Consider the following 137560-nt stretch of genomic DNA (forward strand, 5'->3'; position numbering starts at 1 on the left):
GCTTTGCTCAGTCTTGCCATGCTGTATGACCTGAGAAATTAAGCTGTCTTCCACAACCTCACCCTTTGTAGCGGAGTTTGGCTGTTCCTCACCCAGTTTTAAGCCTCCTACACCGCTGTTTCAACTGAAATCAAAATAATGATTATTACAACTTGCTGGTGTAATAAGAGTAGCACTCATACAACCCGAATATAATCCTACAAAATCTCTTGACTGTGCGAGTGTACAAGGAAGAACTGATGAAGGCAAAAGGCGGTCAGCAAATATTGATGTGGTTTAGATTTCTCTTTTCGTCATCCATTTTGCATTTTATTGATTGAGAAAAAAATAACACTTCTATTTTTGAAACCTTCTTAGTTTGTAGCATTTTTTTCACATCTGCCTACAACTTTTGCTCAGCTCCTCCTGCCCTGCCTGCATATTAGACTGCATTTTCATGGTGACAGGTTCCCTTTAAGGAGATTTTTGCAGTTCAACAGTTATTTGCATTTTTCTTTTTAAGTTACTTTTTTTTTTTCTTCTTGTATTTGTTGCTGGTTTTTAGTGCCAAATTCTCAAATATGGTGCACAAAAATTCTTTAATTGTGCTTAAAGTAAAATAACCCTCTCTTTTTGTCTTTTAGCTTTTTTTTGTGCTCTTTTAGAGAAACACATCGCTGGGAACTCATTTGCGCAAAAAGTTCTTGAGTCTAAAACAAAATTCTCTGCAGGGGTGGAAACTTGGGTCCACTTTGAGCAAAAATTTGCAACTTTTTAAAAAATCGTGAAACCACGGCCACATTACCAAATCGAGGGAAAAAAGTTGAAAATAGACTTCAAAATAAGTACAAAATAAAAGAAGTAGTTGGCGCAAACCAAAAAAAGGATGCATAAAATAGGAAATAAAATAGATGTAAATGCAATAATAAACGGTGCCCTTTGTGTTTCAGTTCCTGACCATTTTCAGGATCTTGCTTGCAGTCAGTGAATGAGTCTCCTTGTTAACACTTTCACTACTATTTTCCATCCAGTATATTGCTATTTTGCAAGGTCATTTTTGTAGCCAGAAATACCAGTACTCCAATGGCCTCCGTCGGGTCCATCAGGATTCCTTTTCATCATTCGCAGTGGTTATGACGGAAGCCATGACACTAATCGTATACATTACAGTTCAGGGTGTGTTACAATGTATTAGTGCAAGTAAATTAGTTTGCAGTCCAGCCAGATTAATTTACGGAGGGTTGTCTAGTCTGGACACTACTGTAACAAACCCTCCAGCTGTGACATGTATTAGTCTAAACACAGGGACGTTCCCATTCCATGACAGCAAGCAGAGATCCTGAAAATGGTGAGAAATCGAAACATAGATTATTGGAAAGGTTTGAGAACTTTCTAAATCGTCGCCCCCTAGTGGTCACTGCCCTGTACTGCACTCACACAAAAATCGGTGTCGGTGGTGTCACCGATAACGGCCTGTAAGGTAACGTTTCTCCGTGTGACAGGTGCATGTCTGCACTAATAGACATGTTATCTATGTTTTGGCCAGAATTTGGTCGTCCACCTTCTGTGCCCACACTTGTACACCTGCAGAATGTACAATTGGTGGAGAAATGTTGAACTTGATGGACCTAGATCTTTTTTTCAACCTATGTAACTATATAAGTGCTATAATGTATGCCTGGAGCATCACTTGTTGCAGGACTATTTCACAGCTCTGGCGATGCTGGGAGTTGTAGTTCCACAGTTGGATGTCTGGAAAGGATCGAGGGATTCTAGTGATACATTAGGGGGCCATTTTTCTCACCTAATGTTTGGGCTGGGTCATGGTCTGTGAGGGGCACAGGTTACGGTAGCATCTCCCTGGTGTAACCGGTGGTAATTCAGTCTAGGAATGAGACTGGTCAACCCTGAGTGATGCAGAACCAGAAGTCATTGAGCTCGATACTGGAGATCCCAGACTTTGGTGATTCCCAGCCGAAGGAATTATATTGTCCCCTGCTGGCGTGATGCATGGTGCCTGCTGCAGCGCCACCTAGTGGAAAGGGCAAAATCTCCCTCCAGACAATGCCGGTAGTAAGTAGCAAACTTCACATGGCCTCCAATTACATTAAATAAAAAATTTTTTAAAAAAAAAGCGCCCGACATTCGCAAGAACCAAACCAGAGTCCCGGCGCTGGCTACACTCGTGAGAAGGTGAGCCGTCCTGACACTGCGCCTCCCCCAAAGAGAATGATGAAATGTTTGGCAGGTGATGAAAGGCTCCTGCTGTGACGGTCCTGGTTTGACCCCTTGGGTATTGGGAGCCCACATAGACAAGAATGCAGACAGAGTAAAGAGACGGGAGAGGTACGAGCCTCAGCCAAACCTCTCCCTGACCAACATCATCAGCTTCTTCTTGCCTTTATAGATCTGCTTTAAATTGTCTATAAACTGAGCGAACTGCAGTAAACCGTCCTGGCCCAGGAGGAAGGTCTCGCGGGCTTTGCTGAGAAACTCTATAAACTCGCCATAGTGCCGGGGGCTGATGTGTGTGAGGCGGGAATGGGTGGTGTTGATGTAAGCGCCAACCGCGGCATCTAGCAGCTGGCGCAAGGGTGGTTTGTCTGTGGACATGAGTTTACCAGAATTCCGCCTGCCAGGAATCCCAGCCAGTCCTGGAGCCGTGAGCGTGCATCGTCTAAGGATGTCTGATAAGACAGTGGCGCAGTGCACACTTTTCACCACCAGAGGCACTAATGCCGCCAATTCATTTTTCCCAAGCGAGTGGCTGAGGGAGCAGGCCCAGAGGACGTCATTAATGGCAGGGTGCGTGTCCTGGTTGTACGCCAGGTTGAGGTGGCTCATTGCAAGTGAGCAGAGTTTGAACGCCCGCAGTGGATAACCCCGATGCTCCATATAGCGGGCGATAGTGAAGAGCTGCGAGTAGGTCATGCCCCCCGATGCGGCATCCACCGCGATTTGGTAAGCCGTCTCAAAAGCCGTGTGATCTTTTTCGCACAAGGTCAGGGCCGAGAGGGCGCAGTTTTGTGGGTCTTTCATGGCGCACTGCAGGGCTAAGGTCCTTGAGCAGCTGGCGAGCTCTTCCCGCTGTGCATAGTCTAGGTTTAGTCGTAGGACGGTGCTGTGCGAGGTGGCGGCTGCCGCTACGATGCTGGTGGCTTCTGTGGGGGTGAAAAGTGTATACCAGGTCTGGAGGATGCTCACAAGGGCACGGACACCTGCAAGAAGAGCAGAAGACGAGATGTTACCAATGATGACTGTAAAGCCCCCCACACACACGAGACTAACGTCGGCCCAACCTGCCGATAACGAAAGTCTAATATGTATGGGGGTCCCCGAAAGCTGATTGTTGGGAAGGTAGGGATCCGACATGTCTGATATTGCCCTGCCAATCCTTTTGTTCTCTGAGTCCCAACCAGAGATGTCTGACAGCAGCTTTCTCAGCGATCTTCTGAGAGAGCGCTCCTGACTATGGAGGAGTGAGGCGAAACAGCCAAACCGGCCACAATGGATTATTGTGGATAAAATATTGTTGGATTATTTAATATATTAAAGGAAAGGCAGCTTGAAAATATGCAAATAAATCTGAAGGGATGTATGGCACGTGAAAACATGAAGATACTCGATGGGATGAGGCATTGTGGGGGTGCGGATGAGGGGAAAGAAGAAAATGCCACTTTTTTCTACCCTTTCCACCAGGGGGGTGCCAGGGGTACGGGATTGTGCGATATTTGGGTAATACTGTACTTTTATCTATTACATGATAAATGGTAGGCCTTGGAATTGTGTATTTGTATCATATTTTAGACATTTTCTGTATACAGAGTAGAACAAGGACCTCCACCCCAGTCGGGTCCTTTTCCGGCTGCCGCAGCCTCATGTATGAAGTCAGCGATGTCTTATCACATGCCGCCCTCCGCACAATGGCCGATACCACTTACCGACTTCCGTGGCACACGTCACCAGCCACCGCACCATCTCCCTGCGCCTCCAGTTCAGGGTGCTGAGTGTCATTCTCATGACCTGAAGGTGGAGGGAGTCAAAGATTTATACATTTCTAAAAGGGGTTACACCGTATCAATAAGTCAGAAGGTGAAGAAGGGGCGCCATTTCTTACCTGCAGCCCCAGCTCCAATGCAACATTGAGCAGCGTCGTATCCGAGCTGCTGTCAGCTGGCGTGGCGATCTTAAAGGCATCCTGCGCCAGCTTAAAGATCAGGGAGGAGGAATGGATGTTCCGCTGTATGGCTTCAAGAACAGTGCGAAGTCGCAGCATGTCACCTGCAGAAAGGAGAGAAAATGTCATGTCGGGGGTCGATGGGGCGACATACGAAGTGAATGTAATCAATGACTGCAAAGGTGAATGTAGTAACTGTAAAACCTGTATATAGACTATGGCAGAGGAGAGAGATTTGTGCTGCCCAGCCGTTGCACAGGTTGTCAAGCTTTGGCTGAAATAAACAATGTTTTAATTCACTGATATGAAGCAGATATCATGAAAGAACAAAGGAATGAAACAAAAATCTATTAATTTTAAATGCAAGTCCGATTTTCACCACTGGGGGCAGCAGCGTCTCACCTTTGGCAGCGGTCAGCATGGTGGAGGCCAGCTCACACTGCTGTGACTCCAGGTGCCCCAGGGTGAACCAGCGAGGATACCGGCTCGGCACCACGGACACAATGTGATGAGGGTGGGATACATCGCCTGAGGGGGCACTGCTCTCCAACACTGGGAGCCTGAAGAAGACAATGATGCTAGCAATGAAGTGAAATAAAATCTGGCAAGGACACTAACACCATTCCTGTAGATGAGCATCTAATGCACAACCCCATCTTCTGTGCCCCCCACATAGTTCACATGACATGGAGACAATCCCATTAATCGCATACCCTCTCCCAGCACTTACCTCATTGCACGGAGAGACAGTTTATAGGCCAAGTCTGCATCGTGGGGCAGCAATGCAGAGAAGAGGTATTTGGCAAACGTGTGCATGGGGACGCTCTCTCGATGGATGACTTCTCCCAGACCGCTGAACGGACCCCCTGAAACCGTAAGAAAATGTCAAGGATTTTGCACGCTGTTTCTGTGTCAGGTGATAGGCAAATGACTGGATACAATGCCCTCTAGAGCCAGAGGATGGCGCTCTTACCCTCCAGCAGCAATATGCACTGTTTGCGCAGGGTCTGGACCAGCACGGCATCCAGCTCCAGCTCCTGCAGGCGGCCGATGATCTGCTCCTCGTTGCGGCACACCTTATCCTGGGCATACAACCCTTCAGGCATCAGTCGCTGCTGCCCCATGCCCATCAGCGCCACCTCCAGTGCCAAGGAAAGGTAGGATTCTCCGTTCTCCATGGAGTCGTTGGGAACACATACATGTTGGTAATTTGGGCGCTGAGACTCGCTGCTTTCTGTAAAGGAAAAAGAGAAAAGTCATAATGAAGAGCAAAAACATAGGTGTGACTGGGGGGTCATCCAGTACTAAGCATGGTCAGCTACGGGGGGGCACTTCACCTGGCCTGAGCACACCCCGGAGGGAGGATTGTTACGACTTCTCACCTGTTACCTCCATGGGGTTTTCGTCGTCCACATGGCACGCTTCTGTCAGAGTGGTAAATAGACATCCAACGGGGTCTAGCGGGTGACCCACCCATCCCTCCAGATTCGTGATTGTAGTTGTGTTTCTCTGAATCAGTTCTGCAGGAATAAGAAAGTCAGAAATGTCTCTACAGAGATCAATGATTCCTGATAAAAAGTGCAACTCCGTGCCATGCATCCATCTCCAGCCTACGGACTACGTGCCGTACAATGACCAAAGGCCAAACACCCGGAGCCGCACACTCACCGCAAGTACCCAGTGCCATAAACATGTGCCGATCCTGGTGCTCAGGCTGCGCGGTACAATAAGTGACATGTCAGCAATGATCAGCGGCATTCACCTTTTTTCTGCTGCTTGTAGATCTCCAGCTGCCGTTGCTGCTGTAACCTCAAGGTGCTTATTATGGCGACTGCTAGGCGTAAAGCTTCTTTGGGATAACCGTGGGATCGCAGGGCATCGACTCTTGCACACGCTGTAGGAACGTGTTCTAAATGTCCAAAAAATATATACATAAATGTAAAGTTTGAGAAGAGGGGAAAGGCAATAAAATCAGTCATATTGTGTACATTGTCCCCAATCTCACAAGATACTGGATGCTCATCAGGCTGGGGAGGAATCTTTAGGGTTATGGCCCTATACTCACCCAGCCACAGGGGCTGTCCCTGGGAGTTGAAGAGCAGACTCTCGCCATCCCTCTGACAGGCAGGCGACAGGTAGAAGTCACTGCTGATTATCCTCTGCAGGTGGCTGTCCTGCCAGTGCAAGTCACACGCTTCAATGGCACGGGTGAACACGGTCCTCCGCGGACGCACCAAAGAGTCTACAAAAGAGGAGACAGGAATATAAGTCACCGCTGCAAAATAACAGAGCTCCAAAATGTTACTGATCAATGTCTGTGGGGGCTGCTGGATGCCTCGTATCATGTACAAGCTCCTAAATTACAGGGGAACAGCCGTGGTTTGCTAAAGCAAAAGGAATAATGAATGCAGCTCTGGAGTATAACACAGGATGTAATATAGGATCAGTGATGTAATGTATGTACACAGTGACTGCACCAGCAGGATAGTGAGCGCAGCTCTGGGGTATAATACAGGATGTAACTCAGGATCAGTAATGTATTGTATGTACACAGTGACTGCACCAGCAGGATAGTGAGCGCAGCTCTGGGGTATAATACAGGATGTAATATAGGATCAGTGATGTAATGTATGTACACAGTGACTGCACCAGCAGAATAGTGAGTGCAGCTCTGGAGTATAATACAGGATGTAACTCAGGATCAGTAATGTAATGTATGTACACAGTGACTGCACCAGCAGAATAGTGAGTGCAGCTCTGGAGTATAACACAGGATGTAATATAGGATCAGTGATGTAATGTATGTACACAGTGACTGCACCAGCAGAATAGTGAGTGCAGCTCTGGGGTATAATACAGGAGGTAACTCAGGATCAGTAATGTAATGTATGTACACAGTAACTGTACCAGCAGAATAGTGAGTGCAGCTCTGGGGTATAATACAGGATGTAACTCAGGATCAGTAATGTAATGTATGTACACAGTGACTGCACCAGCAGAATAGTGAGTGCAGCTCTGGGGTATAATACAGGATGTAATATAGGATCAGTGATGTAATGTATGTACACAGTGACTGCACCAGCAGAATAGTGAGTGCTGCTCTGGAGTATAACACAGGATATAATATAGGATCAGTGATGTAATGTATGTACACAGTGACTGCACCAGCAGAATAGTGAGAGCAGCTCTGGAGTATAATACAGGATGTAACTCAGGATCAGTAATGTAATGTATGTACACAGTGACTGCACCAACAGAATAGTGAGTGTAGCTCTGGAGTATAATACAGCATGTAACTCAGGATCAGTAATGTAATGTATGTACACAGTGACTGCACCAGCAGAATAGTCACTGCAGCTCTGGAGTATAATACAGGGTGTAACTCAGGATCAGTAATGTAATGTATGTACACAGTGACTGCACCAGCAGAATAGTGAGTGCAGCTCTGGAGTATAATACAGCATGTAACTCAGGATCAGTAATGTAATGTATGTACACAGTGACTGCACCAGCAGAATAGTGAGTGCAGCTCTGGAGTATAATACAGCATGTAACTCAGGATCAGTAATGTAATGTATGTACACAGTGACTGCACCAACAGAATAGTGAGTGCAGCTCTGGAGTATAATACAGGGTGTAACTCAGGATCAGTAATGTAATGTATGTACACAGTGAATGCACCAGCAGAATAGTGAGTGCAGCTCTGGAGTATAATACAGGGTGTAACTCAGGATCAGTAATGTAATGTATGTACACAGTGACTGCACCAGCAGAATAGTGAGTGCAGCTCTGGAGTATAATACAGGATGTAACTCAGGATCAGTAATGTAATGTATGTACACAGTGACTGCACCAGCAGAATAGTGAGTGCAGCTCTGGAGTATAATACAGGATGTAAACCAGGATCAGTAATGTAATGTATGTACACAGTGACTGCACCAGCAGACTGGTGAGTGCGGCTCTGGAGTATAATACAGGATGTAACTCAGGATTAGTATAGGATAAGAGATATATATATATATATATATATATATATATATATATATATATATATTTCTCCCGTGCTTCCCCCATACTCTGGAACTCTCTACCCCAACACATCAGACTCGCGCCTACCATAGAAACCTTCAAAAAGAACCTGAAGACTCATCTCTTCCGACAAGCCTACAGCCTGCAGTGATCCTCAACCTACTGAACAGCCGCACAGCCAGCTCTTCCCTCTCCTAGTGTATCCTCACCCACCCCCTGCAGACTGTGAGCCCTCGCGGGCAGGGTCCTCCCTCCTTATGTACTCGTGTGCCTTGTTATCTGCTCATGTTTAATGTATTTGTCTATATTTGCCCCGTATTCACATGTAAAGCACCATGGAATAAATGGCGCTATAAAAATGTATAATAATAATAATAATAATAATAATAATAATAATAATACACACATTCAGACTTTATAATCAGCAGATTATTTCTATATGTTACATGTAGAATGAGCTAATGAGCTGGATATACTTAATGAGTTTCCAATTTAGTCACTTGTCCAATGAACACCGATGACATCTCATTATCCTGGATATTAATTAATCTGGCACCTATAAATTGTCAGCTAATGCTGGATATCAGGAAGTTTTCTGAATTAAGAATATAACAGACTGATACATAAAGACATGCTACACTAAGTAATGGGCCGCGTCTTACGGCTTTGACTTAGAGGAAGTCTCAGCGTGCGGCAGGAGCGTCGCTCTCGCATCCTCTGCCTTTGGTCACAGAACAGGAATAAGTTTTGTCTAAGTGGAAGAGTTAAACAGAAGAAAACTCTACAGGGAAGTAAACGCTGAGCTTTAATCAACCTCCTGTCCTCCTAGCAAGAGCGCGGCACGCAGGGCAATCAGGACAAGTGCGTCTGACGAGGCCTCAGACTTTGATTTGTGCGGCTCATCAGATGATTGGGGGGAGGATGAGATTGCTGAGGTCACAAAAGTGCTCTCAGGAAAAAAGGAAAAAAAAAAAAGCTCTGCAGGTTTATTAAGCGCCACACTTCACTTCTTGCACAATGTGAAAAACACCTGGAGAGACGAGAGAAGACGACAGGTGGTCGCAGGAGGATTCTGCAGGAAACAAACCCTCGATGAGCGGTCCGCAACCTGGAGCTATCCACCTGTGCAGAAACCACAACTCCCACCATGTTCTGCCAGCCTGCAGATGTGGAGGTTCATCCTCACGGACGTTTTCATACACAGAATGAAATGTGAAGTATTAAGAAGTTGCAGAACTTTCTATTTTACGAAATGTTCGTTGTTTTATTTTTGCAGTTGCCTGTGCCCTTACCATGACCGTTGCTTTGAGGGAGGGCGTTGGTGATGTTAGGTAGGTCGTTGCCGTAATTTCCATCCTCCAGCGGACACACGTCCATGTCGTTCCACTTCTTCAGCTGTCGCAGCCAACAGGCTTTCTCTTCGTGTTTGCAGTGGGGGTTCAGGACAATACAGACCCAGAGCGCCCCTACAGAGGGACCCAAAAAAAGAGGACTGTGAGACAGACATCAGAGCCGAGATCATCGCAAGTCACACCGCAGGACAGCTGTCCGCTGCTTGAGGGTCCTCAGAACCCCTATATACATGGCCGCTATAAGGGCAAGAGATGAGCGGCTGCACATATCTGGGGTTTATTTCTTGCTTTCCTGTCCCCATGAGGTGTTGGGCAGATGAAGTGGCAGAAGTAGGTACTGAAAACAACTTACCAAGCTCATCCCAAAGCTGTCGGCACTTATCGGTCATCCCCGTCCCCTGCTGTCTCCACAGCGCCAGCCGGGGGTCCGCCATGAACTGCTCTGTAATCAGGGTCAGCATGCGGGCACCATTGGAGTCCCTCATCCGCAGCATCTCTCTCACCTGTGGGACGAGATACATGATGAAATCTCACATGGAAGATCATTACAATCATCTGATCTGGTGTTGGGGTGGACTCGTACCTTAGCAAACATGGAGCTGAGCTGCTTCCCGGAGCTGTAATATCCTCCCTGAGACAGGAAGAGCTTCACCTGCTCCCGGACCTGCTCTTCATCCAGATGCCAGCAGTTCTCATCGTTGATACTTGCTCCGGCGGTGGGATCGGGGGCCCCTGTAGGAAGAGGACATGGTTGAGTAGGACAGGCCAGGAGACCTGTGGACTGGACCCTCCCTGTATACAGGGTCATTACCGTGCACTTGGTTGATTTCCGAGTTGGAGGACAGGATCTCGTCGGCCAGCTTCTGGGCGGTGGGAAGCACTTCTGTGTGGTGCGCCGTGATCAGATACTGGACAAACTTCTGCAGCTGGTCCCTGTTCATCTGGAAGAGGGTTTCTGAGATGGGAAGACGCAGTTTGACTTGGTCTGGCTTGCGGATTCGGTACAGTGAGAGCGCCACCACATGGGCGCAGTAGAAGATGTCCCTGTTGCCGCAACCACAGGTCACTGAGGTGATTTTGCAGCGGTCAAAACTGATGGCCACTTTATAGGTGGCTTCCGGCTCCGACTGTATCGCTGGCTCCGTGACTGTGCCGCTTAGGTGGAAGCCTAGAATCACAATAAAGGAAGAAGTGAGAGCTTTATTCATCACACGACACTCATCACTCAGATCTGTCACTTCCTCCAGACCTCCACTTGCTGTCAATTTGCACAAATATTCTTGTATTTACATCTAAGACCCCCATACACGAAAGCCCTGCTGATATCACCCGGCTTGGCCGACAGTTCGGTCCGTAAGTCAGGAGAGATAAGAATCCGCCGTGTCCACATTTGGACTGCAGATGCGTTTGTTTTTGGGGAGGTGAACCGCTATCGGTAACTCTGTCTCCAGAGCCGCACATGACAGAAGCGGAGGAATCTCTGCGGTGATCGATGGGAGACACCACGTCTCCCATCCGCAAGGCAGAAGGCAACAATCAGGGCCAAAAATAATTTCCTCTGCTGAGAAAAGAGAAGAACAAAATAGCGAGGCCGGGCCTGAAGCCTTGAGGGAGTCCAAACGGAAATTGGGAGGGGTGATGAGGATTTACAGACGGGCTCGGCCTGGGGAGGTAATGATAATCAATGCAGTGCGGGTGATAATGAAGGGACGGGCAGTGGATACAGCGTATGGCAGAGGGTTCTTACAATATCACATGCAGCTTGGTGGCAGCTGCCTGGCATTGGGAAGAGAATCACATCCAGTCACCATCCGACATGATTTATCCTGGGGTACAAATGGTGATTCATATACAGAGGACATGGAAGGGTTAATTACACCCAGCATTCCTGAGGCCAGGACACAGCACTCCGCCAGCTGTGACTTCCCCAATGACAGGGTACACGGCAGGGTAACGATGGACGTTTATATTTAGAAGCTGCCTAGAGGCGCCCTAACTACGTCTCTGCCACCGGCCACTGCACAGGCCCACAATGCAGGTCTGCCGACGAGAGCGGAAACTGCAGGTATTATCTGCTGAATGAAGGAGCCGTGAGGCAAATATGTGCAAATAACAAAATGAAGAAGATTTACATCAGTCCCCCTGTAGATCTGACAGGAGTAGTTGTCGTCCTTCCTAGACTCCCAAAGGGAGAGGGACAGGCTCCACTGCCAATCTGATAATCAGGACCCTCGAAAAGCCGAGGGATTACCTGCTAAGTACCGCAATAGTGGCCATATCCCCTGAGAAAGATGGAGCCAAGGGAAGCATGCAGATCCGATCCCCACCGATGCTGCAAATCAGATCCCCACCGATGCTGCAAATCAGATACACACCGACGCTGCAAATCAGATACACACCGACGCTGCAAATCAGATACACACCGACGATGCAAATCAGATACACACCGACGCTGCAAATCAGATACACACCGACGCTGCAAATCAGATCCCCACCGACGCTGCAAATCAGATCCCCACCGACGCTGCAAATCAGATACCCACCGACGCTGCTAATCAGATACCCACCGACGCTGCTAATCAGATACCCACCGACGCTGCTAATCAGATACACACCGACGCTGCTAATCAGATACACACCGACGCTGCTAATCAGATACACACCGACGATGCAAATCAGATACCCACCGACGCTGCAAATCAGATACCCACCGACGCTGCAAATCAGATACCCACCGACGCTGCTAATCAGATACCCACCGACGCTGCTAATCAGATACCCACCGACGCTGCTAATCAGATACACACCGACGCTGCTAATCAGATACACACCGACGCTGCTAATCAGATACACACCGACGATGCAAATCAGATACACACCGACGCTGCAAATCAGATACCCACCGACGCTGCAAATCAGATACCCACCGACGCTGCTAATCAGATACCCACCGACGCTGCTAATCAGATACACACCGACGCTGCTAATCAGATACACACCGACGCTGCTAATCAGATACACACCGACGATGCAAATCAGATACACACCGACGCTGCAAATCAGATCCCCACCGACGCTGCAAATCAGATCCCCACCGACGCTGCAAATCAGATACCCACCGACGCTGCTAATCAGATACACACCGACGCTGCTAATCAGATACACACCGACGCTGCTAATCAGATACACACCGACGCTGCTAATCAGATACACACCGACGATGCAAATCAGATACACACCGACGCTGCAAATCAGATCCCCACCGACGCTGCAAATCAGATACCCACCGACGCTGCAAATCAGATACCCACCGACGCTGCTAATCAGATACCCACCGACGCTGCTAATCAGATACACACCGACGCTGCTAATCAGATACACACCGACGCTGCTAATCAGATACACACCGACGCTGCTAATCAGATACACACCGACGCTGCTAATCAGATACACACCGACGCTGCAAATCAGATCCCCACCGACGCTGCAAATCAGATACCCACCGACGCTGCAAATCAGATCCCCACCGACGCTGCAAATCAGATACCCACCGACGCTGCTAATCAGATACACACCGACGCTGCTAATCAGACACACACCGACGCTGCTAATCAGACACACACCGACGCTGCAAATCAGACACACACCGACGCTGCAAATCAGACACACCGACGCTGCAAATCAGGTACAGACAATGCTATAGTTTGCAAAACAATTCTAAGTATTTATTACATGTGCAGGACAACGCCACAGAAAGACGAAACACTGAAGGTAAGTTACGTTTCGACCCTTCCTGGGTCTTTGTGAAACCTCACTCATATAATTAGATGTGCCTTTTAAAGGATGAAGTCCCCGCTGGGGTTCTTATGTCACAACCAGTGCCTACTGTGGTGTCCAGGATACATTTAGATATAGTGCTGCTGGCTAGATGCACTTCTAATTAGATACACAGTGTCACACTTGTAGTTAGACACATGTTAGGCTGGTTTCACATTTGCATCTGTGTGCGCAGCATACGATCCGCATGCGTACCTATCTTTAACAAGGTGTATGCATGAACATGCATTTATAAGCGCTCGCATGCTTATGAGTACGCATGCGTTTATTTGTGGTGTGCGGCTGGGCGCGGCAAACGCACCATGTTGCATTTTTTTGAGGCGTAAAAAATCTGTCAAATATGCGCAGGCATGCGTGCATGCGTATGCGGATGAGTGCGTAAAAAACGCATTACTGTCTATGGGAACGCATGCGTACGCATGTCCTTGAGGACGCATGCATTCGATGCGCTTGCGTACTTCGGACTGCGCATGTCCAGGAACTGTTTTGAGACATGCCCAATGAGACACGCCCTCCTGTAAATATCAAATGCATGCGCAAAAAAAGCGCAAACGCATGCAAAGACACATGCAAATGCTGCTTTTTTTTTGCCGTCATGCGCGGATAAAAAAATGCTGCGTTTTTGCATGCGTTTGCGGATGATACGCTGCGCACATAGACGCAAATGTGAAACTAGCCTAACTGATAAGATAGACTGCTGACCAGATGCACACAGATTCTACTCCAACTAGACACATAAAGATATTTGCCTGATCAGATGCTCTGATAAGCAGACATACTGCGGATCATCAGATACACTGCTGATCGGGTATAAATACTCTCCTGATCACATACACTTCTGATCAGACACATACGTACACAATACTGATCAGATACACATAGATACTGTCCTCATTAGACACACACAGCTACAATACTGATCAGATACACTCCTGATCAGACATATACAATACTGATCAGATACACTCCTGCTCAGACACATACAGATACAGTACTGATCAGATACACATAGATACTGTCCTGATTAGACACATACAGATACAATACTAATCAGACACACACAGCTACAATACTGATCAGATACACTCCTGATCAGACACATACATATACAATACTGATCAGATACACTCCTGCTCAGACACATACAGATACAGTACTGATCAGATACACATAGATACTGTCCTGATTAGACACATACAGATACAATACTAATCAGACACACACAGCTACAATACTGATCAGATACACTCCTGCTCAGACACATACATATACAATACTGATCAGATACACATAGATACTGTCCTGATTAGACACACACAGCTACAATACTGATCAGATACACTCCTGATCAGACATATACAATACTGATCAGATACACTCCTGCTCAGACACATACATATACAATACTGATCAGATACACATAGATACTGTCCTGATTAGACACACACAGCTACAATACTGATCAGATACACTCCTGCTCAGACACATACAGATACAGTACTGATCAGATACACATAGATACTGTCCTGATTAGACACATACAGATACAATACTAATCAGACACACACAGCTACAATACTGATCAGATACACTCCTGATCAGACACATACATATACAATACTGATCAGATACACTCCTGCTCAGACACATTATTATTATTATTATACATTTTTATAGCGCCATTACACATACACATTACACATACATATACAATACTGATCAGACACACTGCTGATCAGATACAGATACAATGCTGATCAGACACATACAGATAGAATACTGATCAGATACACATAGATACTGTCCTGATTAGACACATACAAATACAATGCTGATCAGATACACTCCTGATCAGACACATACAGAATGAATACTGATCAGATACACATAGATACTGTTCTGATTAGACACATACAGATACACTCCTGATCAGATACAGATACAATGCTGATCAGATACACTCCTGATCAGATACACATACAGATACAGTACTGATCAGATACACATAGATACTGTCCTGACTAGACACATACAGATACAATACTAATCAGATACACTGCTGATCAGATACACTCCTGATCAGACACATACAGATACAATGCTGATCGGATACACTCCTGATCAGATACATACAAATACAATGCTGATCGGATACACTCCTGATCAGATACATACAGATACAATGCTGATCAGATACACTCCTGATCAGACACATACACATACAATGCTGATCGGATACACTCCTGATCAGATACATACAGATACAATGCTGATCAGATACATACAGATACAATGCTGATTGGATACACTCCTGATCAGATACATACAGATGCAATGCTGATCGGATTCACTGCTGATCAGATACATACAGATACAATGCTGATCAGATACACTGCTGATCAGATACATACAGATGCAATGCTGATCGGATTCACTGCTGATCAGATACATACAGATACAATGCTGATCAGATACACTGCTGATCAGATGCATACAGATACAATGCTGATCGGATACACTCCTGATCAGATACATACAAATATAATGCTGATTGGATACACTCCTGATCAGATACATACAGATACAATGCTGATCGGATACACTGCTGATCAGATACATACAGATACAATGCTGATCAGATACACTGCTGATCAGATACATACAGATACAATGCTGATCGGATACACTCCCGATCAGATACATACAGATACAATACTGATCGGATACACTGCTGATTAGATACATACAGATACAATGCTGATCGGATACACTCCTGATCAGATACATACAGATACAATGCTGATCGGATACACTGCTGATCAGATACATACAGATACAATGCTGATCAGATACATACAGATACAATGCTGATTGGATACACTGCTGATTAGATACATACAGATACAATGCTGATCGGATACACTGCTGATCAGATACATACAGATACAATACTGATCGGATACACTGCTGATTAGATACATACAGATACAATGCTGATCGGATACACTGCTGATCAGATACATACAGATACAATGCTGATCAGATACATACAGATACAATGCTGATTGGATACACTGCTGATTAGATACATACAGATACAATGCTGATCGGATACACTGCTGATCAGATACATACAGATACAATACTGATCGGATACACTGCTGATTAGATACATACTGATACAATGCTGATTGGATACACTGCTGATTAGATCCATCACGGTTCACATTCCGGTCACCACTTCATTAACTATGTTTAAACAAGCAGTAGGAAAACATATTAGTTTCTGAACTTTTGGAGGCATGTGAAGAATGGAGAGGGGCTTTGTTCCAGTAATCTCCCTGGGCAGCATGAAGAATGCACCCTTTCAGTGCCAGGCACATGTCACCTTCCTCCAGCTGCAGGGCTTCAGGCAGACGGACACAAAGCAGGGTCTCAGGACTGGGAGAGTGGGCGGCAGTAGGAATGAGACCCTTCTCTGTAACATATGATAACCCGCCTGGAACAGTCAATAATTAGGAAAAGTCATATAATTAAAGGGCCATTTCAGGAGGCTCTGCATTACTGACAGATGATGATCACATTTGTAAATTATACATCCAACCATTTCAACTACATTACAATCCACAATCTCATACCCAGATGCGCTGCCTAATCCAAGAAGAACTTAATGATCATCCTGGGCCCCCTGATTCATGCAGTGCAGACTGACACAAGGAGGACAATATGGCATCCCGTGACTAGCCTGCATTAGACGAGCGTGAGTAACATTAGAAGAGGCTTCTACGGATGTAATGATCATTGATGGTCATTATAAAAAAAATTATGTCTAAGTTGTTAAAACCATAGAGCCAAAGGACGGAAATATCATATTTTTTTTAATTAAACCTCCTGTTCACTGAAAGCAAGCAGAGAGCTTGAAAATGGGGAGACATTGAGACACAAAACATACTGGAAAGTTGCAAAAACACTATAATCCTTATTAATATGGCGCAGAATCCAGTGTCAGACGGTTCAGTGGCCCGATGTGACTATAGCCTGACCTGGGGACGACGCACCCAATCAGTCACACAGTGTGATTACGGCATGACCTGGCGAAGACGCCCGCAATCAGTCGCCCGGTGTGACTATGCCATGACCCGGGGATGACGCCTCCGATCAGTCACCCAGTGTGATTACAGCATAACCAAGAGATGACGCCTCCGATCAGCCACCCCAGTGTGATTACGGCATGACCCAGGGATAACGCACCCGATCAGTCACCCAGTGTGATAACGGCATGACCCGGGAATAACGCACCCAATCAGTCACACAGTGTGATTACGGCATGACCTGGCGAAGACACCCCCAATCAGTCGCCCGGTGTGACTATGCCATGACCCGGGGATGACGCCTCCGATCAGTCACCCAGTGTGATAACGGCATGACCCGGGAATAACGCACCCAATCAGTCACACAGTGTGATTACGGCATGACCTGGCGAAGACACCCCCAATCAGTCGCCTGATGTGACTATGCCATGACCCGGGGATGACGCCTCCGATCAGTCACCCAGTGTGATTACAGCATAACCAAGAGATGACGCCTCCGATCAGTCACCCAGTGTGATTACAGCATAACCAAGAGATGACACCTCCGATCAGTCACCCAGTGTGATTACGGCATGACCCAGGGATAACGCACCCGATCAGTCACCCAGTGTGATTACGGCATGACCCAGGGATAACGCACCCGATCAGTCAGTCACCCCAGTGTGATTACGGCATGACCAAGAGATAACACACCCGATCAGTCACCCAGTGTGATTACGGCATGACCTGGGGATAACACATCCGATCAGTCACCCAGTGTGATTACGGCATGACCCAGGGATAACGCACCCGATCAGTCACCCAGTGTGACTGTGCCATGACCCGGGGATAACACATCCGATCAGTCACCCAGTGTGATTACGGCATGACCCAGGGATAACGCACCCGATCAGTCAGTCACCCCAGTGTGATTACGGCATGACCAAGAGATGACACACCCGATCAGTCACACAGTGTGATTACGGCATGACCCAGGGATAACGCACCCGATCAGTCACCCTGGTGTGATTACGGCATGACCCGGGGATAACACATCCGATCAGTCAGTCACCCCAGTGTGATTACGGCATGACCAAGAGATGACACACCCGATCAGTCACACAGTGTGATTACAGCATGACCAAGAGATGATGCACCTGATCAGTCACCTAGTATGATTACGGCATGACCCGGGGATAACGCACCCGATCAGTCACCCAGTGTGATTACAGCATGACCCGGGGATAACGCACCCGATCAGTCACCCAGTGTGATTACAGCATGACCCGGGGATAACACACCCGATCAGTCACCCAGTGTGATTACAGCATGACCCGGGGATAACGCACCCGATCAGTCACCCAGTGTGATTACGGCATGACCCAGGGATAACGCACCCGATCAGTCACCCAGTGTGATTACAGCATGACCCGGGGATAACGCACCCGATCAGTCACCCCGGTGTGATTACGGCATGACCAAGAGATGACACACCCGATCAGTCACACAGTGTGATTACAGCATGACCAAGAGATGATGCACCTGATCAGTCACCTAGTATGATTACAGCATGACCCAGGGATAACGCACCCGATCAGTCACCCCGGTGTGATTACAGCATGACCCGGGGATACCGCACCCGATCAGTCACCCAGTGTGATTATGGCATGACCCAGGGATAACACACCCGATCAGTCACCCAGTGTGATTACGGCATGACCCGGGGATAACACACCCGATCAGTCACCCAGTGTGATTACGGCATGACCCGGGGATAACGCACCCGATCAGTCACCCCGGTGTGATTACGGCATGACCCGGGGATAACACATCCGATCAGTCACCCCGGTGTGATTACGGCATGACCCGGGGATAACGCACCCGATCAGTCACCCAGTGTGATTACAGCATGACCCGGGGATAACGCACCCGATCAGTCACCCAGTGTGATTACAGCATGACCCGGGGATAACGCACCTGATCAGTCACCCAGTGTGATTACAGCATGGCCCGGGGATGAAGCACCCCATCAATTACCTGACGCAATTACGGCATGACCCAGGGATGACGTACATGACCAGTCACCCGCTGTGACTGTGGCCTGACTCAGGGATGACGCACCTGATCAGTCACCTGGTGTGACTATTGCCTGATGCACCTGATCACTTGCCCGGTGTGACTATGGATTGACCAGAGGATGAAGCACCTCATCATTTGCCCGGTGTGACTATGGCCTGACCCAGGGATGACGCACCCGATCAGTTGCTCGGTGTGGCTATGACACGACCCGGGGATGACGCTTCCAATCATTAGTTTTTCGCCAACAGGAAAGTCGCTTGCATTCTTCCACAGGTAATGACTAGATAATCAATGAAACATGATCATCCTAAAGTCTGTCAGGCTTGTAGAGCGGTGATTTGCCACTTTACCCCCGGGCAAGCTCAGACACACCAGGTTTTGTGTGGCTAGAGGGTTAACAGGAGATAAATCAATGTTTTCCATTCATTAGAATGAAGGGATCTAGATAGGAATAATTGGCACTTCACTTTATCACTGGACTTGGTGACAGAGCAGGGAAATGGCCAGGTCAGGGGTCATCAAGGGGAAGGGGGTCGGCAGGTCAGTCACATTTCAAATAAAGCTGGGTACTGCTGCTGCCACAACTACCCCAAGCTGCAGAGTCCGCCAAATGGAAAATCTGCCCAGAAATCAGAGCTTTGCCAGAGACTTGGGAAAGGAATCTGCATAATACAAGTCACACAAACATCCAACTGATGCACTTTTTTTTTTGCTTGTTGCGGGTTGCAGTAACAACCCCTTGGACACTGCAATGAAGCAGTGGCATAGCACGATCTTTTGGCTATGCAACCTATGTCATGGCCAAAGTCACGGTGCAGCCCCAGCCTGACAAAGACTTTCTAAATGAAAGGCCAAAAACGCTTCAAAAACCACATCAAATGGCACATACTTGTGAACCTCATGATCAAAAGACGCGTGGCAAAACTGCAGTAAGGCAGCGTGCGGTATGAGAGGGGACCCCTTTATGAGCGGCATTGGCGGCTGTCTATGTTACATACAGAGACAGCCTGATGACTTCTACCATAATAATGTAATGTATGAATAATGCTTGTTTTGATGCACATGTATTTATTTTACTTTATTGTTTAATCTGATCATTTATTAAGTAAATTCAATTTAGTCTACTGAATTCTTGTGTGAGCATTTCTTTGAATCCGTTACAAAACACCGCCATTAGGAAAGGAGTTTCATGGAAGAAGTGGACTTTACAGTATCCAAACTTCCATCTGCAATACGCTCAGTACCAAATACAGAAGAACTGCCGGCTCCACAAGCACCAGAAACATTTTCTGTCGAGTCAAGTGAGAATAAAAGAAGGCGTTTGGTGTCATGAAGCATCTTCTTCTCACGACCCAGACTTTGTGTCAGCAACCTCAACTGAACCACATCTTATAACACAAAGTGAACTTAATGATCTTGTTAGAGATTTGGATCTGCCCAAGAGTAACGCTGAGCCCTTAGGTTCCCGGCTACAGCATTGGAATCTCCTAACAGGCAATGTTCGGATTTCTTGGTCCCGCAACCATGATAAAGATCTTGTCCAATACTTCTTCATGGAGGGCGATCTTTTGGCATGCAATAACATCAACAGTTTAATGGAAGCACTGAAGATAAGTCATAATCCAGAGGAATGGAGGCTCTTCAACGATCCATCCAAAATAAGCCTAAAAGCTGTGTTGCCGCATAATGGCAATGCGCTACCTTCAATTCCAGTTGGTTGTACCGTCCACATGAAAGAAACCGATGACAGCATGAAACAGCTGTTGAGGTGCCTGAACTATGAGCACCATTTGTGGTTCCTCTGTGGTGACGTAAAGGTGGTTGCCCTCTTACTTGGTCTCCAGGGTGGATACACAAAGTACTGCTGCCTTCTGTGTGAGTGACATAGTTGAGCAAAGGAATATATCTTCAATAAAAGAGACTGGCCTCTCTGACATTCACTTCAGCCATGGAGTAAAAATGTCCGGCATCCAGCACTTGTTGACCAACATAAGATTTTGTTGCTACCACTGCAGATTAAGTTGGGCCTAATTAAGAACTTTGTAAACGCAATGGATAAAAATACAAAAGCATTCAAGTATCTCATTGATAAATAGGAGGGAGTACAGCCGGTCTCTGCAGGAATTTAACCCTGCTAGGTCCTGCAGAGATCATGTTCCCTGGCCAATTCTGTGCCGGCAGGTCCTATATTAGGCAGCTTCCCCCACCAGTCTCTGCCCGAACATTGATTAGCGAATTTGTCTGCCTGGTGTCCAGTTCATGCATTTACTTGTATTGATTCACTCATTAAAGGGAACCTGTCACCCCGTTTTTTGAGATTGAGATATAAATACTGTTAAATAGGGCCTGCGCTGTGCGTTACTATAGTGTATGTAGTGTACCCTGATTCCCCATGTATGCCGAGAAATACATTACCAAAGTCGGCGTTTTCGCCTGTCAATCAGGCTGGTCTGGTCAGGTGGGCGTGTTCACAGCGTTCTTTTCTTCCCCAGGTTTCCGTTGGTGGCGTAGTGGTGTGCGCATGTCCAAGGTCCGGATTCCCTGTGCCCACGTGAAGACACAGCGCGCGATCTGCGCTGTCATTCCTTTCATCGGTGCGGGCGGCCATCTTCCTGGGGCCGCGCGTGCGCAGATGTAGTGCTCTGCTGCACGGGGCTTCAGGAAAATGGCCGCGGGATGCCGCGCGTGCGCAGAAGAGATCGCGGCGGCCATTTTCCCAAAGCCGAGATGCAAACTCGGCTTTGGGAAAATGGCCGCCGCGATCTCTTCTGCGCACGCGCGGCATCCCGCGGCCATTTTCCTGAAGCCCCGTGCAGCAGAGCACTACATCTGCGCACGCGCGGCCCCAGGAAGATGGCCGCCCGCACCGATGAAAGGAATGACAGCGCAGATCGCGCGCTGTGTCTTCACGTGGGCACAGGGAATCCGGACCTTGGACATGCGCACACCACTACGCCACCAACGGAAACCTGGGGAAGAAAAGAACGCTGTGAACACGCCCACCTGACCAGACCAGCCTGATTGACAGGCGAAAACGCCGACTTTGGTAATGTATTTCTCGGCATACATGGGGAATCAGGGTACACTACATACACCATAGTAACGCACAGCACAGGCCCTATTTAACAGTATTTATATCTCAATCTCAAAAAACGGGGTGACAGGTTCCCTTTAACAACCTGACCTGCTTACATGTCCTGCCTGACCTCGGCTCTGACTACTGTGCTGCCTGCCCCAACCTTGGACAGTCTTACCACGTTTTTGTCTTCGCCCTCCCGTGTGTCTACCCATGCCTCCGATCCTCCGGTCGGCTGCTGCAGTCTCGGAGACTGCCCTGGAGTGCTGCCTGGTGACTACCTACAGCCAAGTCTATCCTCATCATCAGCGGCTCTAGCGAAAACCATGTAGTTGCTTAGTCACGCCACTCCAGGGTAAGCCCAGCCGCTGGCACAGTGGGTCCACACTCACCACCGTTACAGGAAGAAGTCTTTGTTGGACCTCAGATTCGTGAGCTTCTTCAAGATGAGGAGTTTCTTCGCTTGTTGGCAAGGCAAGGAAAAGGCTACATGGGTAGAATTCGCATTAGTGGAAACTATATTTTTTCAGAAACTAAAGAGTAGATAACTATGAAGAGTTGGTGGAAAATCTCCTCAAAACATATAAGGATCTTGAAGATTAATTTCTTACATTTAGCTCTAGGCTTTTTTTCTACCAGACTGCGGAGCAGTGAGCGACGAGCACAGTGAGCGATTTCACCAAGATATTGCGGCTATGGAAAAAAAGATATGAAGGAAAATGGAATCCATAAATGCTGGCAGAGTACTGCTGGACAATAGTATGAGATGAGCCGATGCAGGAGTACAAGAGACAAGCAAAAGAGTCATCCCTGAATGACGAGCAAATGTGGTAGTGCAATTTCTGTAACTGTTAATAATTAGGAAAAGTGTTTAGACATGTTTTAGTTATTTGAATTGTTGCAAAGTTTTCTCTAAATAAATAAGGGAAAATTATCATAAAATATTCTGCATCCTTATTTTTGCAAAAATAATAATGTATCAAAGGACTGAAACTTTTATGCATTAACTATATTAAGCTTAAAAAAAAAAAAAATCTCTTTGATATAGAAACAAGAGACAACTAAAAATTTTCATTGTCAGATTTGAATTCAGGAGGTGAAAATCATTGAGAAGTGGCTCATTTCATAACTGAACCTGACAAGTTTGGAAAATATGTAGAACAGTGTTATAAAAGGGGCAGGGAGCCGACAGCGGACACTGGGAGATGATTCAGAAAGCAGGCAGGGTCTTCTGCGCTAAATCCACAAGATGTTTGAGGGGTTGTTGATGCCGGAGGTGGCCTGTAAGCTTCCCTGAGCAGCTGAGAAAGCTGGAGGGACGCTTCTCCTCACCATCTGCTCCGCACCCGGGACACCTCCTGAAAAACACAAAATCCATCCTTTCCAGTTCTGTTAACCTCAAATCAGCCGTGAGGGCCCCTGTCCGGCTGTTAATCCTGTGCAGCCAGGGCCCTTCGCTTTCCATCTGTCCTGGGAGAAGCAGAGTTAAGGACAATCCTCGAGTTATCCTCGTTTATGCAGTTGCAATGTCGGTAGAGCCCCCCCACCTTCTAGTCATCCGCAACGTGCCGCCGTCAGCCATATTGTCAGGCCCACTCACCTGTAAAAGTCTCCAAATCCCTATTCTCCCTCCAATGTTTATGGCCGCGTGCACACGTCCAGGTCAGATGATTGAAACTTTCTCCTGATTTTACTAAAAACGTCTGACATTAGCGCAGGACGCCATATCCCCCCTCCCTTCCTTTCCTCTCGATAGTCGCTGAGCCGTTTTATCTAGGCTACAAAATCAGGACGCTAAGCCCACCACAACCGGAGAGACTTCACAATCCCCAAGCGATGTGATTTACATTCTGCTTGGGTCTGAAATAGAAAGGAAAAAGGAGAAAAGATGGCAAAAATCCGCACCCATGAAGCGCCACATCAGGGGTTCGTGTAACGACGGGGCAAATGGCGCAGCACGAGCAGACTAGTTTATAAGGAAGGGATAATGGATGTGATACAATGGGTTAGATTAGATTGTGAACGCCTGAGGACAGAGATGAATGGACAGATACATTGCGTGTTATATAGATCCTGTGGGCACGGATGATGGGAGTGATCATAATCTGTGTGCAGGAAGGGTGAGCATGTTACACTGGCACCGAGGATGATGGGAGTGATCATAATCTGTGTGCAGGAAGGGTGAGCATGTTACACTGGCACCGATAGTATATGGAGGGATATGTAGAGTCGACGACCCCTTGAAGTTTTGGGAGGAGCATTGTCATCTTCGTATGTCCTCATGTTGAGACTTTCCATGTGACCAGACCCTAGAACGATGAGATTTGCCAGCTCGGTCTACGAACCTGCATCCAAATGAAGGGGAAGCAGCTGAATCCTGCAAGAAGTGAGAGGGCTATTAATGTGGGGGGGGGGGGGGAGAGGGGCATTTTTTTTTTATTTTTTTTTTACAAAAAGGTCCTCTCTTGTGTTTTGCACACCCCTGTATAACATCTACATGCCTTTCGTGAGAATTCATCTTCTTACTGATGCAAAACACAGAAGCGCGAATGAGGCTTTACCATACAGGAAACCTCCAGTCTGTTGGTACGAGAAGGCAGGACGCAGGTTCGGTAACTTTTGGTTTCGGCCTCGTCATTTGCAGAGTTGCTGCCTTGGAAAGGTCAAATAAAAGCAGCGGAGAAAAAGTGAACCCCCCACTCACCTCCTCTGTATACAGGGACTGACATGAATTCGCTTTTTTTTTTGCAAGATTTCATCTACAAAGAAAAAAAACTGAATTGGTGCAACAAACTCTGGCCAGAATGACCACTGCTCAGGGATTCACCGGCCACCCCTGCTCTGCTGGGAAGATTTACAGTTCAGGAGCAACAATATCCATAAAGGCGGCCATATTAGCACCCAGCATTTCTAAAAACATGAAAAAACATAGGATTTTGAATTCTGGGCTACAACCCCTTTCGGGGCGGTAATGGCAGCCATATTGGATGACACCCAGCTTTCCTAGCAGTTAGAAAATGAAAAATTGCAGTTGTAACTTAGTTGGAAATTTACAACACGTGCAAAAATATTAACTGAAGATTTTAAAAGGGGAGTAATCCAATAAAACGGCGAATGAACGTCCATGATGTGATCCATGGGAGCCACCTGGCCCCCGTACGCAGCTCCCCCTGCAGGACACTCGCCTCCTATCACCCGGCTGACACCATCTATTTCCATTTCTTGCATCAGCCCAGCAGGAGCCAATGTGCGCGGAGGCGCGGGGCGATGGAGCGCTCAGTCCGCTGGGGCCGAGTCCCATGCTCCTTGTCCCTTAGAATGGCTTCTGACAACCTCCTCCTCCAAACGATGCTAATTAAACAGCAGGAATACACTGCAGACCGGCGGTTCCCAAACAGGATCACAGGGGACAGAAACACGGGCATCAGCGGGGAATTTAATCACTTTGCAACTGGTTGTTAGATGTCAACTCGCTGCTGCTTCCCACACGTGTAACCAGAAAACATGGCTGAACGGGTCGTCGTTCCCTTTGTTTTTCCTCTAGGTCACTTCTGCTTCTTTCTTGTCAAATTTCACATTATGTTGCAGCTATTTTTCAGATTATTGAACTTCGTCCATTTTTGCAAACGCTTTATCACTTCTCTCAATAGCTATGAAATGAAAAAAAAAAAGTTGTGATAGGCCCCAATTACAGTAGAATGTCTTTTTGCTTTTCTCCCTACAGTTGTTCTGCTGAATGATGTCTCCATGGTAACAGACAACAAACAAGCTTTGTAGTCTGATCCTGCAGATCTCAGGGTATGCACACACGTTGCGGAAATGCTGCGTTGTATTTTCTGCAGCATGTCAATTCTCTGTGCGGATTCCGCAGCGTTTTACACCTATTCCTTAATAGGAATCCGCAGGTGGAATCAGCACAAATACCGTGGTAAATCCGTGTTATTAAAGGAATTCACCACTTGGCACACATGTAGAGGAGGCTGGTATAAATCTTGCATCAGGGGTCCGGGCAGGTGAACAACAGTGTATGATACTTTATCGTGGAGCCTACGCGTTTTGAGACTCGTACCTTTTGCTGTATTCACACATCACATCATGGTCGACATCCAGCCTCACCGCCAGGCGTAATGTCAGCCTCTGTCACCATGTGGGCCTCCACGCCAGCACCCTGTCACCATGTGGGCCTCCACGCCAGCACCCTGTCACCATGTGGGCCTCCACGCCAGCACCCTGTCACCATGTGGGCCTCCACGCCAGCACCCTGTCACCATGTGGGCCTCCACGCCAGCACCCTGTCACCATGTGGGCCTCCACGCCAGCACCCTGTCACCATGTGGGCCTCCACGCCAGCACCCTGTCACCATGTGGGCCTCCACGCCAGTACCCTGTCACCATATGGGCCTCCACGCCAGCACCCTGTCACCATGTGGGCCTCCACGCCAGTACCCTGTCACCATATGGGCCTCCACGCCAGCACCCTGTCACCATGTGGGCCTCCACGCCAGCACCCTGTCACCATGTGGGCCTCCACGCCAGCACCCTGTCACCATGTGGGCCTCCACGCCAGCACCCTGTCACCATGTGGGCCTCCACGCCAGTACCCTGTCACCATATGGGCCTCCACGCCAGCACCCTGTCACCATGTGGGCCTCCACGCCAGTACCCTGTCACCATATGGGCCTCCACGCCAGCACCCTGTCACCATATGGGCCTCCACGCCAGCACCCTGTCACCACATGGGCCTCCACGCCAGCACCCTGACATATGGGTGGAGGTACAGGCAGACGCTACACCAGTTGTGCTCCCCAAACATACCGTCCTGTAACTAGAGAAACACTTTACATTGGAAAAGTTGAAAACTATTCCCCCAACGTGCAGCGAAAAACATGATTAGTGGCAAACACCAGCCGGTGAAATCTGTGAGGAAGGGAGCGATGGTCATCCTGACGGCCGGTCACAAAGCGGTGGCTCAGGAACTCCCTATAGTCACAGAAGCCCTTGAGATGCCCCAGAATTTCCTGCCACAATGACCCCAGCCGTGATCTGCCCTATGGTAAAGCTTTATGTGCATTCCTCTGGCTCTGGACAACCATTCACATGGCAACAACAAAGCCCGGCAAGGAAATGAGTGACAGGCTCGCTGCCAAATCCCTGCCCTGATGCCTCCTCTTAGGAGTAATCGCACTTAATGAACACAGAGGAAAAAAATTTTACAGCTTCCTGCAGAGCCATTGCGGGTATCGTCATACAATTATTATAGAGATTATATAAGCAAAAGTGAATTTGCTACAAATGTTACAATGTATCAGACTCGATCCAACTGCAATAACCCTTCAGCAGTTCCGTCAGGACAGTACAATCACTGCCAGCAAGCGGAGATGTTGCAAATGGGAAGGAATGGACACAAAGGCCTAGATTCAGCTCTCTGTACCTTTTCCTTGAGTAAAAAATGGTTCTTTTCCAGACTTTTACATTTGCGCCTTTTAAGTTAACTTTAATTCTCTTTTGTCCGTTCTGCTAAATTCTTGCGCATTCCTAGAATACAATATCTGTCTGATTTTAATGTTTGCGCAGTTGAACACTAAAACGCAATGTTTTAAAGGATCGTCTGACTTTGTGCTCTAAAAAATATGTGAAAAACATTTTAAAATAAAAAGTTTATCTTCGATTTTGTACAACTTCATCAATGGCGTGTATTTTGGGCGCAAATACGGCAGCGAATAGCACAAGACATAGAAGAAATGTCACTTTAAAAAGTACCATCAAGAGATAATTTGGAGCCAAAAGAGTTTTAGAAAACTTTTTTTTCTACATTGATCGAGGTTTATTTCTATAAGGTCTACGGTGCTATTCACATAGGACTTTGGCCACTTGATTAGCTTTATTTTATTTTTTATTTTTTTGCATTAAAAAAATGAATTGATTTTGATCTGTTCTGTTTTTTAGGTTTATGTTGGCATCTTTCTTCTATCCTTTTCTTTTCAAAGAACCAATGACTTCAATGGGCATTTTTATATAATATTTAGCTTTGCGGTCAGCGATCTCGGGCCAGGGAGAATGAATCTCACGGTAGTATGGGTGAATACATTTTATTGCACTTTGATATCACTCATATCATGGAGAGCCGCTGACTGCCATCTATTTGTCTCTGTTATCAGCCATGCCATGCTGGGAAGAAGCTGGGTGTAGGGGGGTGAAAACAATCAATTCTTCTGTTTTCATCGTTTTCAGGTTGACTAGAGGCCAATGTTGGGTATGATAAATGTAATAAAACATAACTCCCAAGTATCCCTTTTTTTTTGACTGCACCAGGTCGGCGCTGTTCACACACGCCCTATAGCAACTGTTGTTTCAACTTCTCTGACCTTGAAATGAAATGGAATAAATAACATCTCCGGTCGCCATGCAAACAAGGCTTCAACCTGGAGAAAAGTCCTGTCCACACGGGCAGATGGAGGAGATTGTCCTGCCGTGAACGGATTACGCTCCTGCTGCCTCTTCTGTGGAGTGACATGGCAACAGCGCTTTACTCTGCCATCCTGGGCTTGGCACCACAGTAACAGGAGGTAATCAGGAGCAGATGAGTGGGCACACTACGGGCAGGACCAATGCCATGTGATGAATCCGTCCCCAGTAACCTCCAGGTCCCATCGCTGCTTGATATTCTCAATTGTGGGGCAAGTCCTCAATAAGAGCAAATGAACCAAGACCCCCCTCAATATAAAGAGCCTTTGGTAACATTATCTGAACCAGCAAAGGTTAAATCTGACCTTTTTAGTCCAAAGTTGCTGACACCCTGCTTTCCAGGTACCTGAATGGCAATCTACCTAGTTACAGAGGGATTTCCTGTATTGCTGCATTACTCTGGGAAAGCTGGGTGACCCCCGAGTGGGATGCTAAATGACATACAATAGTTGCCACCATAGATCTGCAGTGATAGAAGGCATTATTAAATAATAGGAATACCTCCGACAACCTCTGTGGATGCAATAATGGCTAACTAGCTGGCTGGCATCCAACTTTCCAGGTACCTGAATGGCAATCTACCTAGTTACAGAGAGATGTATGACCCCCATCTTGTATTGCTGCGTTACTCAGGAGTCTCAGAAAGCTGGGTGACCCTTGTGTGCAAGACGTAATGACATATTAGTTTCCGCCATACTTTCAGGTGATAGAGCAGAGGGAAGGCATTACTAAATAATCGGCAGAACTGGTATTCAAGAGTTAGGGAAAACCACTGACAACCTTTGTGGAAGCTATAATTGGTTGTCACCCAGCTTTCCCAGAAGCAGAGAAGACATGTGAACAGATTTTGAATGTAGGGCTGAAATTTATGGGGGATTTAGAATCTTTTTCTTCTATGAAGCCGCTGCAGCGTCTACTATCAGAGAACTAGGAGACCTGATATTTGTGGCCCCAGGAGGAGAGACTTGTAGTCAGCAGTACCTGCAGCCGCACTGAGCAGGCACCTTACAGCACAAGCCTCATCTGTCTTAATTGGACGATGCTTCATTAATATTGCAGCCTAAGGAGTCTTCCTGAGAATATAAATAGTCCGATCTGATGCAACAAAACGTACGAGGACACAGAACAACACGGCAAACACCAAGAGCTCTGGCACAAGGTTACCCGCCCCACATGGTCCCTCTCTTCTCCCCCCTGCCTTAATAAAGAATAACTATTTGGCCAAACTTTTCTGCAGTTTTCTAAAATTATCATTAATTTGGCTGCAAATTACTGATCAGACAGGAAGGGGATGATCATTCAGCTTTCTCAAGACTCATGTTAGAAAAAAAAAAAAACACCTAGTTGTATCGTACTGACCCCTTCCCTTAAATTGTCAAAGAGTTCAGTATTTTGGGAAGGAAGGATGACAGCAACCTTTGTGGAAGTGGTGATGGCAGCCTTATTGGATATAACCTAGCATAAAGCAGAATGGATATACGGTATACAGCAGGCGAAATAAGTATTGAAGACATCACTAATTTTCTAAGTAAATCCATTTCTAAAAGGTGCTATCGCCATGCAATGCTCACCACATGTCAGTGACAACCCATCCAATCCACACAGGTAAAGAAATCAAACCATAGATGTCCATGAATTAAGTTATGTGTAACAATGAGAAATGACACAGGGAAAAAGTAATGAGCACATGAACTGAGAGGTGCAAAAGGCTGTGGAAAGTTATGACACCAGCTGAAATCTATCAGTAATTATAAAGCAATTCTGCCATTTAATGAAAAATAATATCAGCTGGTTCAACCGATGGGCTATAGGAGGTCTCATTACCATGGTGTCACAAAAGAAACATCTCATGATGGGTAAAACCCAGTTAGCTGCCTCAAGACCTTTGCAACCTTATTGTTACAAAACATTCTGATGGCATTGGTTTCAGAAGAACTTCTAAACTACTGAAAGTTCCAGTGAGCACATTTGGGCCATAATTTAGAAGTGGAAAGAATATCAATTCACCATAAACAGGCCCGAGCAGGTGCTCCCTGCAACATTTCAGACAGAGGAATGAAAAGAATTATCAGAAGAGTTGTCCAATAGCCAAGGACCACCTGTGGAGAGCTACAGAAAGACCTGAATCAGCAGGAACAAATGATTAAAATAAAACAATAAGTAACATATTCAACCTCCATGGCCTGTATGCATGCTCCCCACACAACCTCCATGGCCTGTATGCACGCTCACCACACAACCTCCATGGTCTGTATGCACGCTCACCACACAACCTCCATGGTCTGTATGCACGCTCCCCACACACCCTCCATGGTCTGTATGCACGCTCACCACGCAACCTCCATGGTCTGTGTGCATGCTCCTCACACAACCTCCATGGTCTATATGCACGTTCACCACGCAACCTCCATGGTCTGTATGCTTGCTTACCACACAACCTCTATGGTCTGCATGCAAGCTCACCACACAACCTCCATGGTCTGTATGCTTGCTCACCACACAACCTCCATGACCTGTATGCACGCTCACCACACAACCTCCATGGCCTGTATGCACGCTCACCACACAACCTCCATGGCCTGTATGCACGCTCACTACGTAACCTCCACGGTCTGCATGCACGCTCACCACGTAACCTCCACGGTCTGCATGCCAGCTCACCACACAACCTCCATGGTCTGTATGCACGCTCCCCATACAACCTCCATGGCCTGTATGCACGCTCCCCACACAACCTCCATGGCTTGTATGTACGCTCCCCACACAACCTCCATGGCCTGTATGCACGCTCCCCACACAACCTCCATGGCCTGTATGCACTCTCCCCACACAACCTCCATGGCCTGTATGCACGCTTACCATGCAAGATTCCATTACTGCACGAAAAGCATAGTCAAGCGTGTTTACAGATAGACAAGCCAGTGAAATCCTGGGAGAATATAGTCTGGGCAGAGGAGACCAAAATTGAACTCTTTAGATGCCATAATGGCAAACTTCACATCATTGAAAGAAAGATGAATGGTCAAACGTACTGAGACATTCTTGATAAAAATCTTCTGCTATCTACCAGAATGATGAAGATGAAACAAGGGTGGACATTTCCACAAGACAATGATCCCAAACACACAGCCAATGAAATTATCAACTGGTTTCAGAGAAAGAAAATAAAGCTGCTTGAATTGACGATCCGATCACCTGACCTGAATCCAATAGAAAATGTACGGAAGAAACTAAAGCTAAGAGTTCATATAAGAAACTCATGGAACATTCAAGATGTGAAGAGTGATTGTGTGGAAGAATGGACCAAAACGTAATTGTAGCAATGCCTGCGACTAGTTTCCCCATAAGAAGTCTTGAAGCTTCATCATCATCAACAAAGGATTTTGTGCGAAGTATTAATTAAATTTCAGTAAGAGTATTCAATACGTTTTCCATGACATTTCTCATTATTACACATAACTTAATTTATTATTTCTTTGCCTGTGTAGATTGGATGGGTTATTACCGACATCTGGGGAGAATTTCATGTAAATAATACCTTGAGAAATATATTTACTTAGAAAATTGGTGACCTCTTCAATACTTATTTCACCTGCTGTATAATGTCCTGAGGATTTGGGACGAGTCTCTCCCTACCCCGTCTGTGCTTACTGGGAGGGCTGGAGAATGGATATTCGTCCTGACGATGGATCAATAATCAATTACCCGGGATAAAAATACAAAGAAAACAACCTGATGGATCAAACTGTATCCAATAACAATGTACAGAGGGATAATGTATCCTATAACGGGTGTAGGAAGCTTAAAGGTCACCCCCATGCATAAGAGATGGCCGGCGCCTATGGAGAACATAACGTTCCACTTCATAAAGCATCTCTGCAAGGACGACTTCAAGCCCCAGTGACCTGGACATGGAGTTAATGGGAATCCTGCTCCAACTTCACAACAGCTTTTCTGCATTAGCAATCCCTGGAAAATTGCAACTCGATTCCCCGTGACGCACTCTGCACACTTCCCAAGGCTGCTCTTCCGAGACCTGCTGGCGAGCATTAATAAAAGGCTGCCCGCATGTCGTGGCCTGTAACCCAAGAAGAGCCAGCCCGAAAAGACAGGGGAGGCACAGGGATAAAAGGCAATGGGTGAAATTTTATCTGCGGCTTTTGGCCGGATGGGAGACCGAAGTCGGGTTTCGCTCATTCAGCATCTGGAGGTTTGTGTGCGAGCAATTAGCTTAATAAAGATGGCGACGTAAAAGGTGGTGTCCCGTGGCATCTGCCAGCAGCAGAATCTAGAAGTCCTGTAAGTTGCTTGGTGCGGCCTTCATGGATCAAGTTGGTTCTTCCACCATTTCCCCAAGATTTAGGTCTCACGTCATGACCTATTGCAGTGTAATCCGGGGCATTATCTTGGTAAACAAGGCACTGCCATTAAGGGGGTGGCTCAGTGGTTAGCACTGCAGCCTTGCAGCGCTGGGGTCCTGGGTTCAAATCCCACCAAGGACAACATCCGCAAGGAGTTTGTATGTTCTCCCCGTGTTTGTGTGGGTTTCCTCCCACACTCCAAAAACAGACATGATAATGTCTGTAAAGCGCTGCGGAATATGTTGGCGCTATATAAAGAGATTATTATTAAAACGTTCCATGAAGGGGGCACTTGTTCTTGTTAGGTAGGTCATACGTCCACATGAAGCGAGGACCTTCCCAGAGCATCACTTTGCCTCCGCTGCCTTGCCTTCTTCCTATCCTGGTGCCACCCAAACATAAAAGTAAATATAATTGATCGGACCAGGCCGTCTCCTTTCATTGATCCATAACCAAGATATGATACTCATGTGCCCATTGTTGGCGCTTTAAGTGGTGGACTGAAGTCAACATGGGCAGGAACTTTTTCAGCAATTTGTCATCTTGTAGGACTAGCCTATCATCCCGTCAAGGGACTCCTTACAGGCTATGGACATAACGGACACCTGTTAATCGCATATGGGTATTCCCTGCCACTGCGGGACCCAGGCTATATATGGACCCTCATGAATGAGACTACATTATTATTTTTTACGGACTACCGCAGACCCATTGGTCATGAATCACACAACTCCCCTGATGATTCTCCCTCATTGGAGTTGAAACGCGTTGGGAGACTATAGACATTTTTTTTTTTTTTTTTCGTTTCTTTTGTTGCTTTTTCTCATTCGTTGGTGGGTATCCTTAGCAGGATCTACTTGGGGCCTGTCCTTGTCAGGACAGGAGTTCGTGGAGGGTTTACAGGGAAGATAGTTATTTACGTATTATTTCCCTACCCTCTTACCTGGCGAGTGCAAGCGGTACCACCTTCCTCCTATCATCTGAGGGATTTCCCTTATTTGTCCGTCCAATTGGTAAGACTGCTCCAATTTTTTATCTTGAGCACTGTTTCACTTGAGCACGTTTTTCTTTTTGTTTGTGTTTGTTAGGATCCAGATTTTATAACGAGATGTATTAAAAGTTATGTTTTATATTATGGATATCCTCTATTGCTGCTACTACATTTGATCCTGAGGATTTAGACAGGGCCTATTTCATTATATGCCTTAGCTATACTTCTTTATCATCCCGTCAAGCATCAATAATCCGTGAACGCCCATGATCCGGTCACCGGCTCTCCTTCCTTGGTGGTAGGTATCAAACATTAGACATCGGATACTAGACCTGACCAGGTTCTCTAGATATCACAAGTTGGTCCTAGTCGCTCAGATGCCCATTTTTCCTGCATCTTTGCTGCCCAACATATACCGCTCCCTGACAGATGCCTGTCACTTTTACGGTTCTCCACCAGGATCAGTGACTCCAGCTCAGCTCCGTTTATTCTACTCTGAAACAGACTTTTCTTGATACTTTACACTGCAGCTCTGCTTGTTCTGATTGAACAACCTAACCTAACCTACCTTTGCCTGACATTGCCATCTCCGTTTGCGGTTCCACCATTACTCCAAAGCAACATGCCCGCTGCCTTGGGGTCATCCTTGATTCTGACCTTTCATTCACCCCCCACATCCGATCACTGGCTCGCTCTTCTTACCTGCATCTCAAAAACATTTCTAGAATTCGCCCTTTTCTTACTTTCGACTCTGCAAAAACTCTTACTGTTTCACTTATTCATTCTCGTCTGGACTATTGTAACTCTCTACTAATCGGCCTCCCTCTTACCAAACTCTCCCCGCTCCAATCTGTCCTGAATGCTGCTGCCAGGATCATATTCCTCACCAACCGTTACACCGATGCCTCTACCTTGTGCCAGTCATTACACTGGTTACCCATCCACTCAAGAATCCAGTACAAAACTACTACCCTCATCCACAAAGCACTCCATGGCTCAGCACCACCCTACATCTCCTCTCTGGTCTCAGTCTACCACCCTACCCGTGCCCTCCGCTCCGCTGATGACCTCAGGTTAGCATCCTCAATAATCAGAACCTCCCACTCCCGTCTCCAAGACTTTACACGTGCTGCGCCGATTCTTTGGAATGCACTACCTAGGATAATACGATTAATCCCCAATCCCCACAGTTTTAAGCGTGCCCTAAAAACTCATTTGTTCAGACTGGCCTACCGCCTCAATGCATTAACCTAACGATCCCTGTGTGGCCTATATTAAAAAAAAAAAAAAAAAAATTAATTAACTGGTTCATGCAGCTTTACATGAACACCCAAGCCTTACACTATGGCTGGTCCGAATAACTATAGCAATTGTTACCATCCACCTCTCGTGTCTCCCCTTTTCCTCATAGTTTGTAAGCTTACGAGCAGGGCCCTCACTCCTCTTGATATCTGTTTTGAACTGTATTTCTGTTATGCTGTAATGTCTATTGTATGTACAAGTCCCCTCTATAATTTGTAAAGCGCTGCGGAATATGTTGGCGCTATATAAATAAAAATTATTATTATTATTATTGAATGCTGAGTATAAGCACAAGCTCAGCAGGAAACTTGAAAACTGATTCAATGTCAATAAAGGCAGAAGATTATTGACCACTAATAACAATTTATAGTGAGGAATAGAAGATGATCAGGAATCTGCTGCCAATATAAAGGGGAGGGGCCTCAATAAAGGGGGCGGAGTCTGTGGATCTGATGTAACCCAACAAGCACAGTGTATGGCATAATGCTGTGAGGCTGCAGCGCTGGGTCCTCTGGATCATAACCGATGGGGGTTCAGAAATTATTATGGGGACTAGTTTGAATTTTTTCTTGTTTGGTTGCTGAGATTAAAAAAAAACGTATTTCATTTCTAAGAAAACCGATTTAATCATCTGATCAGAAAGATGTAAAGGAAATGGATCGTTCCTACATAAGGCAAATCCCCAGCAACAAGAAATCTGCTTACTTCTCCCTTTAATCTACTACTATCACCGGCTTGACGGACAGTCACCATGATGCCATACACCCTATGAAAACACCAACTGTTCTTAGGGCGTGCAGGTTTTATGGGGAGACTCACCCCATATCCTTGGCCTTCATATGTAGCACACGGGCACCGTTTTCCCTGGCACCTACGGTAGCCATTACCAAACACTGTGAAAGCAGCACGTGTTGGTGATAACCCCCCTAGGCTGAAAATGCCCCAGTGCAGCTGCTGGTATGCCAATCCTCTCCTTGTCATATTCTTGCAGATATGCCATTCAGCATTACAGGAAAGCTGGATGACAACCAGATGTCGTGCACCGCGGCAAGTGAGTGCACCAGCAGCTAAAGGGTTATGAGCAGTCTAATATAGCCTGGTACTCTGAATTCATTAGCGCTTACAGGTTCCCAATCTGGGCGATTGTTCTTCAAGTGGTCTGTGCAGGCAGAAACAAGGGGACAAATCAGAGAGATCTAATGCAGCGAGCGAGGAAGAGGAGGACGGACGGAGCGATGAATGAGGCCCCAAGTACAGGACCACAACAAACACTCAGGAGCCTCTCGTGCATGTAAATGCCACTGATGAACGAGGCCGCAGCCTTTCATGTGACAAGTACGGCCGGGAGGTGAGGACATGGAAGCTAAGTGATTGCTGAAGAGGAAAGAGAACGAGTCTCCATCCAAGCGGACTCGCTACAGGCGGCCCTTCGGGCAGACGCTCAGTGCCGGCAACGATCAGCTTCTCTGTCCCTTCCTGTTTGGAAGTTTCTTTTTTCCCTCCCCGTTTTGGATTAGAGCCGGTGCCTCGAACCTCAGGGCTGTGACCCGATTCTGAGTTCACCTGAAATATCTGTAGACTCTGCCCACAACATGGCAGCCTCCATGAGCGTTGGGAAGGCACCTGTATCCCAAAAAATGGAACAGGTGTCCATATTTACACAAGCGAGTAGCTGCGAATGGTGCCGGGTCCTGGTTGTGCACTGACTTAACCAAAACGGAACAATGTGCATTGGAAATTGGGTTCTGGCAACTGACTGATGACCGTCGTGACCTACTGAAAAAAAAAAAGGTTCAAAGAAACAAAAGGAGAGAAAAAGGGGAGCAAAAACGTTTACAATTTAGGCATATCGATGCCAAATGTAGCCAAGCAACAATGTTAACCATTGATGACACCGAATGATACATATCGTCTCCTTACATCACCCCTGCATTGCTACATAATACCAGTGCTTCTCTTTACGCTGTCTCCAACATGTCCTCCCTCTGTCTCAAATTGAATCTCACAAAATTGACCTCCTTGTGTTTCCTCCATCCAATAACCTACCTATGCAAATCAATAAGAAAAATATGAATGGCACTGACAAAAACCGCTCTTAGTACTCACTTCTGGACCCGTGGAAGCGCTTATTGCGCGAAACGGCCGTCGTCCTGTTTCATTTGCCTGCATAATCTGCACTTGTTTACCCGCAATACCTTGTCCATGATTTTTATTATGCAATAAAGGACTAAGGTTGTTTTTTCACCAATATTTGGAGTGCTGCTGCTGTTTTTCTTGTTTCTTTGGACAATAACCTACCTATGCCCGATATTGCCGATATTTCTGTGTGTGGTTCCACCATTACTCCCCAGCACCACGCTCACGCTCTTGGGGTCACATTTGACTCAGATCTTTCCTTCACTTCCCACACCCGATCACCCACTCATGTCACATACATCTCAAAAACATCTCTAGAATTCAACCTTTTCTTATGTTTGACAAAAACTCTTGCTCTTATTCATTCTCGTCTGGACTATTATAACTCTCTACTAGTCGGTCTCCCACTTACTAAACTCTCCCTGCTCCAATCCGTCCTGAATGCAGCAGCCAGGATCATATTCCAGTCCAACTGCTTCATCGATGCCTCCACCCTGTGCCAGCCATCCGCGAGAGACCAGTATAACCCACAAAGTGCTCCACACCACCCTACATCTCCTCTCTGGTCTCAGTCTACCACCCTACCCCTGACCTACATTCCTCTAACAACTTAGGGCTAACCTCCTCAATAATCCAAACCTCCCACTCCCGCCTCCAAGACTTCTGTCGTGCTGCACCAATTCTCTGGAACGCACAAACCAGGACAATTCGATTAATGCCCAATACTGACAGTTTAAAGCGTGGCCGAAAACGCGTTTCTTTAGACTGGCCCACCGCCTCACTTATGTAACTATTCCAGTTTTTCCCTTCCAAAATGTCTTCCCAAATCTGGTCCCTCGTAGCATCTGCTCACACCCTCCACGCACTTAATAGCCCTCTGTCTGTACTTATACGCACACTGACCGGTCCATGAAGCGTTATGTGAATACCCGATTTATTACATTGATGGCTGGACCGTACAATACCAGCACTTCTTACCATTTATCTTTTGTGTCCCCCTATTTCCTCAGAGGAAGTTTGCGACCAGCGGGACCCTCACTCCTCTTTATTGTCTATACAAATCCCCTCTAAACTGTATAGTGCTGCAGAATATGATAGCGCTATAGAAATAACATATTATTATTCACAGTGGATGCTAATAATACAAGGTCTCAGTCTGGGGATCTATAAATCAGCTTTTTCCTCAGAGCCTTACAGTGTGATCTCACTGGGAAGGTGTACTATGTCTCCAGTGCTGCTGTTCCCTGTTATCAACCAGAAAAAAAGGAATGTAAATGGAGATGTGTTCATAGTCCAACAGCTGATCACTAGCGTGTAATAAGGGCATTTCACACACAATGCTGGTTATTTAAAAGCCCTGACTAGTTCCCGTCTGGTAAACCGACATTAACGCACCCCTCTGGAGGCACTGTACTGCATGAGGGGCGCTGTGGATGCAACATACTATATGAGGGGCATCATAATGTGTGTGGGGTACTGTGGGGACACCATACTGCGTTGGCGGCACTAAGGTGGCTTTGAAAAGGTATGAGGGGTCCTTTCTGGGCCTCATGTGTGAGGTATTGTACGGGCACTGTGTGGGCATCATAGCATATGAGGAGCCCTGTGTGGGCATCATGTGTGAGGGGTATTGTATGAGGCATCATAGCATTGTAGGGCCATCATATATTTTGGAGGCTTTATGAGGGGTACCATGAGGGGATGATCCAGTATGATGCCTCCTGACTCAAAGTGGTAACGTACTGAATGGGAAGACTTCATTAGGGGTACTATTTAGACTGGTTGAGGATAGGGGTGTCCCGCTTTCCTGGTATGTTCATGGCTTATGGACTTGCACTTCCAACCATGCCTGGTTAGATTCTCTGGTCAGGAACGGACTGCTATTCAGTGTATTTGGAGAACTTTAATGGCGACCTCTGGAGCCGTTCACCAGAGAATGAGAGTGTATAACAATGCAATGTCATTTACTATAAAGAGAAGGTGATTATCTGGGTGACAACCCATGAACACGGAGAAGGCAGCCATTATTGGTTGTCACCCAGTGTCTATGTAATGGGAACAGATCTCACGCCCGTGAGTCCTCTGGCTCTGTAAATAATGGTAGGCATTTAGGCCTGCACAATACAACCAAGACAATAGGGAAGAATCAATGTGTTAATAAAAAGTCTGCACTGTAATAATTGGCGGCGGGAAGCCACTGAGCCTTGAGGAATGTGACAAGATGATGGGAAAGTGAGAAGTGGGCACGAAAGCAGAGAGAAGCGAGACACAGGAGAAAAGGTGTAAAGAGAAGGAGTCGGGAAGGATGATAAGAAGATGAAGCAATCAGTGGGGTCCTACAAGGGTCAAAAGGCTGATGGATGTCCTGCAGGGTTTGAGACGAGTAGGGTCCAGCAAAAATGAGTGTTTTATTGGTAATTCCTGTAGGGATTGAAGCTTGTGCAGTGTTGATTCTGCAGGCGTCAAGAGGCTTTGCACGTAAAGACCGTATAGATCTATCTGTTCAAGTTGTCGGGGACTCTGCACAGTTTTGGAGGTTTTGCAGGAGTGAGGCGAATGTGCTGCAATGAGGATGTTCTAAACATTTGTGGAGGTCCTGCAGAGATGATGGGATCCTAGACAGGTGTAGAGGTTCTGACATGGTGAGGTGACTCTGCACAGAGAGGAGAAGGTCCTGCAAAGTTGAGAAAGTTCTTAAAAGATTAGGGAGTCCTGCACAGTTGTGGAGGGTCTAAGAGGTGATGCAGTTCTGTAAGAGTGAGGGTGTTCAGCACAGTTGTGGAGGTTCTCCAGGTGTGAAAGGGGTCTACACAGTTATGGAGGTTCTGCCAGGTGTGAGGCAGTTCAGTAAGACTAAGCATGTACTACATAGTTGGGGAGGTTCTCCATCAGTGACGGGGTTCTAATAATAATAATAATCTTTATTTTTATGTAGCGCTAACATATTCCGCAGCGCTTTACAGTTTGCACTAGGGTTGAGCGAAACGGGTCGGCCATTTTCAGAAGTCGCCGACTTTTGGCAAAGTCGGGTTTCATGAAACCCGACCCGACCCCTGTGTGGGGTCGGCCATGAAGTCGGCGATCTTCTGAATCTGGTATCGGAATTCCGATCCAGAGTTCCGATATGTTTGCAATATCGGAAATCGGTATCGGAATCCATATTTAAGTGTTAAATAAAGAATTAAAATAAAAAATATCGCTATACTCACCCTCTGACGCGCCCTGGTACTAACCGGCAGCCTTTCTTCCTTCGAATCAGCGCTTGCAGGACCTTGCGGTGACGTCGCGGCTTGTGATTGGTCATGCGAGCGGTCACATGGGCGGTCGCGCGACCAATCACAAGCCGCGACGTCACCGCAAGGTCCTGCAAGCGCTGATTCGAAGGAAGAAAGGCTGCCGGTTAGTACCAGGGCGCGTCAGAGGGTAAGTATAGCGATATTTTTTATTTTAATTCTTTATTTTACACTTAAATATGGATCGCAGGGCCTGAAGGAGAGTTTCCTCTCGACCCTGGGAACCATTGGAAACCCAATGCACTGCATTGGGTTTCGAGTTTTGGCCGACCCCGACTTTTTTATAGGATCGGCCGATTTCACTCGACCCGACTTTTGAAAAAGTCGGGTTTCGTGAAACCCGACCCTATAAAAGTAAAAGTCGCTCAACCCTAGTTTGCACACATTATCATCGCTGTCCCTGATGGGGCTCAATCTTAATTCCCTATCAGTATGTCTTTGGAATGTGGGAGGAAACCCACGCAAACACGGGGAGATCATACAGACTCCTTGCAGATGTTGTCCTTGGTGGGATTTGAACCCAGGACTCCAGCGCTGCAAGGCTGCAGTGCTAACCACTGAGCCAACCGTGCCGCCCCACTGCACAATTGTAAAGGCTCACCAGGGGCAAAGGGGTTCTTTACAGTTGTGAAGGTTTAGCAAAGGTGACAGGATTCAGCACAGTTGCGAAAGTTCTGCAGGGGTGAGGGATCTCTGAACAGTGGTGGAGCTTATACAGAAGTGAAGGGGTGATGGTCTACAGGGGTGAGGGAGCGCTGCACAATGGTGAAGCTTATCCAGAAGTGAGGGGGTTCTGCACAGTTGTGGAGAGTCTGCAAGGGTGAGGGAGCTCTGCACAATGGTGAAGCTTATCCAGAAGTGAGGGGGTTCTGCACAGTTGAGAAGGTTCTGTAGGGGTGAGGTAGTGCTGCACAATAGTGAAGCTTATCCAGAAGTGAGGGGGTTCTGCACAGTTGTGGAGGGTCTGCATGGGTTAGGAGATCATGCAGTGGTGGAGGGTCTGCAGGAGTGAGGGAGTTCTGCACAGTGCTGGAGGGTCTGCAGGGGCGAGGAGGTTCTCCTATGGGATGTTTAACCAAACACAGAATGTAATGAAACTAACAGAGGCGGAAAGAAGAGGTGAAAGAGACTAATCACATGGAATTATCGCGGACCTCTTCAATCATTCAGGGGGTGAGCAGTCTGTCATTTCAGACAAATTAAAGCCAGAGTCATTTATGAATATTCACTTGAGTTGTAATTACGTTAATTAGAAGGAGGGGGCTGAATTGGGGGTGGGGGATTTAAAAGAGAAAGAGGCACTACAAGGCTCGACTGTGGTTGGTCTTCTTTGTTCCAGGCTGCAGGAGTCAGCAAATCACTGGAGCTGCATAGAGCGCATATATATGTGTATATTTATATATAAGGCTTACCATGCTGGATGTCACGGAGGCAGAGCACAAAACCCCATACATGCAGATTTCAGTATAGAGTGATCACATATATTACAATTAGTCTATAGTGGAGGGGCCTGACTGACAAATGCTTTGTCTATGGCTGCAAAACAAAGGGGGGATGTTTCTATTGCAGCAGATTAAATATTGGAACAGGTGTCTGGATGAGCAGATATTTTCACCACTCCTGATGTTCCTCGCTTGTATTTAGCGCTAGGATTCCCCATTGCGGAAACTGCAGGAGATCAGGATGTGTTTGATATGGCGCTCATCTCCTCACTATCCCCCTCTATTCTGCACTGTGTATAAGTGATGTGCCCCTGTAAATAACACTAAAGGTAACCAAGCACCTTCATCTCATTCAGTCCTCACCAATTTTCTAGGATCTACCATGTACAAAAGCAGTTGGTCTGCCAAGTATTCATGGGCCTTCAATGGGGCAAGAGGAATAAGCCGCTGACAGACACCTCTATTAACAAAATATTTGGTATGTTGAAATCTAAATGCCTGATCTTTCTTCTCTTGGAAGATTATTATATTATTAATGGCCTTCATGTTGATCTTCGCGAATTGATGGATGAGTGCTCTGTAGGAAGATCTGTAAGTCTAGATAGCTCAACCAGGACAGGACATCATGGTCAGGAGAATAGAAGGAACAAGGTGAAGAGGAAGACCAGCAAGCCGATGGCCCGATACCATCATGATAATGGCAGAGAAGACCCTGGGAGATTTAGGTCACCACAAAATGCAAAAGATCTATAAAGATGTTCTTCCAAGAACAAGCCACCATCAAGGTCCTACACCTTAGCCTGGTGACCTAGTCCCGTTCCCGTGACTTATGAAGGCCTATATTGCCTTGGGTTGAGGTCATATGATGTCCTTCTCATCTTAAGAAAATCCTTCCTTTCTGCTTTCTGGCCCGAGTTCTCAGATCGCCCTCCATATCAGGTGACGACGGGGGGGGGGGGGGGGAAATGTTCTGCGCGACAGTAAACCAGTCTGAAAGGAGCAGGGAGTGATGCAAGGGGAGCCGATGAACCATTCTGATGATCGGAGGCCTCACAAAAGCTTTCTCAGATACTGAAGAGCGATATTCTCTCGGGGTTTGTCCAACACTCATTGCTTTACAATTGCCACCTCCCATTTCCAAGGCCAACAGATATTGTTCCTATTGTGATGCAGAGAGTGTCAAAAAGCTTCAATTCTGGCAGCGAACCTGCACTTATCTCTCATCCTTCCCATTCACAGCTTCTCGCAGTTATCACCCCCCTTCCTCGGTGCTTAGGATGAATATTCCAGGCCCCACATTGCTCTTAGTTTCCATGGTAAGGCCGGGGTGTGTTATTTACATGCTGCTGGACCTAAAAACAGGCTTTCAACAACAAAAGCCACAAATTTCCCAGAAAAGCCATACGCCTCCCATGTGAATGTGGTCAGCCGGAGTCTAATGCAATTCCAGGCTCCTCTACAGCAAAATCTGTGGACCATACGCAGCAACACAAAATAATCTGAAATAAATGCCACCTGTCAGGAGAACCGTGCGGGCGCTGGAAGTGCTGACGTGTCAGGGAGGGCACTCGTCTCCTTAGGTCCTGGCTGCAGGAGCCTGGAGGGGGCTGCTATGGCTAATGAGACCGGACAGGAACTCTCCAGCCCTCTGGCATCCCGATCTATTTTATTCTTACTATCAGATTTCCAATTTTCCTTTAGTTTGGGGCTGGATGGATTTTTTTTTAAGAAGTCGTTTATGCATGTTCATTAGGAGAAAAAAAACTGATATTATATTCCTTTTTGGGGGAAAACGTCAAATGGCTACCAACATCCCCAGGCTTGTTGTCATCCACGTCATGGATGCTCGTCTGCGTCACTGTAGCTGGACAGACTGCCCTTTATTGCCAAATCGATCTCCAGGCTCCTCCTACTTATTGTGGCTCCTCCTCCTTATTCTGGCTCCTCCTCAAGGAGCAGCAATAGTTTTTTAATCATCCTGTCTTCAGCTCTCGATATGATGACTTGACGTAGTGCTTGTGCTTTTATCCTTTTTTTTTTTTTTTTTTTTTTAAACAACCTGCAGTATAAAGCATGGGGGAGCTCCCAGCCTCTGAGCTGGAGTCACTGATCATACATGTGTACCAATGAGGAAGAGATAAAAATCAGCAGTTGATTGTGTGGGCCCAAAAGTGGACACCTGCTTTAAAGGGGGTATCTGTTACCTAGTGAAAAAAAACAGATAGCAAAATGACTAGACTAATGGAAAAGTGTTACTGGACACTTCACCCCAATGAGGTTACTGATGAAGCAATTGCATCTATATATGTACAGTATATACACAGTATATACTGTAGGACTAGTGGTTCTTTAACGCTCCAGGGCACTGATCCAACACATACGGATTGACGACTTCTGGCACCTCATCCTCCACGGAGATCCCCAAGTAAATCACGTCTCCTTTCATAGAAAGCTTGGGACACATCTTTAATTAAGGCTGTCCAAGCATAACCAAATGCAATTACTTCACCCAATGCATTGGGATTATTTCAGATGGGTTTCATTAACCCCTGCAGCCGACATGCAACACCCGTGATAAAACACGACTGGCGGCTTACTGCAGAGATCAATCCCAGTCTTTTCATTTTAAAATGTTTTTTTTTCTTTTTACAGACCCACATTAAAAAAAAAACGCAAATTTACAGATGAATAATTCTGCATGTGGGCATCAATGGCTTCCCGACTGCAATCAGCAGACATCTGTCTATCATTCAGGCCCGGCAGTGTGGGAGCTTTTGTCCCCAAAGTCTTTATTAATGTATGTGGCTGTCATGTGCGGAGGGTGCAGGCCTGTCTGCCTTCATGTATGATCCCCGACAACAATCAATGCCATTCGCTCCTGTGTTGCTGCTGTTTCATGTTGCAAATGTCTGAATTGTCCAGGATTATGGAAAAGACATAAACACAGCTGTCAGCGGCATCCTGCTCTTATAGGAGACACATCCAGCTTTCCAGTAGGGATTCCCAGGAAGTGGGTCAGAGGGCCGCACAATCCCCCCAGCCCTTACTTGCTGTTGCCATAACTCATTAGGATAGGTGGAAGAGCGGAGTGCAGGAGAAGGGACCCGAGGGGAAGTAAAGGCCTGCACTCTGTACCAGGGGGCACCAAGAAACCAGCATTCATTAGTGCCAGCGATTGCACCCATCCTTCCTGCTTAACGTATATTTCTGTGAAATATGTTGTGACGCTCTTCCGTCCGGAGCCATGTTTGGTGCCTTGGCTTCACGACAATCTCTACACAATGATGTTAAAAAAGAAAGGTAAAAAAAAAAAAAAAACACAATGAATCAATCTTTGCAAAATTACAAAATAAACAATTATTCGGCAATGCATTCTTTCTCCGGTCACAGGGAACATACGTCAGGGGCGACATTCTGTTCCACAATTGCAAATGGCAGACAGTATGTGCATTAACAGGAAACGCTATATGCTTAAAAAAAAAAAAAACAGCGGCCATTTATAATAAAAATACCAAAAAAAGGGTAGCAAAAAAAGTTACAGCAGGGTCTCAAAAAACAGCCATTCATTCTCCTATCCCGCACTTTGTGCTTCAATCTAAAAATCTCTGCTGTCAGTCAGTGAAATGTTTTGTACCAGAAGCCTCATCTGATCAAATACTTCTCACAGCTGAGGGTTTGTATCTGTATCCAGTTGTCCTTTACTCCAGAGTGAAACAATGTATACTGGAAGGTAAAATGTCACAAGTCAGGACACCAGGGAGACTGAAGACAGGATACAATTGTAGCAACCCTTTATCAGTGACAGGTACTGGAAGGACTTTAAAAAAAATAAAATTGGTCCAAGGGATGGAATTTAAGATAATGAAAAACACATTACTTAGCTGATAAATCTGCCGCCATTCCACAGTGCTGACCACAGGCCTATCAAGTCCTTAACATGACCACTGCAGACAATCATTGACCTCAGTGGTACCCAAGCACAAAATCAATGGCTCAATAATGGCAGCAATTTAAAGTAACATTTCTTTCATTTTTGGGGTCAATTTTTGAACAAGTCAAAATCTCCTTTAATACTTTGGGTTTTCTATAATTGCATACAGTCATTAGAAAGGTGCAGAATGTTCCCAAGGGACAATCATCCTTAAATTTACTATTGATCAGAACTACTTTCCAAGGCTTCATCTGAACATGGCCCGAGTGATATCTTTCCATTCCCCTACAGGAGTTGTGTGGATACCCCAGGACATAAGACAATTTCTAGCGGAAGAATGAAATCAGTGGGATGACCGATAGTGAATCCGGCAGAGGAGAGGCCCACGGCTCCGTCGTCACTTACACCAGTAACTACGGTTAATGTGTTCAGATTAAAGATCTGTCCTGGAGACTTGATTCTATTGCAACCGTTCGAGACGCGACAATCCCAAAGTTCATCCATATTCATAATCTCGGGGCGTTTAATTAAATTCCACGCACTTTCTTCCTCATATCCCCCCCTGAGTCCATTCCCTAAACACTGGTAATCCATCTTTCATAGATAAGGAGCCGCCGCAAATTATTCCGAATGCTCAAGATAACAGCAATTTTGTGAGATTAGGTTTACCCGTTAATTACCGGCTACCCGAGAAGGCACAAATCTTAATCACTGGCGGATCGATGCCGCTTTGCTGGTCTTGTGGCAATGGATCTGGTTACTTATTACTGCTTTGAAGTTAAAGAATGAAAATGTAGAATTATAAACAAGAAATAATTCATGCACATCCGTGCTCGATGCATGCATCTAGATGCCGTGTTTGCATTGAGGGGGCAGACATTAGTCAAAATCCTGCTGGATGACCTTGGAAACAGACGGCTGCCATACACGCACAGATATAGCTGCCCATACATCTTAGATAGCTCCCTTCTGGCCCATATTAATTGTAGTCCTGGCGCACACAGGCGCCAGGACTACAAGGGGCCTTTTGAAAGTGAGTATATGTTTATTTTTTATTTTAAGTCTTTTTTAACCACGCGTATAGTGCCCACATTGCTATATACGACGTGGGCTGTGTTACATACTGCGTGGGCTCTGTTATAGACTACATCTCTGTGCTACTATGTAGCTGGGCAATATACAACGTGACTGTGCTATATACTACGTAGCTGTGCAATATACTATGTGGCTGTGTCGGTTCTGTTATATACTACGTCGACTGTGCAATATACTACGTGGCTCTGTTATATATTACGTGGCAGTGCAATATACTACGATATACGACGTGGCTATGTTATATACTATGCACGCTGTGTTACATACTGCGTAGCTCTGTTATATACTACGGCCGTTGTTTTATATACTACGTCACTGTGCAATATAGTACGTAGCCTGTGCTATATACTACCTACATATTCTAGAATACCCGATACGTTAGAATCAGGCCACCATCTAGCTAGAGAGATATATATATATATATATATAAATAAAACATACTAGATGGTGGCCCCATTCCTAACGCATCGGGTATTCTAGAACAGAGGTCTCCAAATCCAGTCCTCAAGGCCCACCAACAGGTCATGTTTTCAGGATTTCCTTTGCATTGCACAGGTGATGCAATTATTACCTGGGCAAGACTAAGGAAATCCTGAAAACATGACATGTTGGTGGGCCTTGAGGACTGGAGTTGGGGACCCCTGTTCTAGAATATGCATGTCCACGTAGTATATTGCCTAGCCACGTAGTATATTGCCCAGCGACGTAGTATACAGCACAGAGCCACGAAGTATATTGCCCAGTCGCGTACTACTATATTGCCCAGTTACGTAGTATATTGCCCAGTGACGTACAGCACAGAGCCACGTAGTATATTGCCCAGCCACGTAGTATACAGCACAGAGCAATATTGCCCAGTCACGTAGTATATTATTATTGCCCAGTTACATAGTATATTGCCCAGCCACATAGTATATTGCCCAGTGACGACGTATACAGCACAGAGCCACGTAGTATATTGCCCAGCGACGTAGTATATAGCACAGAGCCACGTAGTATATTGCGCAGCCACGTATGTCACAGGTTAAAAAATAAAAAAATAAACACACTCACCTTCGGATCCGAGGGCCCCTTGTAGTTGTCGCCTGTTCGCCAGCTTCCGGTCCCAGGATGTGATGACGTCGCGGTCACATGACTGTGACGTCATGGCAGGTCCTTCTCGCGCAGGACCTGTGATGACGTCGCGGTCACATGACCGTGACGTCATGGAAGGTCCTTGTCGCATACCATCTTTAGCACCGCAGGAGCGAGGATCGGGAAAGGCGCCGGAGGGTGAGTATATGATGATTTTTTATTTTTTTTTACTTTTAACATTAGATCTTTTTACTATTGACGCTGCATAGGCAGCGTCAATAGTAAAAACTTGGTCACACAGGGTTAATAGCAGCAGTAACGGAGTGAGTTACCCGCAGCATAACGCGGTCCGTTAACGCTGGCATTAACCCTGTGTGAGCGGTGACTGCGGGGAGTATGGAGCGGGCGCCGACTGCAGGGGAGTAGGGAGGGACTAATCGGACTGTGGCCGTCGCTGATTGGTCGTGGCAGCCATGACAGGCAGCTGGCGAGACCAATCAGCGACTTGGATTCCATGACAGACAGAGGCCGCGACCAATGAATATTCGTGACAGACAGAAAGACAGACAGACAGAAAGACGGAAGTGACCCTTAGACAATTATATAGTAGATACACCCCTCTGGAGGTAGCTTGTCTTCCATACAAACAAGGATCAGGCATGCCATACTGTTGTACAATTGTACTTTTATATGTAGCACAATCAAACAGAGGTCGCATTACAATCTTGTTTCTACTCATAGAAGGCAGAAGATCTGAGAAACATGGCTGCTGTCCTCTACAGATATAGGGGATAGCGCTACAAGGATATGAAGTTAAATAGAATGGCGCTAGCTGATGTTCTCTGCAATACGTTGTGCAGGATTAACCTCATATCGTCGCATCTGCTGCACTATAATCAGGGCACCTAATCATCCAGACAGCTAAAAAAGGGACCTCTCGCCAAACTGCTGTTGCATGAAAGGGGTTAATCTCATAAACAAGAAAGCTGCTCAGAAACTGATTAGTTCAAAAGGAATTACCGAACTTGTGTAAATTAACAAAAATCATTTTATTGGGGGGGGAGCAAAACGTTTAATGCCCTAATTGGATTCTTAAAGGGCCAGTCCAGACTACAGTAAGCAATGCCTGATCATTATTATTACGAATTATATACGTTTCTACCATACATTAAGTTATCTTCCCTCATTTTTTTCCTAGATCTGTTTGCGGTCAGTAATTGGAGACAGTGATCGTTTATATCCAGAGGTCCAGTCCTGACCTAGGTTCGTTACAATGTATTTAGTCTGAATAATTCTTTGTCGGATGAACATAGCGACAGATTTTGTCCTGTTGCTAAGCAGAATTTCAGCTTCTGGGTGGGAATAAATATGTCCCTATTTGTTGAATGCAAGCAGAGATCTTGAAAAAAAAGAAAGTCGCACAACTTTTTTAGACTATGATTAACATTAAATTACCTAATATCTCTAAACTTTCACTATAATGTCAATGTGGACGTCTGGGGCTGTGGTGACTCACAGGGGGTGCGTGTAACCTTTTAGACGAAAATGTGTAGGACTGACCCGTGGAAGACTGTGTGTGACAATTTTCCATCATCCACTTACAGCAACGATCTTAAGACGAGGTATAAAACGCCTTCACCTTACAAATAAACCGCTCGGTACCGCCGACGATCTCATCGAGAACAGGCGACCTGAGAGATCAATCCGGGTCAGCGACGATTGTAACCAACTTCTGTCAAATTGTAATTGATTAAACGCATCTGTTTATGGCAATTTTGGTGATAAAACAATACAAGAGATCTCAGGTTAGAACTGAGCCATGCAGAGGAGGCGTGCAGAAATCCGTGCACCTGCTGCAAAAGCAACCACATTCACAAGTACTGAATCTATGCCGTAGAAACTGTGAAACGCGAGGGTATAATTTACGAAAAACATTGTAACCTCCAAGGTTACTACAACCTTAATCTCATCTGGCACCATTTTTGCCATACATGTCCGACAGCGATGACGTGGGGCAAGGAAGGGAAACTTGTAGCTTGCGCCAAATGTCTTACGCTACACGCGCCATGTTGATAAATCTTCCTTTGTCCGATATCGCTAATGATAAACGTGCTCCGCTATTCTGTTACCAGGCGGTAAGATTATCCTTCCGGCCTGGAGACACCAAATACATTAAGAAATTACCTTTTGTCATTATCCACTTGGTTACAAAGTATCTGGCAGGGCTGCCTCCTCTCTCTCACTTGTGAGGAAGACGAGGGTGGAACGAGATAAGTATATTACAAATTAATAAGAAGAAAATAATAATTTTCTGTGTGTAAAAAATTACTATGCGCAGGGAGGTTGGAAGATGGATGAGGCATTAATCCTGCGATATTCACCTTATTCGGGTAATCTCTGCACATCAAGAGCAAAAAGTTACATTCCAGGGAGCAGTAACAAGAAAAGCCAGCTCTTATATATACAGCACCGGACTCCCTTTATACACAGCACCACACTCACTGTATATACACAGGATACAGCAGAACTCCGGGGGAGGGGATTATTAATAAAACGATGAGCCAATTTGGGATTGGCGTGTGTAACACTGGTGTCTACCAGGACTGCGCCCACCCAGCGTCTCCTCCGTTCCTCTGATCTTTACGCTTAGGGCAGGAAAGGGGTTAAGTTATGAAAAGTATGTTCTAGAAGCAAGTCCCAGCAGCTTACACTAACAGTGCCCTGCACAAGCAGAGGTGAGACATTACCACCCCCAGGGGGCAGACAGAAGATCCCAGCGTCAGACAGTGAGTGTGATGGAGATTACATCTGAGGATCGCCTCGTGCACACCAATATTTTGTCATGCGTTAGAATCCCTATCTGATCAATTCACCGACTGACTCACTGCGGTCAATTTCTTGTAAGTGTCGGCTAGGATTGTGTCTATAGGGGGGAAAATAAGTGTTTATTACGTGTATTTAAGTAGTTCTAATTTAGTTGTGAGGTTTGATGGAAGAGCCTCGTAAATCCCACCTATTCCATACAGTAGCCACAGATGACCAGATTTAGCTCCCTCAGGGCCATAGCAAATAACCGGGGCCCTACATCAAAACTTGTCATGGGATTCAACTCCGTGACGTTACAGTGCATAGTGCAGAGAAACCGCACACAGTGATGACATAGTACAAGGATAATGCACCCAGTGATGTCACAGTATAGGGATAATGCACACAGTGATGCCACAGTACAGGGATAATACACACAGTGATGTCACAGTACAGGGATAATGCACACAGTGATGTCACAGTACAGGGATAATGCACACAGTGATGTCACAGTACAGGGATAATGCACACAGTGATGTCACAGTACAGGGATAATGCACACAGTGATGTCACAGTGTAGGGATAATGTTAAGTAAAAAGGGCAGCACACTGCAGCGCCAAAACATGCAAACTTGAAAACACGAAATTTGAACTGCAATACTGCACTAGAAATATGAAAAATGAGAGCTTTTAGCGCATAAAAATGGCCATATTTATGTGTACCTCGTAGCCACTTTACGGCATCTCTCTTATACGCTTGACCTACCTCACCGAGAATAAACGTCTCCATCTGAATGGGTACATGTGAAACCTCTTCTTGGACTCAAATTCTCTCTTTCTGTGGAGGGGTATTGGACCTACTATAATTAAAACACCTGTGGCTAGGAGGCGGGGAGTGCACGATCAGAAGGCTAAAGAATACATTTCAAAAACCTGACCTGCACATCCAAACATAGACTGAGTGTGAACAGGTGCTGAACCCAGAGTCGCCAACTCGTATATAGTTAAGTAAAAAGGGCAGCACACTGCAGCGCCAAAACATGCAAACTTGAAAACACGAAATTTGAACTGCAATACTGCACTAGAAATATGAAAAATGAGAGCTTTTAGCGCATAAAAATGGCCATATTTATGTGTACCTCGTAGCCCTTTACGGCATCTCTCTTATACGAGGTCCTATGCTTGACCTACCTCACCACTTCATTTGATTTGAAGTGTAGGGATAATGCACACAGTGATGTCACAGTACAGGGATAATGCACACAGTGATGTCACAGTGTAGGGATAATGCACACAGTGATGTCACATTACAGGGATAATGCACACAGTGATGACAGTACAAGGATAATGCACACAGTGATGTCACAGTATAGGGATAATGCACACAGTGATGTCACAGTACAGGGATAATGCACACAGTAATGTCACAGTACAGGGATAATGCACACAGTGATGACAGTACAAGGATAATGCACACAGTAATGACACAGTACAATGATAATGCACACAGTAATGACACAGTACAAGGATAATGCACACAGTGATGTCACAGTACAGGGATAATGCACACAGTGATGTCACAGTACAGGGATAATGCACACAGTGATGTCACAGTACAGGGATAATGCACACAGTGATGTCACAGTACAATGATAATACACACAGTGATGTCACAGCACAGGGATAATGCACACAGTGATGTCACAGTACAGGGATAATGCACACAGTGATGTCACAGTACAGGGATAATGCACACAGTGATGTCACAGAACAGAGATAATACACACAGTGATGTCACAGTATAGGGATAATGCACACAGTGATGTCACAGTATAGGGATAATGCACACAGTGATGTCACAGTACAAGGATAATGCACACAGTGATGACAGTACAAGGATAATGCACACAGTAATGACACAGTACAAGGATAATGCACACAGTGATGTCACAGTACAGGGATAATGCACACAGTAATGACAGTACAAGGATAATGCACACAGTGATGTCACAGTACAGGGATAATGCACACAGTGATGTCACAGTACAGGGATAATGCACACAGTGATGTCACAGTACAGGGATAATGCACACAGTGATGTCACAGTACAGGGATAATGCACACAGTGATGTCACAGTGTAGGGATAATGCACACAGTGATGTCACAGTACAGGGATAATGCACACAGTGATGACAGTACAAGGATAATGCACACAGTGATGTCACAGTATAGGGATAATGCACACAGTGATGTCACAGTACAGGGATAATGCACACAGTAATGTCACAGTACAGGGATAATGCACACAGTGATGACAGTACAAGGATAATGCACACAGTAATGACACAGTACAAGGATAATGCACACAGTAATGACACAGTACAAGGATAATGCACACAGTAATGACACAGTACAAGGATAATGCACACAGTGATGTCACAGTACAGGGATAATGCACACAGTGATGTCACAGTACAGGGATAATGCACACAGTGATGTCACAGTACAATGATAATACACACAGTGATGTCACAGTACAGGGATAATGCACACAGTGATGTCACAGTACAGGGATAATGCACACAGTGATGTCACAGAACAGAGATAATACACACAGTGATGTCACAGTATAGGGGTAATGCACACAGTGATGTCACAGAACAGAGATAATATACACAGTGATGTCACAGTGCAATGAAACCCCACACAGTGATGTCACAGTGCAGGAATAATACACTCAGTGATGTCATAGTACAGGGATAATACAGATTGTGATGTCACAGTATAGGGTTAATGCACACAGTGATCTCACAGTACACTGAATGCACACAAGGTGCGGCGATTCCGGATGTGTTCAATGAACACATCCAGAATCACCGTGCGCACAGAAGAGGGCGGCGCTTTGGGCGGAGCGGTGTTTCTGCTCTGTCCAAAGCGCCGACAATATGGTCCGTGGACACGTACCCTAATGCTACAGAGAAAAAAAACAATGACTGCAAGAGAGGTACTAAAAGGGTAACTAAGCCCGCCGATTTTGGCAAGGCCAGATGACCATCTGATGTGTATCTGGGGCCTCCCAATTCTTTCCTGAAAGATGTTGCCTGGATGAGGATTGGGCATATTGAATGTAAATGTCCCATCGATTCACAGGTCCCTGGTGCAGCGGCCCGGTCAGTATTCCCGCGGCAGCTGGGCGGGAGACCTGCAGACCACCTCCTACCTGACAGATTTCTCAGTGATTCTGGTGAATTTTAGTTAGTTGTAACATCAATATTGCAGCATGTGAATCAATTAATTCATCTCTACTAACGACACACTATATCTCAGTGGACATTGGCACCTTAGTCGCTGGGCCCATGGCAGCTATTACTATGTGACCTCCGGGGGTTTCTGACATTCAGTGTTACCTCCACACAATATACAGGAATCTGCATCTGTCCTGCTGTCAGGAAATTATTTGAATCACAAAGTGGTCAGCAGCTTTACACTTTGGGCTGGTCCATGCAGTTCAACCTGTTTTTTTTGTCCGATTCCATGTGATACAAAAACAGAGATAAACCTAGATTACAACAGTACTTTTTTTTTAGTTGGATGTTTGAGATAAATAATAAATTATATAAAGGTGAATTATTGTCATTATGCACTCACTACCCTGCAAGATGAGAAAATGGTTTCAGCAGACTCACAGTTTGCAAATTCCCAATTCATTGCCTAAAAGGATCTGAGAGAATAAAAAGCAAATATACCAGCTCCAAAAAACTGTGATGGCCAATGGCCACATTATTTAGTTTCTTGATTGTGCGACCATTGACCACATCAGGTTTGCGGAGCTTCAGGCGCTTTTGTGGTCACACCCTAATTTAGGTGACATAATCAAGTGTTTCTACAGTTCACACAGCTGTATTTTCGGTCCGAGTGCTGTCAGCAAAAAAAAAAAAAAAAAACAGACCAGAACTCGGACTGATGTTATTCAGTGGAGCAGTGCAGATAATCGGAGCATGCACTAGTTTCTTCTGATGATCGGACAAGACTCGGCCATTCAAGTCTAAGGATGTACAAATAAAATCGGGTGCTACAAGTGCTTCTCACAAAATTAGAATATCAAAAAGTTACAAACAACAGTATCACTGAGCTTGATTGGCAGCAAACTTGCCTGACCTTAACCCCATAGAGAATCTATAGGGTATTAGCAAGAGGAAGATGACAGACACCAGACCCAACAATGCAGATGAGCTGAAGGCTGCTATCAAAGCAACCTGGGCTTCCATAACCCCTCAGCAGTACCACAGGCTGATCGCCTCCATGCCACGCCGCATTGATGCAGTAATTGATGTAAAAGGAGCCCCGACCAAGTATTGAGCGCATTTACTGAACATACAATACAGTAGGCCAACATTTCGGATTTTACCCCCTGCATTTTTGTTTTTGCTCCCCTTCTTCCTAGAGTCATAACTTTTTTATTTTTCGGTCAGTATGGCCGTGTAAGGGCTTGGGTTTTTTTGCGGGACAAGTTGTACTTTTGAACAACACTATTGGTTTTAACATATCGTGTAGTGGAAAATGGGGAAAAAAAATCCAAGTGCGGTGAAATTGCAAAAAAAGTGCAATTCCACAATTGTTTTGCTTCTTTACTATGTTCAGTAAATGCTAAAACTGACCCGTCATTATGATTCTCCAGGTCATTACGAGTTCATAGACACCAAACTTGTCTAGGGTTGTTTTATCTAAGCAGTGAAATAAAAATCCAAAGTTTGTTAAAAAAAAAAAATTACGCCATTTTCCGATACCCGCAGCGTCTCCATTTTTCGTGATCTTGGGTTGGGCGAGGGCTTATTTTTTTGTACGCCGAGTTGACGTTTTTAAAGATACAATTTGGTGCAGATACGATCTTTTGATCGCCCGTTATTGCATTCTGCCGTTTTGACCTTTTTTCTCATTAAGCCGTTTAGTGATCGGGTTCATTCTTTTTTTACATTGATGGATTGGGCGATTCTGAATGCTGCAATACCAAGTATGTGTATGTTTAATTTTTTTATTGTTTTATTTTGAATGGGGCAAATGGGAGTGATTCTAAAAAAAAATTTTTGCAGTTTTTTTTTTTAAACTTTTGGCATGCATTAATAGTCTACGTGGGAGACTAGAAGCTGCCACAACACGATCGCCTATGCTACATACAGGCGATCATCAGAATTACTGACTTGCTATGCAAACCGACCACCAGGCGGCACTCATAGCAATCCAACAGTGACAACCATAGAGGTCTGCCGGAGACCTCTGGTTGTCATGCCAACCGATCAGCGGCCCAAGGTGACACAGGAGCCGATGGGCGGGATTTCCAGCGCGCTTGACGGAAGCACATGTTAAATGCCACTGTCACGAGTTTGACAGCGGCATTTAATGGGTTAACAGCCGCAGGTGGGTTGCGATTCCTCCCACGGCTGTTAGCGGCACATGTCAGCTGTTCAAAACAGCTGACATGTGCCAGAAAAGATGTGGGCTCACTGCCAGAGACAACATCAAAGGGAGTGTGTCCGACATTGGCGCATTATTATGCCCGATGTCGGAAAAGGGTTAAAACCATTTTTCAAGCTCGGGCTATAAAGTATTCTAATTTACTGAGATAATGACTTTTAGGTTTTCATTGGCTGTAAGCCACAATGATCAACATTAACAGAAACAGACACTTGAAATAGATCACTCTGTTTGTAATGACTATATAATATAGGTGTTTCACTTTTTGAAGAACTGAAATAAATTAACTTTTTGATGATATTCTAATTTTGTGAGAAGCACCTGTATATGAGTTCACCATATAGCATCTGATTTTTAAAGATAAATTGCAATTCTATAACACAGGAAACCGTAGTCTTGTGAAGTTTTAACTAAAAATTCTGTATAAAAACAGATTGCACTCAGATGACAAACGAGAAAAAAAATCATCATTTTCTGGATGAAACTCGGGTGATTTCTCCGCGTGCTGCAGGTTTTCCTTATTTTTTTTGCATTTTTCTGCAATGCAGTTTTTGACCATTTCTCTTTTCAGGTGAAACATTTCCAAACAATGTTTCACCTGCAAATACAAAATGCAGACACTAACCACATTCTTAAACTCATGTGAAATGCATAAGTTTTTTTTTCATTCTTTTTTTATCCAGCATTACAAAAGCACCAGAAAAAAAAACAAAAACACAAAAACTGCTAATAACACTAATTACAAAGATCCTGGCCACAAGAGCTTACAATTTTATGGCACTGGAGTACAGACATGAAGTTGCTGTACCGCCTATAGTGCTCTATAAGGGCACATTTAGACAAATCGGCTAGAGATGGGACCACGATGCACGGACTGACTGCTGACTTTCCAACCTGAAAGTGACAGCTTCACACAAATCGGGTACAGATGGGACCGCGAAGCACGGATCGGCAGTGGATCTACCGACTTAAGCGTGACAGCTTTGCACAAACTGGCTTGAAATCGGACAGCGATGCACGGACTGGCTGCGGATCTACCGACCCAAGCGCGACAGATTTGCACAAATCGGTCCGAGATCGGGTCACATTGCAGATTGGCTGCGGATCTCCCGACCTTATCGTAACAGCTTTGCACAAATTGGTTCTAGATCGAACCGCAATGCACGTATCGGCTACGGATCTATCGACCCAATCGTGACAGCTTTGCACAAATCGGTCTGAGATCGGGCATCATTGCACAGACTGGCTGTGGATCTCTCGTCCTGAGCGTTACCGCTTTGCACAAATCTGTCCGAGATCAGGCATCATTGCACAGACTGGCTGCAGATCTCTCGACCCGAGCATTACCGCTTTGCACAAATCTGTCCGAGATCGGGCATCATTGCACAGACTGGCTGCGGATCTCTCGTCCTGAGCGTTAACGCTTTGCACAAATCGGTCCGAAATTTGCCATCATTGCACAGACTGGCTGCGGATCTCTCGTCCTGAGTGTTACCGCTTTGCACAAATTGGTCTGAGATCGGGCATCACTGCACAGACTGGCTGCAGATCTCTCGACCCGAGCGTTACCGCTTTACACAAATCGGTCTGAGATCGGGCATCACTGCACAGACTGGCTGCGGATTTCTCGACCCGAGCGTTACCGCTTTGCACAAAAATCGGTCCGAGATCGGACTACAATGCATGGACTAGCCCTGTGTCACGCGACCTGAGCTTGAGACAGCTTCATATATTTCTATTGGGACCAGTCCGTGCATTAGGGTCCGATCTCAAGCCAATTTGTACGGATGGCTGAATGCACACTAAAGTACAACATAAGGTGCTTCCTTATACTGCCGTAATATGGTGTCCTTCAAGTCAGACTGATACAAATCATACATAGCATTTATTTGATGTGTACCCAGCTATGAATCCATGACCCGTTGGGAATACTTTCAGACTCGAGTTAAGAAACATTATTCAGTTTTATACATGGATTTTTTTTTTGCAGAATGTTTATGAAATAACAGCAAAATGCAGTAGTTTTGCCAAAATCTTTGAAAAGACGCAGCAAAAAAAAAAACAGTATGTAGTCAACATAAAAATTTATAGTTTTATTTCCCAGGCAAAATATCTGCCTGCAAGAGTCGAGCTGAGAAAACATGAAAGTCCAGGTCACAGGAGCTAAGATTGCTGCATATAAACCCCAAATTACCAAGTGGAGCAACCTGTGTGTGGTCTGTGGTCAGCGGCATCCACGGAGGAGGTGATCAGCGGATGCAGAGATCATTTACGGAAACCTAGACGGTGGCACAAGCAGCATGAAAATGCCTGTGACTGCACATGCCCTGCACACAGCGAGCCCCGCACACTACAAACGCTGATGGCCTCTTTCTGAGCCGCTTTGTTCCTCTTTTTTTCTAAATGCCTAATTAAATCCCTTTGAATCTGGTACTGGGAATTAAAAAAAAAAAAGCCTCTCTGAGGGATGAAAGAAACTGCATTTAAAAGTTTCCAGCGGATGGAGGAAGAAGGCTTTGGAGTTCACGCTTTCCCTCCCCCTGGATATTTGCAGCCAAATGTTAAGATTTTAGGGGCTTTTGGGTTCTGGAAGAAGTTAACGAAATTCCATAACCCTGGAAAAAAAAAAAAGAAAAAAAAATCGGAAGGGTGTCTGCTTATAAACAAGTGACCCTTTCATGGCTCCCATCAGTGGGGCATTGGGAATTGCATAAGTGGAAACTTTAGAGGGGGAGCCCTGCCTACGACAAGAGTGAGATATCAGATGATGATACAAATGTCAGCATTGTGTGTTACAATCATTATGACTTTATATGCAAACTTCTAGGAGGCTTGCATTCAGTGGTGTCCAACATGAAAGTTCAATTCTCAGCATACCCCGACAGCTGTAGGGTGGGAATTGTATCAACATCCAAATGGAGCAATGGTCCAGCAATCATGCCACCGCGCCATTCTTAGACCCACAGGGAAAATCCGGGCGCTGTACTCAACTATCTCTGGTAGTCCCATAGAATATAATTGGAGAGGTGGCACACATACATGGCCACCGTCCCATTTCTATGGGGCATCTAAAAGCCGTGTTCTTGGGATCAGCATTAACTAGCGTTCCGTGTGTCATTAAATGACCACCGATCGGCTTTCATGTAGCCAATCGGCAGTCGTTTAACCCCCTGAGGTCAGCAAGCATAAACGCAGAATAATTCTTTATCTCCCCCCAATCTTACGAGTACCCCACACAATTCAGATTTTTACAGATATCTGTCCGTGTTTGTCTCTTTAAAGAAACCGAGAGATCATAGATGGATCAGTGGACAAATTGTCCCTCTACACGGCCAGACCATACTAGAAAAATTCATGTAAAGATGCTAAAAATCCAAAGCGAATGACCTTGTATTGACTTCATCATTGACTGGTGACAATAATGAATCAATAATGACCCTGTTACATGATAAATCGATCAGAATGTTGTAACATCCCTGAAAAGGCTTAAATAAATCTATCTTGGATCTGACTGATTGTTGACAGTCATTACACGCGGTCATTCAGCGCAAGTAATCTTTAGGGTCGTCACCGACAACCAACGCATTTCCAATCTTGCGTGGTCAGTAACAATCTGTGGTAGTACAAGGCCATCAACAGGCGGAGATTTCACCAAATGATTTCACGGGGTGCTAGATGAATCAGTATTATTAACGCTCTACTCACTCATCCATCCACATTATTATTATTATTTATTTATATAGCACCATTGATTCCATGGTGCTGTACATGAGAAGGGGTTACATACAAGTTACAGATATCACTTACAGTAAACAAACTAACAATGACAGACTGATACAGAGGGGCGAGTACCCTGCCCTTGCGGGCTTACATTCTACAGGATTATGTTCAATTTCTGTTTTTGTTTTCCCGTAACTGAAAATAAATGACGTTAAATTATTGCAGCGATCGCTCCGATTAATCGATTTACTCCATCTAAAAAGAAAAAAAAACCTGTAAGAAAAGACTGAGGAGAGATAAACAGCCGACCGCCATCAGAGACTAAAATAATAACACAACTTCAATTAGATTTCTGCACCCCCACCCCCCAGGAAAAGGGCCAGATAGAGCTCCAATGCCCTCAGACACTGCAGGCAAGAGCAGTCATTGCTTTGTCAGGCTGACAGCCTTGTGATTGTCTGGCCTGGGGATTTTACCCTACAAAGCCTGTTAGAGTCAATCCATTGCTGATAAGGTGGAGGGGAGGGGGATAATCTCTCCGCTTGTCTGGAGAATGTCACTTATTAGCAAAGCTTCCTTGGAAACAAACACAATTACAAAAAAATGCTTAGAGGGAGTACAAAATGATGATTAGAATGATGATGGGGACGATGAGGGTGATTGGTCCTGCGGAACATTCAAATTGATTGTAGCAAAGATAGGAAAGAAAAACAACAAATAGATACAATGTAACCTATATATATATATATATATATATATATATATATATATATATATATATATATATATATATATATATATATATATATATATATATATACACACTTGCTTTGGCAAAACTGATGTGTATTTGGTCCTGCCAATAAAGCTTCTTTGAATCTTGAAATATATATATATATATATATATATATATATATATATATATATATATATATATATATATATATATACACACACACACACACACACTGGGGAGCCCTGTCTATAGACACAAGTCAGCGACCTGCAGATCTGCCCGTTGCTGGTTTATAATGAAATGTCAAGGACAAAATCATCAGATAGGAAGGAGACAATGAATATTCATACATGGTAAACATGAATGTATCTTCTCTGCCAGGACTGATGTAGAAATCTCAACTTTCAACATTTACATCCCATTTTTATTCCATATCCAGAGGCCCCCCCCCCCCCCCCTACAATAAAGAGTAAGTGCAGAAATAATCCCCATTATGGGCTTTTCTAAATTAAAGTTCAACTTCACAGATTTTAGCGAAGAACACCATGTCTAACAGGGTCAGAAGATCCTGGACTGATCCCAGACACTTGACGACAACATCTTCAAAATTCAGCATCAAAGGTTCACATGACAGGAAGCTCTGAAGGGAAACCTGTCAGGGAGATTATGGGAAGCCTGAGCGGTGATTAGTTCACCAGTCCCCAGGCTCAGTCCCACACCTCATTTACAGAACTGAATATCTCATTACTCATCCATGGTCTGACTGTTCATGAGCAAATCAATCAGATTCCCCTGTCCTTGTTCCGAGCCGCTGACCTGTCAAAGCCCGACCAAGCCGTACAGAATGCCCCTGAACTCGGCCAATGCCCTTCATTCCCGTCACATCGCTCAAACCTGCGTCTGTCAATAGTCCGTGGTCCTGAAAGGGATGCGCTAATTACCAGCAAATTGTCCATTCTAGACCTTAAACTGGATCCATACTCACAGATCTCATCCGTGGTCCTGAACCCATTCCAACCCTCAGCCAGTCTTAAACTGGTTCCGTCCCCCAACCGGAGCCTGAATCTGATCCTGTGCCTCAACCAGGGTCTTAAATGGGTCCCAAAAAACAACCTGGGTCTCAACGGGTCAGAAGCACCCAACCATGGTCTCAACGTGTCCTGACACCTAACCAGGGTCTGAATCCAATTCTGTCCCCCAACTAGAATGTTAAACCGATACCATATCCCCACACAGGATCTTAAATGGGTCCTGACAACCAACCAGGGTCTTAAATGGATCAGAAGCACCCATCCGGTGTCTCAACGGGTCCCGACACCCAAAAAGGGTCTTAAATGGGTCAGAAGCACCCAACTGGAGTCTCAATGGGTCCTGACACCCAACCAGGGTCTTAAACGGTCCCGACAACCAATCAAGGTCTTAAATGGGTCCTGGCCCCCAACCAGGAACTTATCCGGACTCTAGACCCAACACAAGGTCCTGAACTAGCCCAACATTCACTAGATGGTGGTACCGGCCCCGCAATCGCCCCTTTCTTCCCCAGCCCTCATCATTGTGTACACCCTTTCTCCAGCAATGGGGCCCCCCACCTTGTACAGTCTTAGGGCCACTCACCGACTTGCAGAACGTTTTCCACACAGCCGCTCTCCAGAAGCCGTATCCCCCGACGGAATGGCAGCCCCTCGCCTCCTCCTGTCCCCGGGGCCCCAGGACCCCCGATGCCTGGATGGGTAGAGCTCTGGCCCGGCCCCAGGGCCCCTCCTATAGGCCCCCCGGCAGGGGCCCCCGTCTCCTCGCCTCGGTACTGGAAGGAGGAGTACATGCAGATCTCTCGCTCGTTGCGGGGGAAGGACCAGTAGACTATGCGACGCTGAACAGGCTCCGGGATCCGCTCGAACCGCTCCTCCACCCGTTCGAAGGCCCATTTCTCCGCCACCGCCTTAGCGGCGCAGTCCAGCAGGGACTCGGGCTGGTAGAGCGGCCGGGCGGCGGCCCCTCGCTGCTGCGGACATTGCTGGGGGGGCTGACAGGTCCGGGAGCACAGCCGCTTGGCCGGGGGGGGCTGGAGCGGCGGCGGCGGAGCTCTCTCACCCTCCGCCATGTCCGCTCTCTGACTGACTGAGCGTCGGGCCCGCGCTGCGCGTCCACGAGCACTGCAAATATGTCAGCTGATTGGATGCTTCCCGAGGCCGCGCATAGAAACTGCTATTTCATTGGTTGGTGTTCGGGGACGCGCAGGGAAGGTGGCTGCTGATTGGTTGGTGACAAGAAAGGCCAGGAAGCCGGGGAGGAATGTGACACTCAGCAGCTGTCAAAGCCCAGAGCTCAATGTACACAGATGTACAGCACGGGTATATCTATAAATCACCGGTATATCTATAAATCACCGGGTATACTATACATATATACAGCACCGGGTATATCTATAAATCACCGGTATATCTATAAATCACCGGGTATACTATACATATATACAGCACCGGGTATATCTATAAATCACCGGTATATCTATAAATCACCGGGTATACTATACATATATACAGCACCGGGTATATCTATAAATCACCGGTATATCTATAAATCACCGGGTATACTATACATATATACAGCACCGGGTATATCTATAAATCACCGGTATATCTATAAATCACCGGGTATACTATACATATATACAGCACCGGGTATATCTATAAATCACCGGTATATCTATAAATCACCGGGTATACTATACATATATACAGCACCGGGTATATCTATAAATCACCGGTATATCTATAAATCACCGGGTATACTATACATATATACAGCACCGGGTATATCTATAAATCACCGGTATATCTATAAATCACCGGGTATACTATACATATATACAGCACCGGGTATATCTATAAATCACCGGTATATCTATAAATCACCGGGTATACTATACATATATACAGCACCGGGTATATCTATAAATCACCGGTATATCTATAAATCACCGGGTATACTATACATATATACAGCACCGGGTATATATAGGTACAGCACCGGGTATATCTATAAATCACCGGTATATCTAATCACCGGGTATACTATACATATATACAGCACCGGGTATATGTACAGCACCGGGTATATCTATAAATCACCGGTATATCTATAAATCACCGGGTATACTATACATATATACAGCACCGGGTATATCTATAAATCACCGGTATATCTATAAATCACCGGGTATACTATACATATATACAGCACCGGGTATATCTATAAATCACCGGTATATCTATAAATCACCGGGTATACTATACATATATACAGCACCGGCCCGGGTATATCTATAAATCACCGGTATATCTATAAATCACCGGGTATACTATACATATATACAGCACCGGGTATATCTATAAATCACCGGTATATCTATAAATCACCGGGTATACTATACATATATACAGCACCGGGTATATCTATAAATCACCGGTATATCTATAAATCACCGGGTATACTATACATATATACAGCACCGGCCCGGGTATATCTATAAATCACCGGTATATCTATAAATCACCGGGTATACTATACATATATACAGCACCGGGTATATCTATAAATCACCGGTATATCTATAAATCACCGGGTATACTATATATATATACAGCACCGGGTATATCTATAAATCACCGGTATATCTATAAATCACCGGGTATACTATACATATATACAGCACCGGGTATATATAGGTACAGCACCGGGTATATCTATAAATCACCGGTATATCTATAAATCACCGGGTATACTATACATATATACAGCACCGGGTATATCTATAAATCACCGGTATATCTATAAATCACCGGGTATACTATACATATATACAGCACCGGGTATATCTATAAATCACCGGTATATCTATAAATCACCGGGTATACTATACATATATACAGCACCGGGTATATCTATAAATCACCGGTATATCTATAAATCACCGGGTATACTATACATATATACAGCACCGGGTATATCTATAAATCACCGGTATATCTATAAATCACCGGGTATACTATACATATATACAGCACCGGGTATATCTATAAATCACCGGTATATCTATAAATCACCGGGTATACTATACATATATACAGCACTGGGTATATCTATAAATCACCGGTATATCTATAAATCACCGGGTATACTATACATATATACAGCACCGGGTATATATAGGTACAGCACCGGGTATATCTATAAATCACCGGTATATCTAATCACCGGGTATACTATACATGTATACAGCACCGGGTATATGTACAGCACCGGGTATATCTATAAATCACCGGTATATCTAATCACCGGGTATACTATACATGTATACAGCACCGGGTATATGTACAGCACCGGGTATATCTATAAATCACCGGTATATCTATAAATCACCGGGTATACTATACATATATACAGCACCGGGTATATCTATAAATCACCGGTATATCTATAAATCACCGGTATATCTAATCACCGGGTATACTATACATATATACAGCACCGGGTATATATAGGTACAGCACCGGGTATATCTATAAATCACCGGTATATCTAATCACCGGGCATACTATACATATATACAGCACCGGGTATATCTATAAATCACCGGTATATCTAATCACCGGGTATACTATACATGTATACAGCACCGGGTATATGTACAGCACCGGGTATATCTATAAATCACCGGTATATCTAATCACCGGGTATACTATACATGTATACAGCACCGGGTATATGTACAGCACCGGGTATATCTATAAATCACCGGTATATCTATAAATCACCGGGTATACTATACATATATACAGCACCGGGTATATATAGGTACAGCACCGGGTATATCTATAAATCACCGGTATATCTAATCACCGGGTATACTATACATGTATACAGCACCGGGTATATGTACAGCACCGGGTATATCTATAAATCACCGGTATATCTAATCACCGGGTATACTATACATATATACAGCACCAGATATATGTACAGCACCGGGTATATCTATAAATCACCGGTATATCTAATCACCGGGTATACTATACATTTATACAGCACCAGATATATGTATAGCACCTGGTATATCTATAAATCACCGGTATATCTAATCACCGGGTATACTATACATATATACAGCACCGGGTATATCTATAAATCACCGGTATATCTATAAATCACCGGTATATCTATAAATCACCGGTATATCTAATCACCGGGTATACTATACATATATACAGCACCAGATATATGTACAGCACCTGGTATATCTATAAATCACCGGTATATCCATAAATCACCGGTATATCTAATCACCGGGTACACTATACATATATACAGCACCTGGTATATCTATAAATCACCGGTATATCTAATCACCGGGTATACTATACATATATACAGCACCAGATATATGTACAGCACCGGGTATATCTATAAATCACCGGTATATCTAATCACCGGGTATACTATACATATATACAGCACCAGATATATGTACAGCACCGGGTATATCTATAAATCACCGGTATATCTAATCACCGGGCATACTATACATATATACAGCACCGGGTATATGTACAGCACCGGGTATATGTATAAATCACCGGTATATCTAATCACCGGGTACACTATACATATATACAGCACCGGGTATATCTATAAATCACCGGTATATCTAATCACCGGGCATACTATACATATATACAGCACATACATATATACAGCACCGGGTATATCTATAAATCACCGGTATATCTAATCACCGGGTATACTATACACATATACAGCACCAGATATATGTACAGCACAGGTATATCTATAAATCACCGGTATAGCTAATCACCGGGTATACTATACATCTATACAGCACCAGATATATGTACAGCACCGGGTATATCTATAAATCACCGGTATATCTATTCACCGGGTATACTATACATCTATACAGCACCAGATATATGTACAGCACCGGGTATATCTATAAATCACCAGTATATCTAATCACCGGGTATACTATACATATATACAGCACCAGATATATGTACAGCACCGGGTATATCTATAAATCACCAGTATATCTAATCACCGGGTATACTATACATATATACAGCACCGGGTATATATAGGTACAGCACCGGGTATATCTATAAATCACCGGTATATCTAATCACCGGGAATACTGTACATATATACAGCACCGGGTATATGTACAGCACCGGGTATATCTATAAATCACCGGTATATCTAATCACCGGGTATACTATACATATATACAGCACCAGATATATGTACAGCACGGGTATATCTATAAATCACCGGTATATCTAATCACCGGGTATACTATACATATATACAGCACCGGGTATATCTATAAATCACCGGTATATCTAATCACCGGGTATACTATACATATATACAGCACCAGATATATGTACTGCACCGGGTATATCTATAAATCACCGATATATCTAATCACCGGGTATACTATACATATATACAGCAGCGGGTATATGTACAGCACCTGGTATATCTATAAATCACCGGTATATCTATTCACCGGGTATACTATACATATATACAGCACCAGATATATGTACAGCACCGGGTATATCTATAAATCACCGGTATATCTAATCACCGGGTACACTATACATATATACAGCACCGGGTATATCTATAAATCACCGGTATATCTAATCACCGGGTATACTATACATATATACAGCAGCGGGTATATGTACAGCACCTGGTATATCTATAAATCACCGGTATATCTATTCACCGGGTATACTATACATATATACAGCACCAGATATATGTACAGCACCGGGTATATCTATAAATCACCGGTATATCTAATCACCGGGTACACTATACATATATACAGCACCGGGTATATATAGGTACAGCACCGGGTATATCTATAAATCACCGGTATATCTAATCACCGGGTATACATGTATACAGCACCGGGTATATGTACAGCACCGGGTATATCTATAAATCACCGGTATATCTATAAATCACCGGGTATACTATACATGTATACAGCACCGGGTATATCTATAAATCACCGGTATATCTAATCACCGGGTATACTATACATATATACAGCACCAGATATATGTACAGCACCGGGTATATCTATAAATCACCGGTATATCTAATCACCGGGTATACTATACATTTATACAGCACCAGATATATGTACAGCACCGGGTATATCTATAAATTACCGGTATATCTAATCACCGGGTATACTATACATATATACAGCACCGGGTATATCTATAAATCACCGGTATATCTATAAATCACCGGTATATCTATAAATCACCGGTATATCTAATCACCGGGTATACTATACATATATACAGCACCAGATATATGTACAGCACCTGGTATATCTATAAATCACCGGTATATCTAATCACCGGGTATACTATACATATATACAGCACCAGATATATGTACAGCACCGGGTATATCTATAAATCACCGGTATATCTAATCACCGGGTATACTATACATATATACAGCACCAGATATATGTACAGCACCGGGTATATCTATAAATCACCGGTATATCTAATCACCGGGCATACTATACATATATACAGCACCGGGTATATGTACAGCACCGGGTATATGTATAAATCTCCGGTATATCTAATCACCGGGTACACTATACATATATACAGCACCGGGTATATCTATAAATCACCGGTATATCTAATCACCGGGCATACTATACATATATACAGCACCGGGTATATCTATAAATCACCGGTATATCTAATCACCGGGTACACTATACATATATACAGCACCGGGTATATCTATAAATCACCGGTATATCTAATCACCGGGCATACTATACATATATACAGCACCGGGTATATCTATAAATCACCGGTATATCTAATCACCGGGTATACTATACACATATACAGCACCAGATATATGTACAGCACAGGTATATCTATAAATTACCGGTATAGCTAATCACCGGGTATACTATACATCTATACAGCACCAGATATATATACAGCACCGGGTATATCTATAAATCACCAGTATATCTAATCACCGGGTATACTATACATATATACAGCACCAGATATATGTACAGCATCGGGTATATCTATAAATCACCAGTATATCTAATCACCGGGTATACTATACATATATACAGCACCGGGTATATATAGGTACAGCACCGGGTATATCTATAAATCACCGGTATATCTAATCACCGGGAATACTGTACATATATACAGCACCGGGTATATGTACAGCACCGGGTATATCTATAAATCACCGGTATATCTAATCACAGGGTATACTATACATATATACAGCACCAGATATATGTACAGCACGGGTATATCTATAAATCACCGGTATATCTAATCACCGGGTATACTATACATATATACAGCACCGGGTATATCTATAAATCACCGGTATATCTAATCACCGGGTATACTATACATATATACAGCACCAGATATATGTACTGCACCGGGTATATCTATAAATCACCGATATATCTAATCACCGGGTATACTATACATATATACAGCACCGGGTATATCTATAAATCACCGGTATATCTAATCACCGGGTATACTATACATATATACAGCACCGGGTATATGTACAGCACCTGGTATATCTATAAATCACCGGTATATCTATTCACCGGGTATACTATACATATATACAGCACCAGATATATGTACAGCACCTGGTATATCTATAAATCACCGGTATATCTATTCACCGGGTATACTATACATATATACAGCACCAGATATATGTACAGCACCGGGTATATCTATAAATCACCGGTATATCTAATCACCGGGTATTCTATACATATATACAGCACCAGATATATGTACAGCACCGGGTATATCTATAAATCACCGGTATTTCTAATCACCGGGTATACTATACATATATACAGCACCGGGTATATCTATAAATCACCGGTATATCTAATCACCGGGTATACTATACATATATACAGCACCAGATATATGTACAGCACCGGGTATATCTATAAATCACCGGTATATCTAATCGCCGGGTATACTATACATATGTACAGCACCGGGTATATCTATAAATCACCGGTATATCTAATCACCGGGTATACTATACGTATGTACAGCACCGGGTATAACTATAAATCACCGGTATATCTAATCACCGGGTATACTATACATATATACAGCACCGGGTATATCTATAAATCACCGGTATATCTAATCACCGGGTATACTATACATATATACAGCACCAGATATATGTACAGCACCGGGTATATCTATAAATCACCGGTATTTCTAATCACCGGGTATACTATACATATATACAGCACCAGATATATGTACAGCACCGGGTATATCTATAAATCACCGGTATATCTAATCACCGGGTATACTATACATATGTACAGCACCGGGTATAACTATAAATCACCGGTATATCTAATCACCGGGTATACTATACATATATACAGCACCGGGTATATCTATAAATCACCGGTATATCTAATCACCGGGTATACTATACATATATACAGCACCAGATATATGTACAGCACCGGGTATATCTATAAATCACCGGTATATCTAATCACCGGGAATACTATCCACATATACAGCACCAGATATATGTACAGCACCGGGTATATCTATAAATCACCGGTATATCTAATCACCGGGTATACTATACATTTATACAGCACCGGATATATGTACAGCACCGGGTATATCTATAAATCACCGGTATATCTAATCACCGGGTATACTATACATATATACAGCACCAGATATATGTACAGCACCGGGTATATCTATAAATCACCGGTATATCTAATCACCGGGTATTCTATACATATATACAGCACCAGATATATGTACAGCACCGGGTATATCTATAAATCACCGGTATTTCTAATCACCGGGTATACTATACATATATACAGCACCGGGTATATCTATAAATCACCGGTATATCTAATCACCGGGTATACTATACATATATACAGCACCAGATATATGTACAGCACCGGGTATATCTATAAATCACCGGTATATCTAATCGCCGGGTATACTATACATATGTACAGCACCGGGTATATCTATAAATCACCGGTATATCTAATCACCGGGTATACTATACGTATGTACAGCACCGGGTATAACTATAAATCACCGGTATATCTAATCACCGGGTATACTATACATATATACAGCACCGGGTATATCTATAAATCACCGGTATATCTAATCACCGGGTATACTATACATATATACAGCACCAGATATATGTACAGCACCGGGTATATCTATAAATCACCGGTATTTCTAATCACCGGGTATACTATACATATATACAGCACCAGATATATGTACAGCACCGGGTATATCTATAAATCACCGGTATATCTAATCACCGGGTATACTATACATATGTACAGCACCGGGTATAACTATAAATCACCGGTATATCTAATCACCGGGTATACTATACATATATACAGCACCGGGTATATCTATAAATCACCGGTATATCTAATCACCGGGTATACTATACATATATACAGCACCAGATATATGTACAGCACCGGGTATATCTATAAATCACCGGTATATCTAATCACCGGGAATACTATCCACATATACAGCACCAGATATATGTACAGCACCGGGTATATCTATAAATCACCGGTATATCTAATCACCGGGTATACTATACATTTATACAGCACCGGATATATGTACAGCACCGGGTATATCTATAAATCACCGGTATATCTAATCACCGGGTATACTATACATTTATACAGCTTCCCTACAGCTCCTACCCAACATCCCCACAGTCCCTATCCCTATCGCCTTTATACACTTGCTTTGGCAAAACTGATGTGTATTTGGTCCTGCCAATAAAGCTTCTTTGAATCTTGAATCTATACAGCACCAGATATATGTACAGCACCTGGTATATCTATAAATCACCGATATATCTAATCACCGGGTATACTATACATTTATACAGCACCAGATATATGTACAGCACCGGGTATATCTATAAATCACCGGTATATCTAATCACCGGGTATACTATACATATATACAGCACCAGATATATGTACAGCACCTGGTATATCTATAAATCACCGGTATATCTAATCACCGGGTATACTATACGTATGTACAGCACCGGGTATAACTATAAATCACCGGTATATCTAATCACCGGGTATACTATACATATATACAACACCGGGTATATCTATAAATCACCGGTATATCTAATCACCGGGTATACTATACATATATACAGCACCAGATATATGTACAGCACCTGGTATATCTATAAATCCCCAGTATATCTAATCACCGGGTATACTATACATTTATACAGCACCGGATATATGTACAGCACCTGGTATATCTATAAATCACCGGTATATCTAATCACCGGGTATACTATACGTATGTACAGCACCGGGTATAACTATAAATCACCGGTATATCTAATCACCGGGTATACTATGCATATATACAGCACCGGGTAACATAGTAACATAGTAACATAGTTAGTAAGGCCGAAAAAAGACATTTGTCCATCCAGTTCAGCCTATATTCCATCATAATAAATACCCAGATCTACGTCCTTCTACAGAACCTAATAATTGTATGATACAATATTGTTCTGCTCCAGGAAGACATCCAGGCCTCTCTTGAACCCCTCGACTGAGTTCGCCATCACCACCTCCTCAGGCAAGCAATTCCAGATTCTCACTGCCCTAACAGTAAAGAATCCTCTTCTATGTTGGTGGAAAAACCTTCTCTCCTCCAGACGCAAAGAATGCCCCCTTGTGCCCGTCACCTTCCTTGGTATAAACAGATCCTCAGCGAGATATTTGTATTGTCCCCTTATATACTTATACATGGTTATTAGATCGCCCCTCAGTCGTCTTTTTTCTAGACTAAATAATCCTAATTTCGCTAATCTATCTGGGTATTGTAGTTCTCCCATCCCCTTTATTAATTTTGTTGCCCTCCTTTGTACTCTCTCTAGTTCCATTATATCCTTCCTGAGCACCGGTGCCCAAAACTGGACACAGTACTCCATGTGCGGTCTAACTAGGGATTTGTACAGAGGCAGTATAATGCTCTCATCATGTGTATCCAGACCTCTTTTAATGCACCCCATGATCCTGTTTGCCTTGGCAGCTGCTGCCTGGCACTGGCTGCTCCAGGTAAGTTTATCATTAACTAGGATCCCCAAGTCCTTCTCCCTGTCAGATTTACCCAGTGGTTTCCCGTTCAGTGTGTAATGGTGATATTGATTCCCTCTTCCCATGTGTATAACCTTACATTTATCATTGTTAAACCTCATCTGCCACCTTTCAGCCCAAGTTTCCAACTTATCCAGATCCATCTGTAGCAGAATACTATCTTCTCTTGTATTAACTGCTTTACATAGTTTTGTATCATCTGCAAATATCGATATTTTACTGTGTAAACCTTCTACCAGATCATTAATGAATATGTTGAAGAGAACAGGTCCCAATACTGACCCCTGCGGTACCCCACTGGTCACAGCGACCCAGTTAGAGACTATACCATTTATAACCACCCTCTGCTTTCTATCACTAAGCCAGTTACTAACCCATTTACACACATTTTCCCCCAGACCAAGCATTCTCATTTTGTGTACCAACCTCTTGTGCGGCACGGTATCAAACGCTTTGGAAAAATCGAGATATACCACGTCCAATGACTCACCGTGGTCCAGCCTATAGCTTACCTCTTCATAAAAACTGATTAGATTGGTTTGACAGGAGCGATTTCTCATAAACCCATGCTGATATGGAGTTAAACAGTTATTCTCATTGAGATAATCCAGAATAACATCCCTCAGAAACCCTTCAAATATTTTACCAACAATAGAGGTTAGACTTACTGGCCTATAATTTCCAGGTTCACTTTTAGAGCCCTTTTTGAATATTGGCACCACATTTGCTATGCGCCAGTCCTGCGGAACAGACCCTGTCGCTATAGAGTCACTAAAAATAAGAAATAATGGTTTATCTATTACATTACTTAGTTCTCTTAGTACTCGTGGGTGTATGCCATCCGGACCCGGAGATTTATCTATTTTAATCTTATTTAGCCGGTTTCGCACCTCTTCTTGGGTTAGATTGGTGACCCTTAATATAGGGTTTTCATTGTTTCTTGGGATTTCACCTAGCATTTCATTTTCCACCGTGAATACCGTGGAGAAGAAGGTGTTTAATATGTTAGCTTTTTCCTCGTCATCTACAACCATTCTTTCCTCACTATTTTTTAAGGGGCCTACATTTTCAGTTTTTATTCTTTTACTATTGATATAGTTGAAGAACAGTTTGGGATTAGTTTTACTCTCCTTAGCAATGTGCTTCTCTGTTTCCTTTTTGGCAGCTTTAATTAGTTTTTTAGATAAAGTATTTTTCTCCCTATAGTTTTTTAGAGCTTCAATGGTGCCATCCTGCTTTAGTAGTGCAAATGCTTTCTTTTTACTGTTAATTGCCTGTCTTACTTCTTTGTTTAGCCACATTGGGTTTTTCCTATTTCTAGTCCTTTTATTCCCACAAGGTATAAACCGCTTACACTGCCTATTTAGGATGTTCTTAAACATTTCCCATTTATTATCTGTATTCTCATTTCTGAGGATATTGTCCCAGTCTACCAGATTAAGGGCATCTCTAAGCTGGTCAAACTTTGCCTTCCTAAAGTTCAGTGTTTTTGTGACTCCCTGACAAGTCCCCCTAGTGAAAGACAGGTGAAACTGCACAATATTGTGGTCGCTATTTCCTAAATGCCCAACCACCTGCAGATTTGTTATTCTGTCAGGTCTATTAGATAGTATTAGGTCTAAAAGTGCTGCTCCTCTGGTTGGATTCTGCACCAATTGTGAAAGATAATTTTTCTTGGTTATTAGCAGAAACCTGTTGCCTTTATGGGTTTCACAGGTTTCTGTTTCCCAGTTAATATCCGGGTAGTTAAAGTCCCCCATAACCAGGACCTCATTATGGGTTGCAGCTTCATCTATCTGCTTTAGAAGTAGACTTTCCATGCTTTCTGTTATTTTTGGGGGTTTGTAACAGACCCCAATGAGAATTTTGTTACCATTTTTCCCTCCATGAATTTCAACCCATATGGACTCGACATCCTCATTCCCTTCGCTAATATCCTCCCTTAAAGTGGACTTTAGACAAGACTTTACATAGAGACAAACCCCTCCTCCTCTCCGATTTTTACGATCCTTTCTAAACAGACTGTAACCCTGTAAGTTAACTGCCCAGTCATAGCTTTCATCTAACCATGTCTCGGTTATTCCCACTATGTCAAAGTTACCTGTAGATATTTCTGCTTCTAGTTCTTCCATCTTGTTTGTCAGGCTTCTGGCGTTTGCGAGCATGCAGTTTAGAGGATTTTGTTTTGTTCCAATCTCCTCACTGTGGATTGTTTTAGAAATGTTCTTACCTCCCTTCTGAGTATGTTTTCCTGGGTCGTCTTTGTTCGAGTCTAATGTTTTTCTTCCCGTCCCCTCTTCTTCTAGTTTAACGCCCTCCTGATGAGTGTAGCGAGTCTTCTGGCGAATGTGTGTTTCCCAGGTTTGTTGAGGTGTAGTCCGTCTCTGGCGAGGAGTCCATCATACCAGTAATTCACACCGTGGTCCAGGAATCCAAATCCTTGTTGTCTGCACCATCGTCTTAGCCAGTTGTTTGCATCAAGGATCCTGTTCCATCTCCTGGTGCCATGCCCGTCTACTGGAAGGATAGAAGAAAAAACTACCTGTGCATCCAGTTCCTTTACTTTCTTCCCCAACTCTTCAAAGTCCTTGCAGATTGTCGGTAGGTCCTTCCTTGCCGTGTCATTGGTGCCAACATTTATCAGAAGAAATGGGTGGACGTCCTTGGAGCTGAAGAGCTTTGGTATCCTATCGGTCACATCCTTGATCATCGCACCTGGAAGGCAGCATACTTCTCTTGCAGTTATGTCCGGTCTGCAGATGGCTGCTTCTGTGCCTCTCAGTAGTGAGTCTCCCACCACCACCACTCTTCGTTGCTTCTTGGCTGTACTTTTTGCTGTCACTTGTTGCTGTGTGCCCTTTTCTTTTTTGCTTGCTAGTATTGCTTCATTCTTAGGTGTGCCATCTTCATCCTCTACAAAGATTTGATATCGGTTCTTCAGTTGTGTGGTTGGTGATTTCTCCATGGTCTTCTTGCTTCTTTTGGTCACATGCTTCCACTCATCTGCTTTTGGAGGTTCTCTGACACTTTTTGCACCTTCTGTGACCAGTAGAGATGCTTCTGTTCTGTCTAGAAAGTCTTCATTCTCTTTGATGAGTTTCAAAGTTGCTATTCTTTCTTCCAGACCCCGCACCTTTTCTTCTAAAAGGGCCACTAGTCTACACTTCTGACAGGTGAAATTTGATTCTTCTTCTGGTCGATCTGTGAACATGTAGCACATGCTGCAGCTCACCATGTAGGTTGTCACATCTGCCATGTTGCTCCTAGATCCTGCTGACTTGCTGTGTGTTTTCCTTCTTGTGTAATCTACTCAGCCAAGCTCTCTTGCAATAATGTCCTACAGGCAAAAATTCGCGCGCCGTAAGGCGCGCGGTTTGGTGATGCTTTCGAAGCAGCTGGTCCCGGCTGTACCCAACGATCTTCTAGCTTAGGGAGACTTCGCTTCTCCCAGAAGGCACCTGGAATATGCAAATTAGCCTCCTGAAGCTTGAATCCCTGGTTTGGTGATGCTTTCGAAGCAGCTGGTCCCGGCTGTACCCAACGATCTTCTAGCTTAGGGAGACTTCGCTTCTCCCAGAAGGCACCTGGAATATGCAAATTAGCCTCCTGAAGCTTGAATCCCTGGTTTGGTGATGCTTTCGAAGCAGCTGGTCCCGGCTGTACCCAACGATCTTCTAGCTTAGGGAGACTTCGCTTCTCCCAGAAGGCACCTGGAATATGCAAATTAGCCTCCTGAAGCTTGAATCCCTGGTTTGGTGATGCTTTCGAAGCAGCTGGTCCCGGCTGTACCCAACGATCTTCTAGCTTAGGGAGACTTCGCTTCTCCCAGAAGGCACCTGGAATATGCAAATTAGCCTCCTGAAGCTTGAATCCCTGGTTTGGTGATGCTTTCGAAGCAGCTGGTCCCGGCTGTACCCAACGATCTTCTAGCTTAGGGAGACTTCGCTTCTCCCAGAAGGCACCTGGAATATGCAAATTAGCCTCCTGAAGCTTGAATCCCTGGTTTGGTGATGCTTTCGAAGCAGCTGGTCCCGGCTGTACCCAACGATCTTCTAGCTTAGGGAGACTTCGCTTCTCCCAGAAGGCACCTGGAATATGCAAATTAGCCTCCTGAAGCTTGAATCCCTGGTTTGGTGATGCTTTCGAAGCAGCTGGTCCCGGCTGTACCCAACGATCTTCTAGCTTAGGGAGACTTCGCTTCTCCCAGAAGGCACCTGGAATATGCAAATTAGCCTCCTGAAGCTTGAATCCCTGGTTTGGTGATGCTTTCGAAGCAGCTGGTCCCGGCTGTACCCAACGATCTTCTAGCTTAGGGAGACTTCGCTTCTCCCAGAAGGCACCTGGAATATGCAAATTAGCCTCCTGAAGCTTGAATCCCTGGTTTGGTGATGCTTTCGAAGCAGCTGGTCCCGGCTGTACCCAACGATCTTCTAGCTTAGGGAGACTTCGCTTCTCCCAGAAGGCACCTGGAATATGCAAATTAGCCTCCTGAAGCTTGAATCCCTGGTTTGGTGATGCTTTCGAAGCAGCTGGTCCCGGCTGTACCCAACGATCTTCTAGCTTAGGGAGACTTCGCTTCTCCCAGAAGGCACCTGGAATATGCAAATTAGCCTCCTGAAGCTTGAATCCCTGGTTTGGTGATGCTTTCGAAGCAGCTGGTCCCGGCTGTACCCAACGATCTTCTAGCTTAGGGAGACTTCGCTTCTCCCAGAAGGCACCTGGAATATGCAAATTAGCCTCCTGAAGCTTGAATCCCTGGTTTGGTGATGCTTTCGAAGCAGCTGGTCCCGGCTGTACCCAACGATCTTCTAGCTTAGGGAGACTTCGCTTCTCCCAGAAGGCACCTGGAATATGCAAATTAGCCTCCTGAAGCTTGAATCCCTGGTTTGGTGATGCTTTCGAAGCAGCTGGTCCCGGCTGTACCCAACGATCTTCTAGCTTAGGGAGACTTCGCTTCTCCCAGAAGGCACCTGGAATATGCAAATTAGCCTCCTGAAGCTTGAATCCCTGGTTTGGTGATGCTTTCGAAGCAGCTGGTCCCGGCTGTACCCAACGATCTTCTAGCTTAGGGAGACTTCGCTTCTCCCAGAAGGCACCTGGAATATGCAAATTAGCCTCCTGAAGCTTGAATCCCTGGTTTGGTGATGCTTTCGAAGCAGCTGGTCCCGGCTGTACCCAACGATCTTCTAGCTTAGGGAGACTTCGCTTCTCCCAGAAGGCACCTGGAATATGCAAATTAGCCTCCTGAAGCTTGAATCCCTGGTTTGGTGATGCTTTCGAAGCAGCTGGTCCCGGCTGTACCCAACGATCTTCTAGCTTAGGGAGACTTCGCTTCTCCCAGAAGGCACCTGGAATATGCAAATTAGCCTCCTGAAGCTTGAATCCCTGGTTTGGTGATGCTTTCGAAGCAGCTGGTCCCGGCTGTACCCAACGATCTTCTAGCTTAGGGAGACTTCGCTTCTCCCAGAAGGCACCTGGAATATGCAAATTAGCCTCCTGAAGCTTGAATCCCTGGTTTGGTGATGCTTTCGAAGCAGCTGGTCCCGGCTGTACCCAACGATCTTCTAGCTTAGGGAGACTTCGCTTCTCCCAGAAGGCACCTGGAATATGCAAATTAGCCTCCTGAAGCTTGAATCCCTGGTTTGGTGATGCTTTCGAAGCAGCTGGTCCCGGCTGTACCCAACGATCTTCTAGCTTAGGGAGACTTCGCTTCTCCCAGAAGGCACCTGGAATATGCAAATTAGCCTCCTGAAGCTTGAATCCCTGGTTTGGTGATGCTTTCGAAGCAGCTGGTCCCGGCTGTACCCAACGATCTTCTAGCTTAGGGAGACTTCGCTTCTCCCAGAAGGCACCTGGAATATGCAAATTAGCCTCCTGAAGCTTGAATCCCTGGTTTGGTGATGCTTTCGAAGCAGCTGGTCCCGGCTGTACCCAACGATCTTCTAGCTTAGGGAGACTTCGCTTCTCCCAGAAGGCACCTGGAATATGCAAATTAGCCTCCTGAAGCTTGAATCCCTGGTTTGGTGATGCTTTCGAAGCAGCTGGTCCCGGCTGTACCCAACGATCTTCTAGCTTAGGGAGACTTCGCTTCTCCCAGAAGGCACCTGGAATATGCAAATTAGCCTCCTGAAGCTTGAATCCCTGGTTTGGTGATGCTTTCGAAGCAGCTGGTCCCGGCTGTACCCAACGATCTTCTAGCTTAGGGAGACTTCGCTTCTCCCAGAAGGCACCTGGAATATGCAAATTAGCCTCCTGAAGCTTGAATCCCTGGTTTGGTGATGCTTTCGAAGCAGCTGGTCCCGGCTGTACCCAACGATCTTCTAGCTTAGGGAGACTTCGCTTCTCCCAGAAGGCACCTGGAATATGCAAATTAGCCTCCTGAAGCTTGAATCCCTGGTTTGGTGATGCTTTCGAAGCAGCTGGTCCCGGCTGTACCCAACGATCTTCTAGCTTAGGGAGACTTCGCTTCTCCCAGAAGGCACCTGGAATATGCAAATTAGCCTCCTGAAGCTTGAATCCCTGGTTTGGTGATGCTTTCGAAGCAGCTGGTCCCGGCTGTACCCAACGATCTTCTAGCTTAGGGAGACTTCGCTTCTCCCAGAAGGCACCTGGAATATGCAAATTAGCCTCCTGAAGCTTGAATCCCTGGTTTGGTGATGCTTTCGAAGCAGCTGGTCCCGGCTGTACCCAACGATCTTCTAGCTTAGGGAGACTTCGCTTCTCCCAGAAGGCACCTGGAATATGCAAATTAGCCTCCTGAAGCTTGAATCCCTGGTTTGGTGATGCTTTCGAAGCAGCTGGTCCCGGCTGTACCCAACGATCTTCTAGCTTAGGGAGACTTCGCTTCTCCCAGAAGGCACCTGGAATATGCAAATTAGCCTCCTGAAGCTTGAATCCCTGGTTTGGTGATGCTTTCGAAGCAGCTGGTCCCGGCTGTACCCAACGATCTTCTAGCTTAGGGAGACTTCGCTTCTCCCAGAAGGCACCTGGAATATGCAAATTAGCCTCCTGAAGCTTGAATCCCTGGTTTGGTGATGCTTTCGAAGCAGCTGGTCCCGGCTGTACCCAACGATCTTCTAGCTTAGGGAGACTTCGCTTCTCCCAGAAGGCACCTGGAATATGCAAATTAGCCTCCTGAAGCTTGAATCCCTGGTTTGGTGATGCTTTCGAAGCAGCTGGTCCCGGCTGTACCCAACGATCTTCTAGCTTAGGGAGACTTCGCTTCTCCCAGAAGGCACCTGGAATATGCAAATTAGCCTCCTGAAGCTTGAATCCCTGGTTTGGTGATGCTTTCGAAGCAGCTGGTCCCGGCTGTACCCAACGATCTTCTAGCTTAGGGAGACTTCGCTTCTCCCAGAAGGCACCTGGAATATGCAAATTAGCCTCCTGAAGCTTGAATCCCTGGTTTGGTGATGCTTTCGAAGCAGCTGGTCCCGGCTGTACCCAACGATCTTCTAGCTTAGGGAGACTTCGCTTCTCCCAGAAGGCACCTGGAATATGCAAATTAGCCTCCTGAAGCTTGAATCCCTGGTTTGGTGATGCTTTCGAAGCAGCTGGTCCCGGCTGTACCCAACGATCTTCTAGCTTAGGGAGACTTCGCTTCTCCCAGAAGGCACCTGGAATATGCAAATTAGCCTCCTGAAGCTTGAATCCCTGGTTTGGTGATGCTTTCGAAGCAGCTGGTCCCGGCTGTACCCAACGATCTTCTAGCTTAGGGAGACTTCGCTTCTCCCAGAAGGCACCTGGAATATGCAAATTAGCCTCCTGAAGCTTGAATCCCTGGTTTGGTGATGCTTTCGAAGCAGCTGGTCCCGGCTGTACCCAACGATCTTCTAGCTTAGGGAGACTTCGCTTCTCCCAGAAGGCACCTGGAATATGCAAATTAGCCTCCTGAAGCTTGAATCCCTGGTTTGGTGATGCTTTCGAAGCAGCTGGTCCCGGCTGTACCCAACGATCTTCTAGCTTAGGGAGACTTCGCTTCTCCCAGAAGGCACCTGGAATATGCAAATTAGCCTCCTGAAGCTTGAATCCCTGGTTTGGTGATGCTTTCGAAGCAGCTGGTCCCGGCTGTACCCAACGATCTTCTAGCTTAGGGAGACTTCGCTTCTCCCAGAAGGCACCTGGAATATGCAAATTAGCCTCCTGAAGCTTGAATCCCTGGTTTGGTGATGCTTTCGAAGCAGCTGGTCCCGGCTGTACCCAACGATCTTCTAGCTTAGGGAGACTTCGCTTCTCCCAGAAGGCACCTGGAATATGCAAATTAGCCTCCTGAAGCTTGAATCCCTGGTTTGGTGATGCTTTCGAAGCAGCTGGTCCCGGCTGTACCCAACGATCTTCTAGCTTAGGGAGACTTCGCTTCTCCCAGAAGGCACCTGGAATATGCAAATTAGCCTCCTGAAGCTTGAATCCCTGGTTTGGTGATGCTTTCGAAGCAGCTGGTCCCGGCTGTACCCAACGATCTTCTAGCTTAGGGAGACTTCGCTTCTCCCAGAAGGCACCTGGAATATGCAAATTAGCCTCCTGAAGCTTGAATCCCTGGTTTGGTGATGCTTTCGAAGCAGCTGGTCCCGGCTGTACCCAACGATCTTCTAGCTTAGGGAGACTTCGCTTCTCCCAGAAGGCACCTGGAATATGCAAATTAGCCTCCTGAAGCTTGAATCCCTGGTTTGGTGATGCTTTCGAAGCAGCTGGTCCCGGCTGTACCCAACGATCTTCTAGCTTAGGGAGACTTCGCTTCTCCCAGAAGGCACCTGGAATATGCAAATTAGCCTCCTGAAGCTTGAATCCCTGGTTTGGTGATGCTTTCGAAGCAGCTGGTCCCGGCTGTACCCAACGATCTTCTAGCTTAGGGAGACTTCGCTTCTCCCAGAAGGCACCTGGAATATGCAAATTAGCCTCCTGAAGCTTGAATCCCTGGTTTGGTGATGCTTTCGAAGCAGCTGGTCCCGGCTGTACCCAACGATCTTCTAGCTTAGGGAGACTTCGCTTCTCCCAGAAGGCACCTGGAATATGCAAATTAGCCTCCTGAAGCTTGAATCCCTGGTTTGGTGATGCTTTCGAAGCAGCTGGTCCCGGCTGTACCCAACGATCTTCTAGCTTAGGGAGACTTCGCTTCTCCCAGAAGGCACCTGGAATATGCAAATTAGCCTCCTGAAGCTTGAATCCCTGGTTTGGTGATGCTTTCGAAGCAGCTGGTCCCGGCTGTACCCAACGATCTTCTAGCTTAGGGAGACTTCGCTTCTCCCAGAAGGCACCTGGAATATGCAAATTAGCCTCCTGAAGCTTGAATCCCTGGTTTGGTGATGCTTTCGAAGCAGCTGGTCCCGGCTGTACCCAACGATCTTCTAGCTTAGGGAGACTTCGCTTCTCCCAGAAGGCACCTGGAATATGCAAATTAGCCTCCTGAAGCTTGAATCCCTGGTTTGGTGATGCTTTCGAAGCAGCTGGTCCCGGCTGTACCCAACGATCTTCTAGCTTAGGGAGACTTCGCTTCTCCCAGAAGGCACCTGGAATATGCAAATTAGCCTCCTGAAGCTTGAATCCCTGGTTTGGTGATGCTTTCGAAGCAGCTGGTCCCGGCTGTACCCAACGATCTTCTAGCTTAGGGAGACTTCGCTTCTCCCAGAAGGCACCTGGAATATGCAAATTAGCCTCCTGAAGCTTGAATCCCTGGTTTGGTGATGCTTTCGAAGCAGCTGGTCCCGGCTGTACCCAACGATCTTCTAGCTTAGGGAGACTTCGCTTCTCCCAGAAGGCACCTGGAATATGCAAATTAGCCTCCTGAAGCTTGAATCCCTGGTTTGGTGATGCTTTCGAAGCAGCTGGTCCCGGCTGTACCCAACGATCTTCTAGCTTAGGGAGACTTCGCTTCTCCCAGAAGGCACCTGGAATATGCAAATTAGCCTCCTGAAGCTTGAATCCCTGGTTTGGTGATGCTTTCGAAGCAGCTGGTCCCGGCTGTACCCAACGATCTTCTAGCTTAGGGAGACTTCGCTTCTCCCAGAAGGCACCTGGAATATGCAAATTAGCCTCCTGAAGCTTGAATCCCTGGTTTGGTGATGCTTTCGAAGCAGCTGGTCCCGGCTGTACCCAACGATCTTCTAGCTTAGGGAGACTTCGCTTCTCCCAGAAGGCACCTGGAATATGCAAATTAGCCTCCTGAAGCTTGAATCCCTGGTTTGGTGATGCTTTCGAAGCAGCTGGTCCCGGCTGTACCCAACGATCTTCTAGCTTAGGGAGACTTCGCTTCTCCCAGAAGGCACCTGGAATATGCAAATTAGCCTCCTGAAGCTTGAATCCCTGGTTTGGTGATGCTTTCGAAGCAGCTGGTCCCGGCTGTACCCAACGATCTTCTAGCTTAGGGAGACTTCGCTTCTCCCAGAAGGCACCTGGAATATGCAAATTAGCCTCCTGAAGCTTGAATCCCTGGTTTGGTGATGCTTTCGAAGCAGCTGGTCCCGGCTGTACCCAACGATCTTCTAGCTTAGGGAGACTTCGCTTCTCCCAGAAGGCACCTGGAATATGCAAATTAGCCTCCTGAAGCTTGAATCCCTGGTTTGGTGATGCTTTCGAAGCAGCTGGTCCCGGCTGTACCCAACGATCTTCTAGCTTAGGGAGACTTCGCTTCTCCCAGAAGGCACCTGGAATATGCAAATTAGCCTCCTGAAGCTTGAATCCCTGGTTTGGTGATGCTTTCGAAGCAGCTGGTCCCGGCTGTACCCAACGATCTTCTAGCTTAGGGAGACTTCGCTTCTCCCAGAAGGCACCTGGAATATGCAAATTAGCCTCCTGAAGCTTGAATCCCTGGTTTGGTGATGCTTTCGAAGCAGCTGGTCCCGGCTGTACCCAACGATCTTCTAGCTTAGGGAGACTTCGCTTCTCCCAGAAGGCACCTGGAATATGCAAATTAGCCTCCTGAAGCTTGAATCCCTGGTTTGGTGATGCTTTCGAAGCAGCTGGTCCCGGCTGTACCCAACGATCTTCTAGCTTAGGGAGACTTCGCTTCTCCCAGAAGGCACCTGGAATATGCAAATTAGCCTCCTGAAGCTTGAATCCCTGGTTTGGTGATGCTTTCGAAGCAGCTGGTCCCGGCTGTACCCAACGATCTTCTAGCTTAGGGAGACTTCGCTTCTCCCAGAAGGCACCTGGAATATGCAAATTAGCCTCCTGAAGCTTGAATCCCTGGTTTGGTGATGCTTTCGAAGCAGCTGGTCCCGGCTGTACCCAACGATCTTCTAGCTTATGGAGACTTCGCTTCTCCCAGAAGGCACCTGGAATATGCAAATTAGCCTCCTGAAGCTTGAATCCCTGGTTTGGTGATGCTTTCGAAGCAGCTGGTCCCGGCTGTACCCAACGATCTTCTAGCTTAGGGAGACTTCGCTTCTCCCAGAAGGCACCTGGAATATGCAAATTAGCCTCCTGAAGCTTGAATCCCTGGTTTGGTGATGCTTTCGAAGCAGCTGGTCCCGGCTGTACCCAACGATCTTCTAGCTTAGGGAGACTTCGCTTCTCCCAGAAGGCACCTGGAATATGCAAATTAGCCTCCTGAAGCTTGAATCCCTGGTTTGGTGATGCTTTCGAAGCAGCTGGTCCCGGCTGTACCCAACGATCTTCTAGCTTAGGGAGACTTCGCTTCTCCCAGAAGGCACCTGGAATATGCAAATTAGCCTCCTGAAGCTTGAATCCCTGGTTTGGTGATGCTTTCGAAGCAGCTGGTCCCGGCTGTACCCAACGATCTTCTAGCTTAGGGAGACTTCGCTTCTCCCAGAAGGCACCTGGAATATGCAAATTAGCCTCCTGAAGCTTGAATCCCTGGGTATATCTATAAATCACCGGTATATCTAATCACCGGGTATACTATACATATATACAGCACCAGATATATGTACAGCACCTGGTATATCTATAAATCCCCAGTATATCTAATCACCGGGTATACTATACATTTATACAGCACCAGATATATGTACAGCACCAGGTATATCTATAAATCACCGGTATATCTAATCACCGGGAATACTATACATTTATACAGCACCAGATATATATACAGCACCGGGTATATCTATAAATCACCGGTATTTCTAATCACCGGGTATACTATACATTTATACAGCACCAGATATATGTACAGCACCTGGTATATCTATAAATCACCGGTATATCTAATCACCGGGTATACTATACATATATACAGCATCGGGTATATCTATAAATCACCGGTATATCTAATCACCGGGTATACTATACATATATACAGCACCAGATATATGTACAGCACCTGGTATATCTATAAATCACCGGTATATCTAATCACCGGGTATACTATACATATATACAGCACCAGATATATGTACAGCACCTGGTATATCTATAAATCCCCAGTATATCTAATCACCGGGTATACTATACATTCATACAGCACCAGATATATGTACAGCACCAGGTATATCTATAAATCACCGGTATATCTAATCACCGGGAATACTATACATATATACACCACCAGATATATGTACAGCACCGGGTATATCTATAAATCACCGATATCTCTAATCACCGGGTATACTGTACATATATACAGCACCAGATATATGTACAGCACCAGGTATATCTATAAATCACCAGTATATCTAATCACTGGGTATACTATACATATATATAGCACTACATATACGTATGTAAAGCACTGGGTATATATATATAAATCACCGGTATGTCTAATGACCAAGTATACTATACATAAATACAGCACCAGATATATGTAGAGCACCAGGTATATGATCCAGGTATATCTATAAATCACCAATATATCTAATCACCGGGTATACTATAGATATATATATATATATATACAGCGCCATATATATGTACAGCACCAGGTATATACAGCTGTGCTCAAAAGTTTACATATCTTGGCAGAATTTTTGCTTTCTAGGCCTTTTTTCAGAGAATATGAATGATAACACTAAAACTTTTTCTCCACTCATGGTTAGTGGTTGGGTGAAGCCATTTATTGTCAAACTACTGTGTTTTCTCTTTTTTAATCATAATGACAACCCAAAACATCCAAATGACCCTGATCAAGAGTTCACATACCTCATTTCTTAATACCATGTATTGCCCCCTCTAACATCAATGACAGCTTGAAGTCTTTTGTGGTAGTTGTGGATGAGGTTCTTTATTTTCTCTGATGGTAAAGCTGCCCACTCTTCTTGGCAAAAAGCCTCCAGTTCCTGTAAATTTCTGGGCTGTCTAGCATCAACTGCGCGCTTGAGATCTCCCCAGAGTGGTTCAATGATATTGAGGTCAGGAGACTGAGATGGCCACTCCAGAATCATCACTTTGTTCTGCTGTAGCCAATGAAAGGTCGGCTTGGCCTTGTGTTTTGGATCTTTGTCATGTTGGAACGTCGAAGTATGTCCCATGTGCAGCTTCCAAGATGATGAGTGCAAATTTGCCTCCAGTATTTGCTGATAATGTACTGCATTCATCTTTACTTCAACTTTGACCAAGTTTCCTGTGCCTTTGTAGCTCACACATCCCCAAAACATCAGTGATCCACCTCCTTGCTTTACCGTAGGAATGGTGTTCCTTTCATCATAGGCCTTGTTGACCTCTCTCCAACTGTAGCGTTTATGATTGTGGCCAAAAAGTTAGATTTTGGTCTCATCACCCCAAATTACCTTGTTCCAGAAGTTTTGAGGCTTGTCTCTGCGCTGTTTTGCGTACTTTAGGTGAGATTCTTTGTGGCATTTGAGCAGTAATGGCTTTCTTTTGGCGAATTGACCATGCAGCCAATTTTTCTTCAGTGCCTCCTTATTGTGCATCTTGAAACAGCCACACCGCTAGTTTTCACAGAGTCTTGTATTTCAGCTGATGTTATTTGTGTTTTTTTTTTTTTGCTTCCAGAACTATTTTCCTGGCAGTTGTGGACGACATTTTTGTTGTTCTACCTGACCATGGATTTGTTTTTACAGAGCCTCTGATTTTCCATTTGTTAATCACAGTTTGAACGCTGCTGACTGGCATTATCTATTCCTTGGATTTCTTTTTGTATCCCTTTCCTGTTTTATACAGTTCAACTACCTTTTCCCGTAGATCCGTTGACAATTCTTTTGCTTTGCCCTTGACTCAATCCAGAAATGTCAGTGGCTGGATGAAAGATGCAAGAGTCTGTCTGGTGTTATGTAGGCAATCCAGTGACACAGTGTGCCAGCAATCAGAGCACATACAGTGATTTGATAATAACCCAAAAACAATAGAACGAGCTCTGAGACGTGGAATCTCTGTAGACCGCAATACCTGAACCTATCCTAAACACAACTAAAGGCAGCTGTGGATTCCAATTTCACCTGTCAGAAGTGTAGACTAGTGGCCCTTTTAGAAGAAAAGGTGCGGGGTCTGGAAGAAAGAATAGCAACTTTGAAACTCATCAAAGAGAATGAAGACTTTCTAGACAGAACAGAAGCATCTCTACTGGTCACAGAAGGTGCAAAAAGTGTCAGAGAACCTCCAAAAGCAGATGAGTGGAAGCATGTGACCAAAAGAAGCAAGAAGACCGTGGAGAAATCACCAACCACACAACTGAAGAACCGATATCAAATCTTTGTAGAGGATGAAGATGGCACACCTAAGAATGAAGCAATACCAGCAAGCAAAAAAGAAAAGGGCACACAGCAACAAGTGACAGCAAAAAGTACAGCCAAGAAGCAACGAAGAGTGGTGGTGGTGGGAGACTCACTACTGAGAGGCACCGAAGCAGCCATCTGCAGACCGGACATAACTGCAAGAGAAGTATGCTGCCTTCCAGGTGCGATGATCAAGGATGTGACCGATAGGATACCAAAGCTCTTCAGCTCCAAGGACGTCCACCCATTTCTTCTGATACATGTTGGCACCAATGACACGGCAAGGAAGGACCTACCGACAATCTGCAAGGACTTTGAAGAGTTGGGGAAGAAAGTAAAGGAACTGGATGCACAGGTAGTTTTTTCTTCTATCCTTCCAGTAGACGGGCATGGCACCAGGAGATGGAACAGGATCCTTGATGCAAACAACTGGCTAAGACGATGGTGCAGACAACAAGGATTTGGATTCCTGGACCACGGTGTGAATTACTGGTATGATGGACTCCTCGCCAGAGACGGACTACACCTCAACAAACCTGGGAAACACACATTCGCCAGAAGACTCGCTACACTCATCAGGAGGGCGTTAAACTAGAAGAAGAGGGGACGGGAAGAAAAACATTAGACTCGAACAAAGACGACCCAGGAAAACATACTCAGAAGGGAGGTAAGAACATTTCTAAAACAATCCACAGTGAGGAGATTGGAACAAAACAAAATCCTCTAAACTGCATGCTCGCAAACGCCAGAAGCCTGACAAACAAGATGGAAGAACTAGAAGCAGAAATATCTACAGGTAACTTTGACATAGTGGGAATAACCGAGACATGGTTAGATGAAAGCTATGACTGGGCAGTTAACTTACAGGGTTACAGTCTGTTTAGAAAGGATCGTAAAAATCGGAGAGGAGGAGGGGTTTGTCTCTATGTAAAGTCTTGTCTAAAGTCCACTTTAAGGGAGGATATTAGCGAAGGGAATGAGGATGTCGAGTCCATATGGGTTGAAATTCATGGAGGGAAAAATGGTAACAAAATTCTCATTGGGGTCTGTTACAAACCCCCAAATATAACAGAAAGCATGGAAAGTCTACTTCTAAAGCAGATAGATGAAGCTGCAACCCATAATGAGGTCCTGGTTATGGGGGACTTTAACTACCCGGATATTAACTGGGAAACAGAAACCTGTGAAACGCATAAAGGCAACAGGTTTCTGCTAATAACCAAGAAAAATTATCTTTCACAATTGGTGCAGAATCCAACCAGAGGAGCAGCACTTTTAGACCTAATACTATCTAATAGACCTGACAGAATAACAAATCTGCAGGTGGTTGGGCATCTAGGAAATAGCGACCACAATATTGTGCAGTTTCACCTGTCTTTCACTAGGGGGACTTGTCAGAGAGTCACAAAAACATTGAACTTTAGGAAGGCAAAGTTTGAACAGCTTAGAGATGCCCTTAATCTGGTAGACTGGGACAATATCCTCAGAAATGAGAATACAGATAATAAATGGGAAATGTTTAAGAACATCCTAAATAGGCAGTGTAAGCGGTTTATACCTTGTGGGAATAAAAGGACTAGAAATAGGAAAAACCCAATGTGGCTAAACAAAGAAGTAAGACAGGCAATTAACAGTAAAAAGAAAGCATTTGCACTACTAAAGCAGGATGGCACCATTGAAGCTCTAAAAAACTATAGGGAGAAAAATACTTTATCTAAAAAACTAATTAAAGCTGCCAAAAAGGAAACAGAGAAGCACATTGCTAAGGAGAGTAAAACTAATCCCAAACTGTTCTTCAACTATATCAATAGTAAAAGAATAAAAACTGAAAATGTAGGCCCCTTAAAAAATAGTGAGGAAAGAATGGTTGTAGATGACGAGGAAAAAGCTAACATATTAAACACCTTCTTCTCCACGGTATTCACGGTGGAAAATGAAATGCTAGGTGAAATCCCAAGAAACAATGAAAACCCTATATTAAGGGTCACCAATCTAACCCAAGAAGAGGTGCGAAACCGGCTAAATAAGATTAAAATAGATAAATCTCCGGGTCCGGATGGCATACACCCACGAGTACTAAGAGAACTAAGTAATGTAATAGATAAACCATTATTTCTTATTTTTAGTGACTCTATAGCGACAGGGTCTGTTCCGCAGGACTGGCGCATAGCAAATGTGGTGCCAATATTCAAAAAGGGCTCTAAAAGTGAACCTGGAAATTATAGGCCAGTAAGTCTAACCTCTATTGTTGGTAAAATATTTGAAGGGTTTCTGAGGGATGTTATTCTGGATTATCTCAATGAGAATAACTGTTTAACTCCATATCAGCATGGGTTTATGAGAAATCGCTCCTGTCAAACCAATCTAATCAGTTTTTATGAAGAGGTAAGCTATAGGCTGGACCACGGTGAGTCATTGGACGTGGTATATCTCGATTTTTCCAAAGCGTTTGATACCGTGCCGCACAAGAGGTTGGTACACAAAATGAGAATGCTTGGTCTGGGGGAAAATGTGTGTAAATGGGTTAGTAACTGGCTTAGTGATAGAAAGCAGAGGGTGGTTATAAATGGTATAGTCTCTAACTGGGTCGCTGTGACCAGTGGGGTACCGCAGGGGTCAGTATTGGGACCTGTTCTCTTCAACATATTCATTAATGATCTGGTAGAAGGTTTACACAGTAAAATATCGATATTTGCAGATGATACAAAACTATGTAAAGCAGTTAATACAAGAGAAGATAGTATTCTGCTACAGATGGATCTGGATAAGTTGGAAACTTGGGCTGAAAGGTGGCAGATGAGGTTTAACAATGATAAATGTAAGGTTATACACATGGGAAGAGGGAATCAATATCACCATTACACACTGAACGGGAAACCACTGGGTAAATCTGACAGGGAGAAGGACTTGGGGATCCTAGTTAATGATAAACTTACCTGGAGCAGCCAGTGCCAGGCAGCAGCTGCCAAGGCAAACAGGATCATGGGGTGCATTAAAAGAGGTCTGGATACACATGATGAGAGCATTATACTGCCTCTGTACAAATCCCTAGTTAGACCGCACATGGAGTACTGTGTCCAGTTTTGGGCACCGGTGCTCAGGAAGGATATAATGGAACTAGAGAGAGTACAAAGGAGGGCAACAAAATTAATAAAGGGGATGGGAGAACTACAATACCCAGATAGATTAGCGAAATTAGGATTATTTAGTCTAGAAAAAAGACGACTGAGGGGCGATCTAATAACCATGTATAAGTATATAAGGGGACAATACAAATATCTCGCTGAGGATCTGTTTATACCAAGGAAGGTGACGGGCACAAGGGGGCATTCTTTGCGTCTGGAGGAGAGAAGGTTTTTCCACCAACATAGAAGAGGATTCTTTACTGTTAGGGCAGTGAGAATCTGGAATTGCTTGCCTGAGGAGGTGGTGATGGCGAACTCAGTCGAGGGGTTCAAGAGAGGCCTGGATGTCTTCCTGGAGCAGAACAATATTGTATCATACAATTATTAGGTTCTGTAGAAGGACGTAGATCTGGGTATTTATTATGATGGAATATAGGCTGAACTGGATGGACAAATGTCTTTTTTCGGCCTTACTAACTATGTTACTATGTTACTATGATTGCGCCTGTCACTACCTATGCAACTCGGCACAGCCTGAGGAGCTGACTAGCCTGAAGATAGAAAAACAAGCCTGACTTGCCTCAGAGAAATACCCCAAAGGAAAAGGCAGCCCCCCACATATAATGACTGTTAGCAAGATGAAAAGACAAACGTAGGGATGAAATAGATTCAGCAAAGTGAGGCCCGATATTCTAGATAGAGCGAGGATAGCAAAGAGAACTTTGCAGTCTACAAAAAACCCTAAAGCAAAAAACCACGCAAAGGGGGCAAAAAGACCCACCGTGCCGAACTAACGGCACGGCGGTGCACCCTTTGCGTCTCAGAGCTTCCAGCAAAAACGAATAGACAAGCTGGACAGAAAAAGTAGCAACAAAAGCAAAGAAACACTTATCTAAGCAGAGCAGCAGGCCACAGGAAAGATCCAGAAGCTCAGGTCCAACACTGGAACATTGACAAGGAGCAAGGAAGACAGAATCAGGTGGAGTTAAATAACAAAGCAGCCAACGAGCTCACCAGAACACCTGAGAGAGGAAGCTCAGAAGCTGCAGTACCACTTGTGACCACAGGAGTGAATTCAGCCACAGAATTCACAACAGTCTGGACCCCAGAAATTCATTCAGCTTTTATGCACACACACTTATTACAAGCAGACAGGTCACAGGTGAGGATGTTACCTTTAGTAGCCGTTCAAACACCTTTGTGTCAACTTCTGCTCATGGTATCAGGCCAAAATCACCAGGGCATGTGAACTTTTGATCAGGGTCATTTGGATGTTTTGTTTGTCATTATGATTTAAAAAGAGAAAACACAGTAGTTTGAGAATAAATGGCTTCATCCAACCACTAAGCATGAGTGGAGGAAAAGTTTTGGTGTTATCATTCATAATAATTGCCTAAGGGTCACTTCCGTCTTTCTGTCTGCAACTTCCGTAACGGAAATCCCGCGTCGCTGATTGGTCTCGCCAGCTGCCTGTCATGGCTGCTGCGACCAATCAGCTACGGGCACAGTCCGATTAGTCCCTCCCTACTCCCCTGCAGTCAGTGCCCGGCGCCCACATACTCCCCTCCACTCACCGCTCACACAGGGTTAATGCCAGCGGTAACGGGCCGCGGGTACCGCACTCCGTTACCACTGCTATTAACCCTGTGTATCCCCAACTTTTTACTATTCATGCTGCCCATGCAGCATCAATAGTAAAAAGATGTAATGTTAAAAATAATAAAAAAAAACAAAAAACCTGCTATGCTCACCTTCCGTAGTCCGAAGATGCGCTCACGGCTGCCGCCATCTTCCGTTCCCAGAGATGCTTTGCGAAATTACCCAGAAGACTTAGCGGTCTTGCGAGACCGCTAAGTCATCTGGGTAATTTCGCAATGCATCCTAGGAATGGAAGATGGCGCTTGCCGCGCACATAGGGACAGCTTCGCTGGATCCAGGCGGGTGAGTATATAACTATTTTTTATTTTAATTATCTTTTTTTAACACGGATATGTGCCCACACTGCTAAATACTACGTGGGCAGTGTTATATAGCGCGTGGGCTGCGTTATATACAGAGTGGCTGCTATATACTATGTGACCAGTGTTATATACTACGTGGCCAGTGTTATATACCGCGTGGGCTGCGTTATATACAGAGTGGCTGCTATATACTACGTGGCCAGTGTTATATACTACGTGGGCAGTGTTACATACCGCGTGGGCTGCGTTATATACCGCGTGGCTGCTATATACTACATGGCCAGTGTTAGATACTATGTGGGCACTGTTATATACCGCGTGGGCAGTGTTATATAGCGCGTGGGCAGTCTTATATACTACGTGGGCAGTGTTATATACCACGTGGGCTGCGTTATATACCGCGTGGCTACTATATACTACGTGGCCAGTGTTAGATACTATGTGGGCAACGTTATATACAGTGTGGGCAGTGTTATATACTGCGTGGGCTGCGTTATATACCGCGTGGCTGCTATATACTACGTGGCCAGTGTTAGATACTTTTTGGGCACTGTTATATACAGTGTGGAAAAAACAGCAAAACACGGCAGAGGTTCTTACCTGCCTAGGCCTCTAAACAAATGCACTAACAGGATGCAGTGGACCCATGTGGTAAAATAGAAACACAGGTGCAGCATAACCGATGACGCAGCCACTCACCAGCTACCAAACTAATGGAGGGGGTGGCTGCTTGGCACATAGCTGCACATAAAAACTTGTATGTGGCGCTGTTCACACAATGGAGATGCACAGCATCCAGGCAGGCCTAGTAGTGACACCCTTCTATTAGATCAGGCGGGCCTGCCCAGCGCTATCCAAATGCACCCCATGTGCACAGACACCACAGTTTTTCTAATTTTTGGAGGATCTCTGAATCCTCTTTTTGTGCTTTTGCTGTTATATACAGTGTGGGCAGTGTTATATACTACGTGGGCTGCGTTATATACCGCGTGGCTGCTATATACTACGTGGCCAGTGTTAGATACTATGTGGGCTGTGTGGTGTACTGCGTGGCCTGTGCTATATATTACGTGGCCACTGTTATATACTGCATGGCCTGTGTTATATACTACGTCGCCTGTGTTATATACTGCGTGGCTGCTATATACTGCGTGGGCTGTGTTATATACTATTTGGGCTGTGTTATATACTGCGTGGCCACTGTTATATATTGCGTGGCCTGTATTAACGCATCGGGTATTCTACAATATGTATGTATGTATGTATATAGCAGCGACAGTATATAGCACAGGCCACGTAGTATTTGTCTGCTATATACTAAATGGCTCCTATATACTACGTGGCCTGTGCTGGAATACCCGATGCGTTAGAATCGGGCCACCATCTAATCATTCATAATCTCTGAAAAAAGGCCAAGAAAGCAAAAATTCTCCCGGGGGATGTAAACTTTTGAGCACAACTGTATAAATATCTTTATAAACTGTGGACAGGTGGGTGACAACCTTTCCGGATTCTGTAGTGGCAGCAAATTGTGGTTGTCACCAAGCTTCTGTTACAGCTTCTGTAACAACTAAATGGAGTAAAATCATCTAATTTATTTATTTTTTGCTTATCAAGGAGATGACATCACGGGTCTCGTGTTTGTATAATTAGGCCACGTGTCACTTCAATGCCGGGAGATGTGTTTGCCACTTGTAGGTTAAGTAGTTACATATGTGGCGTGTAAACAGTGTAATGAGGTTGAGCGCTGGAGACACGGGAGCGTCACTGCCGTGAGTTTGGAGTTTGGATCTTACTACAGACACGTTTGTGAATGGTACTGTACGGAGGTGTAAATGGAAGCTCCTGAGCCTCTATATAGTATATGGTCCAGAGTCTCCATATGTCACATACTATATAAAGTGATGTGCAAAAGTTGTAGGAAGGTGCAGAAAGAATGCTGCACAGTAAGAAGCTTTAGAAAATAGAAATGTTAAAAGTTTATCAATTACCAAAATGCAAAGTGAATGAAAAAAAGAGAAATCGAAATCCCATCAATATTTGTTTCCCGCTCTTTTCCTTCATCACTTCTTCTCGGCACTTGTCATTTGCACGCAGTTTTTGAAGGATCTCAACAGGGAGGTGGCTCCAAACCTCAGCTCCCTAAAATGATAAGTGATCAAAGCATCATATCTACACAAAAGTGGCATCAATAAAAACATCAGCTTCCACGCTAAAAACAAGCACTCAGCTCCATGAACAAATAAAAAAAAAAATGTTACAGGTCTTGGAAATTGGCAACACAAAGCAAAAAATGCTTTTTTACAATGTTCTGATTCTGATTTTTTTTTTCATTATTTAAAGGAAATCTTTAAATCAACCCTCCCAAGCCGTCTATATGGGCTGCAGGTCATGGAAAGTTGACTAAAATTATACCTTGATATCTACGATCCGATGTTTTATTCCAGAGAAATCCACATTTGTCTTAATATGTAAATTTTCTGCAAAGATCTATGGGCGGGACATAGATCTCTCTGAGAATCTGCCTCCAGAGCTTCTAGTAAGGCTACTTTCACATTAGCGTCGGTACGGGGCCGTCGCCATGCGTCGGTCCGACTTACCGACGCAAACTGCGGAAAAAAAGAACAACGTGGCCAGCGGATGAAGTTTTAAGGTCCGGGGAGGAGGGGGCGGAGTACCAGCCGCGCATATGCGGTCGGAAATGGCGGACTCGATGCACCAAAAAACGTTACATGGAATGTTTTTTTGTGCCGACGGTCCGCCAAAACACGATGCATCCGTCGCACGACGGATGCGACATATGGCGATACGTCGCAATGCGTCGCTAATGAAAGTCTATGGAGAAAAAACGCATCCTGCGGGCAACTTTGCTGGATGCGTTTTTACTCCAAAACGACGCATTGCGACGTACATAAAAAAACGCTAGTTTGAAAGTAGCCTAAATGACAGTCTGCTCTCCTGATCTCCATTTTTCACACTGGTATCACCTCCTTTTATTTACAGTAAGCTCTGGAGGCAGATTCTCGGGGAGATCTATGTCCGACCCATAGATCTTAGCAGATAACTTGCATATAAGAAAAATGTGAATCTCTCTGGAATAAGACATTAGATTACAGATATCTCAAGGTATCATTTTATTCAGCTTCCTATGATGGCCATATAGCTAACTCAGGAGGGATGATCCTACTGTAGCTAAAAAGAAAAAAAAATAGATGCATGTTTGGGGACACTTTAATCGAATGGGACCTATACATCATGTTTTCCATATAATGAATACTGTAAAAACAGAATCCCCAAAGCAATGGCGGAATGGCAGTATTTTCACCATTTCATCACACTTAGAATTCTTTGTCCTGTTTTTCAGAACGTTATATGGCAAAAATGAATGGTGCCATTCAAAACTACAACTCGTCCTACAGAAAACAAGCCCTCACATGTCTATGTTGACTGAAAAATAAAAAGTTAAGGTTCTTGGAAGAAGGGGAGGAAAAAATCAAATGCAAAAAATTCTCTGGTCCATAAATAGATCATTATTAATTAATCCTGGTCGGCGGCGATTATTCCAGTCTCTCCCCCCCCCCGGGGCTCATCACAATCTAATCTCGCCATCTCACACGCATACATCACTCCCATCATCCCTTTTCTCAGGGGTTCACAATCTGTTGCTACCGTACTATTTCCCTTAATGATAATTTCTCCATTGCTTCCATGGTGGGTGGAGGCAGGGATGCCATGATGATCTGCAGCCACATACCCCCTCCGCTCACATCCTCCGAGCAGGATGTCATATCCTTCAGTGTTGGGGAGGGCGGCCCCTGTGTGTAAACATGGGGTGTAGACTGAAGACCCTGAATGACCCCACTAGCAGTCCCAGACATTACAGGCCACTTCCCCTATCTGCTCTGAGGTCCTTCCTGTGTAGGGAGCCCCCTCTGTCCTGGCCCCATTCTTTTCCTTATCTCTCACAGGTTTACTGTTGTTTTAAACACAGTCATTCTCTGGTCTTCAGCACAATGGACCCAGTCAGTGTATCTAAGCCTATTATGTGGGATACAGTCTCAGAAAACACATCACTATATTCCCATCATGTAATGTTCTTGAGTTTCACTGAAAAACAAAACCTCATACATATATCTAATCCTATCCTGTGTGATACTGTTTGCTGAGCACCTCTATCTAATCCTATCATATGTGATATTGTCTGCTGAGCCGTGTATCTAATCGTATCCTGTGATACCGTCTGCTGAGCTATGTATCTAATCCTGTCATGTGTGATACTGTTTGCCGTATACAATTCAATTCTGTGTGATATTGTTTGCTGAGCTCTGTATCTAATCCTATCATGTGTGATACTGTTTGCTGTATTAAATTCTATTCGGCGTGATACTGTGTGATACTGACTGCTGAGCTGTGTATCTTATGCTATCCTGTGTGATACTGTCTGCTGAGCTGTGTATCTAATGCTATCCAGTGTGGTGCTGTCTGCTGAGCTGTGTATCTAATCCTATCATGTGCAATACTGTCTATTGTATCTTATTATGTGTGATACTCACTGGTCAGCCATGTATCTAATCCTATCATGTGTGATACTGCAAAGGCTACGTTCACATTTGCGTTGTTGGGCGCAGCGTCGGCGACGCATACCGACGCATGCGTCATGCGTCCGTATCTTTAACATGGGGGGCGCATGGACATGCGCCGGTATGCGTTGTACTGGATTTACGATGCATGCGTCATATAGACACACAAGACAGGGCGCAGAGGACGCTACTTGTAGCGTTTTCCCTGCGCCGAAATTCCTGATCTGTAGGATCTTATGACAACGCATGCATCACAAAACGCTGCGTTGTGTACATGCGTTGTTGGTTGCGTCGCTGACGCTGCACTCAACAACGTAAATGTGAACATAGCCTTACTGTATCTAATCCTATACTATGTGATACTCCCTGCTGAGACGTGTATCTCACCCTGTCTTGTGTGATACCCTCTGCTGAGCCGTGTATCTCATCCTGTCTTGTGTGATACCCTCTGCTGAGCCGTGTATCTCATCCTGTCTTGTGTGATACCCTCTGCTGAGCCGTGTATCTCATCCTGTCTTGTGTGATACCCTCTGCTGAGCCATGTATCTCATCCTGTCTTGTGTGGTACTCTGAGCACACCGCTGTATTCCCCTCATCGGCCATTTTCTGCTGTGTGGCTGTTGCTATGGTTTCGCTCTGTTCTGCAGTACGGAGGGGGGCAGCAGCCATTTTTCCTATTAGTGACCTGTGACTTCTGTGCCCCCAAGTTAGATCACAGGCAGTGGCTGTTCCATAGTCGCACTACTGTGAGCACAGCTTTTTACCATCGAGGTCTGTTGGAGTGAGGCAGAAAGTTTGCTCCACTCGATAAGCCTCATGGGTTGGAGCCATTGAAGTAACTTGTGGGCACCAATGCAAAATCTCCCATGGGACCCCCCAATATCATGGGTCTGTCATCATATTGGTCTATTGATACGGGCCTCCTAGGATTTAGGGCCCAGGTGCAACTGCAAAACCTGCTCCCACTCCAGTTAGGCCCCTGGTTCGGCCGCTCTCGGGGTCTCCTCCTGTATACGTTTCCTTCTTATTTCCTGCCATGTTAGGTTTGGCTATTGGGGTCAGTTGTGTGGAGGTGACCTCTCATCATGACCCCCGCATGTCTCAGCCCCACGTCCTGTGAGTGACCCGAGACCACCACTTCACTGATACAGAGATTACATAGCTCTATCAGCCGGACACACGGCTCACCCAGGAAATGGGCCCAGGAAGGCGGCAGGAAATGGCCTCCACCAGGAGACATGAAGCCCGTGCCAGGCCCCCTCCTCTCTCCATATGAGCGGTGTCCCCCACAAACCAGACAAGTGGCTGCCACTCCGTCCTCTGTGTCGGCCAGTGTAGCACTTGTGTTGGCGCCGCTTATCACCAGGAGTTGCTGCCATTGCTATTAAGTTTGAGCAGCACATCCAGATCCCGACAAGATATTGGAGAAGTCACTGAGCCAAGCCAGGCGTTTAGCCGGCCACAAATTATTCAGACTTTTTTCATTCATAATTATAACAGGAAACTGTTTAATTTTGAAGCTTCCCTTTAATTCCGGTCCTAATCATCCGGCTGAGCTGTGCATTACAAATCATAGGGGCAGCGGTAGAAGCCCAGGTCACTACAATCCACAGAATCCCAAATTCTCAAAAACAAGGCACTGGATAATTGCATTTTGTCTACGGAGGGGGCACATATTTTTCACTATAAAAAAAATTCTTCTTTATTCCATATTTTGCTTGTAGAATAATAACATAATAGCAATCCTTTATTTTCTGATAACAGTGATGTTTTTCAAATTTAACTTTTTTTTTCAACCACATATTTTCCATATATTGTGACTATCTGTACAATGGTCCCATTTCATCACTTGTGAGTTTTTTTCCATTTCCATAATTTTTTTTAATGCCAATTTGTTTTTTTTGTTTGTTTGTTTTTTTTTTTTTCAAATGGCGCACAGAGTTCATGAATTTTGCACAAAATAAAACATTCTCTTTATTTTATTTTTTTTTGTGGCATATTAGGACAAAAAAAGTTGCATGTGCCATTACAATGTTACAAAGTTATTTGCGCAAAAATTCCTGGCATACATAAAATCCCTCCAGGGGAAGGAATAAAGGACTGTAGTACATGTGAGCAAAAAATGTTGTGATGAATCAACCAAGATCATATTCACGCATAATGAACATGGTGAACATATTAAAAAAAAAAGTAGGAGAACAAATCTAAGATATACTTTATGCAACCTGAAAGAAGAAAAAAAAAAAAAAAACAAGAGAAAAACACCAAAATCTAGGCAAAAAATCAAAACAAAATAAACTCCTGCTTGCTATGAGACCCCCCCAAACAGCCAATGGTGGGGGTCTGACATTAAGTGACTGTGATCAGCTGTTTGGGGGGGTACCAATCTGATATTGATTAGGTATCCTAAGGAAGGGTCCTCAATATTGTGGTCCTGGGTAACCACTTTAATAGAGGTTTGGCCCGTTCTAACCAATCCAAGGAGTTTCTAGATGTGTAGACCTTGTAAGAACCCCAACAGTTTCTCACTATTCCACTGATCCAATGATTTGATTTATTGAAGTCACTTTTCTTTCTTATTGTCTTGTGTGATCCACTGAGATTTTTTTGCGGCAAGTGCTTCAAAACGGTGCATGGGGTTCATAGATTTGACACAAAACCAACAAAGCTCTTTATTTTTGCATGCAACCGATTTTAGACAAATGGGCATCTTTAAGTGTTTGCGACTTTTTGTGCTAAAAATTTGTAATTCCATGAAGTCGCACATTCGCCTATAAAAAATACTCCAAATTAAAAACGATGTCAGAATCCAAGTCCCTGCCTGGAGTGAGATGCGCCTGAAAAATGCAACATTAGGTAAAAGTCACATATTAAGAATCAGTCTAAACAGATCTGGATATAGTAAAATTCTCGAGGAAAAAATCCAAAAAGGCTTAAAAAAGAAAGTCAACGTAAAAAGTGGCGCAAAACGTCTAGAGGATAAGGATCAAATATTAAAGACGCAACATCACTAAATGGAGAAAATAGAGAGAGAAAAGTGGGGACCTGAGCTCTGTGGGCCTCCTCCTACCTGCCCGTATTTCTGTCGCCCTTTCCCTTTCTGATTCATAAACTATTGATGTCTCGCACTGCAACTAAGAAGTTGCGCCAAATTTGCTAATCAAAATGTCAGGAGGTCAGAGGAGGCTCGCAGGGATCTGGTCCGCCAGACTTCCAATGTGACCGCTGGACCAATCTTTTTCTCAACTCTACTTATCATTCATTATTGATGATGAGGTTAGTAGTTGTGATTTGTTGATTGGATGATGAGAAATACGGTTGGTCACTAATGATTAAATGATGAGGGCTCATTGCTGATTGGATGACAGTACAGACGGTCATACACATTAGATCATTTTCAGTGGATCCCGGCAGTCTCAGATGATTGGAGAAGACACCTCATGGTTGATAGGATGATGAGGCTGACAGTCGTCATTACATATTATTCAGGTTTAGGGACTTTAATGATGTTTTCCCCCATGTTTCATTAGTTGATGACGTTCTCCATCGTTACTGATGGCTTCATGACGTTCTCCATCGTTACTGATGGCTTCATGGCGTTCTCCATCGTTACTGATGGCTTCATGACGTTCTCCATCCCTTGGTTGATGATTGTGCTCGATTTTTCTTTCTCGATGGTCATTAATACGACGGTCAGTGGGTCTATTTCCATGGCTTTTGTCTTTTTCGGGAGCAGGGGTCCCAGTTTCTGAACGCTGTTCTGTCTTCACATCTGTAGTGTTATTTCCCAATGTTTCGTTCTGTAAGAAATTAGGGAAAATTGAAGAAACAGAAAATGTAATGTATACAGCTCTATACTGTCACTGCTGTGAGGATATAATGCATCTGTGCAGCTCTATTATACCTACAGCTGAAATCAAAATTATTCAACCCCCAAGGAACATCCTAAACGCTAAAAGTCTCCATGCCCATACTGCTCAGCCGTACCATTGGATATATTTGGCCTGCAGTATAATGAGGATGATGGCAGCGGCCGACTGATGGACGGGGGAGATGTTGATCAGTCATGTCCAATTTTGGACTGCAGATCACATTGTTCTCCCTGAGATAAGCCGCTGAGTAATCGACTTTCTCATAGAGAACACAGGAGCTCAGTCAAGCGAGCACTCCTGTGCATGGAAGTGTTGGCTGACAGTCATCTAATGTGTATAAGAGCTTAAGGCATAAATCTCTTCTGACCCAAAAGCACAAGAAACGTCGTTGCCTATATACTAAATAGCACATAAATAAGCCACAGAAGTTTGGAGATCCTGTTCTGTAGAGTGATTAACCAAAACTGGATCTTTTTGAGCCTAAGGATCAATGATATGTTTGTAGGAGGAAGAATGAATCATAAGCTGATAAGAACAGCCTGCCTACAGTTAAGCATGGTGGTGGCTCGGTGATTTCTACAGTAAAGCATGGCGGTGACTCGGTGGCATACAGTGAACCATGGCGCTGGAAACATGCAGTGTATTCAGTCAAGTATCAGGAAATTCGAGGAGAAAACATAATGCCTTCTCTGAGGAAGCAGAATGGTGGTCTTGTACTTTCTAGCAGGACAATGATCTCAACCATACCTGAAAGTGCTCCAAGGCTCAGTTTCAGAAGAAGCCCTGAAAGATACTGGAGCAGCCGTTAGTTGCCTAACCCAAACCCAATAGAAAATTTGTGGTGGGATTTGAAGAAGGCAGCACACAAACCTATGAATATAGGTGACCTAGAGGCTAATGTCCATGAGGACTGGGCTAAGACTCCTCAGGAACAGTGCAGCAGCTCATCACATTTCCAGCAGGTCATAACAGCCAGAGGGACTCCACTAAGTACTGAAAATGCTGGTCATGAAGGGGCGAACCATTTTGTCAGGAACTGAACATTATCACTACTATGAAGATATAATATATGGGTGCAGCTCTATTATACCGTTCTTATCACTACAGTGAGGACATTATTTGCAGTTTTGAGCATTAGACTATTGGATTTCTGCTGATATCTACATTAGACAATATTTTTTTTACCACTTTAGTGATGTTTGCATAGAAGCTGCAGTTCTGACAATAGTCTTCATAGTAAGTGGAGATGATGGCAGCTTCCACGTAAGGATAATGGAGGTAGCTGAGAGGGAGGCGGATATGGAAGGTGAGACGGCCGCACCTGAGAAACACAAATACAGTCATCGTCATTACAACGGCACGGCCACAGTCATCGTCATTACAACGGCACGGCCACAGTCATCGTCATTACAACGGCGCGGCCGAGCGCATGGTGACCCCAATATCTGCAGTAAGACCCAAATATCTGGCAGCTCTCCATCTAATACACATCTGCGACTGCCTCAGGAGGACAATTGTGATTCATGATATTTTGGGAGGGGGTGCTCCTTAATGGTCCCACATATCAGTAATTCAGCCCCTGTATAGTCCTCGGCCGCCATGTTACCTACCTGTCATAGATCAGGAAGTCGTCCTTGTCTCCATTTAGGATCTCCCACACGTCCTCCTGGTTCGGCAGCTGCTCGTAGACGGGTATCCCCGCCGGCGCTCTTCTCTTCAGCTCTGGGAGCATCAGCTTTGACAGGAAGCTCTGGTCATTGACAATTATATAACTAATGTTTGCGAGCCCCCGGTCCTCCAGCTTATCGCGTAGGGGCCCCATACTGAAAGACAAGAACATCACTTCTTACTACTGATGCACTGCACGGTTCTAACATCCATTTCTGCAATTCCTGAATAAAACGTGTTCCTATTCCTGCTCCTGCAGTAGGGGCTGTTATGGTTCAATTTAAGAAAGTGGGATCAATCCAGAAAACCTGTACAGCCCCCGCTCATCTCTGCCAACAGAGCCGTCAGGTTTGGATCCAATTTTTATCCATTTTTGGCCCGGGTGTCCATTTTTACCATTGTCTGTTTTTCACATACTGTATGCCATAAAAAATACGATGTTCCAAGCTTTTCCTACCCATTAAACAGTAAAAAGCAGGATGGTAGATATATAATACATGCATGCCATTAGTGCACTGTCCATTTTTTTCACGAACCCATTAATTTGAATGCACGTCTCCTTTTTTTTGGCAGACTCAAAAAATTCGGATCTGTGACCCTGCCCATGATGATACATAATAGTGGGAGCGCATTCTATCTGTAAAAAAACACTGATCGATTACGTACGTGAAACGCTAATGTCTGAATGAGGCCTAGGGTTCAAACAGGAGCCTAAGCTTAAATATTAGGAAATAGCTTTTAGATCAATCTCCAGAGTAAAATAGTGCGACCGGTCAGACGGTGTCACATGTGCTGCAGGTGGCGGGCAGGAAATTACTCATTCAAAATTAGCCACCTAGTGGTCACACTTCAGTACGACACCCGGGCAGTCTTGCTTCCAGCTACTATTGATCCATGGAAAGATCCAGACCAATACTTATATACCACAGAGTTATATTTTCTCAGTGATAAAATCAGTGGCATTGTTGTGCACGGGGTTTATTACTCCCATCATCCCTGTCCACAGAAGTTCATTATGGAATCTCCATATATCACACACAATTCATCACACCCATCATTACTGATTCCCAAAGTGTACCATATAATCTCTGTATCTCTCATAGAAGATATTACTCCCGTCAGGCCCGATCCCAGGAACTCATAATGTAATCCGTTAGAATCAATCCCATCATCCTCAATCTAAGGGACTCACAACATAACCTCTTAGAATGTATCACTCCCATCATCCTCAATCGAAGGGACTCACAACATAACCTCTTAAAATGTATCACTCCCATCATCCTCAATCCAAGGGCCTCACAACATAACCTCTTAGAATGTATCACTCCCATCATCCACGATACAAGGGGCTCTGTTATGACCTGGTGGTCAGGACAATAATGGACCTGGTGGTTAAGAGCACACGGAATGACCTGATAGTTACTGATAATAAGGACGAGCTCTGGGACGTGGGAACTCTGCTGACCGCAATCCCTAATCCTATCAACCACACTAGAAATAGCCGTGGATTGCTCCTAACGCTTCTTATGCAACTCGGCACAGCCTAAGGAACTAGCTAGCCCTAAAGATAGAAAAATAAAGCCTACCTTGCCTCAGAGAAATTCCCCAAAGGAACAGGCAGCCCCCCACATATAATGACTGTGAGTAAGATGAAAATACAAACACAGAGATGAAATAGATTAAGCAAAGTGAGGCCCGACTTACTGAACAGACTGAGGATAGGAAAGGTAGCTTTGCGGTCAGCACAAAAACCTACAAAAAGACCACGCAGAGGGCGCAAAAAGACCCTCCGCACCGACTCACGGTGCGGAGGCGCTCCCTCTGCGTCCCAGAGCTTCCAGCAAGCAAGACAACAATCCAAATAGCAAGCTGGACAGAAAAATAGCAAACCAGAGAAAAACAAGCAGTCACTTAGCTTCTGCTGGGAAGACAGGTCACAAGAACGATCCAGGAGTGAACTAGACCAATACTGGAACATTGACAGGTGGCATGGAGCAAAGATCTAAGTGGAGTTAAATAGAGCCGCCAGCTAACGAATTAACCTCGTCACCTGTGGAAGGAAACTCAGAAACACCCACCAGAGGAAGTCCATGGACAGAACCAGCCGAAGTACCATTCATGACCACAGGAGGGAGCCCGACAACAGAATTCACAACAGGGCTCATAACATAACCTCTTAGAATCTCTCCCATCATCCTCAATCCAAGGGACTCACAAAATAACCTCTTAGAATGTATCACTCCCATCATCCACGATACAAGGGGCTCATAACATAACCTCTTAGAATCTCTCCCATCATCCTCAATCCAAGGGACTCACAACATAACCTCCTAGACTGTATCACTCCCATCATCCTCAATCCAAGGGGCTCACAACATAACCTCTTAGAATGTATCACTCCCATCATCCACGATATAAGGGGCTCATAACATAACCTCTTAGAATCACTCCCATCATCCTCAATCCAAGGGACTCACAACATAACTTCTTAGAATGTATCACTCTCATCATCCTCAATCCAAGGGACTCACAACATAACTTCTTAGAATGTATCACTCCCATCATCCTCAATCCAAGGGACTCACAACATAACTTCTTAGAATGTATCACTCCCATCATCCCTGATCCCAGGAACTCACAACATAACCTCTCAGACTGCATCACTCCCATCATCCCAGATCCATTCAAGTGAATGGGTCTGTGCATGTGTCAGTGTGTTTCCACAGACCGTGTGTCTGTGGGCAAAATGCGCTGATGTCACTTTTTTAACAGGGCGATAAATGGCACGGGCCATAAAGCGTCCCGCATACGTGCACTCTAATGACACACGATGCAATCAGCGCTAGCAGGAGACAATGTTGAGAGTTGTTTTCAAATGATACCAACGAGAACAGGTGGCGGTTGATGGGATTACTACTCCCATCAGCCTATACCTTCTGCTGCTAATAACAGTGACAGAAGGCATCGTCTGATGGGAGTATTCATCAGCCGCTACTTGCGCTAGAAGTAAATACATTTAAAAAACGACGTGGGTTCCCTTGTATTTTTGTTAACCAGCCTGGCAAAACTGACAGTAGCGGGCTGCTTTCCTCATCTGTCACCTTTTGCAAGGTTGGTTAACAAGAATAGAGGGGTCCCCATATTGTATTTTTTAATTATTTAAATAAATAATTTAAAAAAATGGCATGGGGTCCCCCCCATTTTTGACAACCACAAATATGAACCCCACTTGCCACTGCCACAGGACAAGTGGGAGGAACCAGGCAAAGCGCCAGAATTGGCGCATCTAATAGATATGCCTTTTCTGGGCGGCTTCTGACTGCTGTTTTTAGTCTGGGGAGGGTCAATATCCATGACCCCTTACCAGCCTGAGAATACCAGCCCCTTGCTGTCTGCTTTAGCAAGGCTGGTTGTCAAAAATGGGGGGACCCCACACCATTTAAAATAAATAAATAAATAAAAAATACTTCCATCAGCTGCTGCCTGTTTTCGCGGTTATCAGCTGAATACAACTCTTAACATTGTCCTCTGCTAGAACTGATGGCTGCGCACGTAGGGGAGAATGATGCGATCGGTCTTCAGCAAACGGAGGCGGGGAACAGCGCGAGCAGTACCACTGATTCCCAGGCGCTGGTACATGTGATACTGATGCGGCACACGGTTGCCACACATATACCACATGTATTAAACACATGTACACATGGACACGGATATCTCCAGTAGTGGTTTTTCCAGTCCCGGAAATATCAGGAAGCGTGAAAGAGCCCATACACAGGAATAGAGAACATGAAGCACAAAATAATGAAAAATAGCGATTACATTTTTTTTGTTTTTGAGTCTGAACACTGTCAAAAACATTTTTGGAAGGTGGTACATTGTGTGCCCCTCAGGCCAGGATGTGAAGATCCATATGAGGTGTGCGGGGTTATATGTGTCCACACTGTCTGCTGTCTGCAGCCCGCGCCGCTGGTAAATACGACCTTTGTCTAGTTGCTATTTACATTGAACTTCAAGCTTTAAGACAAAAATAATAAAAGTTTGGAGGCTGCGCTGCCCCCGAATCTAAACGGTGTCCTGTCATTAACCCCTTTAAGACAAGTCCATTCTTCCCCTTATTTTGTCTTTTCTCCTTCACAGGTCCCTATCTCTTATTTGTCAGTCGATCGTTGTGGGATGACTTGCTTTTTTTGCAGTGGCGAGCTCTAGTTTTTGTAATTTTTGGTTTTGTACCATTTTGGGTGTCCATACAACTTTTTGAGCTCTTTATTGTTTTGGGGGGGTGGAGGTGACATGATAAAAAAAAGAGATTCTAACAATATGATATTATTCTCTTTTTCATTTTGGCATTTATCTTATGCAATCACTATTTTTTATATTTTATTAGTTGGAAAATGATGCACGCAGTGATATCAAGTATGTTATCTTTTTTTAGATTTTTAAAGGGAATCTGTCACCTCATATTTTGTATATAAGCTGTGGCCACCGCCATCAGGGGCTAATCTACAGCGTTCTGGAATGCTGTAGATAAGCCCCCGATGTATCCTAAAAGATGAGAAAACGAGGTTAGATTATACTCACCCAGGGGCGGTTTCGGTCCGGGTCTGATGGGCGTCGCCGTCTGGGTCTGGCGCCTCCTATCTTCATACGATGCTTCCTGTTGCGGCTCCGGCGCAGGCGCACTGATTTGCCTTGAGGGCAGCGTAAAGTACTGCAGTGCGCAGGCGCTGGACCTCTCTGACCTTTCCCGGCGCCTGCACACTGCAGTACTTTACGCTGCCCTCAACAGGACAAATCAGTGCGCCTGCGCCGGAGCCGCAGCAAGAAGCAAAGAAGAGGACGTCATCGTATGAAGATGGGAGGCGCCAGACCTGGACCGCGACGCCCATCGGACCCGGACCGGGACCGCCCCTGGGTGAGTATAATATAACCTGTTTTTCTTATCTTTCAGGTTACTTGGGGAGGGGGGCTTATCTACAGAATTACAGAATGCTGTAGATAAGCCCCTGATAGCAGTGACCGCATATTATATACGAGGGGACAGATTCCCTTTAAGGGTATGTGCACACACGTCAGGATTTTTAGCGTTTTTTTTTGCGGAATTTCGCCATAAAAACGCTATAAATCCGGTAAAAAAAACGCTAACATTATGCATCTTATCATTTAGAATGCATTCCGCATTTTTTGTGCAGATGTTAGCGTTTTTTTCCGCAAAAAAAACGCATCCCGCAAAAAATCCGGACATGCTCATTCTTTTTCCGGATTTTTTGCGGATTTGCTATCAAAAAGGTCATTCAGGAAAAAAAAAAAGCAAAAAATCCGCGCAAAAAACGCGCAAATTCCGCGAGAAATCCGCGTGAAAAAAGCACGCAGATTTCTGGCAGAATTCTCAGGAATTGGTCAGGAAAAAATCCTGACATGTGCACATACCCTAATTGTTTGGGGAAACATTTTGCAGGGAAAAGGTTGATTTAAACTTTTTTATATATATTTCTAGATTTTTTAATGTTTTTTTTTTACATTTTCAATTATTCATTCTAGGGGACATGAACCTGTGATTGCTTGATAACTTATATACAGTGGGTACGGAAAGTATTCAGACCCCTTTAAATTTGTCTCTCTTTGCTTCATTGCAGCCATTTGGCAAATTCAAAAAAAGTTAATTTTTTTTTCACATTAATGGACACTCTGCACCCCATCTTGACTGAAAAAAAACCCCACAGCCCTCTGAGCTGATTTTTTTCACTTTGAATTAATGGGTGAAGTCTGCTTTCAGTGAACACATATTTTTCCATTAGTGAGATAGGAGATGACAGTTGGTGCTCATAAAGTTCTAGGAACTTGCAGCAGAATTTCTTTGTCTGCTTCTAGCTCCTCCCTCTTCTCCGTTGAACTTTATAAGCACCAGCTGTCATCTCCTATCTCAGTAAAGCTAAAGTTTATCTTCACTGAATACAGATTTTTTTTTTAATTGTGAATTGAGAGTGAAAGATCAGTCCAGGAGGAGAGAGAAGCAGATTTCTCTGATAAGATATATCACAAAGTTGCTTATTCTAATGTAAACTATTGATTTAACCCTGCTGTTGTCTTCGGTCTGGGGAGACCGATTTTGAACTTTGGCATTTTTTGGGGTGTTCAAGATGCGGTTCTGAAACTTGTGGTTGATTGACTTAAATGAGGATGGGTCGGTCGGCCACGGGTTTCAGAGCCGCATCTTGAATATTTTAAAGAATATTGAAGTTCAAGGTCGGTCATTTTTGACCGAAGACAACAGCAGGGTTAAAAAATAAAAGACGAAAGCGACAGTCACACTTTAAATAGAGCCCAGTGGTTGCACATGTTCACTACTGCTTCACTCGGGTTCTGAAACACCGGTGGTCTATATAACCCCATGGCAGTAATCAGTCGCGGTCCTAGGATTCATCCGTTTGTAACCTGCTTTATAGCTGATAAAAGTTATTTGTGAGCCAACCCCTTTAATGGTGACGGATTATCAAATGTTGTGGATTATCAGATGGATATAGACTGACTAATATGAGCAGTAACATTCCATTTTTAAAGAACTTTGAAGAGTTGGGTTCTTCTAATATTTGTATTTTGGGAACTTACAGAGCTTAAAATATCTGAAAAATGGCGCGGCACCATTCCAGATGAGGCTCATATTTCGCGGGACATCAATGGGTGACTTACTTGGCTGCTTGGGTGAGGCAGAAGCCACAGCTGGCCTGGAGGAGCGCCAGCACCGTCACTTGTCCGACAGACCTCCCCATGGGCTCCTCATCCCCGATGCTCCAGCGAGGAGGCGGCTTACAAAACGACGTTTCATTGTGCGCTGAGGAGACCACAACCAGGAGACCCAGTAGGGAGGCGATAAAAAGAGAAGACCCCTTCATTATAGGGACTGGAACAGCAAAATAATGGGATTTAAAAAAAAAAAAAGGAAAAAAAAAAGTTACCATTTTTTTTTATCACTTTCTTAAAGAGACAGTACCATAAAAAAATGTATTAGACTGACGAGATGAGCATGAATGTGCAATAAGTCTTAGGTGTTAGAAGTGTTCGACCCAAGACTTTTCCAAGTGGTAATTCAAACTTATCCTCCAAATGCTGAAATCTCTGAATTTATAGATCTGTGGCCATAGATAGCTATTATAGAGGTAAGTCAGAGATAATAGAGGCTACTTGTGTGTGGCTCTGACTTCATACGATACATATGGCAGCTAACATTCCAACACAATGTTGTCACAATTACAAAAAAAAAAAAACAGTAATAAAAATAGAGTCAGAAAAAAATATATAGAAATTGTGGGCTCGATTCATCATTTGCAGTTTTTTTTTGTCTTGTGATATTCATTGTCGTTTTTTGGTGCCAAATTTTTCAAAACCGCATGATTTTTATGCAAAATAAAAAAAATATTCTTTATTTTTTACCTCTACTTTTTTTTTAAGCAAAAAGTTGCATTTTCTGTTAAAATGTTGTATTATTTGCACAAAAATTCATAAAATTTCCTCCCGGGGGTGTGGAATGGGGACTAGAGAATATCTGCATAAAAAAATTGCGACTTTTCAAAAAGACGCAATTGGTGAATCGTCCGCAATCTTCTGGAAAACAAAAAAATCACACCCATAAGGGTATGTGTCCACGTTCAGGATTGCATCAGGATTTGGTCAGGATTTTCCATCAGTTTTTGTAAGCCAAAACCAGGAGTGGGTGATAAATACAGAAGTGGTGCAAATGTTTCTATTATACTTTTCTGCTAATTGTTCCACTCCTGGTTTTGGCTTACAAAAACTGATGGAAAATCCTGACCAAATCCTGATGCAATCCTGAACGTGGACACATACCCTAATAGAGAACATAAGGAAAAAATAACTGCAAAAAAAAAAAGACAAATGATATAGGCTTGAAAAAAAGAAAACTAAAAACTGAATAAAACCACTAAAAAAAATTGATTAAAAAAATAAATAATATTATACAAAAATAATTTAAAAAAAAAAGATGCAAATGCAATAATTGATCGGGTCTTTATGTAAAAAAAAATTATATTTAATTTAAAGTTAGAAACAATTCTTAGATATTATTGCACCAGACGTCAACATTTTTTTTATACCAATGTCACCATTTTCTTGTATACAAATGACCTCTCCAGAGAGGAAGAGGGCAGGAACTCTAGCGCCACCCGCTGGAGGTACCAATATTAAATGTTCATATCAACCCTATATTGAGCCTTGGTATGTAACTAGGGATTCAGGGATGGATATATCATTGGTGCAGCCGCACAGGGGCCCAAGTGGTAAGGGGGCCACTACCCCCCCCAAGTCAGCAAGCAGCTCCTCTCATAGACAGAAATATTAGGCTGCTTATGGCCCATGTATACTGTTCTTACACAGCACAACTTGCAGATGTTTTAGAACAATTCTGATTTTGTTCATATGTTTTTATTAGGTCCATATTTTATACCATTACTTAGGATAATGCAATTTGATTATCGAAAAGTGTCATTAAGTTATGCACTAAAAAATAAAAAATAAGTAAATGACTGCAGAAAAGTGAATCACCATCCCCCTCTACTCACAGTCTGTTCCCCAAGATGTCCCTCTGGCTGATTCCTGCAGTATGTGGCACAATCTGCCCAGGACTCCTGCACTTTATCCCTGGAGGCAGGCCCGGACCTCCAACCCCCATGAAGGACATTGGGCCTCAGAGCAGGGGTCAGGACTGAGGTGACTGCAGTCTACAGACATTACAGAAACTTTACAATCAGGTTTTTGTTTTTTTTACTTACGGTATATTATTACTTTTTAGGAAAGTCATAAACCATAGTGCAAGAAAACGCTATCCAGTAATAGAATATATAATCTACACTATTCAATAATAGAATATGTAATAGATTAAGTACGAAGAAAGAAAAGAGCCAGCTCACCGATATGTGCAAGGAGCACGGAACTTCGTCCTGACTCGACGTAGTGCAGATCCAAGTAAAAGAGAAAAATGTTCCAGCTTCTTGATAAAATGTAAAACTTTAATCCATCATATAAAATAGTAGAAGACACACTCCTGGGACAATGCCATATCACAAGTGAAGAAAGCTTTCTTTGGCATTGTCCCAGGAGTGTGTCTTCTACAATTTTATATGATGGATTAAAGTTTTACATTTTATCAAGAAGCTGGAACATTTTTCTCTTTTACTAGAATATATAATACACTGTCCAATAATAGAATATATATTACACACTATCCAATAATAGAATTTAAATTATACACTGTTCAATAATACAAAAACAACAAGAAAAAAAGCCGACTGACAGTCCAAATTCAGTGTAATAAAATGCATTTATTGGTATGACAGGTCAAAATAGTACAAAATAGTAAAGTCTAATAAAATGTCTATGCATATCTGTATGCCATAAGAAAAAAGGGCGCACTTATCCAGATTGTATAAAATAGATGTGGATAATGTGTGAGTGTAAAGAAATATATCTATTTTGACAAAAAATATATATAATAAAAAAAAACTATTATATAAACTATTTGTATGGTGCACAATATATATATATATATATATATATATATATATATATATATATATATATATATATATATATATATATATAGTGTATATGACACATGAAAAAGAACACACACAATGAAATAATAAAGTTCAATAGTGCAAGAAAACTCAAATGGGAGTGTGTATGAAAACACAAACATTAAAATGGTAAAGTGCAATAATGCATAAGTCCACCACCAGGTGTCAGTATAATCACATCATATATTAGAGGAGTAGGCATCTATAAGAACAAATAAACCTTATATAATGATAATGATATCAGGTAACTTACAGAATAATATAATGTGCTCCTGGTCTCCTGGATGGGCGCCCTCCCCTACTTTGACCATTACTGCCATTGTTGAAAACCTGATTTATTCTCCCAAGCCAGGTTTGTTCACTAGCTTTTAAAGGGACTCTGTCACCTGAATTTGGCGGGACTGGTTTTGGGTCATATGGGCGGAGTTTTTGGGTGTTTGATTCACCCTTTCCTTACCCGCTGACTGCATGCTGGCTGCAATATTGGATTGAAGTTGATTCTCTGTCCTCCATAGTACATGCCTGCACAAGGCAATCTTGCACAGCGCAGGCGTGTACTATGGAGGACAGAGAATGACCTTCAATCCAATATTGCAGCCAGCATGCAGCCAGCGGGTAAGGAAAGGGTGAATCAAACACCTGAAAACTCCGCCCATATGACCCAAAACCAGTCCCGCCAAATTCAGGTGACAGATTCCCTTTAAGTGCATGTCCCCTGGAAATACCTGTGCAAAACACAGCAAAAACAATAAGCGACAAATCACAAGAGAAAGGGGATCCAAACTCAAAGTATCAAGGGAGGAATTATTTCTATATAAATATATTTCTATATATTATTATCATTATATAAGGTTTACATGTTCTTCTAGAGGCTTAATCCTTGGTCGTCTAAGGCTACGTTCACATTTGCGTTGTGCGGGGCTGCATCAGCGACGCAACGCACAACGCAAACAAAAACGCATGCAAAACACATTGTTTTGTGACGCATGCGTCCTTTTTTGGCATGATTTTGGACGCAAAAAAAATGCAACTTGCTGCGTCCTCTGCGCCCTGACGCTTGCGCCAAAAAAGACACATGTGTCACAAAACGCAAGACAATGCATGTCCATGCGCCCCCATATTAAATATGGGGGCGCATGCGTCGCCGCGGCTGCGCCCGACGCAGCCCCGCAAAACGCTAATGTGAACGTACCCTAATATAGGATGTGGTTATACTGACACCTGGTGGTGTACTTTTGCATTATTGCACTTTATTATTATTATTATTATTTATTGTTATAGCGCCATTTATTCCATGGCGCTTTACATGTGAGGAGGGGTATACATAATAAAAACAAGTACAATAACTTTAACCTTTTTAATGTTTGTGTTTTCATACACACTCACATTTGAGTTTTCTTGCAAGTAATAATGAAGGCAAAAACCCAGACAGTAGGGAATATTATAAATTGTGGTTCTTACCCATTTAGGGTGATTATTGCTGAACCACTAGAACAGTCCCACCACGCGTTTCACATAATGCTTTCTCAAGGGGAGAGAAAGCATTGAGCTCTGTTAATGGTTCTCATAGGTAAATAATCAGAGAGGGGGCGTTCATGTAATGGATGCATTTCATAGGGATGCCGGTGGGTCTTGTTTGGATAAGAGGGGGCGCTGCCAAATCTGTCTTCAATGTGCTCCTTTCTGCATAGTTTTAGGCGCTCGCTCAAAACACATTTGTTCAGAGCGGCCTACCACGTTTACTAATCAAAGTCATTTCATGTGTGTGTGTGTAGCCCATTCACTATCCCCATCTATCCCCCACCCCCTGAAGATGGCTGGACCACCATGGTAACTACATCATTGTAAATACACACCTGTACTTTGTATCTCCCCTCCTCATTGTAGATTGTAAGCTCTCACCAGCAGGGGCGGCTTATTTCGCTTTAATTATCGTATTATTAACATTGTTACTTATGACTGTTGTGTTTGAAACTGTTAAACTGTAAAGCGCTGCGGAATATGTTGGCGCTGTATAAATAAATATTATTATTATTATTATTTTTGTGTGTAGCCTTTTATTAAATCTGTAGAGAAGAAAGTGATCTCCTGGTTACGCCCCCATACACTTTAGATGAAACTCAGCTGAATACACAGATTTCAATGGGGTCAGAAAGCCTCTCGACTGTCCTCCATCCGTGGGACAAAAGGATCTGGCGATTGAAGCTCAACCGCCTGATCCTTTTGTTCTGTGGGCCACTCTTCCCATAGAGAACAGTGGAGCGCTCGGCCCAGCAAACCTTTATATGGAGGCTGTGGGCCGAACGATTGTTATCTAATGGGTATGGCCGACTTTACAGTGTAGGACGGGTCAGTGCACACGGGGGCGTTTATTAATGCAGCAGTATAATGATAGAGAAAAGGACAATGTGGTTAATGTGACACGTCGCAGGAAGAGGAGCGAAGTCTATCTGCTGACACTGAGCCAAGATGGACCCTGCAGAGGTTGTCCGATATGAGCAGGGATCGCACTTATTACATCCAGAAGCTGAAAAAAAAACCTCACCGTACACTGACACATTGTACCAAGTCCTCAGCTGTGCAACCAACATGTATTTACGATAGGCTTTTCAGTGTGCATGTTCACACTTAGCGTTTTGGATGCGTTTTTTTTTTTTTTTAAATGAGAAATGCAGACTATGGTTGAAAAAAATGCAGCTGATATTACCCATTTTTTCATCTCAAAGGGGAAAAACGACTGTGAAAAAAATGCTGAAAGAATTGACAGCGCTGCGTTTTTCTATACAAAAATTGTAGAAATCGTCAATGTAAAAAGAAAAAAAAAACTACACGTACAAAAACTCATCAAAAAACATCACGTGAACAAGCCCTTAAAAGTTTTCTACTACTTTGATATTGATGACCTATACCCGCTCCATACATTCTGCCATCAGATGAACTGTGTGGGGGGGACGCCGGACCCCCACCATTCTAATATTGATGACCTATGTATAGGTCATCAATATCAGTGTGGTAGAAAGCCCCTTTAAATGATTATTTGTTGACTGAAGACAAGCAGAGATCTTGTAATAAAACACAAAGTTTGCTAGAAAGTTTCAAAAACTTTTCAATTCACAAAAGATTAAGTTGTATTTACAGAAAGTTCCAAATGACAAAAAAATGTATCAGTTGTGAGACTTGTGGAGTTTTGTGTGAGTGTGCAGACCCAGCCTTAAAGAGACAGTCACACATGTAAATGAGGGCGCCAGACACTTCTGATTGGCTAGAGGAACTTGGACTCTCCCAAAGACATTAAGGATTGTGGGGGTCAATCATTGGTTACAGAGGCACCCATTAATTTGTCATTAACCCTGGGATGTACTACCACTTCACAAAGCCAGCGTGATCACTCACAAGAATGATGGCAGAGTTCTAAGATGTTCTCACCCCCCCCACTTCCTGTTAGTGAGATGGTACAGTCCATCTTAATGGCATTTCTGGGAGAACTCAGGGGTGACATCAGTGCGAATGAATGGTGAAGATCCACATGCCCCAGCTGCAAGGTGAGCACAGGATGGGGGGACGACTGCTGCAAAAGGGGAGTTCTGGTCACTTTTTCCACCACAAAAGATTACAAAGTTTTTATTTTCTTACTTTAATGCATGTATTTGGGGCTAAAAATCATTTTTGTAGTTCGGTTTAATTTAAAAGGTTTTCAGCGTTTTCCTTGCATTGCCTGAGTTGCACCGTCTATTGCTGACTGCATAATGGGCTAAATGAGAATCTGTCAGCGAGCGCCTCTGACGGGAGAGAGCATTTGTAACTCTTATCTCTCTTTTTCTGAGCTCATCTCAGAAGAAAGATTCTCATTTAACTCAATCAGTGAACGCCGTCCGATGGGAGATTTTGTAACTCTTATCTCTCTTTTTCTGCTATCCTCTCAGCAGCATGAGTTAACTGAGAATCTGTCAGCGAGCGCCGTCTGATGGGAAAGTTGTTTTTTTCTTTACCCCTCTTTTTCTGACCTCCTCTTTGATTTGTAACATCAAAGTTAAATGTTCAAAGAAACAAAAGGGGCTGGAAAAGCCAAAGGGTGCAAAATATTCCAATTGAATCTGTCAGCAGGATTTCACCCCCATCCCTAATCTATTTACATGTGCATGTGGCTCTTTCAAAGACAAGTCCAGTATTATCATTACAAGGCCAGCCAGTTCCTCCATCACTGAGAAATCAGTGTTTGAATTGATATGTAAATTAGACTGAAGAGCTATGGTAGATCTGAAGCATCTGTCACTCCAGCTCTATTCTCTGCCCAGCTCTGCTTCCTCCTTCTTGGCCGAAAGCTCCTTTTTCTGAAGTCACCCATTACAGCTATGGTAGATCTGAAGCCTCTGTCACTCCAGCTCTATTCTCTGCCCAGCTCTGCTTCCTCCTTCTTGGCTGACAGCTCCTTTTTCTGAAGTCACCCATTACAGCTATGGTAGATCTGAAGCCTCTGTCATTCCAGCTCTGTTCTCTCCTTCCTCCTTCTTGGCTGACAGCTCCTTTTTCTGAAGTCACCCATTACAGCTATGGTAGATCTGAAGCCTCTGTCATTCCAGCTCTGTTCTCTCCTTCCTCCTTCTTGGCTGACAGCTCCTTTTTCTGAAGTCACCCATTACAGCTATGGTAGATCTGAAGCCTCTGTCATTCCAGCTCTGTTCTCTCCTTCCTCCTTCTTGGCTGACAGCTCCTTTTTCTGAGGTCACCCATTACAGCTATGGTAGATCTGAAGCCTCTGTCACTCCAGCTCTATTCTCTGCTTCCTCCTTCTTGGCTGACAGCTCCTTTTTCTCAAGTCACCCATTACAGCTATGGTAGATCTGAAGCCTCTGTCACTCCAGCTCTATTCTCTGCTTCCTCCTTCTTGGCTGACAGCTCCTTTTTCTGAAGTCACACATCACAGAGGCTGTCAATCAAGCAGGAGAAGGTAGGTGGTGATGGTCCTTCAAAGGAATTTCTGGAGTGGACATGTCCCCCATGACGCCATGTGCTTAGTTTATAGACTGACCGATCTCTCTAGAAATGCATGCCATCTAATAAGATGTGGGAATAAAGCTCATCTCCTTCTCCTGTTGTGTTTCAGCCGATACTCACCCCTGCGCCATGAGTTCCCCGCTGATCCGTCTCAGTCACATCTCTTTCCAAGTCTCCAGCCCCCAGAGGATCATCACCGACCTGGTGACCAAGTACAGATTTAGACCCTTTGCCGCTCGCGGTCTGGACGGAGTCGCTCCTTGTCAAGTAGCTTTAAGAAATGGAAAAGTGGTGTTAATTGTCAGCGAGATGTCGGAGAGCTCGGCCCTGCGCTACGATTCTCCGGTGCCCTCGCCATCGCCAGACACAGCCTGCAACGTCAGCTACGAGGTGGAGGATGTGCCGGGGTTGTGCCGACGACTGGTCAGTAAGGGCTGCAGCGTGTTAGTGCCCCCCACCCAGCTCCACAGCGACGCCGGCCCCGTGTCCTACTGCGTGGTCAAGTCCATACTCGGGGACATCAGGCATACCCTCATTGACCGCACCCGGTATACGGCCGCTTTCCTTCCAGGCTTTCAGCTTCTCGAGAAAGAAAACGACGGCGATGGTTCTCCGGCAAACGTCTCCCACATAGATCATGTGACTTACGCCTGTCCACGGGGGGCCACGCCGCAAGTGATTGAGTGGTACAAAAAGTGTTTTGGATTCCAACACTTTCCTCTCCGAGAAGGAGAAAACGTGAACCAGGGGTTTGAAATCAGTGGTCCCCAAATCGGGCTCCGTCTGACCTCCATCGAATGCTTGGGGCGGGCGGAACTGGGCAAGATTGTGATGGCGGAATCTTTACCCCAACAAGGGGTCAATCAGATCGACCAGTTTCTCCGACATCATAAGGAAGGTGGGATCCAGCACGTCGGCCTCCTAACACCCGACATCTTCCAAGCTGCGGCAGCGCTGACTGACAGTGGGGTCCTCTTTGCCGGGCAGCCGCCGGCTTATTATAATGACCCCCAAAAGAAGGCAGAGATCCTCCGAGCAGGCTTCACCCCACAGCGCCTCTCCCAGTTCGGGATTTTGCTGGATACATCCACCGAATTCCAAGATAAGAAAGAACAGATCCAGAAAATCCTTTTACAGGTTTTTGCTGAACCCTTGTTTGCCAAGGACTCGTTCTACCTGGAGCTGATAGAGCGTAGGGGGGCGCAGGGGTTCGGGGAGGGAAATGTTCGCGCACTGTGGCGCTCTATGCAAGATATGATGCATGACTTGGGCCAAAAAGCGCAGGAAGGGGCAGTGACCCAGTGACACTTGGCATGTACCCCATATTATATCGAGGACGTTTGACGGCACGGAAGCCAAAAGGCGATGAGATGATTTCTACCTCTGACTCCAACAGACGATGGACCTGAGCAGGAGCCACTAATCAGAGCCGTGTCCTAATGGAGCAGAGATAAAAAGCGACCAACACTGGAGAACTAGAAGTCAGATTCACTTCTTTGTCTAATATTACACTTCTGTGATTATTACTATTAAATGATATCGAATAAATATTATTTTATAAATTTGCAGCTTCTTTTTCTTGACAGCAGTGAGGCTTCACAAACTGTCCAACTGCACAAAGCCTCCTCCTCCTGTACAATGACTGATAACACATCTATATACAGTAGATAACACAGGATCCACAGGTGATGTCACAGCTCACCTCCTCCTCCTGTACAATGACTGATAACACCTCTATATACAGTAGATAACACAGTATCCACCATTCACAATAGATGATGTCACAGCTCACCTCCTCCTCCTGTACAATGACTGATAACACCTCTATATACAGTAGATAATACAGGATCCACCATTCACAATAGGTGATGTCACAGCTCACCTCCTCCTCCTGTACAATGACTGATAACACCTCTATATACAGTAGATAACACAGGATCCACAGGTGATGTCACAGCTCACCTCCTCCTCCTGTACAATGACTGATAACACCTCTATATACAGTAGATAACACAGGATCCACAGGTGATGTCACAGCTCACCTCCTCCTCCTGTACAATGACTGATAACACCTCTATATACAGTAGATAACACAGGATCCACAGGTGATGTCACAGCTCACCTCCTCCTCCTGTACAATGACTGATAACACATCTATATACAGTAGATAACACAGGATCCACCATTCACAATAGGTGATGTCACAGCTCACCTCCTCCTCCTGTACAATGACTGATAACACCTCTACATACAGTAGATAACACAGGATCCACCATTCACAATAGGTGATGTCACAGCTTGTTGAGGGAGGATCTAAAGTGATCCTTCACGGTTAACTCAGTGATTTCCAAATCAATCTACAGGGCGTTGCCGGCAACTGAAAATGACCAGACGGAGTCGTATGTCTCTGTTTGGGGGGGGATCAAGCTTATCTCTGGCCCCTGTTTATTGTGTATGACTTTTCATAGTCATAGAAATTATACTTCAACCAAACAGCATAAGAACACGCTCACAGTTCTTAACCTATAAGGCCGGCGTCACACTAGCGAGTTTTACGGACGTATGAGCGCAGAAAATACGTCCGTAAAACTCGCAAAACAAACGGCACAATTATTCTCTATGCCCCTGCTCCTATCTGCCGTATTTTACTGATCCGTATTATACGGCTTTCTACGGCCGTAGAAAATCGCAGCATGCTGCGTTTGTCACCGTACTGCGCAAAAAATATGCCAATGAAAGTCTATGGAAGCGTGAAAAATACGGATTACACACGGACAAGCAGTGTGACTTGCGAGAAATACGCAGCGCTGTTAGAGAGAAAAGCCGGTAATTCATTGCGGTGTACAGTAAAATCACACTGACAGCTTACAGAAGAATAGGTAGAATAAATGTGTACACATAGAATACGTATATATATATATACTAGCTATTGAACCCGTTCTACGCCCGGGTGGCGAGCATTTATATTGGTATATGGTCTCCATCATGTGCTGCTGCCATCCTGCGCCCGTTCTGTCATGCGCTGCTGCCATCCTGCGCCCGTTCTGTCATGTGCTGCTCCCATCCTGCGCCCGTTATGTCATGCGCTGCTCCCATCCTGCTGCCATCCTGCGCCCGTTCTGTCATGTGCTGCTCCCATCCTGCTGCCATCCTGCGCCCGTTCTGTCATGTGCTGCTGCCATCCTGCGCCCGTTCTGTCATGTGCTGCTGCCATCCTGCGCCCGTTCTGTCATGCGCTGCTGCCATCCTGTGCCCGTTCTGTCATGCGCTGCTCCCATCCTGCGCCCCTTCTGTCATGGGCTGCTGCCATCCTGCGCCCGTTCTGTCATGCGCTGCTGCCATCCTGTGCCCGTTCTGTCATGTGCTGCTGCCATCCTGCGCCCGTTCTGTCATGCGCTGCTGCCATCCTGTGCCCGTTCTGTCATGCGCTGCTCCCATCCTGCGCCCCTTCTGTCATGTGCTGCTGCCATCCTGCGCCCGTTCTGTCATGTGCTGCTGCAATCCTGCGCCCGTTCTGTCATGTGCTGCTGCCATCCTGCGCCCGTTCTGTCATGCGCTGCTGCCATCCTGCGCCCGTTCTGTCATGTGCTGCTGCCATCCTGCGCCCGTTCTGTCATGTGCTGCTGCCATCCTGCGCCCGTTCTGTCATGCGCTGCTGCCATCCTGCGCCCGTTCTGTCATGCGCTGCTGCCATCCTGCGCCCGTTCTGTCATGCGCTGCTGCCATCCTGCGCCCGTTCTGTCATGTGCTGCTGCCATCCTGCGCCCGTTCTGTCATGTGCTGCTCCCATCCTGCGCCACTATTGTATTATATGCTCCCCATAAGACGCTCCAGTGTGTATGCCCCCGTATGTTGCTGCCATATAAAAAAATACCATACTCACCTATCGTCCGGCTCCACTGCAGGTGTGTCTTCAAGAAAATGGCGCCGGAAAGCGCGGACTGCGCAGGCGCCGATTCCGGCAGCAGGAATCGGCGCCTGCGCAGTCCGCGCTCTCCGGCGCCATTTTCTTGAAGACACACCTGCAGTGGAGCCGGAGTGTGTCTTCAAGAAAATGGCGCCGGAAAGCGCGGACTGCGCAGGCGCCGATTCCGGCAGCAGGAATCGGCGCCTGCGCAGTCCGCGCTTTCCGGCGCCATTTTCTTGAACACACACTCCGGCTCCTCTGCCTGTGACTGGACTCTGTCACAGCAGAGGAGCCGGGAGACGGAGACGCACGCAGCGCTGGAACGGAGGACAGGTGAATATACTTACCCTCCCTCCTGGCGCGTCCACGGTCCCTGACTTTCCGGTGGAGATCGCGGTATGCGTTCAGTGTTTACGCATACCGCGATCTCCTGGGAGCGTCACTCTGTGGGGGCCTGACTGCGCCGGCGCTTGCACCTGCGCAGTCTATAAAGGCTTCGGACAGAGTGACGCTCCCAGCGTTATATTATAGATGTCAGTGAGACACATATATATATATATATATATATATATATATATATATATATATATATATATATATATATATATACAGTGCCTACAAGTAGTATTCAACCCCCTGCAGATTTAGCAGGTTTAATAAGATGCAAATAAGTTAGAGCCTTCAAACTTCAAACAAGAGAAGGATTTATTAACAGATGCATAAATCTTACAAACCAAAAAGTTTTGTTGCTCAGTTAAATTTTTATAAATTTTAAACATAAAAGTGTGGGTCAATTATTAGTCAACCCCTAGGTTTAATATTTTGTGGAATAACCTTGTTTGCAATTACAGCTAATAATCGTCTTTTATAAGACCTGATCAGGCCGGCACAGGTCTCTGGAGTTATCTTGGCCCACTCCTCCATGCAGATCTTCTCCAAGTTATCTAGGTTCTTTGGGTGTCTCATGTGGACTTTAATCTTGAGCTCCTTCCACAAGTTTTCAATTGGGTTAAGGTCAGGAGACTGACTAGGCCACTGCAACACCTTGATTTTTTGCCTCTTGAACCAGGCCTTGGTTTTCTTGGCTGTGTGCTTTGGGTCGTTGTCTTGTTGGAAGATGAAATGACGACCCATCTTAAGATCCTTGATGGAGGAGCGGAGGTTCTTGGCCAAAATCTCCAGGTAGGCCGTGCTATCCATCTTCCCATGGATGCGGACCAGATGGCCAGGCCCCTTGGCTGAGAAACAGCCCCACAGCATGATGCTGCCACCACCATGCTTGACTGTAGGGATGGTATTCTTGGGGTCGTATGCAGTGCCATCCAGTCTTCAAACGTCACGTGTGTGGTTGGCACCAAAGATCTCGATCTTGGTCTCATCAGACCAGAGAACCTTGAACCAGTCAGTCTCAGAGTCCTCCAAGTGATCATGAGCAAACTGTAGACGAGCCTTGACATGATGCTTTGAAAGTAAAGGTACCTTACGGGCTCGTCTGGAACGGAGACCATTGCGGTGGAGTACGTTACTTATGGTATTGACTGAAACCAATGTCCCCACTGCCATGAGATCTTCCCGGAGCTCCTTCCTTGTTGTCCTTGGGTTAGCCTTGACTTTTCGGACAAGCCTGGCCTCGGCACGGGAGGAAACTTTCAAAGGCTGTCCAGGCCGTGGAAGGCTAACAGTAGTTCCATAAGCCTTCCACTCCCGGATGATGCTCCCAACAGTGGAGACAGGTAGGCCCAACTCCTTGGAAAGGGTTTTGTACCCCTTGCCAGCCTTGTGACCCTCCACGATCTTGTCTCTGATGGCCTTGGAATGCTCCTTTGTCTTTCCCATGTTGACCATGTATGAGTGCTGTTCACAAGTTTGGGGAGGGTCTTAAATAGTCAGAAAAGGCTGGAAAAAGAGATAATTAATTTTTTTAACCCTTTACTACTATTGGATTAATAATGGATAGGTGTCATAATTGACGCCTCTCCATTATTAATCTGGCTTAATGTCACCTTACAATAGCAAGGTGGCATTAACCCTTCATTACCCCATATCCCACCGCTACACGGGAATGGGAAGAGAGTGGCCAAGTGCCAGAATAGGCGCATCTTTCAGATGTGCCTTTTCTGGGGTGGCTGGGGGCAGGTGTTTTTAGCCAGGGGGGGGGGGCCAATAACCATGGACACTCTCCAGGCTATTAATATCTGCCCTCAGTCACTGGCTTTACTACTCTGGCGGAGAAAATTGCGCGGGAGCCCACGCCAATTTTTTCTGCCATTTAATTTAGTAGATAGAACGGCCAAATTTTGCACATACACACTACTAACATTAGTAGTGTGGAATATGGAAAAAAAAGGGGGATATGACATGGTTTACTGTATGTAAACCATGTCTCAAATCATGTCGGGTTTAGGAAGGAGAGAGCAAATGCCGGTAATTGAATTACCGGCTTTAAAGCTATCTCGCGCTGGAAGAAATATTAAAAAAAAATATATATATATGTATATGTGTGTGTGTGTGTATATATATATATATATATATATATATATATATATATTTTATTTTTTTTGTGACACATGGATCCCTTGTATGTCCGTATGTCGGTTTTGCAAGCCTGCAAGAAAAACACGCAGTACGGATGCCATACGGATTACATACGGAGGATGCCATGCGCAAAAAACGCTGACACACCCTGCCTACGGAGGAGCTACGGACCACTATTTTCGGGACTTTTCAGCGTATTACGGCCGTAATATACGGACCGTATTGTTTTACGCTGTGTGTGACGCCGGCCTAAGAATACAGGAACAGTCTGTATGTCAAAGTCTCGTAGAACAATACACCCTCAGTCTCATGTCCTGTCCATATTGCAACAATCAAGGTCTCATAACAGCTGTAAACTTTAGCCTAGTAACAAAATTTATATCAAAGCAACAAAATTAAGTCGAAAAGCACAAAATGGAGAATCCTTCTTAATTTGTTCATTGACAAGCTCACCTCCTCCTCCTGTACAATGACTGATAACTTCTCTATATACAGTAGATAACACAGCATCCACCATTCACAATAGGTGATGTCACAGCTCACCTCCTCCTCCTGTATAATGACTGATAACACCTCTATGTATACAGTGCCTACAAGTAGTATTCAACCCCCTGCAGATTTAGCAGGTTTACACATTTGGAATTAACTTGGCATTGTGACATTTGGACTGTAGATCAGCCTGGAAGTGTGAAATGCACTGCAGCAAAAAAGAATGTTATTTCTTTGTTTATTTTTTTTTTTTAAATTGTGAAAAGTCTTTTCAGAGGGTCATTTATTATTCAACCCCTCAACCCACCAAAATTCTGTTTGGTTCCCCTAAAGTATTAAGAAGTACCGTATTTTTTGGACTATAAGACGCACCGGACCATAAGGCGCACCCCAAATTTGGGGTGAAAATTGCAGAAAAAAAGATTTTTTATAAGATGGGGGTCCGTCTTATTGTCCGAATTTACAGTATCTTACCTGAGGGCTAGCGGTGGCAGAGCAGGGTCACAAGGAGGCAAGGTGTCGGCAGAGGTGGGGTGATGCTGGGATGAGGAGGTGCTGGGATGAGGAGGTGCTGGGATGAGGAGGTGCTGGGATGAGGAGGTGCTGGGATGAGGAGGTGCTGGGATGAGGAGGTGCTGGGATGAGGAGGTGCTGGGATCAGGAGGTGCTGGGATCAGGAGGTGCAGTGAGAGGTATGGCGTGAGAGGGGTCCCAGGCTTACCGTGCGGGCAATGCAGGCTTCCGGTGGCAGAAGAGGTGCGGTGGCAGAGGTGCAGCGGCAGAGGAGGCGCAGTAAGCGGGGTCCCTTTCCCTGGTATGGTGATGCAGCAGCCCGGTAAGCAGCAGAGCTGGGTGAATCCTGTTGTTATCGGTGGGGGCGGCCATCTTCCTGAGGCCCACTGCTTCAGGAAAATGGCCGCGGGAGGCCGCGGCGGCCATTTTCCTGAAGCCCCGGGAAGCAGAGCGCTCCATCTGCGCACGCGCGGCCTCAGGAAAATGGCCGCCACCACCGATAACAACAGGATTCACCCGGCTCTGCTGCTTCATCACCTCACCGGAGAAAGGGACCCCGCTTACTGCGCCTCCTCTGCCACCACACCTCTGCCTCCGCACCTCTGCCGCCGCACCTCTGCCGCCACGGTAAGCCTGCATTTCGACTATTAGACGCACCCCCTATTTCCCCCCCTTTTTTTGGGGGGAAAAAGTGAGTCTTGTAGTCCGAAAAATACGGTAGTTCAGGCACAAAGTACAATGAGCTTCACATGTTTGGATTAATTATCTCTTTTTCCAGCCTTTTCTGACTATTTAAGACCCTCCCCAAACTTGTGAACAGCACTCATACATGGTCAACATGGGAAAGACAAAGGAGCATTCCAAGGCCATCAGAGACAAGATCGTGGAGGGTCACAAGGCTGGCAAGGGGTACAAAACCCTTTCCAAGGAGTTGGGCCTACCTGTCTCCACTGTTGGGAGCATCATCCGGAAGTGGAAGGCTTATGGAACTACTGTTAGCCTTCCACGGCCTGGACAGCCTTTGAAAGTTTCCTCCCGTGCCGAGGCCAGGCTTGTCCGAAGAGTCAAGGCTAACCCAAGGACAACAAGGAAGGAGCTCCGGGAAGATCTCATGGCAGTGGGGACATTGGTTTCAGTCAATACCATAAGTAACGTACTCCACCGCAATGGTCTGCGTTCCAGACGAGCCCGTAAGGTACCTTTACTTTCAAAGCGTCATGTCAAGGCTCGTCTACAGTTTGCTCATGATCACTTGGAGGACTCTGAGACTGACTGGTTCAAGGTTCTCTGGTCTGATGAGACCAAGATCGAGATCTTTGGTGCCAACCACACATGTCACGTTTGGAGACTGGATGGCACTGCATACGACCCCAATACCATCCCTACAGTCAAGCATGGTGGTGGCAGCATCATGCTGTGGGGCTGTTTCTCAGCCAAGGGGCCTGGCCATCTGGTCCGCATCCATGGGAAGATGGATAGCACGGCCTACCTGGAGATTTTGGCCAAGAACCTCCGCTCCTCCATCAAGGATCTTAAGATGGGTCGTCATTTCATCTTCCAACAAGACAACGACCCAAAGCACACAGCCAAGAAAACCAAGGCCTGGTTCAAGAGGCAAAAAAATCACGGTGTTGCAGTGGCCTAGTCAGTCTCCTGACCTTAACCCAATTGAAAACTTGTGGAAGGAGCTCAAGATTAAAGTCCACATGAGACACCCAAAGAACCTAGATAACTTGGAGAAGATCTGCATGGAGGAGTGGGCCAAGATAACTCCAGAGACCTGTGCCGGCCTGATCAGGTCTTATAAAAGACGATTATTAGCTGTAATTGCAAACAAAGGTTATTCCACAAAATATTAAACCTAGGGGTTGAATAATAATTGACCCACACTTTTATGTTTAAAATTTATAAAAATTTAACTGAGCAACAAAATTTTTTGGTTTGTAAGATTTATGCATCTGTTAATAAATCCTGCTCTTGTTTGAAGGCTCTAACTTATTTGCATCTTATTAAACCTGCTAAATCTGCAGGGGGTTGAATACTACTTGTAGGCACTGTAGTAGATAACACAGGATCCACCATTCACAATAGGTGATGTCACAGCTCACCTCCTCCTCCTGTACAATGACTGATAACACCTCTATATACAGCAGATAACACAGGATCCACCATTCACAATAGGTGATGTCACAGCTCATCTCCTCCTCCTCCTCCTGTACAATGACTGATAACACCTATATACAGTAGATAACACAGGATCCACCATACACAACAGGTGACGTCACAGCTCATCTCCTCCTCCTGTACAATGATTGATAACACCTCTATATACAGTAGATGACACAGGATCCACCATTCACAATAGGTGATGTCACAGCTCATCTCCTCCTCCTGTACAATGATTGATAACACCTCTATATACAGTAGATAAAACAGGATACACTATTCACAATAGATGATGTCACAGCTCATCTCCTCCTCCTTTACAATGACTGATAACACCTCCATATACAGTAGATAACACAGGATCCACCATTTACAATAGATGTCACAGCTCACCTCCTCCTGTACAATGACTGATAACACCTCCATATACAGTAGATAACACAGGTTCCACCATAGACAATAGATGTCACAGCTCACCTCCTCCTCCTGTACAATGACTGATAACACCTCCATATACAGTAGATAACACAGGTTCCACCATACACAATAGATGTCACAGCTCTTCTCCTCCTCCTTTACAATGACTGATAACACCTATATACAGTAGATAACACAGGATCCACCATTTACAATAGATGTCACAGCTCTTCTCCTCCTCCTTTACAATGACTGATAACACCTATATACAGTAGATAACACAGGATCCACCATACACAACAGGTGACGTCACAGCTCATCTCCTCCTCCTGTACAATGATTGATAACACCTCTATATACAGTAGATAACACAGAATCCACCATTCACAATAGGTGATGTCACAGCTCACCTCCTCCTCCTGTACAATGACTGATAACACCTCCATATACAGTAGATAACACAGGATCCACCATACACAATAGGTGATGTCACAGCTCACCTCCTCCTCCTGTACAATGACTGATAATGTCAAGGTAAAAATATACGTCTTTATACACTTTTGTACTTTTATATATTCTTATGCTGTGAAACAATAAGTTTTTCCCCTTCGCTTGCTAATGCAAATTTAACTGTATTTAAGATGGCTGCCAGTATTCACCTTTGCCCCACTTTCAGGCTGAAGAAACAAGTTTCACATTCCAGAAGGACAAGTATCATTTCTCTGGAAATGATACTTAAAGCGATGTGGACAAGATGTGGACAAAGGAAGATTCATCAGATGACGTCAGAGCCAACCAGAAGGACTGAATACTAGATACATTGCTCAACCCCCGCCTATCCCCGCCCTCTGCACACCTTCCCCCAATAGATCATGTAGTAATGTGTATCAGGAAATAAAGTTCAGTTGCTGAGACGCTACTACACTTTGTAGTCATACGGGCAGGCGCTGAGTTTGAACCAGATTTTGTCTGACTCATTCTTCACTCCGGTACCACTGCTCTAATTCTAATTTGGAATGACTGGTGAAGGAAGGGTATTGTCGTGACGACCCCGACAATTTGGCGCAACCAACGTGGGGCGTGGCCCGCGATCCGAGACCCCCTGGACCCATGCCTGGATGTCCGTGGACGACACCCGTAGTGGCTGATCTCGAGGACTGATCACCCTCTAAGCACGGTAAGTGGAGAATGCATACTATGTATGTGTCACACTTGCTAGTGTTTCAGCCGTTATTGGTTAGTCTGTGGTCTCCTTGGGTCCGGGGAGTGACCGGTCGAGTGGTGAGACCGAGCGCGATCCCGTGCCACGCTTCGAACCAGCAACTGAGAGACGTCGCACTCTGCACGTCCTCGTGTACACCACACCCCCTCCACCGGTCATTGTACTCCATTCAACCACCCTACCCGTGACTGTTGCCTAGTAGTGATAGAGTGAAAGATTGAGAAGTTTGTGGATTGGGGCGGGCTTTGAGAACGGATAGGAGACGTGGCCTCTGTGATATTGCACGCACATACATCGGTAATTCAGACGTCCCAAGAGGGGGACCACCAGAAACACTTGCACACACTTGCACATATCGGTAATTAAGACGTCCCAAGAGGGGGACCACCAGAAACACTTGCACACACTTGCACATATCGGTAATTAAGACGTCCCAAGAGGGGGACCACCAGAAACACAGTGGAGGGGTCTCACTAGGAGACAGCCTCCCAACGTTTAGAATATCGTGACAGGACAGACTGTAATCACTGGTGTTCAGGTTAGGGAAAAATATTGAGCGCGAGGCTCTTTATTCATAACACGTGGAGCGCGAGGCTCCGTGTTAGGACACAAGTGTTGCTGTCGCTGTCAGCGGCCTACTGCAGAAGGGTGTAGTATTCTGTGAGTCATGTTACGTCTCTTAAAGAAGAAGTCCATGCCCCACAGGTTAGATGAGGATGCTGTGGAAGTCAAGACAATAGTAGAGTCACGGGAGGGCAAGAAGGCAGTCAAGAATGTTGAGAGGTTGTACAAGCATGTAGGATTGCCCTCGACAGGGAGATTGCAGCCGTCTACATGGCACAATTTCATAGAGAACAAAAAGGGCATATTGAAAGATAAAGGACTGTTAGAACAAGTGCAAGCTCATCTGCGAGTTGCGCGAGGCTTAAAGAACGAGGAATGGAAAGAGGTTGATGGAGAGGGAGGATCAGAGGATGCAGAGCCCGTGTTTGGCTATAAAATACCTCAATCATTAGTTTTTCTAAGGTGTTTTGGTATATGAGTTGTGTGAAGGTTTTGTAGAAATGAATTAAGTCTGAGAATTGCTGTATTCCGCTACTCTGTGTGGTTTTCCAAAACACCCGATGGGAGGGAGGAGTCAAATAGCTGCGTTGTTGTTTTTCTTCTTTTGTGTTGAGGAATGCTGTAAATTCTTATCTGTGTGTTTGTGGCCGATGGGAGGGGTGAACCCCTGCGCGAATTGTTTTTTGACTTCTCCTCTTTGTGCTGCGGGCCAGAGAAAGGGGGGCCGGCTGCGCTGAAGAATATGGAGTTGTGTATATTCTGTCCTTGGTTCAGTACGCGCTGAGTCCAGAAGAACTTAACCTGTTCGGTATCAGCAGCTGCAGCGATCCTTACTCGCTCTCTAGTCCCCATCCTCCCCCCCCCCCCCCCGGCCGCAGCTTCAAGGACACAGCACGCAGCTCGGTTCCTTATCAGTGGCCCAAGAAACAGATTCCAGCTCCAGCCCCTCCCTTACACAAATCCAGTCTTACGCTCCAATATCCATTTTAACCCTGTGTCTGGAAATCTCCCTCCCAAGCCTCGCTATGTTAATTCTCAGACCAAGAGCTTGTTTTAATTAGAGTAGATGGCAGACCCAATTGATAGACTCTCACAAAACCCATCCCTGTGGGACCTTTCCCTGAAGTTACTGCTCAGTTCGTAATCTCTCCCTTATGTCCGGTAAATTTACTGGGGACAGATTTATTATCACAAGTTCCGCTCCAGAATATAATTCCAAGATGATGGTCAGATGGTCCTTACGTTATATAACCCCTATGTAGATGAGTATAATGAGATGTGTTATAAAAAAAAAAAAGGGGGGGATAGTGTTGTTAACCCTGTGAGTTAGAATATGCCTATGTCACGTTACTTCAGTATGTGGGTAATTTTTTTTGTTTTTTGTTGTGTGCACAGACAGAGCAGGAAGCCATTGTTGCCACTGTTAGTTTTCACAAGTATCTGGCAGATCTGAACTGTCGGGTTTCGGCCTAGAAACTTCGGTTCTGCCTTGGTCAAGTGATATTTTTGGGTCACTGTCTCCTTCAGGGTGCCAGACACCTCACAGAAGAAAGAAGAGAAATAGCCGTCAGCTCCCTTCCATTCCCAAAAGATGAGACTGAACTCCAGCGTTTCCTTGGACTATGTACTTATTGTTGTCAGTGAATACCGGACGCATCCCGCATAATGCTACCTCTCTACAAGGCCCTGAAAGACTGTTCAAGATATGGTGATGATTTTGGCAGACTCCACACAGGATACGCTGTTACTACGGAAGACACTGTAGTGCACGAAGCTGCACTCCCTCCCTCCCTGTCAGCACAAGCCAAAGACAGGCGGGCTAATATACACGGACTCACAGTATGCATTTGGTATTGCTCATCATTTCAGAGCCCTATGGGCCAATCGAGGATTTGTTACTACTGCCGGGACTCAGTGAAGAATGTTGAAGCTGTTAAAACCCTCATGGACTCAATCGAATTACCTACTCAAGTGGCCATTATCAAAGTTAAGGAGCACGGTCCTAGGAACAGTAAACAGACTGTTGGTAACGCCTCTGCGGATATGAAAGCAAAAGCCGCTGCTCTTCTACCCGTTGAACAGACCATACAGGCTATGGTGACTACACGCTCTCAGCGTAAACAGTTACAAGAAACACTGACTCTACAGGAACCTGATGATCTACGACAGACTGAGGTTTTCTGCCAGACCCCGCGAGACCGCTTAATGACGATGCAGAGAATGTCTCCAAAGGAAGAAGTGAAGCAGTGGAAGCTGATGGAGCACGTATGGACAATGGTCGCTGGAAAAAGGACCAACTTGTGTGTCTCCGTAGCGGATGTACCCTGCTATTGCCACGTGGGCGCATGGGCCCACACATCGAGGTATCTGTCAGATCTGCAATCCCGGTCAACTTCAACGTGTACCCCCAAAGTATCTTGCTAAGCCCGACTATCCTTTCCAAAGGCTCCAGGTGGACCACATCACGTTGCCGAAGTCTGGAAGGTATGAATATTGTCTGGTGGTTGTCGACATGTTCTCCAGTTGGCCAGAAGCATTCCCCGTTACCAACGTGACTGCAAAGACCACAGCAAAGAAACTGGTGATGGAAGTTATATGCAGATGTGGTGTTCCAGAAGTTGCTGAAAGTGACCAAGGCCCGGCCTTTTCTTCTCATGTGTATCAGGAGGTTCTGACAATGCTTGGATCCACTGTAGCTCTCCATACTCTCCACAATCCAGTGGGAAAGTTAAGAGGCTGAACGGCACACTGAAGGGACAATTGACCAAAGTGATGCAGGAGACTACGGCTCCATGGCCAGGGCTCTTACACATTCGTACTACCCCTATTGCAAAACATGGCCTGTCCCCATATGAGATATTGTTTGGTGCTAGGTTCTCAGTTGTAAATTTCCAGTCTCATTAGTTGTCAGAAGAAACTGACCGTGCTGTTCAATATGTTATTCAGCTTAGTAAAAATGTTGCTAACACCCATGTTTTAGTTTCTTTTTCCCTTCCAGATTCAACAGAAACCGATATTTGTCACAATTTGAAGCCTGGTGGTTTTATGGTCGTGAAAACTATGTCAGTAAAACTTGAAGGAAAGAGCACCTGGATCTACGCTTCACACTGCAAAAGAGACCGAACCAGCGCTTACTCATAGTGATGATCGAAGGAAAATGTTGCTGTTGTTTTTGGTCCAGAGGCTGGGGGCCATCCTCGCCCCTACCTCCTCGGCCCCTATTGTAAATAAGAATTCCGGTGTCACTATTCTCTGGGTAAAACCTAACGGCCCCGGTAAATATCTGGAGATTTGATTTCTGCGATGTAGTCAAGTGCCCCGAGACTCAGCGGGTGGTAGAGGGAATTATCCAGTATTATATACAGTGGGGCAAAAAAGTATTTAGTCAGTCAGCAATAGTGCAAGTTCCACCACTTAAAAAGATGAGAGGCGTCTGTAATTTACATCATAGGTAGACCTCAACTATGGGAGACAAACTGAGAAAAAAAATCCAGAAAATCACATTGTCTGTTTTTTTATCATTTTATTTGCATATTATGGTGGAAAATAAGTATTTGGTCAGAAACAAACAATCAAGATTTCTGGCTCTCACAGACCTGTAACTTCTTCTTTAAGAGTCTCCTCTTTCCTCCACTCATTACCTGTAGTAATGGCACCTGTTTAAACTTGTTATCAGTATAAAAAGACACCTGTGCACACCCTCAAACAGTCTGACTCCAAACTCCACTATGGTGAAGACCAAAGAGCTGTCAAAGGACACCAGAAACAAAATTGTAGCCCTGCACCAGGCTGGGAAGACTGAATCTGCACTAGCCAACCAGCTTGGAGTGAAGAAATCAACAGTGGGAGCAATAATTAGAAAATGGAAGACATACAAGACCACTGATAATCTCCCTCGATCTGGGGCTCCAGGCAAAATCCCACCCCGTGGGGTCAGAATGATCACAAGAACGGTGAGCAAAAATCCCAGAACCACGCGGGGGGACCTAGTGAATGAACTGCAGAGAGCTGGGACCAATGTAACAAGGCCTACCATAAGTAACACACTACGCCACCATGGACTCAGATCCTGCAGTGCCAGACGTGTCCCACTGCTTAAGCCAGTACATGTCCGGGCCCATCTGAAGTTTGCTAGAGAGCATTTGGATGATCCAGAGAAGTTTTGGGAGAATGTCCTATGGTCTGATGAAACCAAACTGGAACTGTTTGGTAGAAACACAACTTGTCGTGTTTGGAGGAAAAAGAATACTGAGTTGCATCCATCAAACACCATACCTACTGTAAAGCATGGTGGTGGAAACATCATGCTTTGGGACTGTTTCTCTGCAAAGGGGCCAGGACGACTGATCCGGGTACATGAAAGAATGAATGGGGCCATGTATCGTGAGATTTTGAGTGCAAACCTCCTTCCATCAGCAAGGGCATTGAAGATGAAACGTGGCTGGGTCTTTCAACATGACAATGATCCAAAGCACACCGCCAGGACAACGAAGGAGTGGCTTCGTAAGAAGCATTTCAAGGTCCTGGAGTGGCCTAGCCAGTCTCCAGATCTCAACCCTATAGAAAACCTTTGGAGGGAGTTGAAAGTCCGTGTTGCCAAGCGAAAAGCCAAAAACATCACTGCTCTAGAGGAGATCTGCATGGAGGAATGGGCCAACATACCAACAACAGTGTGTGGCAACCTTGTGAAGACTTACAGAAAACGTTTGACCTCTGTCATTGCCAACAAAGGATATATTACAAAGTATTGAGATGAAATTTTGTTTCTGACCAAATACTTATTTTCCACCATAATATGCAAATAAAATTTTAAAAAAACAGACAATGTGATTTTCTGGATTTTTTTTCTCAGTTTGTCTCCCATAGTTGAGGTCTACCTATGATGTAAATTACAGACGCCTCTCATCTTTTTAAGTGGTGGAACTTGCACTATTGCTGACTGACTAAATACTTTTTTGCCCCACTGTATGTGTTACCAGAGATAACAATTGTGCTGGGAAGATATTTTCATAATGTGTTTAATAGTGGATACTATGGGAATTTAGGCCATATACAGCTCCAGGATATTAGCTTCAGACCAACCAAGGCCCCCGTTACCAGTACAGCTAAAACAGGCCCAGGTGAACGTTTGCAAAATATAGTTAACGAAGTAATCCCCATTCCAGGTCTTAGTTGGCAAAGAAGTCTTCTCCATAGAAACACAAACAGCCCCAAGGACAAATTTATGGTTAGAATGGGTAAGATACAATGTACGAGTCCAGAATATCTCTGTAGGATGTATTGCTTGTGCTGCAGCGGATACACATCTATACACACATGCATTGTTTTTTCCTGATGACAATACTACTGCCTGTGTTATGAATCTGTTGAAGGGTCTAAAGCCCACTGATTGCTCAGATTATGTCCCACTAATTCATGAAGCACCTAAACTAAAGGTCCCAGGAGGGATAACTGTGTTAGCTGATAATTATACCTGCTATAATTCCCACGACACTACAGGTACACCAGTAGGGGTCTTCGAGACAGGTTTCTGCAAAGAGAACAGTTCCCTAGATACTGACTTGCTAGCTAATCATACACAGTATATGTACGACATTTATTGGTTATGTGGAGATGGTAAGCTCCGTCCTAGGTTGCCTAATGCCTGGACAGGTCAATGCACCCTTGTTAAACTAGCTATGCAGTTTAAGATTTTACTTTGGGATCCAGAGACACCTGATGAATATACCAGAAAGAGGAGAAGTCTCGATCAGCTCCACATGAGTTATGAAGAAAATCCATTGGTATATGTTGATGGCATTGGAGTGCCAAGGGGGGTGCCTGACCAATTTAAAGCCCAGAACCAGATCTATGCTGGCTTTGCTTCCATAATCCCGCAGGTGCAGATTAATAAAAATGTTGATGGGATCAATTATATATATTACAGTGAACAAAGGTTTGTCAATTTTACCTGTGATGCCTTCCAAGGTATAGTTGAGGAATTGGGCCCTAACACTAGAATGACCCTCCAAAACCGACTAGCCCTCGATATGATTTTAGCAGAGAAAGGAGGAGTCTGTGGGATGGTGGGAGAGGAATGTTGTACCTATATCCCTCAGAACTCTGGGGTAAAAGGAAAGACCATGATAGCCCTTAAAAAGATAAATGGGTTAGCAGCAGAATTAAAATGCTGGAGTAGACATATCTTTCTTTTCCGGTTGGTTGGGTGGGCTCAAAGGATTCCTCCAACAAGCTTGTCTGGTCCTGATTGCCCTTCTTGTAGTTGGATCGATAATCCTCTGTTGTGTTATTCCCCTGTATAAAAAGATTATCACTGAGGCAACTCCGACTGGCACCTTCCTCAACCAAGAAGTAGACTCACCAGAGTACGATGGTACTGATCCAGGGGAAATCTCTAAGTACGCCCCCTCAAGATGTTAGACAAAACCCCTTACTCTCAGATAATGCAAAGAGATTTAGTTTAGGGACAGCGGGAGAACTCCATGTGAAGCTAGTGAAGGGTTCAGCCGCCTGGAGGCCTCTCGCAAGGGGAGAGCTTCTGAGGTGTCTGGATGAAGAAATCCACCTCCCCTTTCCCCATCACATGGACACTCTCGAAGGATCTTTCTTTTTAGGGAAAAACTTAGTGTTTAGGGGGGATTGTCAAGGTAAAAATATACGTCTTTATACACTTTTGTACTTTTATATATTCTTATGCTGTGAAACAATAAGTTTTTCCCCTTCGCTTGCTAATGCAAATTTAACTGTATTTAAGATGGCTGCCAGTATTCACCTTTGCCCCACTTTCAGGCTGAAGAAACAAGTTTCACATTCCAGAAGGACAAGTATAATTTCTCTGGAAATGATACTTAAAGCGATGTGGACAAAGGAAGATTCATCAGATGACGTCAGAGCCAACCAGAAGGACTGAATACTAGATACATTGCTCAACCCCCGCCTATCCCCGCCCTCTGCACACCTTCCCCCAATAGATCATGTAGTAATGTGTATCAGGAAATAAAGTTCAGTTGCTGAGACGTTACTACACTTTGTAGTCATACGGGCAGGCGCTGAGTTTGAACCAGATTTTGTCTGACTCATTCTTCACTCCGGTACCACTGCTCTAATTCTAATTTGGAATGACTGGTGAAGGAAGGGTATTGTCGTGACGACCCCGACAATAACACCTCTATATAAAGCAGATAACACAGGATCCACCATTCACAATAGGTGATGTCACAGCTCACCTCGTCCTCCTCCTGTACAATGACTGATAACACCTCTATATAAAGCAGATAACACAGGATCCACCATACACAATAGGTGATGTCACAGCTCTTCTCCTCCTCCTCCTGTACAATGATTGATAACACCTCTATATACAGTAGATAACACAGGTTCCACCATACACAATAGATGTCACAGCTCTTCTCCTCCTCCTTTACAATGACTGATAACACCTATATACAGTAGATAACACAGGATCCACCATTTACAATAGATGTCACAGCTCTTCTCCTCCTCCTTTACAATGATTGATAACACCTATATACAGTAGATAACACAGAATCCACC

The 137560-nt window shown here is 44.8% G+C and overlaps 3 protein-coding genes across 4 annotated transcripts; 1 reads left to right on the top strand and 2 right to left on the bottom strand.

Annotated features, from left to right (window-relative positions):
* Positions 1–532: 532 nt before the first annotated feature.
* Positions 533–63525, bottom strand: ZSWIM5 (zinc finger SWIM-type containing 5). The gene is made up of 14 exons (XM_069738001.1): positions 63038–63525; positions 10349–10705; positions 10121–10269; positions 9890–10040; positions 9478–9651; positions 6222–6398; positions 5919–6065; positions 5539–5676; positions 5130–5390; positions 4887–5022; positions 4559–4716; positions 4097–4260; positions 3921–4002; positions 533–3197 (listed from the first exon to the last, which is right to left on the bottom strand). The coding sequence occupies exons 1-14, from the start codon at positions 63522–63524 to the stop codon at positions 2335–2337; spliced, it is 3444 nt and encodes a 1147-aa protein (XP_069594102.1). The 5' UTR covers position 63525; the 3' UTR covers positions 533–2334.
* A 36053-nt stretch (positions 63526–99578) lies between these two features.
* On the bottom strand, positions 99579–112566 carry LOC138648352 (selenoprotein Pb-like). 2 transcript variants are annotated; one of them, XM_069738002.1, is made up of 5 exons: positions 112185–112226; positions 110299–110509; positions 103554–103766; positions 103129–103264; positions 99579–101871 (listed from the first exon to the last, which is right to left on the bottom strand). In XM_069738002.1, exons 2-5 carry the CDS (start codon positions 110499–110501, stop codon positions 101572–101574), a joined length of 852 nt encoding a protein of 283 aa, XP_069594103.1. In that variant the 5' UTR covers positions 110502–110509; positions 112185–112226; the 3' UTR covers positions 99579–101571. The 2 variants fall into 2 exon arrangements, with proteins under 2 accessions (XP_069594103.1, XP_069594104.1); XM_069738003.1 differs by lacking the exon at positions 112185–112226 and adding an exon at positions 112533–112566 and having other exon boundaries at positions 101443–101871.
* A 4100-nt stretch (positions 112567–116666) lies between these two features.
* On the top strand, positions 116667–119738 carry HPDL (4-hydroxyphenylpyruvate dioxygenase like). The gene is made up of 2 exons (XM_069736595.1): positions 116667–116740; positions 118303–119738. The coding sequence occupies exons 1-2, from the start codon at positions 116710–116712 to the stop codon at positions 119496–119498; spliced, it is 1227 nt and encodes a 408-aa protein (XP_069592696.1). The 5' UTR covers positions 116667–116709; the 3' UTR covers positions 119499–119738.
* Positions 119739–137560: the final 17822 nt, after the last annotated feature.

This window comes from Ranitomeya imitator, chromosome 8 (genome assembly GCF_032444005.1).
Source record: "Ranitomeya imitator isolate aRanImi1 chromosome 8, aRanImi1.pri, whole genome shotgun sequence".
NCBI classification, from domain to species: Eukaryota; Metazoa; Chordata; class Amphibia; order Anura; family Dendrobatidae; genus Ranitomeya; species Ranitomeya imitator.

Excerpts from the sequence above, each read along its gene's own strand:
- LOC138648352 (XM_069738002.1), bottom strand. The coding sequence starts at position 110,501 with ATGAAGGGGTCTTCTCTTTTTATCGCCTCCCTACTGGGTCTCCTGGTT. Across the intron at positions 103,767-110,298 it reads TGCCTCACCCAAGCAGCCAA|TATGGGGCCCCTACGCGATA; the intron begins GTAAGTCACCCA and ends CTTGTCTTTCAG. Across the intron at positions 101,872-103,128 it reads ATGCAAACATCACTAAAGTG|AACGAAACATTGGGAAATAA; the intron begins GTAAAAAAAATA and ends AATTTCTTACAG.
- HPDL (XM_069736595.1), top strand. The coding sequence starts at position 116,710 with ATGGTGAAGATCCACATGCCCCAGCTGCAAG. Across the intron at positions 116,741-118,302 it reads CCACATGCCCCAGCTGCAAG|CCGATACTCACCCCTGCGCC; the intron begins GTGAGCACAGGA and ends GTTGTGTTTCAG.
- ZSWIM5 (XM_069738001.1), bottom strand. The coding sequence starts at position 63,524 with ATGGCGGAGGGTGAGAGAGCTCCGCCGCCGCCGCTCCAGCCCCCCCCG. Across the intron at positions 5,391-5,538 it reads AAACCCCATGGAGGTAACAG|AAAGCAGCGAGTCTCAGCGC; the intron begins GTGAGAAGTCGT and ends TTTCCTTTACAG. Across the intron at positions 4,261-4,558 it reads CATGCTGACCGCTGCCAAAG|GTGACATGCTGCGACTTCGC; the intron begins GTGAGACGCTGC and ends TCCTTTCTGCAG.